Here is a 144,179-nt window from a genome sequence, read left to right as displayed (position 1 = left end):
GTTCCATCCATCATGTATAGGCCTCAAAAAACTACCTAAAAAAAAAGCCTGGTATTGTAAAGAGTGTCGAAAGAAGAAATAGAACAGGTGCATATATTTTATGTATTGATTGTTTTAATATATGTTTAAAAACAATTGATTTTGTCTTAAGTTAATATTAACACAGTGTTGGCTTACTCGTCAGCCATATGTATATTTTTATTTTGTTTAGACCCCTACCATGTTGTTACTTAACCTGTTAGTCATAATATGTGTTCTGGTTGGAGCTCTAGCACAGTGTTGGCTCACTTGTAAGTATATTTGGATTCTAATTGGACCTCTGATGAGGTGTTGACTAACCGGTAAGTGGTTATGTGTATATTTGTGTTTTGTGTCGACCTCTGGCGCGGTGTTGGCTCACTCGTAAGTCATTATGTGTGTTTGTGTTCTGTGTCGACCTCTGGCGCGGTGTTGACTCACTCGTAAGTCAATATATGTGTGTTTGTGTTCTGTTTCGACCTCTGGCGCGGTGTTGACTCACTCGTAAGTCATTATGTGTATAATTTTGTTTTGTATTATTGTTATAATTTTGTTTTGTGTTATTTGTATGTGTGTTATTGTTGTGATGTTTTGTGTTGATAGACAACTTGGCTTACCTTCTCGTTGGTGTCTATTGTTACAAATGATTATTAGATAGTTTCTTTACTGAAACTCACTACTTCTAATCATTTACTAAAAGCCAAGAAACATGTTTTAAACTAAAACATATTTTTAATGTTGTCATTTTTAATCTTTAGGGTTGTTCTTAGGTCACAAAAACAATCTCACAAAGTAAGTTTCTTCTTTATTATTTATTTGGTCACATTTTTAATTTTTCACATTAACATAATACATAAGACATTAATGTATAATTAATGTTTTCAGCATAAATTGGTTGCATTTTCTTTAGTAGAGTTTCTGCTGTTGTCACTGGTTTTGGAGAGCACCTTCGTGAATGAAGTTAAAAAGTCTTTAATGTTAAGCATTTTCTAAAAGCCAAGACAAAGCCAAGTCGTTAATCCTCATACCATTTGCTAAAAACTTTATAAATATTGTTACAATGTTATAGTTCAAATTGTTATAATTAGTAATTTTGATCATTTCATTATTATACTGTGAAAAATATTTTTTATTTATAACATTTATTCCACATATATTTAAAATATGCGGAAAAGATATTACTCTGTGGAAAATTTTAAGCAAAATATAGAATTTTTAAATATGATTAGAAATCAATATGTAGTATTTTTGTTAATATTTATTGACTAGTCTGTAAACTGTGCAATAATTTCAAAATGATTAATTAATTGAATTCCGTGATTCCTTTATTCATATTGGCACAGATTAATTGTAATATAACGCGAAATTTCGTTCTAAAGAGTCAAGTAAAATCTCTTCAGCCTGTAAAATAGATTGTTCTGTCTAATCCCGACAGATTTAAAAATGAAATCTTATATTAAAATTTCTTTTTTACATATTTAGTTACATATTATAATCATTGTTAGAATGTAAAGTAAATGTTGCGTTTGAAGTTGTTGTCATTAGGCAAATAAACAGTCATCGCCTGTCCCTTGAGGTTTTTTTTCGGACTTTCGAATACAAGCGCCGTGTAATTTATGTATCACTTATTGACATAGGTATTTTATATTATTTATAAAATAGTAATTTGATCATAAGTACGTAAAACAAGTAATTTGATCTATTCCTTCAGACCGGTTGCGTGGACACAGTGGAGCAACTACACCAGGTACTTTAAGTGCACGTCTCTTTAACTGCGATCTCTTGAAAGATGTATATTACTTTCATAGCAATTAAAAGTAAGAAATCTTTTTTTGCGTAATCATATCGCGACGTTAGAATTATCTTGTTCTATCTCCACATTTTTGAGTTTTGAGATAAAACGATTTGAAAATAAGGATTTTAGGAGACGGCATATAAATTTTTTTTTATAATTTATGTTTTCTCGGCAACTTTTTTTTTTATGTCTTAGATTTCAATACAGTAGAAAAACATTATTCTGAGGTACACAACACTATCGATAACTCAATTTTTTCAAAAAGTGGAGATAGAACAAGATAATTTTAACGTCGCGATATACGTGCACTTAAAGTACCTGGTGTAGTTGCTCCACTGTGTCCACGCAACCGGTCTGAAGGAATAGATCAAATTACTTGTTTTACGTACTTATGATCAAATTACTATTTTATAAATAATATAAAATACCTATGTCAATAAGTGATACATAAATTACACGGCGCTTGTATTCGAAAGTCCGAAAAAAAAACCTCAAGGGACAGGCGATGACTGTTTATTTGCCTAATGACAACAACTTCAAACGCAACATTTACTTTACATTCTAACAATGATTATAATATGTAACTAAATATGTAAAAAAGAAATTTTAATATAAGATTTCATTTTTAAATCTGTCGGGATTAGACAGAACAATCTATTTTACAGGCTGAAGAGATTTTACTTGACTCTTTAGAACGAAATTTCGCGTTATATTACAATTAATCTGTGCCAATATGAATAAAGGAATCACGGAATTCAATTAATTAATCATTTTGAAATTATTGCACAGTTTACAGACTAGTCAATAAATATTAACAAAAATACTACATATTGATTTCTAATCATATTTAAAAATTCTATATTTTGCTTAAAATTTTCCACAGAGTAATATCTTTTCCGCATATTTTAAATATATGTGGAATAAATGTTATAAATAAAAAATATTTTTCACAGTATAATAATGAAATGATCAAAATTACTAATTATAACAATTTGAACTATAACATTGTAACAATATTTATAAAGTTTTTAGCAAATGGTATGAGGATTAACGACTTGGCTTTGTCTTGGCTTTTAGAAAATGCTTAACATTAAAGACTTTTTAACTTCATTCACGAAGGTGCTCTCCAAAACCAGTGACAACAGCAGAAACTCTACTAAAGAAAATGCAACCAATTTATGCTGAAAACATTAATTATACATTAATGTCTTATGTATTATGTTAATGTGAAAAATTAAAAATGTGACCAAATAAATAATAAAGAAGAAACTTACTTTGTGAGATTGTTTTTGTGACCTAAGAACAACCCTAAAGATTAAAAATGACAACATTAAAAATATGTTTTAGTTTAAAACATGTTTCTTGGCTTTTAGTAAATGATTAGAAGTAGTGAGTTTCAGTAAAGAAACTATCTAATAATCATTTGTAACAATAGACACCAACGAGAAGGTAAGCCAAGTTGTCTATCAACACAAAACATCACAACAATAACACACATACAAATAACACAAAACAAAATTATAACAATAATACAAAACAAAATTATACACATAATGACTTACGAGTGAGTCAACACCGCGCCAGAGGTCGAAACAGAACACAAACACACATATATTGACTTACGAGTGAGTCAACACCGCGCCAGAGGTCGACACAGAACACAAACACACATAATGACTTACGAGTGAGCCAACACCGCGCCAGAGGTCGACACAAAACACAAATATACACATAACCACTTACCGGTTAGTCAACACTGCATTGTTTCTAAACTACCATCATTCTGATGGTGGTTTAGAAACAATGCTTTCACCTAAATTTGTCAATGCTGCACACACAGTCACAATCTTGTCGAAACTCGCTAAATCAGCTGAAACTGCTTCGTCTTTAATACTCTTAATGGTTCGTAATGGTATGATTCCTTTTAAAATGGTAAATCTATTTTTCATAAGTCCAATAACTCTCTCTATGTGGATCCTAACTGATGATATTTTTCTTGAATCTTCAACTTCTTTTGCTGATAACTGTGACTTTCCTCTTGTGAAAGCAGGAGTAATTAATTCAGTACTGCTCCCAACAGCAAAATCCTCTTTTAGAATAAAGCCGCGATCAGCTAAAATTTGATCACCAGGCATGTGATACTTCAATGTGTGAAATTGTGATTCTCTGACAATATGGACATCACTGGTTCTTCCACCCCAGCATTTGGATACAAAAGAAATAGCACCAAGTGGAGTACAGGAAATAAATACTTTGATAGTACAATGTTTTTTGTATTGGCTGTATAATTGTGCTCTTGACATTAAAGAGGATGGGGATTCAACAAAAATCTCAAAACAATCAATTATTGATGTTAATCTTGGGAACTTAGCTTTGAAAACTGCAGGAATAGTGTCAAACAAGTGATCTCGTTTTTGCATTTTGATTAAGCAATTTAACTTTAAATACATAATATCTATCCACTTCCAAAAATAATTTATGGCTGTTTGTTTTGCAATGTTGCATATAAAAGCAATCATTTCAAAGGTGTAATTATGTCTTAATTTAATTATACATACCATGATTTGATTATACATTTCTTCCTTTGAATTTCTCCCATCGCTAACTTTTGCAATTAAATATAGTAAAAGTTTTTCCAAAACATCAAACTCTAAACCCGTTAATGTTACACATTTTTCTTTATACATGCTAATGTTTGCATAACTAAATGGAGAACTTGGCTTTAATTTCAAATCTGACACTTCTAAACGAAGATTATATGTTTCTTCACGTAAATTATTCATTTCTACGTAAATTGCATCTCTTTCTAGATTCTCAATTGATGTTGTTGAATTTATTTGTGCACTCTGTTTTGGTGAATCAATTTCTTCTCTAATCAAATTAAAATCAATGTCTTCGCTAATTTCAGTTGTTGCTTCGTGTTGGTTCAAGACACTAACATCCTCCACTCCAGTCAATGCATTGTCAGTATTTATTTGTTCACTGACTTCATCAACCTGAGAGTTATTGTCAAGACTCTTTTGTACACGATATTCTAAAAAATATTTGCATGTTTCAGGTATATAGTAAATACAAATACAGACATTAAAAAAAAAAATGTTCTGATTCAACTATTTTTTTAGCAAGAAAAAGTTGTGAAAATAAATTTGATATTTCATAATAATAAAATTTGTGCTCTAAAAGCTATTTAACATTATTTTATCTAAAAAAAAGAAGCAATAAACATATAATTTATAAATGCTTAGTTTTAATGCATAACAAAAATAAATTGCAACATAAACAGTTTTTACAAAAACATTTTAAACAACAAGATAAATTATATACCAAGAGAACTGTTCAATCTATTTATTCTCCTTTCATTTCGTGACAACAATCGGTTTTGTCGGTGGGATGATTCCACTATACTTTTTTTAACACCTAACATACTCACTGATGGAACATAGTCAATATGCTTTTCAAAATTCTCTTTTTTTCCTGAAAGAAAAACATACTTACTATAAATAGAAATGTAAAAACAAAAAAACAAAAAAATAAATAAATAAGTTTAAGACAAATGTGTGATCAAATATTTAGGTCATTCAAATACAAAACTTACCAGATACAAAATGTTTTGAGCATACATAGACATGTTTTGTATTTGGCGACCAAAGTTTGTTTTTGCAAGATGAATCAATTCTACATATAGCATTAAGCCACAATCTTCTTCTCTTTGGATCAGCAGGCAAAATATAAAAACTCAAGTTCGGATGACTTTTAACATTGGTTGAACAATCAAAAACACAGCATCCTTTCACCATTTTCAAGCGCAATGTTTGCCCCCATACCATAATGGTAGCCGAATAGTTAGTTAATGTGACGTCAGCTTCGCCGCAAGGATTGGATATTAGCTTTAAAACTTGAATTCTCCTTACATATATTTCTTATCATAAGCTAAATTATATGTAATTATAAACAGAGAATAGATATTTAGAAAAAGAGCTTAATTTACAAACCGCATGTCTTTTATTTCCAAGCAACTTCAAACCACTTTTTTAACTTTCCAATATTCAGGGGTCCTTTTTGACAATCTTGACAAAAAAAACACATTTAAACAAGAACCTTAAAATTTAACATTTTCGTTCTACAACGCTATAACAACAAAATACAGTTTTTGTTACATTTTACAATACTATAAAATAAACCAACGCTAATATTATAAGTTATAATACTTTTTTCTTCATGGGACATTTTCTTAAAAATTTGATTTAAAGATCCTTAACGATGTTGAAATAGTGCGGGTTTCGAAAGCGGTCGATGTGTTTAAAGATGTGTATGTTTATACAAACAAAGGCGTTTGAAACTGCTAAAATGAATAATACAATTTTTTTGTAGTTAGTTCTGGAACTTAAACAAATGTTATAAATATACTATTTAAATGTGACATTTTAACTGTCAAAAAAAAAAAAATTATTAGAGTGCAATGTTTTCATCAAACTTTTTTTTTTTTTTTGCGAACCTTGCGAGTTCTAATTGTTTTCTTTTGAACCAGCATTTTTAATTTTAAATTGTATTCTTTTTGAACCCGCATTTTATTTAAAAATCTTTTATTTATTATCAATTATAAAATTTTTTTATTTATTATTACCATTATTGTTGTTATTATTAACATTACTGTTGATTTAAAATTAAATTTAACATAGTTTAAATTTTTTTTTCCTTCTCAATTTTCGAAAATTTTATTTCTTAATTATTTTTAACATAATGCCAAACTTTAATAAAAATTTTAACGAAATTTTATTTAAAAATTTTTAACTTTAAAATCTTATCAATCTCCTCTTAAACTTTAAAAAAAAGACATCCATAATTAAAAAATTTAAGACCGTCGCAAACACGTCAAAACCAATGCTGTTGTAATAAAACCCATAACACCTACAATTCTGGTCATTCAATAGAGGTCGTATACAAAAACTGACTTCAGTTTGAAGAGTTCTCTAAAGAAAATAAGCTTCAAAAATATCTGCGCATAATAGTCAAAATGGAATTTTTTCATTGAAATAATTTTAGATTGCGTATTTCATTTTTAATAGTAAATATGAAATATGCCTATATAGTTTGGAACGCAGTTGCCAACCTTCACTTATATATTATAATAATTATATAAAATGTTATATTATAATATTTATATATAATATTTTTTTTAATAATAATTATATTCAATATTATATTATAACAATTGTATTTATTACATATACGCATGTTCGGATAGTGATTTTATAATGTTTGATCAAAATTAGAAATAAACGCGCATAACAAAAAGTCAAGGCTTCCTAAAGTCAAGAAAAGTGACAAATGGTTTACAATGAAAAATAAAACAAGTTAAGAAAAGTGAATAACTCTTTAAACTGTTGCCACGACCGCAGCCATAGCAAGAGAACCGATTAAGCCCTTTCTTCCTTAATGAAACTTTTTTTGCATAATTTCATTTCAATAAAAGCTGTTTTTTAAAGGAGAATGTCTTTATATAGCAAAAAATCAGCTTTAATATACTTAAAAAAAGAAAATTTTTTGTTGTCAACTTGACGCAGTCTTCAAACCCAAATTTTCTTTCTTTTTTTTTTAAAAAAAGTAAAAAATAAAGACGTTATGGGTTTTTAAACATCTTCGAGATCGTCTATAAAACGCAAAGCTAAATTTTACAATTTTTAATAACAAAACAAAGAGATCAAAGGTTTTCCTTCGCAGAGCCTTAAGTTAATATAAAAAAGCTCCATTAAGTTTAATCGAAAATCGCAAAGGAGCCTAAGATCTCCTTCTGTTTTTTAAATAAATTTAGCGTTGCGTAATTAACGGACTATCCCTAACGAAAGTATTTTTTGGCAAAGTTTTATTATTTTTGTTAAAATTGATCAGTGTCATTGAAAAAATCAGGAAAAATCAGGAAAAATCAGGGAATTTTATTCCAGAATTCAGTGGCAACCCTGAAATAAGGTCGGCAATAAATTGCAGACTTTAAATCATTAGTGGTTTGCATCAGGTTGACAAAAAAATCTATTTCTGACTTTTTTATTGTTGAAGGAAGGAGGTAGGTTTGCGTTTACCAAAAATAAAGAAGAGAAAAATATCTTTGGTAAAAAGTTAAATCTTAAATTGCTACATTAAGTATTATCATTTATTATTTTATATATGTGTGGTATGTGTATGTATGTGGAGGAGGGACATGGCCCCTTTCTCTTCAACATTTTTTTTTTTAATGTAAAATGAAAACAAACCAAACATCATAGTTAGAGCTAAATATTAACAATTAAAATACCAAATTTATCGTTATATTATTAATACTCGATGTACTTAAGGATGGTTTTTTATCTTTTCTTGTAGATTTGAACATTTTACTCGCCGTCGCAAAAGAACAAAGGAAATTTTTCGAGTGATACGGTTCATATCTGGTACGCATTTTATATCTATTTAAAAACAACAATTGCCAATATGATTTTGAAAATAATAAAAATATAGCTGTCCGGAACCATAAAGCAGTTCAGGTTATATCTGTTCCACACCATCATTTTTATATTTATTCTTTATATTGTCAGTTTATTTTAATAATTTGTCACAACCGGTAAAAAATAAATGGTTTAAAAAACTTGGCGTGACATTTCTCTCGGTATTTTTTGAAATTTAAAGTTTTTATAAAGATCCACCTACCACACGTTTAATCGGCAGGTTAGAAGAGTTATTTTAATTAAAAGTAATCAAGATTTAATTCAAGAGCTTTTACCAAAATAATAAAATGCAAAATAAAAACATTTACTTGTATAGTATATACATTTTTTGAAAAAACAAATATTTTTACACATTTTTTTTTTTTTTTTCTTTTTTACATTTCTTCAATATTTATAAAATTACAAGTTAAGATATAATAATAAAAACAATTACAAGTGAGGATTTTTACTATAAATAATATAAAAAAAAGAATGCGGAGACTCGTAGAAGACCTTAAGGTCTTGTCGTCGAGAACCGCTACAAATTCGTTACAAATTTACGTGTTACATATTTTAAAATAAATAAAAAAAAACTGTGTTTAACAATATTAGAAGAAAAACATAATTTAAATAAAAAATAGAAATTTTCAAATAAATTTCCTATTAAAAGTATATAAGTATATTATCAATAGACAAAATGATTTTCTTAAGTTTCCTTTTATAAGAGGTATAAGTCCATTCATGAGAAAAGTCAAAATGTTTCAAAACTATTTTATTCCAAAGAAAGGCTCCTCGGAAAGAAACACAAGATTTACCAAAATTTGTATGCGAAAATTGTAGTCGAATAGAATTATCATTTCGTAGATTGTACTTGTTTTTTTCTTTTATTGAGTATTGGTTATGAAAGGAAGAAGGGGAATCGTTGGTTTTACATTTATACATAAAACATAAAATATTATAAACGTTTAACTGATATATATTTAAAATATTCATTTCAAGTAAGAGAGGCCTGGCATGAGTAAAACGGTCTTTAAAGTTTATAAGACGTGCAATGTGTTTCTGTTGACGATGAAGAGGTTCTAGTATACTTTTGTTCACACTACCCCAAGCAATGTTAGCGTAGTTAATATGGCAGTGAATAAAGGAATCATTTACTTACATATTAACAAAGTACAACAATAGTAAGTTTTTTTTACACCTTAAAAATATGTCATTCAATTATTAATCTAAATAATGTAATTCAAAATCCACTTTCCCAAAATACGAGTCATGGTGGGTCTGTTCCAAACAAACCATTAATAAACTTGTTATTTAAAGTCTATTTCAATAGGTTTTAGTAAATGGTGAATAGATAATAACAGTTTTGGAATAAACTTAAGTTAAACAATTAAAACTATTATGCATGAAATATAGAAATATCAAATAAAATGAACAAATTATATATCTTCATAAAATATATCTTTTCATAAAATATATCTTTTCAAAAAATTAACAAAAATTTACTATTTAAAAAAAACATTACAATTATTAATTTTGTTTTTCTATTTTTTCTATATTGGATAAATGGTACGTCATGATAAATCTAAAAGAAAAAAGTTATGGAATTATGACATAATATAAAAGAAAAAAACACCACATTTAAAAATTTACCTGTTTATTTATGGTAGCCTTTTGTGATATTAAAGTGAATTTTGAAATTTATTGAAAACAAACTATAAAATTTGAAACTTATTGAAAACAAACTATAAAATTTATTTGAAACTATCTATTGAAAAGAAGCTATAAAATTTGTGTCAAAGATCAAAAGTATTAACAATACTAATTATAAAATCAAATTAGGACATAAATTGCAGTTATAGCAAAATGCTATCTTGGCTTTTAGTGAATAAATAAAAGGAGTAAGTGTATGTAACAAAATTACCTATAATTCATTTTTATCGATAGTCACCAACGGAAAGGTAAGCCAAGCTCTCTATCAACACAAATCACAAAAATAACATCACAACAATAGCACACAAAAATAGGGCATAAGACATTTATAAGCACACAGCTTGGCTGACAAGCCTAACAACCATACTCTACAGGTTACTAAGTTGCACCACTTTAAAAACATGGAAACAGTATATTATAAATATATATACAGACTATAAACACATATAACCTTATATAACAAATACAATCTTACATTACACATATAACAATTATAAGCATATATAACAAACAGGGCTGTCCGTAAGGAGGGGGTGTATAGGATTTTCAACACCCCAAAGTTAACTCCCAAAGCTGATATACATATGTATATATATATATATATATATATATATATATATATATATATATATATATATATATATATATATATGCATTTGAGTTGGTACATTGTTACATTAGCATACAACACGTGTTCGCAATGTACAAACAATCGACTTTCAAATTTAAAAATCTAAAGACTATAGTTAAAGAATATTAGAAAATATTACATTATTTGTGTAACATTTTCTACCTATCATACCTTAAATCTTTATCAATTTTGAGAAACCAACTATTAAATGCTTCTTGAGCATGCAACATACAGTATATCTAAAAAACTGTGTTGAGAACACAGTTATTTTAGATATACACTAACTTTAACAAATGTTTGACATTGACTATTATTTTTATTGAATATGCCAATAAAACTGTCAGGAAACTGACAATGTTCTAGAACAAAAATTAAATTAGAATCTGATGGAGCTACCTGAATTCGAGCAACAAATACCCGTTTACCAAAAGAAACACCTACACAATCTTTCATTTTAGTGCTATTTCATAACACAGGTTTGTGATCTAAATTTCTGAGTAATATAGTTATACAACCAATTTTCAATTTTAATGAAATGAGGAGACATATCTAAAAGAGTTAAGCTTAAGATGTGCAAAATCTGAACAAGAAAGTTATTTCTTTCATTAAGGTTATTAGTCACAATTTGATCAGCACTCAAAAACGTTTTAATATTTCTTTGTTTTATTTCTTTATTGATTGATAATGGAGCCACATTAGTGGGCATTAAAATCAAAACTTAAAAAAACAATAGGGCTTCACAGAATAAATGTTACTTGAAATTGTTTTCAATTTCTTTTCACAGATAAAATCAACTTTGTTTTGAAATTTTCTAAAATAAAATATTTTTTTGGGTTTTTGCGCTTAAGGAATATCTCTAAAAATTTTAATTTGTTTGCCGCACGGCGATCTATACTGCAGGCCTTACCAACGCGAAAACGGCATATCTGACTGGGGGCCTATTTTATAAACAGCAAAAACTAAAAAAATCGGTTTAGTAAATTTATTTTAACTCTATAAACTTTTTTCTCTCAAAAAGATTTACTTTATAATTAAAAAATGAAATTAAAACAAAACATATAAACTACATATATATGTATATATATATATATATATATATATATATATATATATATATATATATATATATATATATATATATATATATATATATAATTGACAATAAAAAACTTAAAAAAAAAGTCAGCAAACTTCAAATATATATATATATATATATATATACATATATATATATATATATATATATATATATATATATATATATATATATATATATATATATATATATATATATATATATATAAATCAATAAAAAAACCGTAATCAACAAAAAACTTTTTAAAGTTTTTATTAACTTTAAAAAGTCAGTAAACTTTAATTAAACAAAATATATTTATTTTTTTGTTTTTAAATTTGTCAAAGAATTCACGACAATTTCAATATTTTTTGAGCTGGTTCTTTATTTGAATGTGGAGTCAGAAGTTTACATAAATTGTTCAAAAAAATATTTGAAAGAATATTTTTATGGTGTCGATGCATCTCAAAATTGTAAAACTCTGAAATCATTATTAGAATATTGCTTAATGATACTCTGCATACTATCCTTAATTGCATTGAAAACTATAAAAGAAAATATTACCCATTGACAAGTAATATCTGTGGGAATATTAAGCCCACCACGGTCAATTGAGTATTGTCCATACTTTTGGTGGTAAAAAATGGGTTTTATCTAGCAATTCATTTTCTGATAGTTCTTTATCTTTACAAGTTAAATACCCTGATATATATATATATATATATATATATATATATATATATATATATATATATATATATATATATATATATATATATATATATATATATATGTATATATATATAAGAGCTATATTTGTATTTAGAGAATGAAAAGATTCAAGATCTGGTAGATTGTCAAATATCTCAGCAGAGGGCTTATCCAATAGAAAACCACAATTTGGACAAGAATGGGTTGTATAAAGACTTATCTAAACAGCTGGGTTATCAAGTAATAGCAAAAACTTAGCTCTTGAAATATTCAACTTTTCAATCACTCGTTGTACTGTTATGAAATATGTACTTCCTGAACCTTGGTGCAATTTCCTAAATTCTTTTTCCAATGGATCAGTAGAAATCTCACTAAGAATGAGATATTGATGTGAGCTATCCAATAATGATTTACATAGTTCAATAATACCATTACATGTGTGGTAATTGACTGTGCAGTGTCACAAGTAAGTTGTTTCTCCCTTTTACCTTGCTTTCCAGCCATCTTTAAAGCCATATTTCCAAAATTCAAAAAATTTTCTAATCTATTACACAGGTCAACAAAAAAAAAATTTTTTTCTGGTGCCGAGCAAACAATTTGTTTTCTGTATAGCATTTCTCATTTTGATTTCAAATATGTAACTCTTTTTTTACCATCAGGTCAAGTTGTAAAGATATTTAGGTTCAAATCTTAAGTATTTAGGGTAAAGTCCCTAATATTGTCGAAAAAAAAGTTATTCAAAAGTATGTCAACCTGGGTCTCAAAAGAAGCGTATTTTCATAGAGATTTTAGAAAACATAAATATTTTTCCTTAAAATTTATTGACAAAAAAATTATGTGAAAAAATGCTAAAGACTCTTAAAAAAAAGTCAACAGAATGTTATTTACCAAAATTACACAAAATACTTATTTTTATTACAAATGAATAACATTTTTAAAATCTCTATGAAAATACGCTTCTTTTGAGACCCAGGTTGACATACTTTTGAATAACTTTTTTTTTGACAATATATAAGGGACTTTACCCTAAATACTTAAGATTTAAACCTAAATATCTTTACAACTTGACCTGATGGTAAAAAAAGAGTTACATATTTGAAATCAAAATGAGAAATGCTATACAAAAAACAAATTGTTTGCTCGGCACCAGAAAAAAAAATTTTTTTTGTTGACCTGTGTTATCATTAGGATCTCTAATTACTGCTTGAAGTTCATTATTGAATCTAATATCAGCACCTGTTCCCTTAACATTGAGAACTTTCCACCATGACACAACAATGTTAATAAAATCTGCTGTATCTTGTCTTTCTTTTATATGCTGCAGTCCTGGATGATTAATTAAAGCATGGTAAGTTTTGTCACAAAATACCCATATCAGGTAGAAACTGATTGCCTCTCAATTGGCTTTGGAAATATTGAAGTTTCATTTAAGTTGGATAGTTGAACTAAATTTTTAAATTCAAGTTCATAAAGCTTTTAAAGATGATCCCATTGTGCTACTTTACATACTCCTTTATCATAAAAAACAAGTTGAGCAGATTTTTCAGTAAGCCAATTATTTCTGATGCTTTTAAGCAAATGGACATAATCAAAGATTAAGAAAATACCATCATTAGTCAACCAGGGTTTATCTGGAGCTGATCTTTCAAAGATTTTTAAAAATGCCTGATTAATTCTGTTTCCATCGCATATTATAGCTTTAACTTGACCCGAAGACTCCTTTATTGATTGGATAGTGTTCAAAAAGAAATTGAGAGTTTAATTTACTTATAGGTATTATTTTGGAAATGAATGATGGTCCACCAAATAAGCAACTAATCGTTAAACCCAATACAGTTTTTACAAGAGAAGTTGAATCATCGATTGCTTTTCCGAATAATGTACCACGATGGTATAACAACATTTTTTTAACATAAACCTCATCATGCAATAAATATCAAAGTTTCTGTTTTTCTTCAACAGATTGAAAAATATTGGTCAAAAAATGTTTTTCACTTAATTTAGAAAATTTTGAAGTTATTCTTGTCAAAGTTCTTACAGAAGGCAATTGGTAATCTGTTCGCAATTGATTATACAAACTTCTGGATGTAGCAAAATACTGAAAAGATCTAATAACAACCTCCTTAGAATAAATCTTACTACCAACACACTGTGTACCCATAGAAGCTAAATGTTCCTAAATTACAATTTCTTTTCAGCCTGGAATTAAATTTTTCAAATAACACAAAACTTCTTTTAAGATAGACTATGTTTTGATTTTTGAAATTCTGTTTTTAGAAATTGTAGGAACTTATTTTTCAGCACCATAATGATAAGTTTCAAAAAGCAAATCTTCACTAACCTTGATTAAAAAATATGGAACTCCATTTGAATAAACTTGTGATTGTAAATGAATAGTGTTATTAATCATAAAGCATACTAATGGAACACCTAAATCTCTTTCATTATTTAAAAGAATTTTTTTCATTTCAGCAAAAGTTACTCTATCCTTTTCTAAAAAAAATGGATAGTTCATCTTGAGCAAAATTTTCGAAAACACGAAGAAGCACGAGTTGTTGCACATAATGGAGGAAGATGGGTAGAAATTTGACAAGACGGTATGCCAGGTCAAATAGATGGTAGAAATTTAGGACGATATTTTCCTCTAACTATCTATTTTTTTAAATTTATCGGCCAATGCAACTCACAAACTACAGTGTTATTAGTTACTTTTAAGTTTGCATTTGGATTTACTTTAATCCACATTTGTTTTTTTTGTTCAAAAATTGTTCAAAACTATATCCGTAAATCAGAATAGCTTCTATCCAGACAAAAAAGTTTCTATCCGGATAGAAAATTGGGAAAATAAAAAGTTAACATTAAACTCGACGTTTTTTTTTTTTTTCCTACACCCTTTTTCCCTTTATCTTCATTTTGAGTTTTCTGACAATATTTTCTAAAGATATTTCGCATAAGCATTTTACATGTTTTAAAACTAAATTTTGTTTATTATAAATAATACATGAAGATAAATTGCAGTTCCTACTTGTGAGAGAAACATAATAAGACCAGTATTTTTAAAAAAAAACTTATTTGGTAAAGTTTAATTTTTAAATTAAGTTTCTAAACATAGCTACTAATAGTGAAAGAAAATATATTTTCATAAAGAAATAATAATAAAATAATCCAGGAAAACTTTTTTGGCCTTTCTAAGCCAATTTCAGAACACTTTTTTTCGGACGATCCAAATTTTTTGAAATTTTCACATTTTCTTAGCTGGATAGTGCCTAAAAGATTGTGGGAATCATTTTTTCATTTTTACGAAATTTTTTTTGTACCCGTTGTGCCGTGGGCTATAGAGATTCCTGCCATGAACGCAACAGTTCATCCGACATTTTATTCAATCAATAAATGCTGTGAAAAAGTATTAAAACATCGATCTTTTATCGAAATTTCAACCGTGAATATAAATATGCTGTTAAATTGGAGCAAACCACGGCAATCTATACTGCAGGCCTAGCCAAACCGCATATCTGACTGGGGCTCTATTTTTCCATGCTTTATATAAGGTTACTTTCTATATATATATGTTTGTGTGCCACAAAATTTGAAATCAATTTTTGAAAGCTCTTTTCTCAACCAATTTTGCTCAAATTTTGCACACTTAATCATTTTCGATGACAATACAAGGAAATGGAAAAATTTGACCAAAAAAAGTTAATTAAGTTAACAAAAATTTAATTTGTATTTCCCCATAAGAACACTGAATTAATAAAAAAAATTTAAAAGCGTAAAAGTAATTTTTCCTTCTACAAAAGATAACAAAAAAAGAATTTCTAGGCCCAATAGAATTCTGCTTGCATCAAGCATGGATTTGAAAAAAGATTTTTTTTTGATTTACTAGTTTAAATTTCGCTTAAACTTTAGTCGCCATTTTAGTGATTAGAATATGGGCAAAAAATGTCTATGACTGCACTACAAATTATTTATCTGCAAAAATGAAATCTGATAATTTAAAGCTTTCAGTATATCGATTTCATGAAAATAATGAAAAAAAAACAAATGTGGATTAAAGTAAATCCAAATGCAAACTTAAAAGTAACTAATAACACTGTAGTTTGTGAGTTGCATTGGCCGATAAATTTAAAAAAATAGATAGTTAGAGGAAAATATCGTCCTAAATTTCTACCATCTATTTGACCTGGCATACCGTCTTGTCAAATTTCTACCCATCTTCCTCCATTATGTGCAACAACTCGTGCTTCTTCGTGTTTTCGAAAATTTTGCTCAAGATGAACTATCCATTTTTTTTAGAAAAGGATAGAGTAACTTTTGCTGAAATGAAAAAAATTCTTTTAAATAATGAAAGAGATTTAGGTGTTCCATTAGTATGCTTTATGATTAATAACACTATTCATTTACAATCACAAGTTTATTCAAATGGAGTTCCATATTTTTTAATCAAAATTAGTGAGAATTTGCATTTTGAAACTTATCATTATGGTGCCAAAAATAAAGTTCCTACAATTTCTAAAGACAGAATTTCAAAAATCAAAACATAGTCTATCTTAAAAGAAGTTTTGTGTTATTTGAAAAATTTAATTCCAGGCTGAAAAGAAATTGTAATTTAGGAACATTTAGCTTCTATGGGTACACAGTGTGTTGGTAGTAAGATTTATTCTAAGGAGGTTGTTATTAGATCTTTTCAGTATTTTGCTACATCCAGAAGTTTGTATAATCAATTGCGAACAGATTACCAATTGCCTTCTGTAAGAACTTTGACAAGAATAACTTCAAAATTTTCTAAATTAAGTGAAAAACATTTTTTGACCAATATTTTTCAATCTGTTGAAGAAAAACAGAAACTTAGATATTTATTGCATGATGAGGTTTATGTTAAAAAAATGTTGTTATACCATCGTGGTACATTATTCGGAAAAGCAATCGATGATTCAACTTCTCTTGTAAAAACTGTATTGGGTTTAACGATTAGTTGCTTATTTGGTGGACCATCATTCATTTCCAAAATAATACCTATAAGTAAATTAAACTCTCAATTTCTTTTTGAACACTATCCAATCAATAAAGGAGTCTTCAGGTCAAGTTAAAGCTATAATATGCGATGGAAACAGAATTAATCAGGCATTTTTAAAAATTTTTGAAAGATCAGCTCCAGATAAACCCTGGTTGACTAATGATGATATTTTCTTAATCTTGATTATTTCTATTTGCTTAAAAACATTAGAAATAATTGGCTTACTGAAAAAACTGGTCAACTTATTTTTTATGATAAAGGAGTATGTAAAGTAGCATGTAAAGCAGCACAATGGGATCATCTTAAAAAACTATCCAATTTAAATGAAAATTCAATATTTCCAGAGCCAATTGAGAGGCAGTCAGTTTCAGGTTTTTTTCAACCTGTTTATGGGTATTTTGTGACAAAACTTGCCATGCTTTAATTAATCATCCAGGACTGCAGCATATAAAAGAAAGACAAGATACAGCAGATTTTTTTAACATTGTTGTGTCATGGTGGAAAGTTCTCAATGTTAAGGGAACAGATGCTGATATTAGATTCAATGGTGAACTTCAAGAAGTAATTAGAGATCCTAATGATAATAGATTTGAAAATATTTTGAAAATATGGCTTTAAAGATGGCTGAAAAGCAAGGTAAAAGGGAGAAACAACTTACTTGCGATACTGCACATTCAATTTACCACACATGCAATGGTGTTGTTGAACTATGTAAATCATTATTGGAAAGCTCACATCAATATGTCATTCTTAGTGAGTTTTCTACTGATCCATTGGAAAAAGAATTTAGCAAATTGTGCCAAGGTTCAGGAGGTACATATTTCATAACAGTACAACAAGTGATTGAAAAGTTGAATACTTCAAGAGCTTAGCTTTTGCTATCACTTGATAACCCAGCTTTTGAGATAAGTCTTGGTACAACTCATTTTTATCAAATTGTGGTTTTTTATTGAATGAGACCTCTGCTGAGATATTTGACATTTGATCTACCAGATCTCAAATCTTTTATTTCTCCTGACACAAATATGGCTCTTATATATATATATCAGGGTATTTAACTCGTAATGATAAAGAACTATCAGAAATTGGATTGCTTGATAAAACCACTTTTTACCTCCAAAAGTATGGACAATACATAGACTCAATCGACCGTGGTGGGCTTAATATTCCCACAGATAATACTTGTCAATGGGTAATATTTTCTTTCATAGTTTTCAATGCAATTAAGGAGAGTGTATGCAAAGTATCATTAAGCAATATTCTAATGATGGTTTCAGAGTTTAACAACTTTGAGATGCAGCGACATCATGGAAATATTCTTTCAAACATTTTTTTGAACAATTTATTAAACTTCTGACTCCACGTTCAAATAAAGAACCAGCTCAAAAAATATTGAAATTGTCATAAATTCTCTGACAATATTTTAAAACAAAATATTATATATATGTATATATATATTTAAAATTCTTTTTAAAGTTTTTATTTAAAGTTTATATATATATATATATATATATATACATATATATATATATATATATATATATATATATATATATATATATATATATATATATATATATATATATATATATATATATATATATATATATATATATATATATATATAGAGAGAGAGAGAGAGAGAGAGAGAGAGAGAGAGAGAAAGAGAGAGAGAGTTATTTAAAGTTAACTGACTTTTTTAAAGTTTTTTTGTCGCTTATATATATATATGTGTATGTGTGTGTGTGTGTGTTTATGTGTGTATATATATTTATTTATTTGAAATTTGCTGTCTTTTTTTTATTTAACGTTTATTTGTCGATTATATATATATATATATATATATATATATATATATATATATATATATATATATATATATATATATATATATATATATATATATATATGTCTTGCTTTAATTTTAGTTTTTGCTGTTTATAAAATAGGCCCCCTGTCAGATACGCCATTTCCGCGTTGGCAAGGCTTGTAGTATGGATCGCCGTGTTATGACTTAAGTCTGGATAATAGTGCACCGAGTGATCACGACTGATTAAAGTGAGTTAAAAAGTTTAAAAATAAATTGTTTATCATGCGAACTATTACTTGATTTGAGAAGTAAAATTAAAAAAAAAAATTCTGCTTGCGCGTGTAAAATATCAAACGCGCGTATTTTTTAGATATGCGCACGTTTTGCTGGTTGTTGCGCGTAAAAATAACTTAAAATCACGTAATTGATTTTTAGACAAAAAAAAACTAACTGTTCATTTATAACATATTAAAAATGCGATGGTTATATAAATTTTGCCGTTTTTTCTTCATTTTGAATGACTGTGCTGGACTGGCTACGGCTGCCGATGTAGTTAAGGACATCTTTTACTTTTTTACTTTGTAAATTACGCGATTCTCAAAAGTTCTAAAAATCTTTAAGGATTAAAAAAAACAACGAAAAGTTAAACTTTTATTTTTCCAGGTTCCAAATAACATACTTTAAATTTTTCAACAAATCCGAATAAATTAACTCCTCTTAAATTATATCGCGCTATTAAAAATTTAAGTAAATTTGAAATTTTTGAATATTTTAAGTAGCACGAGAGGTTGTTAAAAAGGCTCATATTTGTCTATTTCGCTCAACGAGGGATATATATACCATACTTTCCAATATTCGTGTTTGTAACCTAGATTAAACATTAGAAAAGAGTAGCATGTCAAAAAGTTATTTATTATAAAAATATTTTGACTTTTATGATTGTTTTCTGCTATAAAATATGAATAATTCGGTTATAAATCAACATTAAACAGTTTATTTGAAAAATTGTCAGATTACACTCATTGCAATTCGATAGTATAATTCTAATTCTACAATTTAATGAAAAAAGCAACATGTTTCATTATAAACCAAGCTTGCGAAAAGTATTCTCCGTAAGAAACTTTTCAAAAAAATGTTTGAGTCAAGTAAAACATTTTCACTCGAAGTTTATTTTTTTTCTTTCTCAGATATCTATTTTAATATTTTTGTTTTTTCGGACTGCCGTTATTTATAATAACATGTTTTCATACAATAACTGAAAGAAACTGGCAGTAGAAGCCTAAATTAGATAAGTGTATATATATATATATATATATATATATATATATATATATATATATATATATATATATATATATATATATATATATATATTCAAAAACTTATAACATTGTGTTTTTCACAAATTATCGCTCGTTCTAGTAAATACAACACCTTTTTTTTATATTAATAATTCGAAGTAATATACCAAAAAAAAATCATCTAGTGACCTACAAATTTATTTTTAAAATGTTGCTCTGTGTCTACTTTAAATTAAAGATTATTAGGTTTTCCGCAACAGAACAATTCAAAGACAGACTCCAACAGTATAAAACTCATTAAGGGGGTTGCCCAAGAAACCAACTTTTTTTTGACCCTGTGAATTTAAATAACCAAATTTTGGAATATATAAATGGCCTTGACTAAAAAAATATTTTAAAGACACCAAATTTTTTTTTGCCTCGATTACCCTATTTTATTGCTAAAATGAGACAAAAAAATACAATATTTCAAAACACGATATCTGCAGATATGAACATGTTAACTACATCAAAATTTCAACATAGCTTCAAGATATTAGTAAAATCCATTTGTCATACCAACTTTTTGATTGACTCATTTAGTCAAAAGTTATGCCTCTATTAGTAAAAAGAGTGCTAAAGACATAGCATTATTTGTATAAATGTCACAAATTAAGAAGTTATTTACCTCAATAAAAGAAAAGCCTATGATGTATGGATTATATATAATATATGAGTATTTCCTGAAAATTTCAACATATTTCATCCATTCAATCTTGAGATATCATGTTTTAAAATCTTAAAAATTATGTAAAACCATAAACATAAGAAAATCAAGTTTTTGTCTAAAATAATAAAAAAAAGATGTTAAAAACCACCAGCAACATAAGATTCACACTTTTCATTCTCATTATCTTTATCCACATATCCTTTTTTGACTGCTATTAATTATTTTCTTTGTTTTTTAACGATTGGACTGGATCGCTTTTCCATTCTTGCAACACGTTTGCAGTCTCGTGCAATAGAACTTTCAGCGGTTACCTTTCCACGTAAGCCAAAATGTCCTAAAACTGCATTCACTCCGCCACTCCCATCATTGTAATGTAAAACAGCTGAGTTAATTGAACACTCAAATGTTCTTCTTTTAATGAAAACATTTTTGGGACAGCGAGTCCATACAGCTGAGTTAAACGATTTATTAGTGTTTTGAGTTTGGCCGTGAACACATTTGTTCAATAAGTCATCTTCTGATAAACTTACAAAGAATGGTTTTAAAAGGCAATGAATGGACATTGGTAAACTTATGGTGTTTTTGAATGTTTTTGTCTTATTAGTCTTATCTAACCATTTGCACCAAGAAGTGTCATCGCGTGGACACATTCCATGCCGCTGGTTCTCATCGGTAAACGCAGTACAGTGAAACAACACTGATTGCTTTTTTTATGGCATAGGCATTGTCTAAGTTGTTTCTTATAGCTTTTACATAATAGGTTTGCATAGAATTGATTGTTTTTTCAGTCAACTTTCCCTTTCCTGATATAGGATTCTTTGTACCTTTATGTGATATCTCAAGATTTCTAAGACGAGTACCTAAGCACTTCTGAACATGCCCAATACATTCCAATTTGAGAGGTGTTATACCAAAGTCTTTATAGGGATTTGCTGTTATGACTTCTTTAAAAGACAAAGAATCTCCGTCTCCTAAGTATTCTCTGTAAATTAAGTTGTTCTTTTCTACAGAACATTCAAAGATTTTAACAGCACCAGCTCCCTCCATAGCTCCAGATGACTTAACATGATTAATATTGCATACATGTTCTGCTTCCCATCTTTCATAACCTGGTGACCCTTTTTGCTTCTCCCACATAAGCCAACCCTTACAATGTTTGGAAAAAGCTTGTACATCTACGACTTTATCTTCAACGATACCAGTAACAAATCCATTAAGAGATGAGTGGCTTCTTTTCTGCCACGCTCCGTCTATTTTTATACGCTGTTGTGTTGGACCATCTGAAGAATCTTGAAGATCGTCTGCAGCTTTTTTCATGCTTTTTAAAGCTGCCTCATTATATGCATTATATATCTCATTTGAAATTAGGTTATCAAAAGCGTTTTTGGCTAAACCATATATGTTCATGCATTGAGTAAATGTGTTTAAACTTGAATGACCTCGACCAATTTCTCGAAAAGCAATCACCGCTCTTGCATTTGCTTCAAATATATTTCTTCCAGTGGTATTACTGCTATTCTTTACACATTCTTTAGATGAGTAAACTGTTAGACTCCATTGGTCACAAGATCTCCATTTGAACTCGAGATTATGTGAAAATCCCATTCTTTTTTGTGTGTTATCAAATAACTCAATGGTTAGCATATGACATTTTGGACAAGCTATTTCCAAAAAAATATTTTCGAGAACAGAAAAGTTAATAAGCATGTTATAGTCATACATATCACGACACTCCAATTGATTGTAAATACCCATATTTAATTTTTTTGCACTAGAACACATGCTTATTGTATTTAAACAGTGTGTTTTGGCAGAAAGATCAATTTTTTCCTGTTTCCTAAACCGATTGGGAGGAGCCTTTCTTTTAACTTTTCTTGCATTAGATTGCTTATTTCCATTGGCCATTGTTATATATTTATGTCTAAAAGAGTTAGAAGTAATAAAAAATACAAATAAGTCATTACACCTCATATACATTCATAAAAATCAAATAAATAATATATTTTATGTTGCATACACCACAAGACATTACGTTTGATACGGAGTTGAGGATTATCTGAGGAGATAAACCCAAGATATTGAAATTACAAATGAAGAAAAACGTGAAAAACAACAATGCGAAAAAAAACCTTAAATACCACTATATAAAAATGAAAAAAAAAAAAACTTTATATAAATTGAACATATAAGATTTATACACCATTTTAAAGAGGATAAAATTCTGCTCATGAAAAAGGTTTTTTTTTTTTTTGTTTTGAAAAAATCAAGATTTATTTCTTGGGCAACCACATTAACCAATTCTAACCTTTTAAAAACTCATATTTAAGTGTATTAATTTATTGAGGAACGAGTATTGAAAATTAAACATTTGCAATAGAGAATCAAATTGGAAGTAGCAATGATGACAGTCGGGAACTTAATGAAGTTCTATAAAATAGTATTAGGAGTTTCACATCAAAAAAACATGACTAATAGAGTTCTTTTAAATCTGCTTCTCTTTTTTCCAATCTCTACAGATATATCTTAGTAACCTGCTACAATAAATAAGCGGAATAGTTTTCAATACTGAAACGATTGATTTCTCTTTTTTTTTTATATCAAAATCCATATTAGTCGAGAAAAATAATGCAGTTTATATGCATAAAAAGTTTTATTTTATGCATAAAAAAAACATTTGATGACTTGTGAATCAGTATAAAATAAAATAATCGATGCGTCTCTATTTACTATCATATCTTCTCTTTTAGCGACGCATAGTGCAACAATGAGTTAGATCTTGCTGATTTATAACTTTTTCAATATTTAACGCCATCTTTTTTTTACTTTAGCGCTTTGAACAATAAAATAATAATATGAAAATCTTTTTTTTAAAAATAGTTGGGCTGATAAATACAACAGCTCAACTATTAACAGTTTAAGGCTAAAAACAAAAAAATATCTAAAATATTGAAAATTTTCATTGTCTCCGAAAATAAAATATAGATTTTTATAAAAAATAAATCAAAACTCCTCAACTCAACAGAGCGTTAAATTTATTAAGATTATTAGGTAAAATTAAACAATAGAAATAAAATCTTACTAACGCACCTTTTTATATTTAAAGGTAAGCTTGTGGACCAGTAAAAAAACATAAAAAAAAAATTTTAGACACAAAGCAAAGATAGTATAAATAAAATATATTGTAAAATAAATAAATTTGCTGAAGCAAAAAATCAATACATTTAAATCAAACTCTTTGAATCTCAAAGAGCCGAACGTCGGTGTCGTACCATATGGGCGGATCAATGTTTCTATAGAAAAAACATCAAATTAATTTATTATTACATTCAAAGTGTTGACAAATTCAAATAAAGACTAAGAATCTAACAGCATTCATTGTAAGGACAATCGTATGATGCAGAACGCTACTTTAACTTATTTATTCGATTTTGAAATTAAAAAAAAATGTAACGTAGTCATTCCTTACCTGATAATTATTGGGTAAAGGAATGACCCTCATTACGATAATTTCATTACAGATGCAATGAAATTATTATAACTCACCATATTTTAGACTAAACTTACCTAAAAGCAAAGTGCCAGAAGCAATAAACTTTACATTTTTGTAAAAAAAAAACATTTTAATTTGGGCCCGCTGAATCAATAACAATAGCCCTGAATTCTAAAATCGCTTTTAGAGATTTTCTGAACACCGAAATTATTATACAGTGAAAAATTATTTAATTAAAAAAAAAATTAACACAATGCACAATGAGAATTAACACAATGTACAATGAGAATTAACACAATGCACAATGAGAATTAACACAATCTACAATGAGAATTAACACAATGCACAATGAGAATTAACACAATGTACAATGAGAATTAACACAATGTACAATGAGAATTAACACAATGTACAATGAGAATTAACACAATGTACAATGAGAATAAACGACGGAAAAAAAAGCCACAATAAAAATTTAAAAAGTTTAAGAATGAAAAATAAAAATTTAAAAGTTTTTATTGTAAAATTTGCTAAGTTATAGAAAAAATCAATTTAAAAAAAATCGGTGGATTATTTTAAAAAGTTTATTACTTGTGACGTTACTTTGCAACTTCCTTTACATTCTTTTTAACTTTTCCTTTCCACTTATGACAGTAATAATAAAGGTATTGTAAACGAATCTTATTGAAGCACGTTGAAAACATATCGAAAAAAAATCAGTATTGTTACATTTTTTAGAAGCAAAATTTTGGAGAGAGTTAAGCATGGTTTAGCTTGCAAAAAAAAACTGCAAAAAAAATCTGCAAAAAAATTGAAACTACTGAGTTAAATTAACTATTAACGCCTCTTACCGTAAGTAGATGATTCCCCACATATATGTTCGAAACCAAAGTTGTGTACCACTATTTGCCTGGTATCATAAGATGAGTTGTAAGACAAAAGAAATCATTTTTGTAAATAAAATTTCAAATTTAAAAAATTGACATTAAGTTTAAAACTTAAAACGACTAAATTTAAAAATATACCTGGTATTTTCTAATCAATATTGGATGTGGAACCGGTAGCAATCCAACTAAGGTTCCATGTTGCAAAAACTTAATGATTTCTGATTCGTCGGTAAGCCCTCTTTAAAATAAAATCAATGTTTTTAATATTCCGAATTTAAAGGAATTCGTACAAAATAAAATTGGTATAATTTATATGTTATAGTAGTAACTTTATTTTATGAAATTTTTCTCACAAATAACACATTTTATCTCTTAAGTAGTAATATTTAACTCGAGTATCTTAAAATAATAAAAATAACAGTAAAAAAATAAAAAAAAGTTCATTTATATAAATTATTACATTTCTGAAGTAATAAAACAATGGTGAAAACATCCATTAAAAACTTAACAATTTAACAATCATGCTAAAAAAACTCAAAGCAAAAAAACAAGACAATTAAAAAATGTTTTTAAAGACCTTGCTATGGTAAAAAAATCATTGCTTTTTATCTATTTTTCCCCACAGTTTTTGAAGATAAGACAACATTAACGTTTTTTATTCATTTCTTCCTAATTTTTGCTCAATAACTTAACGATTTTTAAAACAGCAATAACTATTTTTATGAAGATTTAGTTTAGGTTTAAATAGAGTTAACAAAACGGCAAACTTTTTTTTTCAACTTTAGGTTTGAAGATAAAATATAGATTAATGCTAACTTTTAAATATTCGGTATATAGATGTAATATGGAAGATGTACTAGTATTCGGCATATAAAGGTAATATGGAAGATGTACTAGTATTCGGCATATAGATGTAATATGGAAGATGTACTAGTATTTGGCATATAAATGTAATATGGAAGATCTACTAGTATTCGGCATATAAATGTAATATGGAAGATGTACTAGTATTCGGCATATAATTGTAATATGGAAGATGTACTAGTATTCAAAATATCCAGTGAATACTAAATACTGATTTTTATTGAAATCTGTTATTCGATAAAGCATTGGTAAACTTGAATTATTAACTTTTTTAGCATTCCAAACATTTTAAATATTTTGATTAAAAATCAATACAAAACAAGAACGATGAACAAATTCTTAAAATAAATGACAATTATTCAAAAATATCAACTTTTTTGCTCCAGTTGAAAAAATCTGGAAATAGCAGATAAACAGCAATGAAGAAAAAAAATTGTGAGGAATGTTGAATTTTTTATTCATAACAGAAAAATAAATTCTAAGAAAGCTGAAAGCATAATAAATTTTATTTGCTTTTGAAATATCATAAGAGCAAACAAAATATACAACTATTTTATTTGCTCTCATGATGTGTTAATTATTACCAAAATAACTAATATGGTTGAAAATTGAAAATAAAACATCTTTATGAAGTGCAGACTAAATCAGAAGAATAAGTAGGCTATACAACAAAAACATATTTAAAAATGCATCCATCAAAATAAGTTGCACTAAATGCCTCAATCAGTAGTATAAATAACGTTCCTTCATCAAAAAAAAATAGCACCTTTAATTGCATCTATTATATCAATACATCTTTAGAAACTGTTGATGTTGAATATCTTGCTAGAGTAAAAAAAAAAAATTTAATATTCCACCACAAAAATAGAAATTTAAAACATAACAAATTTAAGAGTTTTGAAATCAGCAAGAGTTTGCAAACAACAATTAGATCATGGTATAGAAAATCACAGAAAATGCACCAAAACTATGAAGAAATTCATTAAAAACAAAATGGTACTTTGCTTTTTGATGGAAAGAAATTGAACAAGAAAGAAATCTATGTTGTTGTATTAAAAAATCAGAACTTCAAATTTGGTTAGCTGCAATAACTCTAATTGATAAAAAAACCATTAACAATATTTAAGAAAATAACTGAGGTATTGAACAAGTACAAAATAAGTCTTAGGCATTTAAAAGAAAAAATTCTTGGAGGAACACGTCGATGATTGGATTTAAGGTAATTTTAACTTCCCATCTTTAAATAGCAAATAGAACAATGAGTATCAAAGTATTAGTATGGGACCAAAAGAATCATTTATCAACTGTGTTAAGGAACCTTACTTAATTCAATGTTTTAAAACCATTATTTCAACTATAAGCAAATGATTTTAGAAATCTTGATTTATTCTTGATGGCAAACTCATTTCGAAGTTTAACTCAAATCAAGCCTTTAGAGGTCATCAAATTTATGATTTTAACTTTAATACCATGCAACATGATGCACAATTTTTCAATGTATACCAAAAGTCAAATAAAATCAACTTTAGAAATAATCAAAAATTTCTATAGATGGATGCAAAACTTAAGCACGAAACAATTTTAAAAATAAAAATTAAATACAAAGTAAAAAAAAAAAAGAAAAAAAAATCAAAAAGATTGCACAATCATAATAACCTGAAACAAATTTACAAATTAATTAATATTAAACAAATTTACAAACAAATTTACAAATAAATTAATAGTAAACTTAAAGCATGGGATCACTAGCCATATGATCACTAATTACTGATAATAACAAGTTGATAACAACTTATTACTGATAATAATAAATGACCACATAAGGCCACCTATTACCAATAATAACAAGTTGTTTAATTACAACCAGGTTATAGTTAACCATTTGATTCTTCTGTTTTGTATTTACAAATGAAAATCTTGAGGATATTCCATTATGTGAAAGTGTAACAAATACAGTTTGTCTGAACCCATTTTAAAATGAATTAGTATAGCAAACCGATGCTAAATTTAATTTAAATAAATCCAGAAAGCGATGAAATTCACCCATTTGTCTTTAATAATTGTGCTGGATGTCTTAGCCAGCCATTGGGCATTATTTTCAATCACTCACGCAAATCAAATACACTACAAGAACTTTGGCTAGAAGCAAACATTACAGTTATTTAAAAAAAGAAGTCGCTTAAAAGCTGATAACATATGACAACATACAAATTTTGTAAACTTTAACTGTTTTCAAGCTAATGGAAAGAACTGCCAGAGATACAATAATGGAGAAGATATAGATACGATGGAAAAGCATCTTATTGACAACAATTTAATAAATGAAGACCAAAATGGCTTTATAAAAGCAAAAAGCTGCATTACAAACTTTCTAGAAACTTTAGATATGCTAACTGATCTTAAAGAAAGAGCCATCTACCTCGTTTCTATGTTTTACAGTAAGACCTTTGTATCAAATTTTTTTTTTGCTGACCTTTTCAAGTTGGCAAAAAAAAACATCCTCTAAAAGATTGAGGTCGGCAAATTATTGCCGACCTCATTCTTTTAGAATGAGGTCTTTAATTTGGAATCAAATGTTATGAAGGAATTATTATTTAGATGCAATACATTTTTGAATATCAGAAAACAAAGAGTAGTTCTTGGGAAATATATATCAGAATGGGAGACAGTGAAAAGTAGAGTACCACAAGGACCAGTCCTTAACTTTATGTAATTCCATTAATGATTTAATAAAGAATTTGAATAACAGAGCAAAATTATATGCAGCAGATGACCCAAAAGCGAGAAAAAAAATAAATTCACATTAAATTGTTTTTCATTATCTCTTGACTAAAATAAGCAACAAATGACTAAAATAAGCTTTAATAGCAATAAATACAAAATAATGCAGAAAAATGCATGTAGACCATGATAACCCAAAAATCAAATACACACTCAAATGCAACACTGCTGAATTAAGAACCATTATAAAAGAGTTGAAAGAGACATCATTGAATAGAGACATCATTGATATATTTCAAATGTTTAAAATGGTAACATCATAATGAGGCCATTGTTAACAAAGTTTATAGTAAATTAAGATTATTAAAACACACGTTCACCTATCTCAATGAAAAAAAAAATGAAATTTTTATACACAGTACTTGTGCAACCTCATTTAGAATATGCATTTCAAATATGCAACCCACACTAGGCTAAAGATATTATTCTTATAAAAAGAGTCTAACAATTAGCAACTAAAATTTGATACAAAAAAAAAGAAGATAAAACTTCTAAAATTATTTGATAGAAGATTACAAGGTTATCTAATTCAAATGTTTAGATCACAAAACAGCGACAAGATCACATAAACTGACATAAAGAACCTAAAAATGTCTACGAGTGAGTTTCTTACAGTTTGTCTTCTAAATTTAAACATAATCAGAAAGAATCTTAATTTAAACATAATCAGAAAGTAAGAAGAAAAATAGTAAGAAACTTTCATTTTTCAGATATAATTTCTTCACATTGTTGTAGATGCTTAGAATATACCTGATCAAGACTTAGTGCCCATTTTTATAATAAAGGCAATTATGAAAAATTGTCCTACAGTTTAAAAAAAAACAAGAAAATACACACAACTTTAAAAAAATATTAGAATAGAGACAATAAATAAACTACAACACAATAAAGCAGCATTTGTGTCTAACAAGCAGTTAAAGTCATGCAAAAAAAAACAACTACAAAAGAGATGAGAAAATTAATTTAAAGTTATTTAATTTAATAAACAAATGATAGTATTGTATTACATCATTCAACTGTTATCATTGAATTGTGTTTCTGATTTGTACATACACATAATTTCATCTAATTATATTAAACCTTAAAGTTTTAAAAATAGTATAAATATTTCCAGGGAAGTGGGAAAATGGTGGAGGGAGGGTTGAGTTTGAAATTGAAAAACTAAAAATATATCTTTCAGTTTTGTGATAACAAAACTGAACTTTAAAAGCTATGGGTCTATAAGGGAGGGAATAGTGAATATATATATATAAATATGTGTGTGTGTGTGTGTGTGTGTGTGTGTGTGTGTGTGTGTGTGTGTGTGTGTGTGTATGTGTGTGTCTGTATGCATGTATATAAATCCTCTTAAAAGTTAAATCTATTACTTACTTATCTATACATATCTTTTCTACTTGAGGTACAAGAACTTGCAACAGTCGCATTATGGTCTGTAGGGGAAGTTTTTGCTTCCATGAATATACCTTTAAAATCAATAAAAATTAACAAAGCTGTTTTTAACATTTTACATTTATACTTATATAATACAAAGTAAAATATCCTAGTTTGAACCAGTCTGTACACTAGTATCTAAAATCACTAAACATAATAGACACCATATTCAATGCCATGGAGCTATGGTGAACTACTTTTACTTATCTTTATTTTTAAAAATCTTCATATATAATATTCATTATCTTCATTACATAACAAAAAATTGTTTTCAAATAAAAATTTATAAAGATAAATTTGTAATTTAAGTGAGTAAAAATATCATATTTTTTTCTTAATATTAAGATTTTAAACATAAAATATTTTTCTACATAACTAATAAATTTCAAACATAAGTATGATCTTTTTCTACATTAATAATAATGATCTTTTTCTACATTAGCAACTGATACATTTCATCAAGGAATCGGAGGCAAGGTTTAAAAATTGGCTTTGACTCCATGCTCAATTAAAATTTTTGGGTTTAACTCCAGCTCCGTAGCAACTCCGTAGCATCTCTAGGTAAAATAAATCAAATATATATATAATATATATCAGGTTTAAGTGAGGAATGCAGATCACTTAATATAAACTTAAGTGCAGAAAATAGCTTCTTTACACTTGCTTTAGAGGCTGTCATACAAATAAGTATTCAGCACACCTCTGTATCATTTTTGGGTATTCTTCAATTCCCTCAAAAACTGATTTAATAATTAAGCATTCCACTTCTTCCATAACTTTACAGTCATCCATGACACTTGTATCAAAAGTATTTTTATATAAAAAAAATAATTTTGATCTTCTCCTTTTTTCTTTTTTATCAAACTTTTTTTGAAACTTGTCTTCTCTGTCGGAATTAGATTCATCTAAAACTGAACAATGTGGCGTAGATGATTTAGCTGTATTTCTCATTTCTTATATCTTGACTTACAATTATATTTTTGGCATCTCTTTTATAAGATTTTTCTGCAATTGCTTGTTGGCCTTGTTTTGTTTGTATTATCTAGTTCTTTTCTAACAGTATTCTGTATACACATCCTGAATAGCTTTATCACATCCTGAATAGCTTTATGTAGAAAATTTCAACACCTGAATCTTCATTTAAAAGTGTGATTTTCCCTATTTTTTAAAAGTAATTTATCATATGCAGCAATATGAACCACCAATATGACCTATTACAAAACCAATTATTATAACCAATATCTTAAGTATTTTCTAAAAAAATACTAAGGCTTTTTTGAATGTAAAAAATTTTTTACCATATACATCATCTCAAGTATACTTTTTAAAAAATTTTTGTAACGTTTTGTAAAATAAAATTTTTGTAAGATTGCCTTTGGCTTTACATTTGTTTTAAAAATACAGAGAGATAATACAAAATATAAGCACCAAAATATTCTACTCGCCAAGTTGAGTGTTTAAAAAAAAATATATAAAATAGTTTAATAAACTAATGGTTGTATTCAACTCCACTCCTTACTTGAGAAAGATATTTTTTCTTTTTAATAAGCTTTTGGATCAAAAATCACAGCAAAAAAAAACAACAACATGAAAACTAGTAAAAGCTTAATAAAGAAGTTAGCAGAGACACTTTTGACATTTAAAGAAAGTTAAATAGGAGAAAAGAGCAGAGAAAAAACATCATCATCAATAACTTTAAAGTCTTGTTTTAAGCTCTTGCTATTGATGCTTATTCTACTCCACCAGCTGATCTACCGTCTCCAAGATAACAAAACTAATCAACACATTATCTTTCTTTAATCTTCATATTTATCCCCGACCCCTTTTGCTTCCATACACAATTAAGGTATAAAAAATCTTTTAAAAACTTGAAATCGAATAAGTAACTTAATAAAGTAACAACATCAAAAAATGATGTAGACAAAGTATTAACATCTTTTCTCTTAGTTTAAGCCTGATATAACTTTGCAGTTGTAAGTCAAAATTTTTCCAAGGCCATGGAATCACTTCTACAGTGAAGAATAATGTATTTTTTCCTTATAATTTTTTTTCCTTTAACTATTTAATTATGGTAAATAAAAGCATTTTTTAGTTGCAATAAACAAACTAACTCTGATAAAACTAATTTCAGAATTTCGATAAGTTAACATAGAGATGAATTTCTATCATATATAAAAGTTTAAAGATACGAATTAGATTTTATTTTATACAGTAATTTATCTTAAGAGAATTTTGAAACTTTTTGAAACAATAATTATTAATAACAATATAAAGTGTACTCTAAATTAAAATATTTTTTTGAATTACACAACATTAAAGTGCTCAGGGTGTTCAATGTTAAAAAAAAAAGAGTAAACATTATTACTCACCCAATCTACCGTAGGCACAAATACTCCTTTCTCTGTTTGTCTTAAGTTTTTTTCTCTGTTTGCAGTAACATCATACACACCTTCACCTTGACTTGATTCTGGCATGGTAATTTGCTCAGAAGAATTTGGATTTTGAACTAAATTCAAACATATTTTTTAAAAAAAGTGGTAATAAAAGGGTGACTTACGAGGAAGTTGCAAAATTAAAAAATTGAAATAAACAAAAAATATGTTCAAAACACTAAGAATAAAGTTATAAGTGTACTTTAGCAATATTTGGTCTATTTTGGTAATAGTTGGTCTATTTATTGCTTTAACTGAATCATTTTGTTAACTTTTGCCACTAAATACAAGTTATTTAAATAACGCTGTGGTTATCAAACAAAATAGTAAGATACACTTTCAATAGACACTATGGCAGTTGTTATAATTCTGCAGCTATCTATGCTTAAAAGTTTTGCATTCTGATGGTTTTTTAAAAACCAAAAAAATCTAAAAAATTGAAAAAAAATTTCCACTAACATATACTGAATGTGGACTTGAAGCACCTTCAATAGGTATACAACACTTTGATTTTTTCACCATCAGCTTGGACTTAACATACTCTTTCATCCATAAACATATTCAAGAGTACTAGTCTGATTGTTAGAAGCCATGAATTTGATTTATTTTCTCACTAAAGGACTTTTGGATGGTTCTACCAATATGACATATTTATTTTAAACCTCTTGCATTTTTTGTTAAGCAAGCTAAAATATAGTTAAGATTATTGTTTCAATAATCAGAAATCAAAGGCAACAAATTTAGTTCAGATTTTGAAGAAAAATCAAACTTTGCCTTTATTAGTTTTGTAAGACTTGTTTATTTTTGCAACGCAATTTTTTTGTTTTTGATGCATAATTTAATAACTCTGGAGGTTATTTAATAGAAACTGCTATTATTGTTTTGGTTGGATCAGATTTCAGATTATAAAAAATCTTGAGATGTGTGATCTTACTTGTCATTATTTTTACATAACTTACTATTTTTTTTTTGAGCTACTAGTTTTTAAGAGTTCAGCCATGTAACGAGAAGTAACGAGAGTTCGACCATGTAGAGTGTAAAAATGCAGATGACAGGTATTAGCATGTAGAGTGTGTCGAAAACATTTTTTTTTTGAAATTTTAATAGAGCAGAAAAGTTGTTAATTGCGCCAAGTTTTTTAAAATTTTTTTGATGTCTTTAGTTGGTGCCAAGTGTTTTTTTTTTTTTAAAAAAAAAACTTTTTCTGTTATTTATTGCAAAAAAAAAAAAAAAATTCTATGCATATATTAGATTATTGACAGAGTTCAGTTAAAAATGTTTACAACTTTGAAGAAAATATTTCAATGTCTTCAGCTGCCGCTAGAGGACTCAGTTTTTACAAAAAAAAACAACTATTTCTCTCAAGAATAAATAGCAGGTTCCAATTTTAATTTAAAATAAATTAATTTTAATTATGTTAATGATGCTCTTATTTGTTGTCACTCATATAATGGAATAAATCTAATAAAAATGTTACATTCCAAACATTCTGTGACCAATGGTCACAGCAGTGATTATTAACATTAATATATGTAAAATAGAATTTTTAACTTTATTAGTTGTTAAGTCACCACCAATTAATTAACAATTACCATTTATGTCACTTATTACCACCACCATCAGTATTATTTGCCATTATTTGCTTTGGACCAGATCATTTATATCATTTATTTACTAAATATTCAGACAAATAGCAGTAAATAGCATTACCATTAATTATGTATTACTGCCATTAGCATTAACTATGTATCACTGTATTATTTAAAGCACAGCTTATAACTTATGAGTTCTCATTTACTTTTATTGTTTATCAATAAAATAAATTGAGAAAAAAAGAAAGTTTTGGCAAAACTGTCTCCTGCTGCAAAAAGAAAGCTGACAAGTCGTAGCTTTAGTTCACCAGCAGACTTTAGCGAAAATGTCTTGCCAACATACAAACATGTTATGTTAAGTTATTTTTCCTCAATGCAGAAAATGAGAGTGGAAAGTGGTAAAAAACAATTTTTTTTCTAAATGCGAAAAAGTAAAAAGGGTAAGAGAGAGAGAACATAATCTTCTCAGCAAGCAGAGATTTTTTTTTTTGTTATTCACCTCCTCAAGGCCGAGAAGGCCACTGCAGATGAGGAGGCTACTTAATAGTGGTTATAACCCTCTCTCAACTCTATATTTCCGAAACACGAACCTTGAGGAACAAGGCCGCTGCGCGGAGAAACAAGTTTAACAAAATTTATGCAAATTATGTATATGGATGGTATCGATATTAAAACTACTTTTAAGCTGCAGCACAAATAAGTACGAAAAAACAGAGTAAAAAGTCCTTTACTGTCTAACCCATCGACAAGGTGTTGTACTATTACAGGCATTGGAGTTCAAGCAATATCATTAATTGACTTTCAGAATTCAAGTTTTCATTCTCCATCTCCACATTCTGACTGATGGCTTCTTAGTTGAAATAGCTGATTATTTAGACACAGCTAAAGACCACAAACAAAAACAGAACAGAAAAGATAAAACTGAACAAATAAGATCACCCTTACTATCTTCATCACAAGTCTGCATTAGAATAAGTATTTCAAGCAGAGGTGCTGCATTTATATCATGTGCAGTGCTTGAAGATATGAACATAATTTCAAAAGGAGACCAATCTAAAGTAATTGATAAAAATAAAGCTCAAAGAAAACAAAAGAAAAAAAGACTTGAAATGCAACATTTAGACCAGGAAAATATTCTAATGCTAGAAAGTTTGTAAGAGCATGTAGTTTTGTACAAGGGTCAAAGTATCAAAGTATCAAAGTGACTGCATCAGGACACGGATACAGCATTAAAACAAGTATAAGCACATTTTTAACTCAAAACTATACTGATACATCCAAATTATTTGCTATGGGTTGTGACAAAACAGTTGTCAATACCGGATTTCTAAATGGTGCTTTTACTTTATTTAAATTAGAACAGGGTGTCCACTTGCTGAAAAAACTTTTTTGAGCATTAATGGTTTATTGATGCTCAAAAAATTCATTTCACAGTTCTGGCCATTAATATTTACTTGATATATGCACGGCAGTATTTACAGGTTATTATCCATCTGGTTTGCCTAACAAAAATCCTGGAAAACTTAACCATGTCAGGTGGGTGACCACTGCAAACAGAACTTTGCTGTATTAAGTTGGATTTAGTGAACCATTAAACAAAAGAAATTGTTGAATTCGTTATTTAAATCACGCAGCAAAGATGCTACATATATAGCTAGCCATTAATTTATCCAGGTATGCCAGTAGTGGCATAAAAACTATCATCAACCAGTGATACAAACAAATACTTTTTTTACCCATCAAGCTTTGTGCTATGATATCAGATACTCAACCACATGTGAGAAAATTAGCATTACAAAAAATAACCTATGAAAGATAACCTATGAAAGAAATAAACTATAAAAATAACCTATGAAAGAAATAAACCTATGAAAGAAACGAAGTTCAAAAGTTCTCCAAAAATCTAATAGAACTTTTAACAAATATGTTGCAGATGTGCAGCACTTTTCATGCCATACTCAAGGAGTAGAGATGAATTAATCTTGTAACTGAGGCTTTAGATCAAGTTTGGGGTTCAGTTAGTAGAGATGGCTTCATTCGTGCAAGAATTTGTAGCAAAAAATAATACCTGTATTCAATACAATAACACAGTTTCGGACAGAGACAAATGAATAAGATAATTGAACTTTGTTATAACTAAAGTTTAAACATAAAGAAACTTTTCCTTTTTAATAAAATTTTGATTGTATATTATGGACTGCAGAGCTTGTTTGGCAAAAACTTATGAAACACTTTTTCTTAAAAACCTTCGAGCAGCAACTAAAATAGTTTCGTACAAATTGTAAACATTTCTAACTGATCATTTTCTAATAAATTCATTTCTAACTGATCATTTGACAAACATTTTGAACTGATCATTGTGTAACATTTAAACTCTTTTGTAAATCTAGTGCATGCATAGAATATGTTATTTTGTTTTGTAAAAAATCTCAGAAAACATTTGAACCCTGATAACAACTGAAGACTTCAAAAGCTTTTAAAAAAGTTTGAGACAATTACTACTTATATCATTATGCAACTTCTACGCTCTATTACAATTTGAAATTCAAAAAAATTTTTTTTTTTCCGATAACCCCTAATTGTGTAGTATAAAAATGCAGATTATAGGTATCAACATGCAGAGAATTAGTATTTTAAGAAAAAAAGGTAGAAGTAGAAAAGCTTAGAGTGAGTGCACTACAAATGACAATCTGTACAAGTTTAGATACAACAAAATATCAAGATTGAGAACATGAGAGAAAAGACATTATGAAGAATACTCAATCTGTGCAAATTTGGGTACAAGGATACTAAACTGATGATAATGGTAATCCTAACAACTCATTAAGATTTAAGGAAAATCAAAAGCTTTAAGGTCTTGTTATATAATATAAAATTAAAACAAAATGATTTATTGTTTTTTAAAATTTACTTAGAATCTTTTAATGTCAGTATTGTTAAGTGCAGTACTTTTTAAACTGTTATAGTCAAATTTGCTAAAACATATTACAACTTATGTAACAATCATGTTAATTGTAGAATAATCTAATGTAAAAAGAAAAAAATATATAATGTGATTATGTAATAATGTAAAAATAAATTAATTTTTACCAGTTCTGGTTGTTGTTGGAATGTTTTCTAATCTAGGTTGCCTGAAATTTCTAAAAAAAAAAAAGAAACAACTAATGATAAACAATAAATAAGTTTATTATCAAAACATCATTAACATTTTTTTTACTTTCAAGATCCTGTGATTTATCTAAAAAGATTTTTTCCTACTTTTCTCCGTTGTTTTTTTAAAAACCTTTACTTAAACCGATAGCTCCAAGCTCAGGAAACATTACATGAGGCCACTTTTTGAAGCAGCCTCATGTAATGTTTGAGGCTAGGGGTTAAACCTTTAGTTTAACCCTTAGCTGATAACTCCAAATTCAAGAAACATTGAAGGAGGCCACTTTTTGAAGAAATCGCTGAGAAGAGACTTCTCTGCAAGTTCTAACCAAAAGAATTCCATCAAATAAAAGTTTTGTTGCATCATTATTGAAATTTGTTTGTTATGGTAACTGTTATGCATTGTAATTATTGATTGTTTTTTTTCCTAGCATATAGTTATAATAGTATGCAATGATTTTATTTTAAATGGCGGACACAAAAAGAAAGAAATAATTAAAGTTTGGTAACTTTAATTATTTCTTTCTAAAAATAGTTTCTATTCACAAAAAATAAATAACTACCAAAATAACTATAGAGCTAAACGACTTGTCCCCAGGCTCTTCATAAGCAACAAAAAAGTTTAAAAAAACATCTTATTAATATTACAATTTTATATTAAACATCCTATTAAGCTCTACATTCTCATGATTTATATGGTCCATGCCAATAATTCATGATCTAAATGATCCATGGCCACACAACTACTACATAAAATTTGCAACTAAATAGAGGACCGGCACAAAGTTCCTAAATATAAGCAAACTTGAATTCTTAACCTTAAAAAGCTATTATAATCTTTATATGCTCACATAAAGCCTTATAATCAATATACACCTACTTATAACCATTTTTGTTCATACAAAAATACTTTAGCATAAGCTCAAAAAAATACTTATGACCTGAAAAATTATTTATAAAAGCATTATGTCAAACAAAACAATTATTCAGTTGAGCACCCACAAAAAATCCACTTTACACTCAGGTAACTAATGTCAATGAAGATCAACTTATCCTGACAACAGGTAACTGATCTTCTGCACTGACTTTGCACTATTACTTTATGCAAATTAACTTTAATTAACAATTAAAAACAATAGCCATTTTATTAACACGTGCCTAAATATTACATTTAACTTATATTTTAACTTTCAATTATTATGTATTTTTACCCTTCTTCTGATGATACAGAATCTGTGTCTTTTCTATCTATAGTTTTTCCAGGCTTTTTTACAGTAGAAGGATCAGTTGGGAGGTTAGCCATCTGATGAAATACGTTGCGTTTGCGAATGATTGCATATACCATGTGAGCATTTCCTAATTTTTTTAAAAAAAAATTCCTAATTTAAATAAAAAATCTGTGCTACAACAAATACAAATATTATAGATAACTAGTCATTATCCCAGATAGTGGTCACACTTCAACTATTTAAAATAATCATAAACAAAAAATTACCATTTACCATAATCAAAAACAAAAAATAACTTCACTGTTAACCATTTATATATTTTAATGCTTCAGTCATTAATAATTAATGCTCTGACTCACCATCAAACTGGTATTGAATAATGTTATTAAATGTTTCCAGAAGAAAAAATACTAAGTGGTGATTGGTTGAATTTGCAAACAAAAACCATGGAGTTGAAAAAGCCTAAACCAAAACAAATTAAAAAATGGTATCTTGAAAAATATAAAGTTTAACAAGAAAGCAATTTTTACAGAATCAAAATTCTGCTCTTCAGCACTGTTACTTCACTGTTTATATTATTTAAAAAAAAATCAAATATAATGCAGCCTGCGAAATTCAGTTCGAAATTTGGCAATGATGATGCGAACCTATTTTTGCTTTACCACAGCTTACAATTGCTGACCAAAATTGTCATGCAAAAATAAATATATGAAAAAAAGTGCAATATTCATTATAACTTCATTATTTATTTATTGTAATTACTTGCTTTTTCAAGTTTGACAAATTTAAACTAAAAAAAAAATCGTTATTTTTCAATTAATTTTTTTGTTTTTTCTCAAATTTATTCAAGCATAGCAAGGTTATTTATTCATTTAAAAGTTAATAAAATTTACTTTTCAAATGTTTGTTGTTCTCACGCTTTTTTACTTGAAGTTTTAGCGCGATTATTATTTTATTATTCTTTTAAAATCTAATATTAATTTATTATATTTGTTAAAACCATTTATTTACATATATACGATTTTTTTAAATATTATTTAAGATCAGAAAGTCGATTAAGTTTAATAGTCTGGGTACTAACTACATTAAACATGTGTTAATTAAAAATAAACTTTTTTTATTCAAGTTTTTTATTAAGGTTTTGATTAAATCCATTTAAAATAAGAAACGCGACGGTGTTACACAAAGCAAACTTAATAATTGCCTGGAAACATGGCTAATAAATAAGAAAAAACAACTATATTTAGCATTATCTTTTTTTAGATTTCTTTTTTTTCCTTCCATGTTATTTTTAAAGGGTCAGATCATTTATTTACATTAAGTTACAAGGTTATACTATGCTACAATTTCAAAGAGTGTTTTTTTATTAAATATGGAAAACAAGTACTGTAGGACAAATAAACTCATATTTCGCTATAGAGGTTAGAACAACCAGATGTAAACTGTAAACAGATGTAAACTGTCTTATCATTTTTTAAAACAATTTGCAGTTAATAAAATCTTTCCCTAAAGCACATAAACTAAATTTTTATTTCTAAACGACATTCTTTCTATAATCTAAAAAACCAATAAAAATGTAATAAACTATGATTTTTGTTGTTGTTAAAAAACAACAACAAAACTAAATAATCACTAATTCATAGATTTGCTATATTCTTACATAAATAATTGCTACATTCATTAAAATATTATTGTCTAAAGCTATGCTTCTATAAAGCAATGCTTTTATAATCTATTAATCATTACTCCTTTCTTAACAGAAAGCAAAAATTCCAAATAAGTTTTTTGCCGACCTGACATCAGCTTAGTACGGCACTCTTGGCTGACCTGAAATTCTTTGAACTTTGTAGGCTATTTAATGATATGAAATGCGCTAAAGCAATTAATGAAAGCTTAAAAAAAACTAAAGAAAACAAGAACTTGCCTGCAGCAAGCTGCTTTTTCATTTGAGATAACATTAAGGTATGGAGAAACCATGTCTATTTAAACCTGATTCAGGTGCCGAATAAGGAGGTCTTGCAAAAATATTAGTGATCTGTCCTTAAGCCTAGTCCAAAAAAAATGACGCACAGTAAAACCATTTAAAAATATTTTTGTAATTTCTTAAAGAATTAATTCAACTTCAGGAGTAGTGATTTGTTTTCACACAGGATGGTGCACTCTGTTACACAGCTAAACTCATCCAGACATGGCTGTCAGAGAATATTTCTTACTATACCACAGAAATCTGACCTGCTAGTTCTCCAGATTAAAACCTTCTGTATTTTTCTATTTAGGCCATATCTTGTAAACAACAACATCCAAATGATAAAGTCCTGAAGACTTCCATTACCTGGGCCTAGTCCAACATGTCAGCTAAGTATATCTGGAAAACCTGTACCAAGTTTCGCCCTTGAAATGAGACTGTGATCAAAGCTAATGGTGTTTATATTAATTAGAATTATCTATTACTAAATTATGAACATATTTTCAACAAAGAAGTTTTTAATTAATTAATATGTTTACATTTGTATAATTTAACATTCAGGAAATTTCTAGAATTTTTTGGAAATTTTAGGAAGAATTCTTCCCACATCACAAGTTAGTCATTTAAGACTTTTGCACATTGAAGATTGCTCTCCTGCAGTCAGGAACATTTCAATTTCAAACATTTTTTATAAAATTAGAAATAAAGCAAAAACCATTTATAACAAAATTTCATTGGCAAACAGATTGTAACTGCACTTTTTTTCCTACTCATTTGATATGTTTCACATTATGTATTTGTTTATTTTCAATGTTTTTATTTCGATTTGTTTCTTTACTCTTGAGTTAACTTTATTTTATGTTTAAATTAATTCGGTTTTTTGTTGACTTTATTTCATATATAGTCAAACCAATAATTTTGTTTAAAAGCATGCATATATTTCTCATCTGCATTTTTAACACAATAAACTTATAATACACAACAATAATAAGGAATAGTTATAGCTGTTTGAAAAAAGTGTTTGATTTCATTTTTTTATATTTTACATAATATTACTTTATTAAAAAAGTTTATTTTTAGCAAACGCCAAATTAAATTTCCTAATTTTTCAATTTGAAAAAGAAACAGTTTTAAACTTAAAGTTTGGCACCCATGTTGAAATTACATCATGTGAGAAGTTTTTAAAGTAAAAAATATCAACATATTTAACATTTTTTTTTTTACCAAAAATGTATACTTTGCACAGGCTTTATTTTGTCCACTTAAACTGACTTACACATGTGTGTTTGAAGTATATATATATATATATATATATATATATATATATATATATATATATATATATATATATATATATATATATATATATATATATATATATATATATATATATGTAAACATATATGTATATATATATATATATAACATATATGTATATATGTATATATGTATATATATATATATATATATATATATATATATAACATATATGTATATATATATATGTCTGTATATAGATATATATATATATATATATATATAGACACACACACACACACACACACACACACACACACACACACACATCAGTGTGTGTGTGTGTGTGTATATATATATATATAAAGTTTGAATAAATTTGCATGATTGGTAGCTTGATGGCTAATATTTTATGGTCAACATGTTCCCATAAATAATAAGGACATCTAATCTCAAATAACTCAGTTAACTGGGATAAAAACTTCAAAACACAAACTTTAGTCTTTTAAAAAAAATTCTTGAACTGGTTTGCCTGTGTGTTTGGGATTTTTCTCCTAATGATTTTTATTCATCCACGAGTCATTTTATCCTTTGCATGGGGTAACACAATGATTTTACATATTTGTATTTACATTTTTGTATATTTCTTGATATAGTTCCATTATATCTATGAAGCGGATCAACACCGTCCTGACGAAAACATCCCAAAAACATTACATTACTTCCTTCATGTTTTATGGAAAGCAGATGAGATTTAGGATCATATTTTGAACCTATATGATGTCAAAGAAACTTGATTTTATCTGATCAGAACTGCATAAATTTGCTTTTATCACTATAATGAATCTTTAACCAATGTGACCTCAACCGTGACCGCAACCACTTATAAACGAAGCTTTTTAATCTCTTAATACTCTCAAAATAATCATAATAATCTCAAAATACTCTTTGGAATTCCAAAGAGTATTTTGCAATAGCAATAAACTAGCATTTTTTTGGGGAAAAATGTGAAAAGCGTCAGAATGTCCACAAACTTTTGAACTATTTAAAAATCATTAATTTTTAAATCAATTAAAGTACATTACCCCCCCCCCCCCTAGTCACTTACTGGTGTGGGTGAGGGGTGTTTGGAATGGCACCAATCAAAGGAGGGGGGGGGGGCAACTAACTTTTAGTAATTCAATTAACTTTCGTTAATCCTCTTTTAAGACCATAACATTGTATATTTGCAGGAAAATCTGTCACAAATTTTTGATAGTCACTATCAAAATTCGAATCTTATGGTAAAAGCTTGAAAAAATGCAATAAAGATCTAATGGTCTTAACTTTATAATCATTAGAAAATGAATCATATATGTTTCATGTTAGAAAACAAATGTTTGTGTCTTTGTAAGTTGGTTGACCCCCTTTCTCTTTGATTGGTGCCACCCCAAACACCCCTCATCCTCACCTTAATGAGCGAGTGAGTGTGTGTGTGTGTGTGGGGGGGTGGGGGGTGGGAAGGTGTGGAGGGGGTACAGACCACATACAGACCACTGACTACCTATAATAAAACAGAATTTAAAGAAATAATGGTTTTATTTTGAAATTAGTTTAGATATTCAGATATTAAGTATCTAAATATCTGAATTCATTTAGAGACCTTCATTTGAACCATAATGAAGGTCACTAAAAAGTAACTGCCCCCTTTATTTGTGCCCCTATCTACTATAAAGGCCAGATCAAGGAGAAGACAACCAACCATATCTTACTTTTATCAAGAAATGACTTATAATTAGTTGCACCCTTCATATGGCCCGTTGGCAGGTTAGAGGGGCACTGGTTTCTAGCAAGACATTCAATCGTTGATAATTAAAAAATAGGGTTATTTAAAAGTGCTTGCATTTTTGGTGTGGATTTGACAAGTTTATAATGTTTGCATTTTCAGTTAGTTGAGTCTAATGGTCTTATATGCTGTTATTCTTAGATCAAAACAAAGTGTTAGAAAAATTTACAAGCATCTCAAAGTGGCTGAATATTGGACTTTTAAGGCAAATGGACATTTAACTTTTAGATATATTTGAGTTCTAAAGTGCAACGAGGTCCCTATATTTTGCTCATTTATTGCAGACAGTAGTAGCTAATCAGAAAACTTATCTTTAAAGACTTGTGGATAAATAGAATAATGCTACAGTTAGTTTTATTTTGGCACGTTATAGCAATTTTAGGATTTTTTCCAAAGTTGATGAGGTCGTAATTTTTTTCTAATTTAACACAAGTTAATAAAAACCACTTTTAAAGAAGAGAACTATCCATAAAATATAAAAAATGAGACACTTGTTGAAAGTGATAAAAAAGTTATACAGCTCTAAAGTAGTCTGTTTTGACCATTTGTAAATTAAGGGAGGGGGGCACTGTGTCATATTTCTAAGGCTATAATTTCTGAACCGTTGTACTTTGAAGTCTGAAATTTCAAATTTAACCTATATACATAATGCACAAAACAATATGTAAAAATCAGGAAAATCAGAGATGGTGACCCACAGATCATTGGTTGAAATATAATGATTTAACACAACAGTAAACATTAAAACCTTTTAATTGGTAAATAATATGTTAGATTATTTAGTGAAGTAAGTGTTGAAATATTAGTTAAATTCAAATTTGAATGCTATATATATATATATATATATATATATACATACATATATATATATACACATACATATACAACCCTTGGAATTAGGGTCGGCATTCGGCAATGCCAACCTAATATGTACAATGACAACATATATGTATGTATACATATATAGATAATATATATACATATATATATAATACATATATATATATATATATATATATATATATATATATATATATATATATATATATATATATATATATATATATATATATATATATATATATATATATATATAAATATATACATATATATATATATATATATAACACAGGCCAACAAAAAATTTTTTTTTTCTGGTGCCGAGCAAACAATTTGTTTTTTGTATAGCATTTCTCATTTGATTTCAAATATTCAACTCTTTTTTTACCATCACGTCAAGTTGTAAAGATATTTAGGTTCAAATCTTAAGTATTTAGGGTAAAGTCCCTAATATTGTCGAAAAAAAAGTTATTCAAAAGTATGTTAACCTGGGTCTCAAAAGAAGCGTATTTTCATAGAGATTTTAGAAAACATAAATATTTTTCCTTAAAATTTATAGACAAAAAAATTATGTAAAAAAATGCTAAAGACTCTTAAAAAAATTTCAACAGAATGTTATTTAGCAATTATACAAAAAATACTTATTTTTATTACAAATGAATAACATTTTAAAAATCTCTATGAAAATATGCTTCTTTTGAGACCCAGGTTGACATACTTTTGAATAATTTTTTTTCCGACAATATTAGGGACTTTACCCTAAATACTTAAGATTTGAACCTAAATATCTTTACAACTTGACCTGATGGTAAAAAAAGAGTTACATATTTGAAATCAAAATGAGAAATGCTATACAAAAAACAAATTGCTTGCTCGGCACCAGAAAAAATTTTTTTTTTGTTGACCTGTGTAATATATATATATATATATATATATATATATATATATATATATATATATATATATATATATATATATATATATATATATATAAATAAACTTTTTTTAATTATTCTTTGTTTTTTTTCTTTTTCTAAAAAACTTTTATTAATGAAGTCAGCATTTTTAAATTTTAAATCTGGAATATAAATATACATATGGTTACTTGAAAGCTAAAGATTAAAAATTGAGTACCTCTAAAAGATGCAACAGTTTGTTTGCAGCAACCATCGAGAGTGATTTTAAATAAGGAGAAACTAAATAAAAAAAAAAGGTTAAGAAAAAAACTAAATTAAAAAAAATAAAGTAAAATCAAAAAAAAGTGAAGGAAATAATAGTGAAAATAAAAAAAAAACAAATGAAAGTATTAGTTTTAAATATTTGTGAGCAATTAAAAAAAGAAACAAACAACCCAAGCAGCATTGTAAATCCATTTGACTTTCCTAATGATATTTATTCAAGTAAAGTTGCTTTGATGGCAACTGCTAATGAAATTTTGTACTAATAAAACATGTGTGTATGTGTGCAAATATATATATATATATATATATATATATATATATATATATATATATATATATATATATATATATGTATATATGTATATATGTATATATGTATATATGTATATATGTATATATGTATATATGTATATATATATATATATATATATATATATATATATATATATATATATATATATATATATATATATATATATATATCAGCAAAGCATTTCTAATTTACTAACTTGGCACCATTGTTGCGGAATTTGCAAAATACTATTATAACAAAAATTATAATAATACTTAAAAAATATATATATACACACACATACATATATATATGTAGTACATACATCAACTATCATATAGCCTGCTGCTACATAGGAATGCCTCTACATTGACTGAGGGTTTAGCATGAGACAATCTTTTCTTTCTTTCATTCTTCTTTTTTTTTCTTTTTCTGATGAAATCAGAAATCATGAAAGAAATGATTGCTGCCTCATGTCAAATCCTTAGGCGATGTAGCAACACTCCTTTACGCCAGCAGGCTATAATATAGTCAATGTATGTACTATAAAAAAAACCATCATCATTATCTTTATCTAACAGTCAATATTGTTGTTGTTGGTGACATAATTGCTCATCACACTGAATGGCACAGCTCTAGTGCCAGTGACTCTGCAGGTGTTAAGCACCACAATTTTTGGGTTTCTCAATCTCTAACTCAAATAGTCAATTATCGAACACGTTTTCCAGGCAACCTGAATCATTTACCTCTCTCTAAAACTATTATCTCATTTTTCTTCATCACCAGAATCCCCCTATTATAGTACCTCTTACAACTACCTTAAAGCTGACTGGAACTCTTTTTGTGATTTTTTTCATGATGGACCTTGGATAGAAATCTTTCATTTTCCTGTTGATAAATGTGCTTCTTACATAACTTCTTGGATTCAGGCTGGCATGGAATCTTTTATTCCTTCTTGACAATTCCAAGTCAAGGCTCACTTTTCTCCTTGGTTTACCTCACATTGTGCTACTGCAATTTCCAATCAAAACCATTATTTCCATATCTATCAGCAAAACATTTCTCCAAAAGAGAGAGGTCTGTTTACTATTGCTAGAAACCATTGTAAAAAGGTTTTGTCTAAACGCCAAAGTTGGCTATTCTCAGGTCATGAAACCATGTATTTCATCTCAAAAATTAGGCTCTCGTGACTTCTGGAGAATCTTTAATAGTATTAATAATAAGGGCAAATCTGTAATTCCACCTCTCTTGTATGGTTCAGACTTTGTCACCTCACCTAAAAACAAAGCTGAATTGTTTGCCAAAAACTTTTTATCAATACCATCTCTTGATTCCACAAATTGCCTTCTACCTGATATAGCCAACAAACATGTTGATCCATTGCTTGACATTCGTATCACTCCAGCTTCTGTATATAAAGTGATTTCCTGCTTAGACTATTCTACAGCTTGTGGTCCGGACAACATAATTGTTGTAGTCTTGCAGAGCTTTCCTATGGAGCTGTCATCTATACTTTTAAAACTATTTAACAAGTGCTTATCAGAGTCTTGTTTTCCAGCATGCTAGAAAGTGGCATCTGTTATCCCTATTTTCAAAAATTCTGGAGAGCGATCTGACTTGTCTAACTACTGTCCCATTAGTCTTCTTCCTATCATAAGCAAGATTTTTGGGTCTTTAATTAAGAAACACTTAATCTCTCCATCTTGAATCTAACAACTTACTTTCTAATCATCAATATTGTTTTTGATCTTCTTGTTCTACAGCTGATTTGCTAACCGATAGGTTTTATCATGCATTAGATAGAGGTGGAGAGGTTAAGACTATTGCTTTTGACATTTCTGAAGCTTTTGATAAAGTTTAGCATGCTGGTCTTCTCCATAAGCTTTTTTCTTACAGTGTATCAGGTAACATCTTTAAGATTATTGAATCCTTCTTTTTCCATCGTAGTATAAAAGTTGTCCTTGCTGGACAGCACTCTTCTTCATATTCTGTAACTCCAGGGGTTCCTCAAGGCTCAATCCTTGACCCTATACACTTTTTAATTTACATTAATGATCTTCCAGATATTTTCACACCTAAGGTGGCATTGTTCGCTGATAATACTACTATTTATTCTTGTCTTAATAAGAAGCCAACACTCTCTGATTGCTTGGAGGGGGCATTTAAGCTTGAAAAAGATCTCACTTCTGCTACAGCATGGAGCTCACAGTGACGTGTGAATTTTAATTCAGATAAAACCTAATTTTTTTTAGTCAAACATTATTGCAATAATTTAGATTTTATTATATTTATGAACAGTAATGTACTCGATAATCATCTACCCTTCATCTTTTAGGATTAACTCTTACTTCTAATCTTTCTTGGAAACCATATATCAAATCCATTACAAAATTAAGATCTGCTAAGGCTGCATCTCTTTATCGTGCCCAACACTTTCTTACTCTGGATTCTATTATTTACCTTTTAATGATGCCCTTTCTCTTTTAGACAAGGTGCAAAAGCATATGTAAACATAGTTGGACCTGCTCTTGCAACCAACCTACAACCATTATCACATCATAGTAATGTTGCTTCTCTTTCTCTTTTCTACTAATACTCTAACGGGCACTGCTCTAAAGAGCTAGCGTCTCTTGTGGCATCTACTAAAAATCATTTTCATGTTACTCGTCATTATATCAAGTCTCATGCTTTTACTGTGACTGTTCCTAAGTGCTCTAAAAATTCTTATACATCTAGTTTCTTTCCTCGAACATCAGTTCTTTAAAATTTGCTTCCTTTATCTTGTTTTCCTGATTCATATAATTTGCAATATTTCAAGTAGCCTGTCAATTTGATGGGGTAGTGATGTAGTGGTAAAGCACTAATATATAAGCGAGAGGTTCCGAGTTTGATCCCCACCATGTCCCTGGTAGTACCCTGCTCGACTTGTTTCTTCATGCAGCGGCCTTGTATGCCAAGGTTCATGTTTTGGAGTTATAGAGTTGAGAGAGGGCTATAACCACAATTAAGTAGCCTCCTTGTCTGTATGGCTTTCTTGGCCTTGGAGAGGTGAATTAACATAAAAAAAAAAAAAAAAAATGTTATCTTGCTCTAAAAACTTAATCTTTTCTCTTCCAGTAACTTCCAACTCTAATAGTGGTTGCTTGCAGCATTGTTGAAAGGAAAGATGTTTAATATATATATATATATATATATATATATATATATATATATATATATATATATATATATATATATATATATATATATATTTATAGTTGCTTGCAGCATTGTTGAAAGGAAAGATGTTTAATATATATATATATATATATATATATATATATATATATATATATATATATATATATATATATATATATATATATATATATATACATATACATATATATATATATATATATATATATATATATATATATATATATATATATATATATATATATATATATAAATATATATAAACTATTATAATAAATTTTACATTATAATATTTTGCAAATTTGGGAACAATGTAATTGTTAAGATATATATTGCTGATTTCACGAATTCGGCAAGTTCGCAAATTTTTTGCAACACATATATATATATACAAGTCTTATTATTAAACACATATGTTATTAGTTATATTCTGATATAAATTATATTATTTTCATTGTAATATGTAAAGTTGGTGCCTCCAAATTTAAATAGGTATCAGGCCTTGCGATGAAGCAGGAGCAATCGTTCCGCACACATGAAACACACCCGTAAACACCCTTCCGGGCGCGACAAGTAGCGCTTGCTAGTTTCGTTACAAGAGTAAAAATTTGCGCTCGTCTGAAGTTGCGAGGGAGAAAATTATAAGTTGATTTTATAGAAAAATTTTTTATTAAAACAATTTTTGCTTGAGTAAAAATATGTTTAAACAGTAGAGCTTGTATATTGTTAAATAAAGAAGTTATATTTGTAATAAAGTATAAATAAATATCTAGCGTATAAAGTTTATCAAACTAAAACTTCACTTAAAACTTTGATCTCGCCACGCATAATTTATGTGTGACGTATTTTAAATTTATTTTATGCGATATAGTGTCAAATTAAAAATGATTTATTTCTTCTATTTAAAAGCTAAATCCAACATGTTTTATTTTTAAAATTCCAGTTGAACTTTATCATATTATCCACTTAATCATACCCGGTTAAGTCAAACCATTCGCTAATTCGCTAATAGTTTTAAATATCTAGCATAATATTTATAAATATCTTATAAATAAATATCTAACATAAAAAGTTTATCAAACTAAAACTTCACTTAAAGCTTTGATTTTCTACATGTTCGATCACATTCTATTAATTAATGACTATTATATATAAAATTCAAAAACATCAAAATGTTGAAATATCAAATATTTTTTGTCAAATATAAGTATAACTAAATACTTTCACTGGTATCTTCAAATCAGTCAAGCTTATATTAAAGTCTTTTTATTAAAAAAGTTAAAGTTAAATGCAACTTAAAATTAAAAAGAAAAGTTTCAATAAACAATACGTTTAGCAAATATATTTTTTAGAGAACTTTGAATTAAAACTTTTGGAAGCGTGCTCACAAACAACAAAAGAAAAAAAGTTACGTCACTAGTTTTGCAACACATTTCTCAAAATATACGTCAAAATGTAAGTTATTTATGTATTATATTTGTATAATATTTGTTATATAAATTATTTATATATTATATTTGTATAAGTATCATATATTATATTTGTATAATGTTTCGTCCCAATGAGAACAGAAGATTTATATTAAAAAATTAAAACTTGATTGAATTTCCAAAAATCAAAGTTTTAATCAACAAGATTTTCTAAAAACATAGGGTTCTTTTGTTTTATTGTTGTTAATTTTTTACACATCTTTTGTAAATAAAAAAAATATTTTTAATCTTTTTTTTAAACTAATATTTATTTTAAACTAAATTAAAAACGTTTCTGTTGTTTAGAATGCCCGCAATCAAGCATGTTAATTCAACTCCAAAAAGGAAACTTTTTAAGAGACCCCCTTCCCATTCTTGCACACGTAATTTACTGAAGGTCCCATGGCAACAATTTCCAACTCTGAATATTGCTCTTGAAGACTTGATACCGAGCGAGCATAATCCCGCTCGTTGATAATGTATTAATAATAATAATAATTTATTAAGATAACTTTTAAATAACAAATAAACATTAATCTCATATAGTAAAATAAGTTATATGCATAAATTATGCCTGCTTAATTTAACTAAATAATTATAACTACTAACTGTAGACTTGATGGTTAATATAAAAAATTTTAAGCTAATGGTCAAACTTTAGCAGGCATTTTTTTTAACTTAGTTTTTGATTTTATAATACTTTTTTTTTTTCAAATATTTTTACTATGGCAAGTAGGCTATTATATAAAAAGACTTTTTTTTCATTCAATGTTGTTACAATCCTGTATAAAATCTTTAACTTCAAAAATATTCAAAATGTTTGAATATTCTTGAAGTTTGAAAATATGTTTATGCTATAGATTCAGTTGTTTATATGAAAGAAGGTTTATTTAATGATGATTTTTAAATTTTAAATATTAGAGAACAATTTTGACGTGAAAATTTGGCAATGATCTAATATATTAAAAAACAAATTATTAAATATAAAATATAAATTATATGCATAAATTAAATTAACTTAACAAATAAAATTTATTTTACTAACTAATCATAAAATAAATTTCTTACCGTTAACAATTATTGTTAAAAGACAATCAAAGAGAGGATGCAGGCGTTGATGACCAGTAGTTATAATTTTATGAAACACCTTGTATAAAAAAATTTATAAATATTGTAAATTAAAATGTCAGTGTTTAATTTTAACCAAATACACATATATTTCTATTAAACCATATCAAAAAACTTATTTAATGAAACATATGATGATGAAAAAAAAAAACATTTCACTAAAAAATTTATATTAAAGAACTATACAAAGACTTTTATAAAAGATTTTTTTATGCATTTTTTTAAATTTTTTAAGATGAACTCTATCTTGTATTAACATAGTAAAAATACTATAATGAATTAATTGAGAAAAAATAGCATTATAGCATGGTGAACAACATTTTTGAATGCTAGGTTTGAAGTCTTCCCTAATCAGATTTTTTTTTTGTTATTAAAAAATAATATATTAGTTAAATAAAGTTTTATATATATATTTTGTTGTTTATATATACTCATATATATATATATATATATATATATATATATATATATATATATATATATATATATATATATATATATATATATATATTATATATATATATATATATATATATATATATATATATATATATATATATATATATATATATATATATATATATATATATATATATATATATATATATATATATATATATATATATATATATATATATGAGTATATATAAACAACAAAATTTGAAAAAATGTTTTGAATGCATTTGATATTAAAAACAGTTAAAAACATTTCTTTTTTAAACATTCAATTACCTTAACCAGAATCCACAGCAACTCTTACAATTGTAGAAAAAGGATCAATATTCCTCACAACTTAACATGAATAAATTCAATGATATCTTTTATATAAACCATTTACTTATTTACCGTATCACCAGCTTCCAAATAATTTTTTTTTTACAAGATAAATGTTGATTTTTATCGTGCAAAAGAATTTTTGATTTAAATCTTCTAATTTTTCAAAATTTGACACCCAAAACTTTAAATATTGAACACTTGACTTTGTTTGACACCGGAATTGTTCTAAACATTTAATAAGATCCATAATTGTTCCCAAGGATACTTTATTAAGACAAGCCATTTTAATTTGGTACAATTATCAATTATTATTATTAATTATTAAAGACAGACAGCCAATTGCAGTTCTATAACAATAATCAATGGTTTAGGACGAGTAGCAATTAAGAACTTTTTTTTTTATTTTCATTTTTAAAATAGATGAAACAACACTGCACTTGCTTATCATAACGAATATGCTGCATTAACTAAATTTTGAACATCCCCACACAATACAATCACACACACTTAGGTTTACTGTTATAATTTTAATTGCTTTTATCAACATTGAGATTTAAGAAAAAAATATTAAATTTTTTAATACAATACAAGAAGAAACTTAATACAAACCCTAGTCAGAGACAACATGATTCTTGCCTCTGACCCTAGTCAGAGATAAGATACAAATCAAGATTGAAGATAAGTGACTAAGGTTGTTTGGAGAATGAGTCACAAATTTTACTATCAGAGTAATTTATTTTTTGAGCTTTAAAGCTAGCAGAGGCATACTAGAATTCATAAGTAATTGCTTGCATACTAGAATACATAAGTGGCTCATGAATCATTCTGATTCATGAGCCACTTATGTATTCTAGTATGCAAGCAATTACATAGAAAATATACACACACTAATATAGATATGAAATTTTGATGTTTCTGATGTTTTTAGATCAAATTACTGCAATGGAAGCAATTTATTATCAGTAAATAATCTCAGTGGGCTTTAAAGTTCAGGAAAATTTATTTTCATTAAACTTAAATTAAAAAAATTTATCACCAATATTAGAGAGATTAAAATTATTAAAAATCTTTAGTTATCAAATCTATTGATTATAATCGCATGATACATCATATCACCGTAGGACTTTTTAAAATATTTGATGTTACACCCTTTATAATTTGTAGCATCAAAAATTAGTGTGTTTATACTGAAAAAAAAAGGAAATTGAAACTTTTGCAATGGTCTAACTGTTTTGTAAAGTAATTGAATACATTTTACAATGTCATAGCACTCACAAGCAAGTTTTATATATAAATATAGAATAACTTCAAAAAAGGTTTTATTATAATAAAACTTAAATTCCATGAATTATATATGGTGTGTACACCATACAGAATAACTTGTAAAAGTGTAATTTGTTAGAATGCTATAAAAACAAGTATAAAACATTTTATTACATACTAGAGCATATAAAACAACTTCAAAGTTGGTATTTTTGATCATATAAAACAAATTGAATGTTTTATTACATACAATAATGAAATTTACAGTATTATTTTGTATATACTATATAAAACTTCAAAGCAAATATGTGCCAGTAACTTACAATAATCAAAAAATCAGCATGACTTCCATTGAACACAGGTATGTCCATTGGAATTCTCATAGAGTATGGTTTATTGAGACGAACACCTAATAAACAAGACAAAATTACAAAACTGTTGATACTATAAGTGTGTAAATTACAATATAATAATAATCATTGCTGGGATTCCTAAGTGCCGAGACAAGTTGTTTTCATATTAAAGAGAATGATAATAAACGAAAAATGCTTGGGCTGAACTTTTTTGTGTAAAACAAAATAATAAACATATACCAAGAAAAAATAACTTTGTTATTTTACTTAAAGCTTGCCGTTTCTATGTTAGCCAGTTCCTTTAAGTCTTTAAAATATAAATATTATATATATATTTTTCTAGTTTATCTAAGCCATTTATCACTATGACAATTTTGTTCTCCTGTCGAAATGACAATTTACAAATTCTTAAATTTTTAATTGATAAATAATTTTTGGTAAACGAAATCATTTATTAGAGATATTTGCCGAATTCTATAATTTTTAGTTTTAAAATAATTATAGAATTTACACTTAACAAATTTATAGACAGCTTTTTAATTAATAAAACCTTAGAACAAACAAATTATGTGATTAGAGTGAAAATTTATGTACAAAGCAAGATAAATTGTGAAGCATACTTGAAAGCTGCTACCAGCGGTTTGCGGTAAAACTTTAAAAAAAATCAAAAGCCACTTGTCAGCGACTTGTGGTAGTGAATAAGTTAAATAGTAAAAAACAATTTTTTTAACATCTTATTATATAACAGAATCTTATTAAGTCATTTAATAACAATAAATAACACAAAAATAATTTATAGCAATAGACAAGCTTAAAATATCTGAAATATTTTATTTATATTTTTAATGTGAACTTTGTAAAAATAACTAAAAAAAATTATTTAAAATAAATAAAAAAATTCTATAGTAATTTATAAAGAAAAAACAAACTTTTATTTAATAATAAGTAATTAAACAAATTCTTTAGTAATCTACGATGATAAAAAAAAATTCTATAAGTTAATAAAAATTTTTTTTTAAATTTTTTATCGAAATTTTACAATAAAGTCATATACTAAAACACTTTGGAATTAAACACGTTTGAATAAATTATAAAGTCTGTAGATTGCAGCGTATATTTTAAATACTTAAAGGAACTGGCTAACATGGAGACGGCAAGCTTTGAGTAAAACAACTAAGTTAATTTTTCTTGGTATACAATTATTATTTTGTTTTACTCAAAAAAATTCACTCCAAACATTTTTTTTATTATTCTCTTTAATATGAACACAACTTGTCTCAGGACTTTAGGATCCCTTTAAGCAACTTACAAAACATCTTAAAAGTTTAAAAATCAAGTTTTCAATTGAAAATAATAAATACATCAAAATGTACAAGTTTGTTAAAACATCATGTATGCAAATAACTATATGTATGCAAATAACTATGCAAATACTAATGTATGCAAATAACTATATACATACACATTCATACTCTCCTAAATCCATACAGTTATTTTAGAAAAACAAGGAAAAAAAGGAAGAATAATAAAAAAATTTATTGTTGCCCCAACCCAAACCCTCATTAGATGTGGCAGGAAATCTCTCACACGTTCTCTCCGTATTAGTAGATGTATGTACTGGAGCCCCTAATGTATCAATCAATGTATGTACTGTAGCTATCTGATTCAGTATGACATCAATATGACATCATATCTAAGTATGCTTTATTGCATATATATAGCTTTCAAAAAAATAAAATCAATAAAATAAAGTCAATAAAAAAGAATTCAACATAAAAAGAAAAGGAATTTAAGTTCGAAAGAACTTATTAGCTAAATGGACTTTTAATTTTTGCTTATTGCCTAAACACTAAGCGTATACCTATTACAGAAAAAATGGAAATGCTTGTTTTAACCATTGTTATAATTATTACAAAGTTAATATATGAAGTATCCAACGGGACAATTTACATGTAAAGAAAATCTGAACCCTGCTGGAAGATTTGCAATTTGACAACTAGTAAGATCTAAGGTTCTATATTTTATGATTATTTTTTCAAAATTATTTTGAATTAAATTCATTATAAAATAAAAACATAATTTCAGGAAAGTTGGTATTACCAAGAGTAATTCTGCTTCTTTTGGTGTGTCAAAAATGCTTTCAAATTATTAGTAATTATTATCAATATAATTAAAAATCATATTATAAATATATTTATAAATATAATTATAAATCAATTATTAGTATATCAAATTAAAATATTAGTATATCAAATTATAATTATTAGTATATCATAATTATTAGTATATCAAATAATTAGTAAAAAGTTCAAATTAATAGTAAAAAAGTTCAAAAAGTAAAAAAGTTCAAATTAATAGTAAAAAGTTCAAATAATTAGTAAAAATTAGTAAAAAATAATAATTATTAGTATATCAAATTATAATATTAGTATATCAAATTATATCAAATTATAAATCAATTATTAGTATATCAAATATAATTATAAATCAAATTATTAGTATTATTAGTAATTATTAGTTCAAATAATTAGGCGTACACAATAAATAATGCAAAAAATAGATAAAAAAGATATTACAAAAATCGAAGAAATGTTCAAGTTTGGGAATTAGAGCAGATTTAACTACATTTTGCAATATGGTTTTAGACCTTGGATGTTTTGATTGGGTTAAAATTTACAAGCCCCAGCTCTAAAGAAGTGAAACCAGATTTAAGATTGTTCTAAGCAATAAAAAAGTGATAACTTTTTGTCAAAGCTGGAGTATATATAAGAAACACACTCTTTATATATATATATATATATATATATATATATATATATATATATATATATATATATATATATATATATATATATATATATATATATATATATATATATATATATATATATATATATAAAGAGTGTGTTTATTAGAATCATAGGAAAAATTAAAGGATTTATAATAAATAAGAGGAAAGGTTCTTTGAAAATAGTTCTGTCTTATCCTTAGGATAGGTAATAAGATCAGATCTATGCGATCTACTTAGAAATGTCTTTGTTAATGACCTTGTTAAAATTTTTTAAAGTTCTTCATAAGTCTCTAGAAATTAATTTCTGAGATAAAATACTTAATTTGTGAGATTTAATAAACTGATTATAAAAATATTTGTAATCATCTCTAGTTATTTACTAGATTTATTATTATTAGTTAATAATAAACTGTTTTATTTAATAGTCTTATTAGTTAATAAAAAGATCCGACCACCACATATTTATAGCAAAAAACCATTTTTATACTTAATAGTGTATGCACTAATTACTAGCATGTTTTGACATATTAGGCATCTTAAAACTTTTGTGAAAAAAACAACAGAAAAAGATAAAATAAACTATAGAAAGAAAAAAAAAAAACAACTGAAAAATGAAAAAGAAATCTTAACAATAGAGAAAATTAACTTTTCTTTATTCAAAACCATTTTGCTTAATATGTTAAAACTTATAAAAAAAAAGTAAAATAATTTTATTAGTATCTTAAGAATTTTTTGCACAAGTCTAAAAGTGATTTTTAAATTTAGTTTCTAAAAATGATTCTGCAATTTATGTTTATTACAGAGAAAAGCAAGAAAATAAGTTGCAAAATTTAATTTTCCTTTCTCATTTTCAAAACTAATTTAGTTAAATTGCTTAAAAATTAAAAAAATTTATATCAAAAAGTCAGTTGTTGACTTTTTAATTTTTTAATTTCATTTAGAAATTTTCTCTAATACTTTGAACACACTTATTAAAATATAATTTTCTCAAATTTTTTAAACACACTTACCAAAATTTCTTTCTCCACTAAGTAACAGTAAAATAAACACACCAATGTGCATCAGTCCAATACGTGCTAAAACAAATTTAACTTATTCAACTCTCGGAATTACAAAAATTGAGGTTGGCAATAATTTGCCGACCTCAATCTTTTAGAGGTCGGCATCAGGTTGCAAAAAAAATTTGATACAAAGGTCTTACCATAAAACAAGGTCAACAATTTTTTGTCGACCTCAAAAACTTTTAGGTCGGCATTGCTGAATGCCGACCCTAATTCTGAGGATTGCTTATTCAATTTGCAAAAACAACTTGTCTCTCCGCGCAGCAACCTTGTTTGTCAAGGCTCGTGTTTTGGAGTTAAAGAAAGTTGAGAGTGGATTGTAACCACAATAAAGTAGCCTTCTTGACTGTAGTGGCACTCTTGGCCTTGGGGAGGTGAAAAACATTAAAAAAAAATTTTTTATAGATAAAAAAAAATAATAAAAATATGATAAAAATTGTATAAAAGTTTTTTTTTTACTGTATTCACCTTTCCCAAGACACAAGGGCCAGCCATACCACCACATATATACATAAAACTGCATATATAAATGTTAAAATATACAGTAGAAGCCAGAAAATTAAATTCACTTATTTTTCACTGGAGCATGCAAAATGATCTTGTATCAATATAAATAGTTGAATTTTATTCTAAATTTTGATTGCATTATTTAAAAACTTTATGTTTAAGTTTTAACTTTTTTCTTCTTTTTCAATGTGTCATACTTGCGTGGTACTTTATAAGTAGTTTTCTTATATAAAATCATTTTCTTATTTATATATGACATTTAAAATTAATGATTAAAGTTTTATCTATTTTTTTCAACCATATGCACTCACAGTTTCAACCATATGCACTCACAGTTTCAACCATATGCACTCACAGTTTTAACCATATGCACTCACAGTTTCAACCATATGCACTCACAGTTTCAACCATATGTACTCACAGTTTTAACTATATGCACTCACAGTTTCAATCATATACACTCACAGTTTCAATCATATGCACTCACAGTTTCAACCATATGCACTCACAGTTTGCCAATTTTCGCCATAACCCTCAAACTGATGGCCAAAAAAAATGACAATATATCCAGTAATCACGGTTCATTTAGCACTAAAAAGAAAATCTGGTTACACTGTGACAGAAAATTGATTTTGAAATTAGATGGCCTGTCACATTTTCAACATAAAAAATATAGTGGTTGAATAAACTGATGGGTAAATACCTATTTATGTTCTATTTAATAATGTAAATGTAATTTTTCATAGATTTTATGTTTTTGTTAAAATAGAACCATTTTGGTTTTTTGTTCAAAATATTTTGTTGCTATTTGAGGCTCATATACCTACTGGAAAGCAAAATTTTATACGTCATTTTTAGCACTGTTAGTTTAAAAGGATACAAATAGCATCACAACTTTAAAAACTTTTAAGTACATAGAGTATTCAAAGGGCTTTCAGTAGAAAAAGAAACGGAGCAATTAACTTTTCATTTAGCTAATTTATGGGGTTTTAAAGTAAGGCAGCTAGAGGAATCGTTTTTACTGTTTTAGAAGAAATATTTCTTAATTCTTTTAACCTTTGATAACTTTTGTGCCTGTAATTTTAATTTTTTTCTAATAAAGTCATAAGGATACAAAAATAAGGGAAAATGAAAACTTGGGTTGCCTACTGCTTTATTTATTTCTTTTTTAAGTAACAGGTTTACTTGTAGACAATAAAAATTTAAGTCATAGTAATAAAAGCATCATGAACAACTGCTTTCCATAGTTAGAGTTATCCAAACCTCTTTAGCATCTTGCCTCAGATGATTGGTAACTAAAATGCATAGTGTTGTAAATTTTGATGAACTCTTTGATGTGATGGAACACAATGCCAACTTTTGGTGTCAATGTGACTGGCAGAGTTATGTAGCATTCTTGAAATGCATTGATGTGAACCTTAAAATCTGGGGACAGATTGTTTCCAAAGCAAAAATGAACAAGACTTCGAAATTGTTTGAAAGCCTAAATTCATGGTTGAAGTAACTTGATGTTTGGTCATGTGCTCAATCAAAAGAATTGTATTGTTGAGACCGTGAACTTTCCACTGTGGTTGGGTTGAATGTTCAAATGCAACTTTGAAGGCCATTCACTGGCTTCTTTCCAGATTCTCTGAAGACCCTTGTAAAGATCATTCACCACACCATGCACAAGGTGGAGTTCTATCAGAGGAATAAGTTCCAAGACAGTTTTGGAACTTATCCTTCCGTTCGGATGAGAAGGATCATGAATCACATCAAGTACTTCTTTGTGTACAATGTGATTCCTTTTTAATATAAACTGTTGAGCTGGGAGCTGGAATAAAGTTCTTATTGATTCGGTTGTTCTTAATTTTCCTTTTGACTGCAAATTGTCTGAGGTGATATCACACCAGCAGCAAGGGTGTAAACTGGAGTGATATTGGATTCCACAAAGGATGTTAGCAACTTTTATGTCGCACGCAATGAAGAATAGTGTGCTAACAATCCCCAAAAGAGCAAAGATTAATTTGAGGTTCTCATAGTTTTCTGGAAGGTTTTTGTCTGTGGCCACAATTAATTGCTACTTAAAACCAGAATCTAGACATGTAAAACCAGTGAGGGTTGTCATCTTTTGATATACAGTGGAATTTCCTGGTGTCAATGATACTCAAGCTAAACATCCAAGTTTCCCCACCATCAATTAAAATTATGGTGATGATGCCCCTTTTTTTAGACACTGAGGCAAAAAACTCAAACAGACTGATGCAATGCACAATCTTGGTTGTGGCGATGTCTTTTTTTTGAAGCATCATAAATAGCTGATGTAGTGAATAAGGACTCCAACTTTTTTCTAACACTAGCAAACTCATCCTTGAAGTTTGATTCCACCAACCTTGCTCCAAATGACTTGTTGAGAGTTGATGCAAGTCGTCTGATATTGTTGTTGGAAAGACTAGTGTTGATTTAACTTTGACCATGTCGGTTGTTGAGAGCATAGGTTTCTTTTCTGAATTTTGTCAGGAAGGTTCAGGAGTGAGGAGTATTGATCTTCCACCCTGTGCTCTGATCAGTCTTTTAGTTCCTTTAGGCGAGGCAACTTTTTGCTCAATGACAGATGCAGTCATTGAGCAAAAAGTGCACCATCTTTTTCAAATTTTGAACCTTTGGTGCAGTGGTGAGAAAAGCCTTTTTTGAGAATTGTTAGGCAAAGAGAGCACAACTTTTCTAGTGCCTGGGAAGAGCTTTGTGGACTGCTGCTAGGTGCACATAATGCAACAGAGGAGCATGATTGTGCATTGATTTGCCAACTTGACAAATGAAGCATGAACAGTCAGAGGACTTTCTTGTGAACTTGATGCTTTGATATGTTGTGCAATCTGGGGGAATTTGAAGCTGAAAAGCTAAAATTTTCGGTGAATGTTCATTATACCTTGGCCAACAATAATTATTATTGTAATGCGATCGCCAACCTATGGATCCGCCCTTAAGAGCAGCATGAACACATAGTGTAATAACTTACATTGAACATATTAATTAACAGAATTATTTTTGGAATGCCTTTTAACTAAATTCTCTGAAGGGCAAATGTCACATTTATGACACCTTGGTAGATTGCATAAAAATGTAGAGAAGCACACCAAGGACAATACCAAGAATAACATTAGTTTCCTGTACTTTAAGTTGCACAGGAACTGTACACGAAAGAAACAAAGATTCTTCAACTGGAACTGGCAATCTGTCCTCATCATCTTCTGTTCTCTGTTTATAAACAGACTGTCCAGATAAACCATCGAATCGGACCTTGCTTATAAGAAGAAGAGTATTGCAAGGCTCAGGTAGTTTTGATTTGTTCATAACTTTCCAAATCCTTTGCAGTGATTCATTATTTTTTGAAGGTTCACAGAAGCACTGTATCTTGAAGTGAAAATTCCAGAATCTGGAACGCAATCACTTTTAGCTTTTACAATAAAATTGTAGGCAGGGTATAAAATGCAACATTTATCTAAGGCTCCATGATGGATAGTTTGATAGTCAGTCTTACTCATTCTACAATCTAATATTAAAGCTAAAGCTTCTTCGGTTGAGTAGCTTTTAGAGCATGATATATTACATGATCCATCAGTTTTACTTTCCATCAAATGTTTTAAAACTTTACTATCTTTAAATCTTCTTTATTGAGACTTAGAATAAGGGCATGAAACAAACTTTTAGTGGTAACACCTAATTATTCAGTTATCTCTGACAGTCTTTTTTTCTTAGACCTTGTTAGGAGATCTTCAAATAATTTTGAAGGTGCACCTTGTTGTACATTTTTCATCCTAACTTGTTGTTGAAGTTTATTTAAAGTAAATTCCATATTTAACCATTTTTCGTAACGATTTATAAATCTTTTTTGTCTACCTGTCTTTTTCCATTACTTTTTCATACATTTTTTGGTTAACCTCATCTGATTGTAGTTCATAACATTGAGAAATCAATATACATATATATAATGTACTAATTTTGGTTTTTGCTTCTTTATTAATTAAACTTTCATATTTATGCTCATATTTTCCTTTAATTCAGTAATCAAAAATGTATTTGTTCCTCATATTTAAAATTAGTTTCACCATTAAATAACTATTGAATATTATTTGTTTTGATTATTTTGTTTATTCAATTTTGTTTATGATTGTTTTGTTTAAGCTTCACTTTGTCTGCTTTTATACCAGAATATTCCGCTATTCATTATTATGGTTGAAACTCTTTAAAAACAGAGTGAGAGAAGGAGCTGCGTTTTACTTTAGGTATGTCATGTTTGGACTGACCCCAGGCTTGACCAGGAAGGCATGACCACGCAAATACTACTTGTTTTTTACCATAATATGACCACGCAAATACTATTTGATTTTGAAAACTTGACTACGGCTGTTAATATGTTTTGAAAATTTGTATACATTTTAAAATTGAAAGAATTATCTCAACTTAATTATGAAGAAACTTAAAAAAAAAACTTATCGTAAAAGAAGCAAATAAATCTTTGTAAAAAAATAACAAAAAATAAAATAAAAATAACTTAATCAAAACTAAAATAAAAAAACTATAACGTAACTAAAATAAATAATAAGCTATAATGATAAGATTATCTAAATTATATTTAAAATAAATAATTTTTTTTTTAAATATCATTTATCTTTACTAATGCTTTTATAATATTTTATTATGCAAAACCCTTTTTAAATAAAGTAACAACTTACTTCTAAGGACTGTTTAACAAATGTGCACATTTAAAAGTTAAAAAAAAAGAGATACTTTACAACTCTTCCCAATAACATAAACAAAAGAAAAAATAATTAAATCGTTTATTTTTTTATTTGATAATTTTTTTGTTGATAATTTTTTTTTTTTATTTAAAGATGTTTATTACAAAAAAATACATACTTATATAAATATAAAAAAATATATATATATTATTCATTAATATTTTTATAAAAAATCATTAGCAGTCATTTGTTACTTTATTTAAATACGTTTTAATAATATAAAAACACAGGTAAAGATGAAAGTTATTTAATTCAAATAGCTTTCAAAAAAGTTTGTCTTTATTTTCTTCTCTACAAAATCATTTTTTTCAAGTGAATTAACTAAAATGATTCTTATGTAAAGTTTTTTAAAGAGACCATCGTTGTTTAAAGTATAAATTTCACTTAAGTATAATTTTCACTTTTTTTAAAAGGAAAAAAATCTTATATAATTAAATAATATAAATAAAAATTTATAAAACTTCCAATGATACTTTATAGAAAATCATTAGCTACTTTATTTAAAAGTGTTTCGCTAATATAAAAATGTTAGTAAAGATAAATGTGTCAAAGTTATTTATTTTTAACATAATTAAAAATTTTTTTCAGCGCATTTGTTAAAAAACCGTGGTTAAATTGTCAAAACAAAATATTGTTTATGTGGTCATATAAAAACTTGAAATCGCACGCCTTCCTGGCCAAGACTGGACTGACCCTATAGGTGCAAATACAAACAAAAGCAGCTAAAACTTTTTCAAAAATTTTCTATAAACAACATTTTTTCAAACGCAAAATATTTCAAAGTGGGCAAACCTGGGCGAAAATTTTCCTGGTTGACCAAAAATTTATTTTCAAAAAATTCATAATTTTTTGAAAATAAATATGAAAGTTTAATTAATAAAGAAGCAAAATTCATGTTGATTTTTCTTATTTTATAAGAATATCTAAAAAAAAATTTGTATATCTGTGACATGGAGGGAGCATGTATAAAAGATGGTAGACTGATTTTTGCCCAAAAAAAATTTTCTTCAATTTTTAAACTTTAAACCCTCCATAGATAAATTTTTTTTTAAATTACAGACCTTAAAAGTTTAAATCTGGTTTTCACAAAAAATATATAATTTTATTTTTTAATTGTTTTTATTATAAAATAAATATTTTTTTTTGTATTTATGGCAAGGTCCTGGACCACTGTGCACTGATGGAACCTTTGGATCAGTGAAGTCAATCTCTTGTTTAAGCAGGACCTTGATTCTCTCCTTCATGAAATCTGTAACTTGTCTGACATTTTTTCATGCACAGAAAGCAGACAGCTCTTCTGCAGACTCCATGAGTTTTTGGAAAGTTGGGCATTTCCCTGTAATAAAGTACAAAAATTATTCAATATATTTCATTTGATTTGACTAACAAGAGTTTGTAACCTACAAATACTTAAATATATTTTAGTTGTTTGATTTAGATTTAATTTAGTCTACTTCATCAGAACTTACTTCTAGTTTAAATTGATTAAGTAAGTAAAAGTTTCCAAACTTCTTCCAAAAAGGCGATCAAATGTTTTTATCAAATTACCAATTGGACAATTAGTATTGCAGTAAAGTTTTAATGTATTGAGAATTTTGAATTTTTTAATATTGATTTATTTTGCAAAAGTTACGCCAAAAAGTCATTCAAAATGATTTTAAGTAATAGTAAGGTTGCTTCTCTTTATCGTGCTTGCCATTTTCTTACTCCTGATTCCCTTCTCTACCCCTACAAATCTCTTATTTGTCCCTGCATGGAATACTGTTGTCATATATGAACTGGTTCTTCTAACGATGCTCTCTCTCTTTTAGACAAGGTCCAAAAACGCATTGTAAACATAGTTAGACCCGCTCTATCGGCTAAGTTTGAGCCTCTTTTCCTATCATTGTAAAATTGCATCTCTTTCTCTTTTCTACAAATACTATCATGGGCGCTACTCTAAGGACCTATCATCTTTAGTTCCATTAACTAAAACTTATTTGCTTCAACTTGTCATTCAGCGAAGTCTCATTTGTTTACTGTATCTGTCACTGCATGCCCTAAAAACTTTTATCTAGTTTTTTCTCTGCACTTCAACTTTTTGAAACTCTCTCTTATTTTCATGTTTTCCTGACTCATACAACCTTCAACTTTTCAAGTCTTCTGTCAACCGTTTCCTTGCTCTATAATTCTATTCTTTTTTCTAGTAACTCCCAACTTAACAGTGGTTGCTCGCAGCCTTAAGTTAATCAGAATAATAATAATAATAAAAAAATACCTTTTTTAAAAAGTCTCAATACAGTAAATTTTATTGTAATCAGAACTGAAAAACTTGGTTGCCCTTATTTTTGTATCCTTATGACTTTATTTTTGAAAAATTTCATTTACAGGCACAAAAATTATCATAGACTAGAAGAATTAAGAAAAATTTCTTTAAAAAAATAAAAAACAATTCCTCTAGTTGCCTCACTTTGAAGCCCCATAAATCAAAATGAGACGCATTCAATTTCATTCAGCAAAATGAAACGCATTCAATTTCATCAGAGAATAAAAAAAAATCAGATTCTAGCTTAACAGATCAAGTAACTTAAAAAAAAAAGGATTACTCTTATTAAATATAGTTCTTGAAAATTAATGTTGAAGAGTAATTTCTTACATATCATATGTTATAATTCAGTATTCTCTACATCAATAAACTTTCACATGAAAAACGCTTGAGGTAGGAATCCTTAAATTCTTCAATGAGTATGCAATAGTTGTTTTAAAGAACATTTCCAAAGGAAGCATGAACAACTACATCAAACTTTCTGAATGTGTTAATGAATAGAAATGCTAAAAAGCAAGCATGCTTTTCCGCAAGTCGTTGGAGTAAGTCAACATTTCGTAAAAGCTTTCTACATTAATTATTATTTATATTGTTATTGTTGAATGTTTGTTATTATTGGACACTCTGGTGCATTTTTCCACTCCAGACACATCTCATGAAGATATGGTTAACAACACTAAGAAGCAAGTGAAGTTACATAGGTGGAATGAAGTCCAAGATAAGTATCTGCTCAGATAACTTGATAACTGGCTCATGCACAACATTCTGAAAGTCCCTGGCTTTTTTTGTTTGGGCACCTACTGCCTGGAAGCCTGTATAATCAGTTTGAATGGAGCCAAATATTTGGAGCTTACCACTCTGATGAAGACTCTTTGACTGAATGTCACATCAGATACAAGGGTGAGCACTTGAGTGAGACTGCAAACCACAAATAATGTTTGAAAACTTCATGTCACATGACAACGCTAAAGACAATTAGTTAGCATAGTAAAAAGTAAAAATTTAGTGTCATTTTTTTTTCCTCACACCATTTTTGTTTCTGCTCTTCCTTTGCCATTAGAAAAGTATCTTTCATATATTTTTTCTGATGTGGGGCAATTTGAAGTTTATAAGGACAGTTTTTTTTCTTATAGCAAATGCTAAATATCCAAGCAAATGAAAAATGTTAAAACTTTATTTTAAAGGTTATTTATTCTTAATAAAGCCTGTGACTTGGTTAAATGCATGCGCATATATCTTTCCTTTGTTTAATGATTAATAAAAAGCAAAGAACTAGACTTATATAATAATTTTAAATATACTGAGACTTTAAGTGAAAATAATTTGGTCATTTACTTGAATACAAATGCCCGACATCTACAGCAATATAATTTTTTGGCATCTATTAAAATTCCTAATCTTATTACAAAAAAATTTATAAGAATTTATAATTTATAAAATATATAATAAAAAATCTTTTAATAATATTAATATACATATATATATATATATATATATATATATATATATATATATATATATATATATATATAAAACAAAAAGTAGTAAGAAAATATATGATCACAAAAATAAAAATTACATGGATCTCCACGTGAGTCGTTCAAATGATAGAGGATTGGAACGAGTATATTTAGAACATCACTACTTTTCAGCACGTAAAATAAAAATTTCTAAATGAAAAAATTAAAATAGTAAGAAAAAAAAAAAAGAAAAAAAAGTAGAACAACTTGAAAATATTTCACAAAAATCAAGAATTTAGAGCTTTAGGACCACCCCATTAGTTTCCATTAGTTTCTAGACCACCTTTTTATTTATTTTTATTTGGCAACTCACATTTAGATTTTCAAAAAATATCAATAAAATCAATTTAAATATAAAATAGTTTTTAATACAAGTACGACATGACTAAAAATTCTAAATTTTCAGCTTGGTTGAAAAATATGTAAACTCACAACTGCATTTTTTAATGAGTTTTTTACTTTTTTTTAATTTCTAAAAAAAAAAATAAACAATAAAATGAGCTACAGAAGCTAGCACTCCTTGTAATATACAACTTAAATAATTACAAGAGTTTTTTTTAAAAACTAGTAAAAAATAAATCCAAAAACTAAAATATTTATAGGGGAAGTTTGTGTACCTAGGACCGGATTTTTTTAATGCCCAAAATCGAGGCCCCAGACTTGTCTAAAAATGATGAAACTGATATGATTACATCTTTGTATTAATATCAGTATACTGACTTAAGCTATAAAAGCCTGTCATCTGGAAGTGTTTAAAATTAGTGGCCCTAGGTGCAATAAGCTTTTTTTTTAATTGAACCTAGGGCCATTAGCAATTGTTCTTAGGGCTGCTCTCTGAAAATTAGGTTTAACTTCACAATAAATTGATAAACAAATATAGACACATAAATTTGATTAAAAATTTATTTAATCTTAGATTATTTTCAACAAACTTATCTAGTGTTACTTGATTGCAACTCTTAAATGAATAACAAAATTGACTAAAAATTGAATAAAAAAATAGTTTTAAGCAAAATTGAAAAATAGGTTTATAAAATGAATAAATGGTAATCACTGCGTAAAATGATAATCCCAAAACAACTGTGAGGAAAAAAAAACTCTGTGCCTATTAAAATTCAACAATTTACCTTTTTATCAACAATACTCTTTACACAAATATGGCCCTATGTACAAGCAAATTGTATGACCCTAGGTACATGTCTTGATAGCCGCATGAAAAATGTCTACTAACAAATCTGGATAGAGAGAATAGACTTATTGAACCTCACATTTAGTACTTAAATAACATACAATATAATATAAAAAAACTTATAGAAAAGTGTTTTCTCTAAGATTGTAAAACAATCTAAGATACCAGCAGTAAAAATTTACTTTAGACTATCAAAAAGTGTTTATCAATTATAACTTGCCATAGTAACACTCTCTGAGATTCAAAATAGGATTAAATAATAAGTATTTATAGTTATTATATATATATATATATATATATATATATATATATATATATATATATATATATATATATATATATACATATATATATATATATATATATATATATATATATATATATATATATATATATATATATATATATATATATATATATATATATATATATATAATATATAAGACTAATCACCTGACTGAGAAGCATTACTTAGAGCTTTGTAGTATTCAAATAAAGTGGGATGGCCCTAGTTACAAGGAGGCCCTAGATACACAAACTTACCCTATAAATTTGTAATGAAAAACATTTGTGTTATGATCACTCAAATGTTCCTAAAATTGTTAAACAATCTGTAATCATAATTAGCTCTGCTTTTTGTAATTGGTGTTGAAACAAAGCCTAACCATATGGCATAAAAATTCATATAATTCGGTAAGTTTATATGTAAAATATGCTAGATTTTTATATATAAAAAATGAATATTTTACATGCATATTTTATCAACCACTCTTATTGGAAACTTTAAGATATTCTTCTTTTATACAAAAACCCTGGTGAATGATTTTAAATTGTATAGTGAAATTATTGTGTTATAAATCTATTTAATTTTTTTTGTATAATAAGAAAAACAATATTTAAAATGTGTTCTGAGATACAGTAACTAGTAAAAGTAATTTTTATCATCTTAAATATCATCCCTGATGTATCATTCTTGAAAGAGGAAAGATTGGTCAAGAAAAAGCTTGATTTTATCATAAAACAAGATAATAATTAAACAAGATCCAAAAGAAAGAAAAAACTTATGAATCAAAAATAATTTTTACCTTGTTTAGATCGCAAAGTTTCCAAAATAATACAAAAAGCTCTTGATGAAAATTGATTCTTTTGCATGAGTTAGGTAAGTAAGTCTTAAATCACAAAAACAATAATTCATTGATCTTCTTTGACACTTTACAAACTTTACACTTAACTTTTTTAAACATTAAACATTAGATACAAATTTGTATACTATTATATTATATTCTATATACAATGTTTTTATGCACATAGTAAAGCTAAGTAATATGCTCTAACTAAACAACAAAAGCATCACACAAAAGATAATGGAGAAAAAAAGGTCACTGCACAAAACTAAGCTGCTATGTTACTAAACAAAAAAACCTGTATTAAGGGATTTTGAAGTAAACCAGTAATTCCTCTCAAAATGAAATTAAAATCCTAAAGAAAAATTTTGTTTATTAAAATTTTTTTTCTTTTTTACTGTCTAAGAATAATTCTGGATTATTGTATTTTTTTTTTACCTCTTCTCTGTGTATTCGAGTCAAATAGTTACAAAACAGATTTTCGGGACCATGCCCCTATAAAAAAGACATGTATTAATTTTATTTAAGTATAGTATGAATTTTGAATGCATCATCATCATCATCATCATCATCATCATCATCATCATCATCATCATCATCATCATCATCATCATCATCATCATCATCATCATCATCATCATCATCATCATCATCATCATCATCATCATCATCATCATCATCATCATCATCATCATCATCATCATCATCATCATCATCATCATCATCATCATCATCATCATCATTATTATAACCATCATCATCAAAATTGTCATTAGTTATTGTATACACTAAAGCAAATCTATGGTTATTTCAGTATAAAGTCATCAGTGACATTGCATGCAAAACAAACTCCACAAGTAAGTTTTATTAATTGTATGTATAAACACAAACCTCATAGACTTGATCTGGATTATTAACATGGTCCATGATTTGCTGATGCTCCATATCATAATCCAAAACCACTATAAGAAGCTGTAATGAAACTTCTATCATTGGCTCGCGAGTATCTGAAAACATCACATAATTATATCTGGAAAATATATATATATATATATATATATATATATATATATATATATATATATATATATATATATATATATATATATATATATATATATATATATATATATATATATATATGTATGTATATATATTTAAAAATAAAGCATAAAACAACAGCTGCTTTTCTTTGTAATATTTTGACGTGTTTTTGCACAGATCGTCATGTAAATTATAACACAAAAAAGCTGCTATTATTATTACATAAAAACATCAGACATTAAAAAGAAGTCATAAATGATACATAACAACGTAAATATAAAATTAGCAAATATTATTTAATTCCGCTTTTTTTAATATTTTTTTTAAACAGAGTTCTCCAACTGTTTGTAGATACTTTAACACCATTGTCATGGTTGAGAAGTATAGGAGCGTGTTTTATTTCTTGGTATGTTGAGCAGGACTCAAATTAGGTGTATTGCGATTGCAAATTATGATTGCTTTTCACACTTTCGCAATTACTAATTAATTAGTTTTTTTTTTTTTTAATTTTTGCTACTTGTTTTTTTTGTTTTATTTTTGTTTTTCTTTTTTTAACTTTTCTAAATTTTTTTGGCCATTCTTAAAAGTATTGAGTGTTTTTGTCTAATTATGGGCAATAAAGTATGTCACGCTAAATTTAACTTTTAAATAGAAGTATGATCAATTGCTCTCTTACGCAGAAGTTTTTTATTCAACATAAAACGCTGTTGAACTATAGCTACTTTAAACCTCTGCATGGAAGCCAAAACTTCTACTGAAAGTTAACTTTAGTTTGATTTAATGAATAAAGTACATTGCTGTAAATTTACCTGTAAACTAAATCAAAACAACCAGTTTTGCAGTAAAAATACTCAACTATTAAATTTACTTAATATACTCAAAGACTTTTGTTTCTATTTACATCCTAATATGTTGTTAACACATAATCTTCTAACTAAAAATTATTTAAACAAGAAATTTCGAATAGATTATTAAAAACACTAATTTTTTTTTTATATTTTTATTTTATTGTGATATATTCATTTTATTGTGATATAAGTGATAAGATTAAACATTTAATAATCTATAAATAAAATATAATAAATAAAAGAAATAAAAAGATGTTTTTGGGATTTTTTTGAAAAAGAAATTTTTAAAAGAAAATTTTAGTCTTCTAAAATTCTCTTAATCAAATAATCTTGAATTTGAAATTTGAAATTAAAAAAAAAATTGAAAAATTTTAAATTTTAATGCTTGCCGACAATATAATTATTGTCGGTTATTTATTATTGACTATTATTATTGATTATATACTATTATTGACGTTGCAGCAATTAAGTTTATAATTAAACTTAATTGCTGCAATGTCAATAATAGCCAGCAGCTATCAAGTCAAATATAGATCTAGCTATAGCAACAATGTTAAATTTAGAAAATAGTGTGAGGAAGAAAGTTTTATTAAAATCATAAACATTTTGAATAGTTGAATAATTTTTGTAAAGGCCTCATTATTTTTTATTTCTTAAAAATAGTTTTTAAAGTAGAAACATTCTATTGCAAACATTAACCAGTTATCATTAACATTAACATTAACCATTAACCATTAAATTATAAGATTTAAATTAAAAAAAAAATTCTGCTTCTGTTCAGAAATTTAAGCATACACTCAAACTTATGGAATTATAATTTAACTATTAAACCAAATTTTTTTTATCACTTAATTTTATTGCAAAACAATTTGAACCAAAAAATTGAATGAACACATCAACTTTAAAACCATCTGAATGAAAAAATTAATTATACTTAAATTTTTAATAGTACACTAGATCAAGAAGCAATAAATGTTGGTTTTATTTGTATAATAGTTATGGTCAACTTTCTGTGGATTTTAAAGTTGATGATAGTTAGAATGAGTTATTAGTGAATGAGTCATAATTATTAGGCTGCTAGACTGACTTGATTAAAAAAAGCACAAAAAAAACAACATAAAAGGCTGGGCGAATAAATAAAAGTAATTGTTTTTACTCAGTGTTTTTGGAGTAAATGATCAGCTTGAACTAAAATTTTAACGAATTTGCTTAAATTTTTATTGACTTAAAGCTGAGCAATTACTTAGCATTTTAGGAGTAAATTGCTCAGCTTTACGTGAATAAAAATTTGAGCGACTTTGCTCAAACCTTTATTCACATAACACACACACACACACACACACACACACACACACACACACACACACACACACACACACACACACACACACACACACACACACACACAGATATATATATATATATATATATATATATATATATATATATATATATATATATATATATATATATATATTACGGTGATCGAAAAAAAATCAAGTAACAGATTTTAGTTGTTTACAAGGTTTTTTTTGTTCTTATTGTTATGATTATAAAAATTGTGCAATATTTTAATGAAAATAAATAATTTAGTTTTTAATGAAAATAAATAATTTAGTGGTCAACCCATTTGACAGTTTTTAGGTTATGTCAAATAAAACATTTTTTATAATGATTATAAAATTAAAACTTAGGAATAAATTATATATTAAAGTAAAAATTAAGAAATTAAAGTTGTAATTAAAAAAATCTAAAATCTAATTAAGAAGTTTTACAATTTTACAGTTTTTAAATAACTTAAATCAGGTCATGTTAAAGTGTATTAGACACAAAAGTGACAAATTGAGTTGTTAATGGTTTTGGGGTTTCAAGAATAAGTTTCAACTATTTATGATAAAATGAGATGTCAGGCACTTGGTTACCACAGTAACTGCAATCAATTGTAGTGCTGTTCACGCTAGAAAGAATTGTCACTGAGCCACTGACTGATCCCCTTTTAGTGTAAGAATTCTAATGTCAGATGGAGCTACACAACTGATTGCAATAGATGATATGAGGCAGTTGTTATTTTGTTTATTGTACTGCACTGTATAGCTTAACCCAAATAGGACTTAAATTTATAAATTCTTGGCCTTAAATCTAGACATAAAGTATTCTTATAATGGAAAAACTATTTCTAGAATAGTTTTATGTTATCAATGTTAATATTTCATTATTTAATATTTAAAAAAATAGTAAACTATTAAAGTTTTGTAATAATCAGATTCTTTTGGACCCAAAGAAAATAAATTAAAATTAATTATTCAAAAACTTACGGCACACCATATCCGATTGGGTCATAAGCACAAACCACATTAATTAGCGAAGTAAATAGAGGAAGAGCATGTCTAGACAATAAATGTTTTGAAACAGATTCAATGAGATTATATGATCAAAACAAGCACTGAATAAAATTTTATGAACAAACCTGTTTTCTGAAGAGGCAAAATATTGTAGCCACTTGTTCTCTGCTGTAGGTGCTTCTACAAAATAAAATTATAGGAGTTTCTACAAAATTAACTGAAGCTATTCTTTAGGAATTTTCTCTACTATAGGAGCCTCTATATAATAAAATTATATAAAATTATATAAAATAATATAAAATTTAAATTTTATTTTGTTTAAACATATAATCAAGATGTCATTGCATTTTTATAAGTAAAACACTTTTATAAGTAAAACAAAATAAGAACCAGTAATAACTATTTCAAAAATTACTTGGTATTCGTTAACCTTGCTTCGTTATTATATCATTTATTTTGTTATTATTATTCTTATTTTATACTACTTCTTTTCATTATTTGTAAAAATTTATTATAAAAAATTAGTTAAATTTATATTTAATTAAAGACAATATACCTGATGGTGATAAATACATTGCTTCAGAAAAACACGTAAGCAACAACTTTAAAAGTTCTGTTCGATGTAGGTCATGCAATGCAATATGCGGTGGAGATGCAGCAAAACCAACCCCAGCCTCCCTGCAATATAAAAGGAATACCTTTTCTTTTATAGATAAATTTTAATTATAAAAATAATCTTTCAATAATAAAATTGAAAATATAGAAAAAAATGATAAAACAAAAACAGTTCTAACAGTAACTAACCAAATATATGCACAACTATCAATACTTGCAAGATCTTCTGGATTGTCCTTTAAAAAAAGAATCAAAACATTATATTAAATATATTATATATTTAAAAATATATTTATTCATACTTAAATGTAATTATTTTTTTTAGATATGTATCTATAACTAAAAAGTAGAAATGAGAAGAGTTTAATATACCACACATAAAATAAAACAAAGTATTTATCATATTTTGTTTATTTATCATTACTAATACAGCATAGTTATTTTTTTTTTAAATATATATATATATTGAAAAAAAATAATTTCCTGTGTCATAAATCGATAAACTTTTGTTAGAAAACATTGAAAACATGTTCAATTCCTCTAGATTGTAAAAAAAGGTCACCTTGCAATTAAAATTACGAATCATTTATTTAATCTTGTTACTGCTACTACTAATACGTGTGGCTTCGCTAAAAATCATTTAAAACTTGTATAGATTAGAAGTGTTAAGGACTTTAGAAGATTTTAGAAAATTCCAGAATATTTTGGACGACTTTAGAACATTCTGGAACAATTTAGAACATTCCGGAACAAATAAGAATATTCTGGAACAATTTAAAACATTCTGGAACAATTAAGAATATTCTAAAACAATTTAGAATATTCTAGAACAATTCAGAACATTCTGGAACAATTTAGAACATTCTGGAACAATTAAGAATATTTTAAAATAACTTAGAATATTCTAGAACAATTTAAAACATTCTGGAACAATTTAGAATATTCTAGAACAATTTAGACTGTGTATATATAACTGCTTATCCAAGAAAAGTGCAGAATGTCTCTCCAAAAGCAAATTATTGGACGCTACCATTTCCTTGGACCAAAAATCAAAGAAAGATAGGAGCAAATAGCGAGGACAAGCGATTGTACAATCTCCAAGTGGAAAGCATAAGAACAGTGGGATACTCTACAGGCCAAGCGGCCAGTAAAGAAACAATCCATCCCTCTAAAAGACAAAAACTTTCTAACTAATTCAACTCATGATCTTACTACCCTGGTTTTAGTGATTCTAACTGAGGCTGACGACAGTGAATATGAAAAAGTTGAAGACGATGAGACTACTCCTACACCAAGCAAAAAACATCATAAAAGCAAAATTGCAGTCAATTTGGTGACTTACTCAAGAGTATTAACAAACAAATCTGCTAACATAGCAAGCAATTGGCTTGTGAAAGCATTGCCATCCCAACTCCCTGTCAATCAGCTATTTACAAGTCAACAATCAAAGAGGCAGTCAAGCTGAAAAAAGAAATGATTGAAAAGTTGCATATGGAAAGATGGTCCTTACACTTTGATGGCAAGCACATCAATGAAATCGATTATCAAGTGGTCGTCCTTAAAATGAATGAAGAGAAATCAAATTGGATGCCCTGGGCTTGGTAGATGGCAGGGGAAAAACTATTGCTCAAGGAATTTCTAAAGTCCTTGATGAATTTCACCTATGGAATTCAATACAGATGATTGTTGCAGATACCACCAGCGTTAACACTGGAAAAAAAAAAATAGTGTTGTTGTAATATTGAAATGAATGTTCACAGAGAAACACATCAACAAACCTCAGTTTATTAGTTGTCAACACCATGTATTAGATAGAATCCTCCATTTGGTGATGAATGAAGAACTTGGAAGTAGAACACAATCACCGAGCATCGAATATCCATTTGTATCTCAACTGTTGAAGGAGTACAAACAACTGAAAACACAGTTTAATAACAGAATAGAAGTAATTCTCGAAACATCAGGCTGGAGAGATGATATGAAATTTTTATTTCATCTCGCCTTCATTTTAATTCCTTCAACAAGGACAGTTCTGCAGAGAGCGAATCGATTTATATTGTATGGCTGGGCAGGCCATTGGTTTACAGACCAACTGTACAACGAAAACAACTTTAATAACTTGGCTGAAGTACTGAATCCATACAAAAAGGCTTTAGGCTCTTTAAAAAATCACTGGAAGCGAGAGCCATCTATACTACAGATCACCAGAAGTAATCAATGCGCAGAGCAAAAATAAAAACAAATTGCACCTTCTATTCCTTCTATGCAACAAGCAAGAGCAAGAGCAAGGTTAACGGCCTGAGTCATTGTTGAATTGAAAATTTATTGTATTACATGACTATGACATTCTAAATACATTTGAATACATAGTCATACTTATGTCAAAATTGATTTTTCAATGACGGGGTGAAAAAAAATATGTAAATAGTATTTCATTTTGTGCTTTTTAGGCAAAAGTTTATCAAACTACAGTACAGGAGCATGGGGTTGAAAAAAAGTCATAACCCTAATAGTTATATGTGAAAAACTTTATGTATAACTGTAAATATTAGTATAACCCAACAGTAAAACTATATTTAAATTTAAATTTATTTAATTATTTCAATTTTTTTACTTATTTCAATATTTATTTACTTATTTTAATTTTTATTTATTTAATTATTAAATTTATTTACTTATTTCAATATTTAATTGTACATTAAAATATAAAGTATTTATTTTAAAATATATATTTCAAAGAAAACAGACATAAACCTGTTTTGTGTTTTAACACAAAACAGATTTATGTCATTTAAAAACATGTCAGTTCAATTTCTTTATTAAGAATGACATAGAATGCCTTCATTTTGCGGGGGGAAAAAAATTTAAAAAGAAACATGGGATAAAATTGCCTATTAAAAATAAGGTATTCAATACACAAACCCACTATGGGTTTGGTTTAAGTAAAACGAAGAAATTATAATACCAACATTATAAATCATAATAAAGTGAAGAACTAAAGTTTATAAACACATTATCCCTGGCTTGGCATTAATCATTAAAACAGTGAATAACTAATAAAAACCGGGAATTACTTGTTTAAAGCTTTGGCTTGGCATTGCTTTTTAAAACAGTGAATTACTAATCAAAACAGTGATTACTTGTTAAAAAGGCTTGGCTTGGCATTGCTTGTTAAAACAGCGAATTACTAATCAAAGCAGTGATTACTTGTTAATAAGTCTTGGCATTGATTGTTAAAACAGTGGATTACTACTATTATATATAATAATTATTATAAATAAAAAGAAAAAACTTACTGGACCAGTTTTTTTCGCATAAACTGTAAAATCTGGACAAAATAGTAGATCCTAATAAAATAAATATATTTATTAAATGCCTGATTAAATACTTATTAGCACAAAATTGCATGTTCTAACAAATTATTTTTAAATGAGCAGATTCATAAGCATAATAGCATAAAAATCAATTTTCTTACACATAACCTATTATTCTTATGCATAACCTTATTATTGTTTTTAATTTTGCAAAAAAAAAAAAAAAAATCATTAGTTGATATAAAGTTAAACTTCAAAATTTGGTTTATTTCATTATTTATCTTTATTTTATTTTCTTTACTGCATTATTTCAAAAAACAACCTTTACTTTTTTTTGTTAATAATGATTTATCAAAATGTATATTTTAACTATAAAATTAATTTAATCATATTAATTTAATTTCATTTATATATATTTATTAAAACTACAAATTTTTAAATTTTTTGTTTTAATAAATTAAAAAACTTTTTTTTTTATTTTTAAAAATATTTTGACTTCACAATCAAAATAGCTGTTAATTTAAAACATAAATAAAACTTACGCACACAGCAGCGACCAGAGACTGGGCAAGAGGTGTTGAAACATCATCTGCATTCTAGAAGAAAAAAATTATTTTTTTCAATAAAAATACAAGTATGCCAAGCAACATTACTAACAGTGATAAAAAAAAAATTACTTTTGTAACAAAATAGAAAGAGTAAAGAAAGTTAGATCACCATTTTAAACATAATTATTAAAATTGTCACTTTATTTTTATTAAATATTTTAAAACTTTTTTTGTAAGACTTTTTTTGTAACACTATCTTCTATCGTATAGTTTTTATGACTTTTTTTAGTTGTTTTTTTTTTAAAATATTGGCAGCAATTACAGTTTAATTAGTCACTAAAGATGAAAGGGTTAACCGCATACTTTTTACCACCTATAAGGTTAATCACATACTTTTAACCACCTAAAGTAGCATTTTTGTTTGATCTGCTACACATTTGTGCTAATAAAAGATTAAAACAGTTTGTTTTTTCAAACATGACGCTTAAAATCAAACCATGTGGTATTTTAGAAGTTAAATTATTCCAGCAAATAATGTAGTCAACTTATTTAAAACAGTGTTTATAATAATGATAATGATGATGATGATGACAATGATAATGGTGATGAATTTAGGGGAGCACTCACTAACATTAGTCTTTAAGGACACTAATCCTTAGTAAACTAGATTTGATTTATTTTTTAACTTTATTGTTAGTTATTTATTGTTTTATTTCATAAAGACTATGACTTCAAACAAGTAATACTTTAGTAATACAAGTAACAAGTAATACTTTGCATTATTTTAACTTAATAATTTGTTGCCAAGTTAAAACTATGGCAACAAACTATGGCCATAAATATATCAATGCTTGGTCAATAGTCACCATAACATATTCTTTAATTTCAAATAAAACAATTGTAAATCAAGTAAACCAATGTAAATTTAAACTAAAATTAATTAAAAAACAATGTAAATTTTAAACTTATGCACAATTTACAAAAATTAAATTTTAAACATAAACCAAGATACATACTTCATTTGCCATATGTTCAACTTCCCCCTATGTAAAAATAAAAAACAATTAGAAACTGAAAACAAGTAATATACAATTATTAAAAAATAATCTATTCTGGTATTTAAACTTTTTTTCATAAAAATATAATAACTGTAACCTATGTGACCTCTATGATACATTATTATAAAACAATGACTGAGCCAAAATCATAAAAATTAGACTTTCGATATGCAAACAATATACAACAAATAGACAAACTTCACAAAACATCTTGCTTACCCAAAGAAGTACTTTTCAAAAGAAATAAGCAAAGCCTAGCACACTAAATTTCTTTCTTTTTGTGTATTATGCAGATTTATTTAAAACTTGTATGGGTTATTATTGTCATTATTATTGTCATTTGTTATTGCCAAAGGCTTATCTTTACACCCTACTTTTATTGAATTTGATAAAATTTTACCTTTAGCATGATGACTTGACTAGACATTGACGTATCCAGGCCAATTTTGACACCGGTATACCAGTTTGGGTTCAAATTTGATCCCAAACTCAAGTACTTAATTATGTATATAATTTCATCATAAGTTTTTTGAATTATAAAAAGTAAAGGGAATTATATGAAACATGGGATAAAATTGTATAAAACATGCTCCCTTGTCAATAAAATAGTGTAAACTGTGATTGAATGTGATGCTTACATAAAATAGGAAAAGAAGTCCTCAGAATGCCCAAGGGATTTGTGTACTGTTACACCAGTACAAATTTCTGCAGACATAAAAGGAACTTTTCTATTTAAAAAAGTATTCCTAAATTACTTCTATATACATCAATACCTGACTAACTCTAAACATAACAAAAAAAAGTTTTTTACCAAACAAAAATGTAGTATATAATAATATAAATACATTTATAACTATTATAATGTTATTATAACTATTTATATTAAATACAAACCTAAAACATCAAAACAATTGAGAACCTGTCTAAATCAACTAACTCAAAATCAAGTTAAAAATTATTTAATCTTTGCAGTATAATGACTTCTAACATCTCATATTGAAAAATGGTTTCAACAGTTAGGAGTTGAAATATTTCTGTTTTATTATAAATATTTGAAAAAATCTATTAATAGAATAAATTACTAGGCACTTTGTTAACCCGGTGTTTTATGTTTATATTTATATATTATGCTTATTTGAGATAACTTTTAAAGAACTATTAATATTATTATAAATATGACTTGATGTATATAAGACTTCAGTAGATGTTGAATTAGCAAAAGCCTTAGATGAGGTATTGCTATCAAAATTAATGCAAAAATTAAGCACAAAATTATGACTTTTCAAATAAATTAATGAAATGACTTAACAGTTTCTTATCTAATAGAATACAAAGGATGGTTTTAGGTCAGTATACATTGGAGTGGAGAGAAGTTTTAAGTAGTTCCACAAGGTTCTGTTTAAATTTTATTTGTTGTATATATTACAAAACACATTACAAAATACAATTATAAATATATATATATATATAATTATAAATTTCCATTACAACTATATGATAGTGGTAATAAATTAATTGCATCAATTAACAATAATTCAAAGAGATCAAAGCTTTAAAATGATATTTTATCTCTGCAACAATGGGCAGATGTGATGAGCACGATGGTGAATGCGTTTAAATGAAAAAAAGTAAAGTTATTCACTTTGGAAAAAAAAATTAAAGTATTTTATCAAAAATGTGACTAATAATAATGAACATACAGAACTTTAAGAAACTGATAAAAAAATCTGGGAAAGAGATCTGGGTATTCTTATAACGAATATGCTAAAATGGCAGGATCAAGTGATAAAAGTAGCAAATGATGCAAACAGAACTTTGGGGATGATTAATAGAGCTTTTAGAAACTTAGATGTTTGCACCATGAAAGTATTATATAAGTCAATTGTTAGACCACATTTAGATAATTCTATCTTGGTTTTGAATCCTCACCAACAACAGGGTATATATTATTTGGAAAAGGTTTAAAAAAGAGCAACAAAAATGGTTCCACAGGCTTTTGTCAGGAAGTGGGTACCAATTCTACGAACAAACAAATTCTATTGGTTTAAAAAATACGCTGACTATGTGAAATAACATTCTAGAGTGTTCTGTCTTAAAGATTGTATAATTTAAGTTGTTGTTGAAACTTCTAGCGTTAATTGTTATAAAAATATGTTATCAAATGATTATTTTTATTATTTTAATTTAATTTAATGATTATTTTAATTTAGTTTATTATTTTAATACTATTGCTCATTCACATCTGCAGAGCCATAAATGTTTTAAACTATTAACTGTTTACAAAAATAGAAGTTTTGAATATATATTTTTTTAATTAATGAAGTTTTGTAAAGTTTATTATATATAATAGATTTTAGTAGTATATTATTACTTTTTAATATAAAAAGTATGTATTTTTTAACTAAATGTAATTTGATGTATGTGTTTTTTATGTTAATGTATTTATTTTAAGGCAGTTTTGTAGACAAAAAAAACTTTTAACAATGACTGCGTTTTCAATGAAATTATTAATAATTATCAAATTATCAAACTAATTATGAATAAACATACAAGAATAAACTTTTCATACTACGCAAAGCATGAAAAAGCCATTAAAAAAATATTAACTTATTTATTAAACAACTCGACTAGCGTTAGCTTTATTAGAATCATGTTAAAATAAGACAAAAAAATATATAATTAAAAGAAATTATATTATACTCTTTGATGAATAGAAGAACATTTGTTTCTTTATTTAACAATTATTTATAGTAAGTTGTTACTTTATAGCTAAAATGTCACATAATTTTATAAAAAAGCAAAGTTAAGAAAATATTAGTTCTAGACTAAACTCATTTTGTTTCAAGTTTTTATTTTGTGTTTAAAATTATTCACCTCAAATTGTTGCAACTAAATATTATATGTGTGGTCAGGTATCGAGTGCTATCACACCCGCTTCTTGACCAAGCCTGGTTCCATCTTTTTTTTTTTAAAAAAAAGAAATATGAAAAAGCAGAAATCCAACTTTAAAATCTTGCAAATCTTAAGTTGTGATTTGTAATCACAACTTTGGATTTGCAATTAAAAGTTGTGATTAAAAATATTTATCATCAAGAAAATCAAATCATGCCAATCAAAATTAATTTGTGAAAAAAAAAAGACTTTTTATAAATCAAGTTAGTAATGATTGGAATAATTTGAATTATGCTAGTATTATGTACAAGTATGTATATGTATGACTTATTTTATATGTGGCATTTAAACATTCTATTCAATAACAACATCCTATAAATAATTTCAAAAAGTAATAATGAAAAAAAGATAACCCTTATATTAAGTGAGTTTAAGTTAAGTATAAATAAAAGTGGAAGCAATACCTGACCAGGAACTGTTGACCAAAAAAATCCTCTCCAATCTATATCTTCAAATATGTATGGCATGAGACGAGTCAGTAAACGAGTACAATTTAAAACTAAAGTAAAAAACACATAATACATTAGGGATGGCTCCTTTATTTATTTTTTTTTTACTGACATGAGTAAGTTAATTTTTATTAAAAAGTTAATTGCATAAGTAATTTTAAACGTTTTATTTAAATTTACATTTCTGTATAAGTAATTTATTTTTTTGAAACAACTTTTACTTTAAAATGTAAGTTTTTTGACTTTCAAAAGTAAGTTATGTAAAAGAAGATTACATCAAAAAGTAATTTACTTTTACATGTAAAAGTAAGTCACATGAAAAAGCTGTTTACTTTTACATTTAAAAGTTAATTACTTTAAAATTACATTACATAATATAAACGTTCCTCAAACTGTAATTTACATTTACCTATAAAAGTAACTTATTCAAAAAAATTATATTAAAAAGTAACTTGCATATGAAAGTAAATTACATAAAAGTAATATGCTATCAAATGTAAATTAAATATACAAATAAAATAATATTTTTTAAGTTAAAATTTTTTATTTTAGAAGTAATAACAAATCTTTATTAAAAATAAATAAAATAAAATAAAATTTGAATTACATAAGCTTACATTTTATATAATTTGTAAAGTAAATTAAAAGTAATTTATATAAAGTAAGTAAATAAATTTACTTATATTTTACAACAACTTTGACAAGATCTTGCACAAAAGTAATGCAAAAAAGTAAAACTTTATATCACTAACATTTAGTTTGCCGCAACATTTGATTTGCACAGTTTTAGGTATTTCTTCCCTTTAAAGTTTGAAAATATCAATAATAGGTTTCTGCCCATGATTAAAACCCTCTCTAGTTCCGGTCCATGATAGTTTAAGCTATAATAACCATTCTCTGAATCAAATCGTCTCAAAAATGTTCACTCTCTGGCCAACCATTCGAAAGATCTGGAATTAAGCTGAAGCAAGGAAGTTAGTAGAAGGCGCATATACCCATGGGAGACTCAGAAAGGGTATTTTATTAAAGGAAAATAATTGTTAGTTCTTTTTTACAAGTTTTTTGCGTAAATGTATTTATTGTTTAAAAACTAAGGAGAGAAAGTTTAAACCAGTCCTGAATTATGGGGGCTATAACACCATGCCCTGAAGATTAAGGAGCCCCGAACTTTTTAAGAGGATGCTTTATTTTTGTTTGATTTTTTGCCACTTTGATACAAAAAAAGTTCACCTGATCAAGAATTCTTTGACTCTAAAAGTTTTGGTTTAAATAACTACGGTACTTTTATATGGGCATGAAAAATTTAGAACTTTACACATAAATATCTTTATCTGCATGTAGTATCAGTGGCCTAGCTACCACAAGGCCAGTATAAGCATAACTTACGATCCCACAAACAACTGAACCTTGAGTTGCAAGGTTTAGGAGCCCTAAGATATGTTTAAAGATTTTTTTTTAAGAAAAGTTATTGTTCCAGAGAAACAGAAAATGGGCACCTTGGCCACCTATGTCTACTGACCAAAAATACTTTGCTACGTCACTGTGTAATATATGCATAACCTGAGCTGTAGCGAATCAATGATTTATACATAGATTAAGAAGTAAAACTTGTGGTGATTGGAACTGGGAAAAAATACCCTAAAACATTTACCATCCCTACCCCAAATGTGAGGGCAACAAATTAGTAACTTTTATTTTTTATTTTCTTACACTAAATTTAAGTCGACAAGTTTTAAAATTTAAAATTCAAAGGTTATGATTATATAAAGTTTACACCCAAACCAAATAAGGTGGTTGTTTCAACATTTTTCTAGACATTCTAATGTGATATAAACAAGAACATACTTAAGTTTGGCACTTAAGAATGTTTTATTTACCAAAAGTATATTTATTAACCAAAATCATTTTGGTTTTTCATAATTATATTAATAATAGGCCAGGTGAGTAAAAAAAAGCAATTGCTTTTACTCAGTAATTGGTCAGTTTTACACGAATAAACCACCCCTCAATAAGAGACCTCTTCAGGGTGGCCCTGCAATAACCGCGCTGAAAAAGAGAAGCAAAAAGCAGCATAGCTGCAAATATGCCGGGCTCCTTTATGGTAAATTTTTATCAGGGACACTAACCTATTTCCTTCTAACAAAAAACTAATAATAAAACAAATAAATCATAAAAAATGCCTTTTCAAAGCTTTTTTGCAAAAAATCTTTCTTTCTAAAAAGTTATAAACCCAACTTTAGAGAAAAACAAAATATTAGAGAAAAAAAAAAGGGTACAGCCCCCCTTTCCCAGGAAACTAACTAAACATTAGGGTGGAGTGAATTTTAGTTTTTTATACAATTCGTAAGCCTGGGTGTGCAAAAGTTGTCTATTCATTTCAGAAATACTCTGGAAAAATATCAATGCTCTAGGAAATTATCTTGAGGTTCCTCAAGACCTTTAAAATTTTAATGGGTCCCTAATATTATGTAAAAAAAAGTTTTTCAAAAGTATGTCATGTTGGGTCTCAAAAGAAGCAAAATTTTATAAAAATTTCAAAAATAACAATTATTTAAAAAAAAAAATTTGTTATTTTATAGTTTATTGCAGAAAAAATGACCTTTTAAACTAAAAATGAAAAAAGTTTATTTTTTTTTAATTATAATTTCAAAAAAATCTTAAATAATAATTTTTTTATAAAATAACTTTTGCACACCCAGGCTAAACGAATTGTAAAAAAAACTAAAATTCACTCCACCCTACTAAACATGCATGTTCATCAGGACTACACAAATGCTGTCAGTAAAGTCTAAAAGATAAAATAAAATCAAAAAAAAAAATTCAAAAAAGTGGAGTTAACACTGAAAACAATTTTAAGATTTACTTTTATTAAATTTACATAAATGCTGGAAGTTTCAGAGCTCTAGTTAGTCTGGAAGTTAGTGAAAAACTAATCGCAAGATTCCGGAACAACTGATAGCCGACAAACATCTTGTGAAGTCAAACTACCATTTAAAAAAAATTACAAGTTTATTCTAAAGCACTATTTTAATTAAATAAGATTTAATTTTTCTAATCACCCTTGTGCGGGTTGGACACCAATGCAACAAACAGGAGGTTATTAGGGTGCCCATAACCTATAATAGAAAATTGAATAGCTTTCCTTACCATCTTTTTTCAAATAGATTATATATGATAAAATGCAATAAAATATAATATCTGATAAACACTCCTTTAATCATATAAATTATATCAGATAGTTTAAATGACTTATAATTTTTTGAAAACTGTTTTAGCAGTCAATGTCCTTGCGGATACCAAAAATGTTATACTGCGTCATAATACCATAACAAAATACTTGATTGAAAAGGCAAATATAAAGAAAAAAAAACTGGAGAAAAGTGCACTCTAACAGTGGCCACTAACCTATTTCTGCTCAACAAAAAAAAAGAAATAAACAATCAAAATTATTTAGCAGCCCCTATTTGCACTCATGCAGCAGGGAGCCCGCCTCTACACTACTGGTGTACCCGCATGTTGACTATATTTGCCCCTAATTATAATAAAACTATTCTTTATTATATAGGTGAAAAAAAATTCTTTTCCGATGCCCCACCACAAACACTGCCCATATATATATCAGAATATTACCTGAAGTATTACCCAGAAGTGCCCTCAAACAGGCAATGGATTTGAATATTGCGGTTTATTGGAAACTTATTGTGATTAAAAATGGCATCTACTTATTTTGGAAATTAATAATTAGTAATTATTTGGATCACCTTTTTACTAATAGTATAGCAGGCATCGTTATATAATCAGAATTTATTGTAATAAGACTAAAGCGTGCTTCACATTGTTTGAACTGGCCTTACATTGAATCTAATTTAAACATGCAAAGGTTTTCAATCTTCTGGTTCAACTAACCTAGGTTAACATTAGCAAGATTATTAAATACTAACAAGACTATCAAATTTTCTTTATTTTTTATTATTACTATTGTTATTACCAACACAAGAGTAAGTATGCATTGATTATTGTTTCATATAAAACTTTGATATCCTAATACACCTGATCTATGTTCAAAACAGCAAGCTTTCTTATATAAGACTATACTAACCCTTGTTAACAATATAAAAGTAAAACAAAAGTTAAATTTGTTGCTGATCTTTACTATTCACACAATTTCTATTTTTAATTAGCACTAAGCACAAATTTTTTTATATAAATGTGCATGTGTTTGTATGCGCTTGTGTATATGCATATGGATATATATATATATATATATATATATATATATATATATATATATATATATATATATATATATATATATACATATATATATATATACACACACACATATATATATAGTGTAACTGATATATGTGTGTGTATATGTAAATATGTACATGTGTATAGTGTATATATTGTGTTTATTATATTCAATATTAATTTATAAGTGTAAATTCTGTATTAATTTATATAGTTGCTTTATTCTAACAAATTTATATTCCATGTTTATATTACATCTATATTATAAGTTTGTGTACTTATATAGTTTTATACTTATATAGTCTTATACTTAAAGTTTACAAATACTTATTATTACTAAATAATAATAGTGTACTTACAAATATCATAAAATTATATTTCTTACTATTAATTTATTTTTTATTGTTTATTGCTTAATTACCCCTATATACTTAGAAAAAATACATTACTTAGTTATCTGAACTTGTATTTTTCAGTTATGACTATAATATAAAGTTTCTCATTTTAACTTTGTTTAAAATGGTCTTATAAATACATACTATATACATTAATAACATATTACACAAATAAATTGACGTACAACTACAAACCTAATCCATTAAATCCTATGCTTTATCATTTCAGTTTTGCTTAATCATCTCAATTTGTTGCTTTATCATTTTTTTTGCATTATCTATATACGCTTTGAAACTTCTAATAGACTTATATAAATCATAAATATTAATTTATAAAACATGGTATTAAAACAATCCTGCAAACTATGCAAAAAAAATGTATCTGAAAACCAGAGTCATCCAATGTGACTGCTGCTCCTTTTGGATTCACACAAAGTGTAATTTAATCAATAAGCAAAAAATCTAATCAATGACGCCAATACCAAAAAACTCTTTCAAATAACTTAAACTCAAGTTATAAATGTTATGTTTGGGTTTTTCCTTTGCAGTTCCCTTTTTTGAAATGAGGCAGTAACACCAGAAAACATAAAAAAAATCCACAAAATCGTTTTGAATGATTGAAAAGTGAAGTTGCGTGAGTTAGCTGACATTGTAGATATATCAAAAGAATGTGTTGCTTTATATTGCATGAGCATTGGACTATGAGAAAGCTCTGTTCAAAGTGAGTGCCGCATTTGCTCACTGTTGATCAAAAACAAGAACGTGTTGATGATTCTGAGCAGTGTTTGGCCATGTTCAAACGTAACAAACCGGAATTTTTGCGTCAATATGTGAAAATGGATGAAACATGGATCCATCACTTCACTCCGGAATCAAAACGATCGCCATCTGAGTAGACAGCAACTGGTGAACCTCATCCAAAGCGCCTGAAAGCACAACAATCGGCTGGAAAGGTTATGGCTTCGGTATTTTGGGATGTGCATGGTGTAATATTCATCGATTATCTTGAAAAAGAAAATACCATCAACAGTGAATATTATATAGCGTTATTGGAGCGTTTGAAGGCCGAAATTGCAAAAAAACGACTGCATAAGGCAAGAAAAAATTTTTGTTTCATCAAGACAACGCACCATGTCACAAGTCAATCAAAACAATGGCAAAACTACATGAATTGAACTTCGAATTGCTCCCAGATCTACCGTATTCGCCAGATTTGGCTCCCAGCGACTACTGGCTGTTCGCAAACCTGAAAAAAATGCTCAGCGGTAAGAAATTTCGCACGAATGAAGAGGTTATTGCTGAAACTGAGGCCTATTTTGAAGCAAAAGATATTGTTCTACAAAAGTGGTATTGAAATGTTAGAGCGGCACTGGAATGATTGCGTTGCTCTTGATAGAGATTACGTTGATGAATAAAGCTAATTTTGAACAAAAAAAAAATGTGTTTTCTTTGTTAGGCCCAGGACTTTTCAGCCCATGTGTTAGAAGAATGTTATTATATATTTTATAAAAACGAACCAAACTTTTATAACCAAATAAAAATAACACAATCAATAAGTTAACACTTTAATTTACCCAATTATTTAATTTATCTTAAAACCAAAGATACCATTATTTTTTTTTTTTTGTATTTAGTAAGAAATAGTGAAAATACATTAGGTTTCACAGTAAATGAAAACAAAATATTTAAAAGGAAATAAATTTAAAAAAAGAAAAAACAAAAGTGGTATTCTTTGTTTACCTCAATTTTGCCAAAAAGTCTCCAGGTGAACTAAAATGTTTTAGGTAGCATGAACATTTTTTTATAAAGGGGAAAATCCAATCTTAATGTGTAGTGGTGTAAATCGTTTAAAAAAACTCTGTGGTAAGTACATTTAAACCCTTCAAGAAATTCAACCATAAACAAATGTACCCTCATTTAAAAAAAACAACAACCATAAAACAAATGTTTTGAAGTAAAAAAAAAAAAATTTAATAAAAACTTTTTTTTTAAACAACATCATTTAATTTAATGATATTTTATAAAGATGAAGACTTTTAATATGGTTTTAAATTTAACTACAATGAGATAATTAAAATACCCAACTGATGTAAATAAGAGAATAAATATAATATAAGAGAACAAATATAAATATAAGAGAAAAAAAGTTACCAGATGGCATTCTTTAAATTAAAAACACCATCTGCCTAATTGTTATATATAAAGTTTTATTAAAAGGTGACGAGATGGCATCATGCCGCATCCTCCCTCACTTCATGCACTGTATATTTTTTTTTTTTTTTTTTTTTTGGATTATTCACCGCCCCAAGGCCCGAGGGGGGCCACTACAGTCGAGGAGGCTACTCATTTTTTTGTATTTTTATTTTTATTTTATTTTTTTTTTTTTTTAGTTGTTATTCGTGGTACAACCCTCTCTCAACTCTTTAACTCCGAAACACGAACCTTTCCAAGCAAGGCCGCTGCGCGGAGAAACTAAGTTGAGCGCGGTACTTCCAGGGACGTGGTGGGAGTCGAACTCCGAACCTCTCGCTTATGAAGCGAGCGCTCTTACCACTACACCACTACCGCATATATATATACATATATGTATATATATACATATATGTATATACATATATGTATATATATATATATATATATATATATATATATATATATATATATATATATATATATATATATATATATATATATATACATATTTGTATATAAATACATTAGGGTGGCTCTTAAAACAACATTTTTGAAAAAAACCTGTTCCTACCCCTTTACTTTGTTCTATATAATACTAATACACTAGGTTTAAAATTTTTTTGAACAAAAAATTATTATAGGGGTAGCTCAAGACCCTTAAAAATTTGACTGGTCCCTAAAATTTTGAAAATAAAAGTTCTTCTAAAGTAAGTCAACCTGGTACTCAAAAAAAGCGAAATTATATAAAAACTTTAAAACTAATAATCAATTTACAAAAAAATAACTTTTTTTTTTAATAAATGCATAAAAACTATTGTTTTTTAGCTGAAAATAAAAAAAGTCATTATTTTCAAGTTTTAAAAAAATAGTTTTTTTAAACATGCTTTTTTTGTGTATATACATACATACATTAGTCGACTATATTTAATCATTTTCGAAACATTTAGCGTGTGTATAAAATGCGCGACTAAAAAATTTTTCTTTTACTAAAACTCTTATTTTTTTCTTAAGGCGAAACGTTAAGGTTTTTTATGTATATAACTGTGGGGAAGTGTAATAACTTTAATTTCAAAAGAATATGCTCAGATGGGTAATTATAATATGAGTGAAGTCGTTATAGCGAAAAAAAGTTTTTTTGGGGAGAAAACTGCTTTGTTGCTTAATAGTTGAATTTTTGCGCATGTCACCGTAAAGTATGTCTAGGATTGTATATATATATGTGTATATATATATATATATATATATATATATATATATATATATATATATATATATATATATATATATATATATATATAGATCTATAGTTTGTTGTCTTTGGGAAGAGCGGAAGGAAAAAAGTGATTCTTACGCCAACACATACGTCACTTTTAATTACTTTTGACTTTCGTCCAACATTTGCGTGTTGGACAAAAGTAAAAACCATTAATTTAATTACAAATAAATCGTTTTTTAAAAAAACAACAAAAACGCAAATTTAATTGACCAGAATGTTTTAAAAACATTCTGAATGTTTTTAACAATATAAACAATGTTTTTATTTTTATTCTTTTTAATAAAATGTTCTTATTTTTAATTTTTTTAATAAAATGTTTTTATTTTTATTTATTTTTACTGTAAATAATGCGCGGAGTGTTGCTACATCGACTATCTTATAGCCTGACTCGCAAGGGAGTGCTGCTACATCGACTGAAAATAGCCTGACTCGCAAGGGAGTGCTGCTACATCGACTGACAAATAGCCTGACCCGCAAGGGAGTGCTGCTACATCTACTATCTTTTAGCCTGACCCGCAAGGGAGTGTTGCTACATCGACTGAGGGTTTGGTTGGGGCAGGCAGTCTATCAATTAATAAAAAAAAATAATTCCGGTCTTGCATTTTAATTTTTACTTTTTGTCAACAAAATATGGAAAAAACTTTCGGACAACATCTAAGGGTTGTATATATATATATATATATATATATATATATATATATATATATATATATATATATATATATATATATATATATATATATATATATATATATATATATATACACAACTTTCAGAATTAAGAAAAATGAGGTTGGCAATAAATTGCCAATCTCAAACTGTTAAAGCTCGACATAAGGTTGGCAAAAAAAATTTTGATACAAAGGGGTTACCATAAAACGTAGAAACAAGGTCGGCAATTTTTTGCCAACCTCAAACACTTTAAGATCAGCAGTTAGGTTCTGAAGGTTGTATATATATACAGGCCTTGTTAAGAAGCGTTACGCAGCTCGCATTTTGTTTGCGAAAAGGCGATTTGCCTACGCGTTCAGCAGTTTTGCGTTACGCAAAAACTTATATCTTTTAGAATATTTTTAATTATCTTTTGATATCATTTATGTGACGTTTATTCTGAAGAAATAAAGTCGTAAGTAAAAGCATTTAACCGCAATTGTAAACTAATAGATTTTTTGTTAAAGAAACAGTTTGTTTAATAATTTTTTTTATTGTTGATAAAAATTAGTTAAAAAAAATAAAGTGTTTTAAGTTTTATCTTAAGGAATTAAATATATAAATTCCTTTTAAATGTAAAAATTATTTTTTGTCATAATAGTTTAAAAAATGCAGGATTTATTTTAATGTAAATTTTTTATTAATAAGATATTTTGTTTATTGTTAATTCAATAAGGTAAAGTTTTAATGACGTTCGTTTAATTTATGTAAATAAATTATGATCACGAATATGTTATCGGTAACTGATAAACAACAAAAAAAAACTCTTTATTGTTTAAAAACATTATTAAAAAGAAATCACAAATTAAATAAGAAAAAATTTATTAACAGTTAATAAAATAATCAAAAACCAACTGTAAAATCATAAGAAAATAAACAAACATTATTTTACATTTCATGAAAAGAATATTTTTTTCAAAATAAAATTTAGTTCATATTTGAAAAAAATAATAAAAATGATTTATTAAATAAGAACTTAGATTTTATTTGTAACTTTTGTTCTAGTGAGAAAAAAACTGTTAGTATGATTTTTAATGCGTTAATAAAATAACTTTAATTACCATGCGGTACTTGAAAAGACGCTAGTGATGCAATATAACTTTTAACGAATATATTTGCTGAGTTGAGTTACTTAGAAATGCGTTACGCGTTTTCGCTACGCAGCGAAATCTCGTAACAAGGCCTGTATATATATAAGGGTAGGTCGAATTTTTTTTATTTATGAAACATGGAAATAAAGTTGCATTTTGTTGTCTCTATTAATGATATGTAAAAAAAAATTAATAAAAATTTGATTTAGTTTTGCCAACTTTAACTTGAATTTTACTATGTCAGGTCAAAATGATGCTATTTTACAACAGTCGTATTATAATTGCAGGATAAAAGCATTAAGATTTAGATTTTTTGATGATTCATGTTAATAACATTATATTAACATTATACAGAACTTTACAAAAGTTTAGAGCACTCTACCAAATATAAGACAAAAAGCTGTTAGTGTTGTTTGTTGACTTCCGATTAACATGATCCTGCACTTCATTATAAGATATATACTTGTATATATTATTTTTTTTTTGTTTTTGTTTTAGTTTATTTAGTTAAAATTGAAAATAAAAATGGCTACTATTAAAACACAAAGTGAAGCTGAACATGGTATGGCTGGACAACCTAGACCATTTGAAACAAATCAACTGCCAACTTCAGCTGATGTTTTCAAAGCATATGACTATTTATTAAAAAATAACAATTGCGCAAGTGTTTCTGAAAGAGCAACAGTCATAGCTAATGTAATTAAAGCACTGTACAACAAAGCAAGTATTCCTACCATTGCAGTCAGCAGCTTAGTTATTCGCATAAAGAGACTAATTAACAAAGTACATGAGCTCGGTAAATACTCTGATTGCAAGAAGTCCTCTACAACATTTAAATAAAGTTTACAGATGTTTGACCAACTATTTGATATTTGTCTGTGTAAGTGCTTTGATAATGGTGTTTGAGAAAGGTCAGCTTGTTCATGTCCACTGCCAAAAAATTTTTCAACGCTTGAACGGTAGTTCTAGATAGATCAAAAAACGGTACGCAAGATGGTAACAGGAAAAGTAGACAAAAAACAAACAATTCTTTTTTTTTTTTTTTAAAACATCTTCGCTTCCAACAAGGCTGCAAGCAGCCACTAATTAAAGTTGGAAGTTACTGTAAGGGAAAAGATGAAGATTGTAGAGCAAGATAACGATTGACGGACGATTTAAAAGATTGCAAATTATATGAATCAGGAAAGCAAGATGAAGGAAGCAAATTCCAAAGAACTGATGTTCGAGGAAAAAAACTAGACGAATAAGCGTTTTTGGAGCATTTAGGAACAGTCACAGAAAAAGGATGACACTTAATTGAATGACGAGTAACACGAGAATGAATTTTAGTAGATGGCACAAGAGACGCTAGCTCTTTAGAGCAGTGCCCATTATAGTATTTGTAGAAAAGAGAAAGAGAAGCAACATTACGACGATGTGATAATGGTTGAAGGTTGGCTGCAAGTGCAGGTCCAACTATGTTTACAATGCGTTTTTGCACCTTGTCTAAAAGAGAAAGGGCATCATTAGAAGATCCGCCCCAGATATGGCAACAGTATTCCATACAAGGCCGGATTTGAGATTTATAGAGATAAAGAATAGAATCCAGAGTAAGAAAGTGGCGAGCTCGATAAAGAGATGCAACCTTAGCAGATGCTAACTTTGAAACCGATTTGATATATGGTTTCCAAGAAAGATTGGAAGTAAGAGTTAATCCTAGAAGATGAAGAGTAGGTGACTCATCGAGTACATCACCGTTCATAAATATAGGAAGATCTAAATTATTGCGATAACGATTGGCTGAAAAAAATTGAGTTTTATCTGAATTAAAGTTCACCAGCCACTGTGAGCCCCATGCTGTAGCAGAAGTGAGATCCTTTTCAAGCTCAAATGCCCCCTCCAAGCAATCAGAGGGTGTTGGTTTCTTATCACGACAAGAATAAATGGTAGTATCATCAGCAAACAATGCCACCTTAGATGTGAGAATATCTGGAAGATTGTTAATGTAAATTAAAAAGAGTATAGGGCCAAGGATAGAACCTTGAGGAACCCCTGAAGTTAAAGAATAAGAAGAAGAGTGTTGTCCATCGAGGACAACTTTTATGCTACGATTGGAAAGGAAGGATTCAATGATCTTAAAGATGTTGCCGGATACACCATAAGAAGAAAGCTTATGGAGAAGACCAGCATGCCAAACTTTATCAAATGCTTTTGAAATGTCAAGAGCAATGGCCTTAACCTCTCCACCTTCATCTAATGCACGATAGAACCTGTCAGTTATTACTGTTAGCAAATCAGCTGTAGAACGAGAAGATCGAAATCCATATTGATGGTCAGAAAGTAAGTTATTAGATTCAAGATGAGAAATTAAGTGTTTGTTAATTAAAGATTCAAAAACCTTGCTTATGATAGGAAGAAGACTTATGGGACGGTAGTAAGACTTATGGGACCTATAGTAAGAGTGATATGAATGTCAAGCAATGGATCAACCTGTTTGTTGGCAATATCAGGTAGAACGCAATTAGTGGAATCAAGAGATGATATTGATGAAAAGTTTTTAGCAAACAGTTCGGCTTTGTCTTTAGGTGAGGTGACAAAGTCTGAACCAAACAAGAGTGGTGGAATTATAGATTTGCCCTTATTATTGATATTATTAAAGATTCTCCAGAAGTCACGAGATTAAGCTGCAATTCTAGTGCTGTTCTAGTGGTGGCACCTGTCGTAAAGAAATTTACTGTATCTAGGCATTTTTAGGCCCAAATTCAGAAATTTGGGCCAAAATACAGTCAAAACTGTATTTTGGCCCAAATTTCTGAATTTGGGCCAAAATACAGTTGACACTCAAAAACAGTCAAAAATAGCCCCTGTATATATATAGTCGCACCTCTTAATTTCACAAATAAATATATATATGTATGTATGTATATATATATATATATATATATATATATGTGTGTGTATATTTATATATATACATATATTTATATATATATATATATGTGTGTATATTTATATGTATTCACACACAAGCCTTGTTTTAAAGCGTAAAATGAAAAAAGAATAAAAAAAAGATGTATGACGTGTAAAAAAAGAAATCATAAAAAAAATGTAATAAAACAACTTTTATTTATCATCTTACAGGGCAAGAGACAATTTCTCATAACAGACAGTAACAAATATAATTATTGAATTTAAAAAAATAAATAAATTATTAGCTAAAAATTAGTACTAGTTAAATTTTATTTTATATTAGTGCCACTTTTGAAATTTTGATATTTTTGTTTATTTTGTAATAATGATTGATTTTATCAAAAAAATAAAACAAAATTATTACTAACTTTAAATTACATCTTATGAAGAGTTTATTTTTTTATAATTAAATAAAAAACTTATTTTATAGATATAACTCTATTATTAATTTTTCAAAATAATATATTAAAGGAGTTTAATTACCCTCGTCAAGAACAAATATACTTAATAATGTTATCAAGTATAAATTTATTTGATATGCCTATCTAAACTCACATGATATATTGTGTTGTCAACTTAATAACAGCGTTATATCTGTAGAAAAATTTTTAAAATTAATTATTGATTACAAATTATTTAGGCATTAATTGAGAAAGCTTTAAAAAAGGGAACCAATACATTGCGTGTTGTCACCATATATTTGAGGTCATGTTGTCAGATGCATTTTCAGCTACAGTGGCGAACACTAGCGGACCAACTTTTGGTGTCTCAGAGCGCTTTCAAATTAACTGTTATCAACAAATCTAACTTCAAAGTTGCTGCCGATGATGTCTTTAATTGAATGGCTTATGGTTTACAGCAAGAGATGATCTCATTTTATAAGATTGCAATCAGAGATAAATCTCAGCAAGAAGATTACAGAAAGGTTCTTCAGTTATGCCTTCTATTTCTAGGCAGAGAAATTGATGGCAAGCTTTGTCTTCATGCATCAGGTGCCTTGCACAATGCAAGATGGATGGCTAAGGTCATCTATTATATTAAGATATGTCCCTTCAGAGATCAGATACAACTTACGGCACAGAAATTGATAAAGGCTTCTCTGTTTGCTAAAGCTGATTGACGAGTATCCCGAGGGCTGTGTCAGTAATAAAGCATCCGCTGCTTCAAAGTGACACTTATGGTACTTTTCAGAGCATACAGTACCAGTTGCTGTGTTTGATGAGCGGGTCAAAGATAAAATCAAGACAACAATGGTCGTAAACTTTTTGCATGCACTAAAAAAAAATGCTCTTAAGCGACTTGAAAAGAAAACATTTGATCACAGCAGTCCTTTGTCAGTATACGTCACAAGCAGGTCAATATTATTCCCTGATTTGCTATCAAAAAATGGAAAAGAGGAGACTAAATCATTCCTATTAAAGCTGACTACTCTATGGTTTAAAGATGCAATATTCCAGGACATGAGTATGAGAGTTACTCTTCTCAAGGTTGTTAATGACATGGCAGAGTGAGGCATTACCCTCATCAAAAGCTAGCACAGTGCGTTAATGAAGAACAAGACTCAAAAACAATATTTATTGCAGCTTGTTAGCAGCCATTTGAAGCAGTTTCCTGCTCCAACTAAGGGAGCAGTGATGAATGTATATTTACGGAATGTATATAGCATTGATGAATAAATATTTTTTTATAAACAACAGTATTAGCCACTCTAGTTTATGTAATTACAGTATTTTAAAAAAAAATTATGATAAATGGTGATTCAGTGAATGTTATTTGTGATAAAAATTGATAATGCTAAAAAAATAAGAGACTCATTTCTTTTTTTACTGTTTTTTTAAAAAAGTGTATATTCGGTAGGGACCTCTAAATACTGCCTGACTTGCACAAAACTTCTTGAGAATACTTATAAAATCATATATAACATGGGCAGCCTTGTGGAGCAAAATGATTTGAAAAGTTATTTTTCAAATCATTTTGAAAAATAACATATATATATATTAGGGCCACCCTAATATATATATATATATATATATATATATATATATATATATATATATATATATATATATATATATATATATATATATAAATGTATGGAAATTAGAAATAAACATTATTTGCTCATTTGGTGCACAGGGGGGACTGCTAATGGCAAACCAGTTTGGACCGTAGTTGCTTACTATGAACTGTGTGATCACATTAAGATTGTCTGTAAGGTACTGAATGGCAATATACAATCAACAAACTTTGTTAGCCAGTGTCAACCACCTTGCATGATTTAGAAGACTTTGTTTGGTCTATGATACATTAGACACAATGCCATTTTACGTCCATGAGCTAGTTCAACTTGGTAGATTATTGCTTTTTTACACCTTTGAAAACTGTGTTCACATTTGTACTGTCGCATCTCATGGCACAAACAGTATGATTTGTGCCTTGTTCTGAAATGACTGAGCAAATGCTGCTTATGTTAATACTTTTTCCTGATGTCGATATGATATGAGTGAGATACTTCCTCCCTGGTTTTACTACCACTACATAATTATCTTCAACAGTTACATTGGTATGCCACTTACTGTCTCTGATAACTTTTGTAAAAGTTTTATCTTTTCTGCTATCAAAGTAAATGCTTGTGATGCTTTTACTTGTTTTTTTCATATCTTATGTTTTTTGCACAAAGTTTTTTTTTATTAAATTCTGATTTAGTCACAACAAGGCTGCAAGCAACCACGATTATGTTGGAAATTACTAGAAAAAAAAAATAGTTTATAGAGCAAGGAAAACGTTGACAGAAGACTTTAAAAGTTGAAGGTTGTATGAGTCAGGGTTACTTTTGGCATGTTTTAAGTTTAAAGAGAATTTGACCCATTCATAGATAGACCATAACCTCCTAAGCAATGAGCTATGCCATTTTCTCAGTCCTGTTAATTAACCCTAAGTCGTAACATAAGGCTCCTTATGTCTTCCTTAATTTAGGCCTTTTGTGCCGAGCTTTGCTCTTGTCAACCGCAAAACTCTGATCATCCTTAGTAATCATGCCAACATCAATTAAGACAGCAGTTACCAGGGATATTGTTGCTCAATCTGATATACCATTTCTATAAGCTTCCGTCGCTATATTTATTAGGGGAGTTGTTATTAGCCTTGCTTGTGTAGCAGTAGTGGGCAAGAAATTACTTTCACTGACAAGCACTTTATTATCATTCATTTGAGTCTATCTTCATCTATCCCTTAAAACCTCAACGTCTCAACTTCATTTGGTTTATATGTCGAAAGTTATTCTTCATTAGCATGCCTACTTTTAAAACATCTCTGCAATCTGGTCATTATTACTGTATCAACACCACCAATAAACACATAATGAGATTTTCCTTGATCCAACAATAAGAAATTTACTAAAACAGTTACTTGCTTAATAGATTCATTGTGTAATATCAGGCATTTACATGACACAATATCAAACATAGAATTCAAGCTTTTCTAGAAATTAGGATAACGTTTGGAACTGGATTTTGAGCAACACAATTCTGCTCCAGTAGTAATTAAGGCATCAACAAGTTTCACCGCAGACTGAGTCTGCCAAGTTGGAACTGAAGCTTTATCACACAATCCACAACATCTTGAGCAATAAATTTTGTATTTTTCTTTGTTAGAATCATGTCACCTTTCTTTCAGTTGTAAAAATCTCCTTGCAACGTGAAGGATAGTTGGTAGAGCAATTTGAGGCAGATCACCGCTTTCAACAAATGTCGCATGTCTTGTCAACTGACATGTAGCCATAATGTCAAATAACCAGATCAATTTGTTTAGTAACTAAAACAAAACAATGACGGATCATTCCAGATTCTGCAAACTACAAAAGGCTAGCATTCAAATTGGTTTGTTCAAATTAGACACAGGTAATGTAGCCCGGCAATATTATTAGTTATGCAAAACAACATTAGCATGCAAACTTTCGGACCCAAAAATGGGACACTTCCTGTAAAGCATTTTTATTTTTTACAACTGCTTCTAGTTTTATACATCGATTGACAAATAAGTATGGAGTATTGTGATGAAATTCACTTTTTTGTTTTTTTTCAACCCACCCTAATATATATACATTTTCTCTGTTTGGTCAGCATTTTGACACTTAAGCTTTTTTACGCTTGGCTACATGCGAGCACATAAAAAAGCGCTTGCTGAAAAAATACAAGCGCTTTTTATTTTAATTGCGATAAATTGTTTTGTTCATCAAATACTTTTACAAAAAATTGAAATAATGAAACACTTTTATGCATGAATTTTATTGAAAAATTAATAAAGTGCTTTATTTTAATTATTTTATTTAGAATTTAAATAAAAAATTGTATATTCGTTTCTATTTCAATAATTTTGTCTAATATTTATATAAGTTTTTTATTTTTATTTTTTTGCCATTTTTACTTGAATTATTTTATCTAAAATTTTAATAAAAAATTCATTATGGCGTTTTTCTTTTAATTATTTCATATAGAATTTATTAAAAGAACTCTATTTGCTATTTTTATTTTAATTTAAATAGTAAATAAAGGTTAATTTTTTAAATCGCCCACGGCAGCCTAAAAATGATCATAATAAAACTTACCAGCTGTATGTTCATGTTGACCAGCACAACCATTAGATGCAGCATTTACAAGTTTTTCTACACACTTAAAAAACAAGTAAAAATTTTAATTAACAATAAAAAGAGTTACATTATTAGTGAAGCAAAATATTCAAATTGAAATGTTCAAACATCTTATAAAAGGTAAGTGAAATTGGCCTCGCTTGGCAAATAGGACACTTGAAACAAAATGAAAGTACTACTTTAAAACAAAAATAAAATATTTTTTTAAAAAGACATTTGCAAACAAACATAACTAACAAATCATTTTGTTACGAAACAAAAACTTATCAGATATTTGTTAAATTAAAACAAATGTTAAATGTCTTTTTTTGTTGTTGATTTAAGTTTTTTTTTTAAAGATAAGATTGTTTCTTCTATTATTATTTTCACATTTTATCTCTATATATTATTGCCAAACTTAATCCTGTTAGCAGTAGTAGTATTAGTGCCCTTTCAAGTGTGTTTGAAACGGAACCTTTGACAGCCGTTTCAACCAAGGTAGAGGCAAGAAAAAAGTTGCAGTACTTTTTGTTATAAGAAAACATGAAAGTAAGTGTATTAAAATATCCAACGTACATAAACTTCAAATTGTGTAATGCTAAAACATACTAAAACATATATCAAGTTTTACAGTTTGACTTTCACTTGAAAATTGCGCATTGCGCATTGCATCAGCCTCTCCTTAATTTTGATCAATAGCATTATCTATTTAAAAAAATTATTGTATAGTTTTAAAATTTTGTAAGACAACGTGCCAGCACAGCTGAGTGGGTAGCACACAGAGCTTCTGAACAAAAAAGCCATGGTTCAAGTCCTACTACTGGCAACTTTTTTTTTTTAATCTTTTTAGATTTTTTAAAATACAATATACTTGTGAAGTTTTATAAAGATTATATACAAACATATGTAACTATATAATATACTTTATCAAACGAAAATTTTTTTAAAAAAGCTAAAAGTTCTAAAAACATCAAAAAATGAGGGGAAATTTGTTGTATATGTGTCTTGATAAATACTTATGTTATTTTGGCTTTTTATGAGATACTTATGTTATTTTAGTTTTACATTTCAAGTTTATTTTCAACTAAGTTGAGTTTGTGCAAGGAAAATAAGTATACAACATGTTTATATATAGAATATAAAATCTATAGAACTATAAAGTTGTTTTTCTTTTGCATTTTAAATAAAAAAAAATTAAAAAGCAAGCAGCCGATTTAAATTCACCACCGGCAACCTTAACTTTTTTTAAACAGAAAGGGGGTTTAAATAGTATGTTTTTAATATGAACATAATTGAAAATTCTAATTTTATATTCAAGTTAAACTATATTGTTAAATTTATTCCACAAGCTCAGTGTAGAATAGACAAAGACCCCTAAATAAAATTTTAAAATAATAACTTAATTTCAAAATAGCTTTATACTTTATATAAGAAAAAAAATGCAATCTGATTATTAGTTAAGCTATTGTTAAATACAGTTACAGTTGTTAATTACAGTTGATTGAATTTAATGGTTTACCAATTGAGTTTCGCTCCATGACCAAATTTTTTCTATTGGGTTTATACCTGGTGATGTAGGGCACCAAGGCAAAAAATTGATTTTCTTTGTGATAACTAGTTTGTTATACAATATGTTGTGTGTGCTTGAGCTCCATCTTGTTGGAAGATGTATTGATTGCTCCTGCCGTACAATTGCCTTGTCATGTTTCAGATGTGTGTTTTTGTAGGTATATTGGTTGATACGACCATTTTACAGTTCATAAAAACCAAGAGAATGATAAAGATTGATAGAGTGAAAAAAAATTTTCGCTTACAATTAATTACAAAAAAAAATTTTCGCTTACAATTAATTTCATTAAATAATAAATGTTTTCATTTTTTCTGTTTATTTTGTCATTCTTAAAAATTTTTATTTTTTTAATTTAATTTTTGTATTATTTTTTTTAGATTTTATTATCTTTTCAGTTTATGGATTGTTTATTTTAATTCAAGTTTGCTTTATTTTTTAGCGTCTTTTTTAAAAGTGCTAATTATCAAAACTTGCAAAGAGCCGTGGCCAAGCTGTCAAAACAAAGTATTATATGCATAGTCATATAAGGCATGCGACTGCATGCCTCTTGCGCAAAGGCCTGCAACTGGAGACTTAGTTTGTCAAAAGTCTCCAAAAATCTAATTGTGTAATTGTGTAAATCCTCTAAAAAAATTCTGTGGTAAAGTACATTTATTATTCAAACCAGATATTTTTACAACCAAAAAAACTATGCAGATTTATGAAATTAATATTAACCTCTCAACTGGAAGAATAATGGCAAAACAACAAATGTTTCTGTCAATATCTCAATAAGTAAATTGTTTTGGTAATTTTAACAAACTTAAAACTTATTTTCTAATGTTTATTTACAAAATTTACTTCAATTGTTACTTCAATTGAAAGAAATTGAATAAGGAACATTTGGATAAATGGAAGTGGTCTTAAATAATACTTATTAAGTAACAATTAAATAAATATATTTGATGTCGGACATAAACCTTTAAGTTGTTTCTGTGGAAACAACCAAAATCATTTATAAAACAATATATATGAAACTATTAACATAAATTTGTTAATAGTTTCATATTGTTTAAAATTAAATTTAAAATGTTATTAAAAAATTTAAAACCATGAGATTTATCAAAAATAATTTTTAAATTACTAATACCTTGTAACATAAAGTAGCAAGATTTGAAGGGCATTCTTCTCTTAAAGTGCGAATTTCTGCAGCTGGTATAAGAGCAAAAACATCATTTACATTAGTTATAGAATCCATCCAAAACTGTTCCCAGAATGCCTCATCGCTCACCTCTATTGGCTACATAAAGTAGTGTAATAAAAATAATAACAAAATTAATTCACTGGTAACAATAAATTTGCATACAAAACAGTTTTTTTATTAGTTGGAAATATAATAAAACAAATATATTCAGAATATTTAACTTTACATTGTTAGCAGGTGTGCTCTAAAAACAAAACTCACTGTTTTCTTGGAAGTAAGTTGTACAACTGCTTGTCGAAAGTTCAACTTACTATCTGCTGCACCCATTTTTCATTCAAACAGTTTTACACATTTTTAAGAAATATTTGTAACTAAATATAATTAAAATAAAAATACAATTTAAATTTTACAATTTATTTAATCAAGCAGTCAAGTCTAAAGTTCTTGTCAAGGTTTGTTATCAATTTTTTACCAGCTATTTAGTTGATCGCTGACTGAAAAATATTACCTGTAAACACTGCCTTTAGAATTTACTGATTTGCAAGTAATATGCCTTTAAATTTATTTTAATTCTGTAAATTTTAAATATATTGACCAATGAAACTAATAAAATTCACTAATTATTAATCTTAATTATGTTCACCATTATAAAACTAGAAGTAGGGTGCCAATTAGAATGTCTTTTTTTTTTAAATAATGTTTACTCTCATTAAATGAGATGTTTTTTATAAAATGATATTTTAAATTTTTATACAAGCTCACTTCTTTTAAAATTGGTTGACATACTTTTATAGAAATACTGTTTAGATAATACTAAGGACCCACCTAATGTTCAAAAGTCTTATGCAACCCCTATAATAAATTTTTTCAAATATAATTTTAAAATCTAGTGTCATTTTATTATAAAAAACACAATTAACAGTGAGAGTAAACAGTGGCGTAGGAAGGTTTTTAAATATTTGAAATAACCAACTTTTAAACAAAAAGAATATTCCAAATTTTTTTATGTTTATATGTATGACGAAATTTTATGTTTATATGTATGAAAAAATTTACTATGATTGAAGAATGGGAACAAGAAACCCTTAAATTTTAGCCCCCTACCATAAACATGAAGGCAATGAGTTAAATTATTTATTTTTTCATAAATATAAACTAGTTATGTATTCATTGACAGATTTCAAATTTTAAGTTTAAATTATTCAGTGTTCAATTATTATAACCATGTAAAGTTTGTAGTCCCCTCAAATTGAGGGGAGTTATTCTTTACATGGTCATAAAAACTGAACAATGAATAATTTGAATATAAAATTTAAAATCTGTTGATGAATATATAACTAGTTTCTATTTATGAAAAAAAAAAAACTCAACGCATTGCCCTCACGTATAGGGTAGGGGGGTAAGATTTTAGGGTTTCTTGTTCCCGTTCTCCTATCATAGTTATTTTTTTTTGTGAAGAATCTTTTTGTCATAAACATGAACGTAAAAAAATTTAGAATCTTCTTTTTGTTTATAAGTTGGTTATTTCAAACATTTAAAAACCTTATAACGTCACTGAGAGTAAACATTTTCAAAATAATATGTTATAATTGGCATCTTAACTTGCATTATCAACTATTATTAAAATTTTGATAGACTTGTTAAACTACTATGAATTATGGGACCTTTTTTAGAGGAAATGTTTAATCTTAAAATTTATGTAGAATATCATCAAAATTCATTATAAAAATAGTCATATTTATAATGAATTTTGATGATATTCTACATTATAAATTCATTTTCGATGAGTTAATATTGCAGAAACAATTTTAAAAAGCATATATTATATTTGGTAAATAATTTTAAATTTTATATTATTTTTAGTAAACAATTTTAAACAATACCAATTATTAAGATAACTGGTAAATAATTAATTCTTTTTTTCACATATTTTTTTCACAAGAACAAACGTAAAAAAAAAAAAATTAGACAAACTTATTTTAAATTGCATGCAAGTGCTCCTTTCCCTAAAACAGATAAAAAGTATTTACCTTATTAAAGTTAAATCAGAATTAAAGGGATCCCTTGAACTGGTTTAACGTCACATTAAATGTCAATAGATTCTATTGACATTTAATATTTTCTATTAGTATATGTTAAATGTGAAATGAGTGGCCACTATTAAGTAGAAATTAATTTGTATAGAAAATCTCCAGCAACAATTTATAAAAAAAATGTTATACTAAAAAATAAAACCTTATTTTGTTAGTTTCACATAAAGTAAACACACAGCAACAAAACCTTACTTTTATATACAACTATATTAATTCTACTTTATTATAAACTAAAAAGTACGACGCATACTTACAACATTATACAATACATACACAAAATGCAAACATAAATAATAAGAATATATATATATATATAACATTTACAAATTCTTTTTTAATATATTGAAATCAAAATAAGTACGAATTGGAAACATCAAAACGTGTCGTTTTAAACTTTGTCAATAAAAGCAATCGATAAGCTTTTTCACGAAAAACCAAAATATCGCTTTTGCCGCAAAACAACATAATTTTTTTTAAAGGGTTCTTAACTTTTTTTTTTTTCTCCTATTATTTTAATATTATTTTAAAAACTGTTTTTCCATTAATATCACGGGAAATAGGAGTAACTGTAAATAATCAATGTTCCATAGTCTATGGGGATAATAATTATTTTAAACTACACCTGTTTCGCATTTCCATTTAATCAATTAAGGAAAAGTAGAATATTTTAGGTTTAAACAAACTTTTTTGAAAATGTATATGCGGATCGTTTGCTTTTTGTGGAGGTTATTCAAGAAATATATATATTTTTTCAATCCTAAAGTTGTTTATAATACTATTATTTTTATGCGGTTTAAAATAAATTGTATACTTAACAAAATGTTCCATAAATTATAGTAACAAGCCTTTACTTGATCCTGAAGGGTTGAATGGATGAATGTACGGTACTTTAAATACTGTATAAATTTGAGGGAATTTGTCAATCATATACAATACTTAATAACTATTAAAAAGAAACTTTTATTCATAAGTGGCATTTTAACTTAAATAAAATTAAATTCAACTAAAGTTGGTCAATTAAATTTAGTTATACAAAAAACAGATTTGTTAACAACATAAAAATATCGTAGTTTAATAAAGTGATTTATTTATTTTGAATACTCTTTTTTTTTTTATTTGAACGCTTCTGATTATTATTTTTATGATCCAGTCAAATCAAATACATAAATATCACAATTTAATAAAGTGATTTATTTATTTTGAATACTCTTTTTTTTTTGATTTGAACGCTTCTGATTATTATTTTTATGATCCAGTCAAATCAAATACATAATGCATAAAACTCCTTGTCCGGCTAATTGCCAATGGAGACCATATACCTAAATCCGCAGAAAACAGTTAAAGCTCTCTACAGAGCGTCATTATCTACCACAACGGACAAAAAAAGTAAGTGGAATATTTGAAGAACTAAAGTAATAAAGTAAAAAGCATGAAGTAGTCGAGTTAGAAAGAGAGAGAAAAGCGGTTAGATACTGCATTGGATTTTAGAATATGCAATTTATCGAACAAGTTTAAATATATGTACATAACATATGACATGACAACTTAAATTTATCACTTATTTCTACTAATTTTTGCTAATTTATATTTTATAATTATAATTATATAACTTTTGCTAAATTATAATGTAATCCAATTTCATCTACTAATCTAGATTTATCTATTAGGCTGGCGCAGATGTATTTTTAATACATTGTTTCCAGTTTAGAATGTTGAATGCTGGATCTTCTTGACTCAATACTTGCGTATTGCTTGTTTTTAGGCAACTCTACTATCTCCTAATAAGGGTACAGCTCTAAAACTTAGTTTTATGGTTCTGAGGCCGGCTGGTAGTCAGGTTTCCAGAACTCTGTGGTAGCTCTCAGAGAGGCTGATTCCATCAACAGCTGAAAAATATCAAGTTATTAACAGTGCCATGTTGCGCATGGATGGTGTCCCTGTTTGTACTTTTGGTGCGCATTGCCAAGGCCACATTTGGAGCTATATCTATGCTTTGAGTAAAATCAAAAACTATAAAACACAAAATACCATCATCATCACCAAGTTCTCTAAACCTATCATTCACTAATATTCGTGGACTTCGAAGTAGCTTTTCTTCTGTTGAGTCTTATCTTTTGCAAAGTTTACCAGACCTACTTGCTCTTTGTGAGACAAATTTGAGTTCAGCTTTCTCATCTTGCAATCTTAGTGTTGATGGTTGTCTTCCTTTAATTCGTATAGACTCCAATAGTCACATGCTTGGCTTGGGCATTTAGATTCGTAAGAATTCACCCATTTGTCGTGAAACAAGGTTTGAGTCCACAGACTGTTCTTTCATGTGCTTTCGTTTAGCACCACTTCACTCTATCGCCTTTTTCTTTGTTCTAAACTGATCTTCTTCATCTCAAGACTGCACTCTTTTTGATGTTGTTTCTGATCATATTGACCAAGCCCTCTCTCTTTATTTATCATCCTATATTTTTGTTGTCGGTGACTTTAATGCTCATCAAACTGAATGGCTTGGCTCAAGTGTCAGTGGATCTGCAGGCATTAATGCCCACAACTTTTGCCTCAACCCCTAACTCAAATAGTCAACTTTCCAAATCGCTTTCCAGACAACCCGAATCATTTACCTTCTATACTCGACTTACGTCTTGTCTTTGATCCTAGTCAGTGCTCACTTTCACCCTTTGGTACTTCTGATTGCAGTTTGATCTCTCTAAAACTAATATTTCATTCCTCTTTATCACCTGAATCCCCCTATCGTTGTACCTTTTACAACTACCTTAAAGCTGGCTGGGATTCTTTCCTTGATTTTCTTTGTGATGACCCTAAGGTAGAAATCTTTCGTTTTTCTGTCAACAAATGTGCTGCTTACATAACTTTGTGGGTTCAGGCTGGCATGGAATCTTTTGTTCCCTCTCGACAATTCCAGTTCAAGCCTCACTCTCCTCCATGGTTCTCCTCACATTATGCTGCTGCGATTGCCAATCGAAACCGTTACTTTCACTTCTATAAGCAAAACAATTCTCCAGATAACAGACGTCTGTTTATTATTGCTAGAAACCATTGTAAAAAGGTTTTGTCTAACGCCAAAACCCGCTATTATTAGGTCATGAAATCTTGTATTTTATCACAAAAATTAGGCTCTCGTGACTTCTGGAGAATTTTTTATAGTATCAATAATAAGCGCAAATCTTTAATTCCATGGTTCAGACTTTGTCACCTCACCTAAAGATGAAGTTGAATTGTTTGCCAAGAACTTTTCATCAATATCATCTCTTGATTCCACTAGTTGCGTTCTACCTGATATTGCCAACAAACATGTTGATCCATTGCTTGACATCGTATCACTCCAGCTTCTGTATCTAAAGTAATTTCCTGCTTAGACTCTTCTACAGCTTTTGACCCGGACAACATACCTGTTATTGTCTTGCAGAAGTGTTCTCCAGAGCTGTCGTCTATACTCTCAAAACTATTTAACAAGTGCTTATCAGAGTCTTGTTTTCCAGCCTGCTGGAATGTGGCATCTGTTATCCCTATTTTCAAAAACTCTGGAGAGCGATCTGATTTGTTTAACTAGCGCCCCATTAGTCTTCTTCCTATCATAAGCAAGGTTTTTGAATCTTTAATTAACAAACACTGAATTTCTCATCTTGAATCTAATAACTCACTGTCTGACCATCAATATGGATTTCAAACTTCTCGTTCTACAGCTGATTTGCTAACAGTAATGACTGATAGGTTTTATCGTGCATTAGATAAAGGTGGACAGCACTCTTCTGCTTATTCTGTAACTTCAGGGGTTTCTCAAGGTTCTATCCTTGGCCCTATACCCTTTTTAATTTACATTAATGATCTTCCAGATATTTTCACACCTTAGGTGGCATTTGCTAATAATACTACCATTTATTCTTGTCTTAATAAGAAGAAAACACTCCTTGATTGCTTGCAGGGGGCATTTGAGCTTGAAAAGGATCTCACTTCTGCTACAGCATGGGGCTCACATTGGCTGGTGAACTTTAATCCAGATGAAACTCTATTTTTTTCAGCTAATCGTTATCGCAATAAATTAGATTTTTCTATATTTATGAAGGGTAATTTACTCGATGAGTCATCCACTCTTCATCTTTTAGTATTAACTCTTAATTCCGATCTTTCTTGTAAACCATGTTTCAAATCTGTTGCAAAATTAGCATCTGCTAAGGTTGCATCTCTTTATTGAGCTCAACACTTTCTTACTTTGGATTCTATTCTTTATCTCTATAAATCTCAAATCCGGCCTTGTATGGAATATTGTTGCCATATCTTGGGCGGATCTTCTTATGAGGCCCTTTCTCTTTTAGGCAAGGTGCAAAAAGGCATTGTAAACATAGTTGGACCTGCTCTTACAGCTAACCTCCAACCATTATCACATCGTAGTAATGTTGCTTCTCTTTCTCTTTTCAACAAATACTATAACAGGCACTACTCTAAAGAGCTAGTGTCTCTAGTGCCACCTACTAAAATTCATTCTCGTGTTACTCGTCATTCAATTAAGTCTCACCCTTTTTTTGTGACTGTTCCTAAGTGCTCCAAAAACTCTTATTCGTCTAGTATTTTTCCTCGAAGATCAGTTCTTTGGAGTTCGCTTCTTTCATCTTGTTTTCCTGATTCATATAACTTGCACTCCTTTAAGTCGCCTGTTAATCATTATCTTGCTCTACAATCTTCATCTTTTCTCTTCCAGTAACTTCCAACTCTAATTTGTGGTTGCTTGCAGCCTTGTTGGAAGTGAAGCTTCAATATAACTACTTTTTAATATCTTACTAGATATTAAAAAAATAGTTATATTGAAGTTAATACTCACTTTGAAGCTATCAAGTTTTCCATCTTTACTGGAGGCCCTCAAGCACGGAATATATTAATCAATAATGATAACAAAACACTTGAAACTAAAAATAATATCAAGTCGAAACTAAAATAAAATGATTTTAAATATTGAGTGTTTTTTACCTCCACTTTTCTGCCTCAGCGATTGGCGGCAGCCTTCCAAAAAATTTTTATCGGGTAAATTTTCTGACTTCCACCTGCCAATTGGCGACCGCAGCCATTTTTTTTTAAGGAAAAATATTGGTAGGCCGATGCTAGAAGTGAGGTAGAAACCAATGGCTGCCTTTAGAGTTTTGGAGGTGAAAATGATTTAGAGGCCGCCTTTGGTGGCTTCTGCCACCAAAAGGTGGAACTTTTGCCTCCCGCTGCTGTAAGTAATACAAATATTGTCACGTTTATTTTTTAGTTAACAAGGAATTTAAATAAAATTAGGTGGAAACAATAAAAGTGCAAACATCAAAGTTGCGTTTTATATGATTTATTGCCAATCTTTTGACTATTTACAAAAAATTATATTTTTATCAAAGTGTTTTTTTTTCTAAAACTATTAAACAAATTAGTAGGTCCATATGGGAGGCTGAATCAGCGCGAATTTCCTAAGAGCGAACATGCTTAAGTGCAAAGAGTTATAGAAATTGGCATCAGTGCGCCAAAAGAATTTGCAAACATTGGCATTAGTGCGCCACATTTCGCACTTATGCCAATTCGCACTTACACTAGTTTGCACTTATGCTTTATACTTTATACTAGTTTATACTTATGTTAACAAATTTTTTCGACGCACTTATGCCAGTTCGCATTTATGCCAATTCGCACTTATGCCACTGCTTTGCACTTATGCTAGTTCGCACTTATGCCATTTCGCACTTATGCCAATGTTTGCAAATTCTTTTGGCACACTTATGGCAGTTCGCACTTGTGCAACTGCTTCGTACTTTTGCCAGTTCGCACTTATGCCAATTTGCACTTACGCCAATTCGCACGTATGCCTGTGTTTGCAAATTTTTTCGGCGCACTTACGCCAGTTTGCACTTATGCTGATTTGCACCTAAGCCAGTTTTTGAAACTGCTTTGTACTTATGCCAGTTTGCACTTGTGCAAGTTCGCACTTACGAAATTCGCACTTATGATATTAGCGCTTATTCAGTCTTTCCGTTTCATATTCTAAACAAAAATTTAAAATTAGAAATTTTATTTCCTTGTCTCTGGCGAAACAATCAATTTAAAAAAATCAGTTATTAAATCAGTTTATAATAAAGAAATCAGAAAAAATCAGTTTATAAAAAAAAGTTTATGATAAATAATTAAATCATAAATAATGTCAGTTTTTAATCTAAGTTTGATATTTTGTCGCCCATCCATCACGCCCATCCATCCATTATGCTAAAACTTTTATTTTTTGACTCTAAAATTAAACTCTTATTTTTAATTATTATATATGGTAAATTTAAAAATGAATATAGTTTTTATATAATTAATTATAAGTAATTGTGATGTCAGCTTTAACAGAAGTTTTTTTCCATACCGTAGAGATAGTAAATACAACTCTAATTACGTAAATTTTAATAAACTATTGTAACTTATTTATTATTTGGAATTATTTTTCTTATTATCATTATTTTTTTTTTAGAAAAATAAAAATAGGTACAAACCAAGTAAACCACGTAATCAAAAATTTAGTATGTTATTGCGATCGGGTTAAATTTCCATTTGAAATTAAAAAGTTATATAATTAACGAAAAATAGAATAAAAAATTATTTTATCTTTAGAAACTTTGTACAAATTTTATTCTGATTAATACTTTTCAAGAAAAAGAAAAAAATCGAGTTATTATTTGAAGTATATTGTTTGAAGTATATTACTTGAAATAAGTTGAATTAACAAAAAATAACCAAAAAATGAAATTTACGGAAATAAAAAAAAGTTGTTTTTTACATGTACAAACTTATAAATAAGTATCGTTGTTTCAATATAAGCTAATGTAGCTGAAAAAAAATGAAAGTTATTGCGGGTCTTCGAAACGAAGAAAGTACCAAAAAATAAAAGGAAAAAAAATGTGTGTATGTTTTTCTTTATTTTATATAAATCTGTAATCAAATCTGTGTATTGGTTATTACGGACAAAAATAAAGTTTTTTAAAATTAAACTTTTTTATGGTTTGACTCATCTTTTAGTTTTTTAAAGTTTGTTTATCAATAAAAAAAAAAAATTCCCTCCAACGAGGGAGTCATTAAATTTTTAGTTGAAAATTTTTGCAATTATTTATTTCTGCAGTCATCATAACTTTTACGAAAATTGAATTAACACCTGTTCCATAAAATTTGACACTAACTTGAATTAGCGATATTTAATTAGTAAGCTTGATAAAATAAATAGTATTTGGTATCAAATGAAAGCTCTATTTTTCCTTTTTCAATTACCATATAAATTCTTTGATTATTATTTGTTTAGATAACAATTTAAAATGCCAAATCAACAAGCCCTAAAAAGTCGTGTGTATAATTTTTATAAAAAAAAACATGAAGATGGAAACACGTTGTTTGGAACCATTTCAAGATGGAGGGCTACTCAAAAGCAACAATTTATAGATATATGAACAGTTACGATCAAAATAAACCATTGGGTCGCAAAGCTGGAAGTGGAAGGAGGCCTATTCTTAATACACAAAACAAATGCATCAAATTAAGGAAAATGTTTAACAGTCGAAGAGGCGTGTCACTTTTGAAGGCTTCTAGAAGACTTGGTTGTAGCAAAAGCACCATCGGACGAATCTTAAAATGCTTTATAAAGCCTATTCTTTGTTATAAAAGAAAAAAAAGACCAAGCAGAACTCCTGAACAGAGGCTTTGGGGTCGCCGAAAATGTGGTCGACTTTATTCAAAATATCGCAACCATGAATTTATTATTGACGACGAGTCATACTTTACTTCGTCAAATAGCACACTGGCTGGTAATAATACATACTATTCAAATTATCAAAAAGTGACACAAGACATTGTTAAGTATTATGATGTTGCAAAATTTGAAAAAAAATTACTTGTATAGATGGCATTCTCCCCTCGAGGGGTCACATCAATTTACATTGTTCCTTTTAGCCAAGCGGTAAACCAGGAGATCTATTTAAAAGAGTGTTTCCAAAAGCGTTTGCAACCTTTTATTAGTAAGTATTATCGAGACACCAAGTATATCTTTTGGCCCAATTTAGCAACATCTTACTATGCTAATCCGGTAACAAAATGGTTAAATCCTAGAAGATACCATTTGTTCAAAAAAAAGACAATCCAGCAAACTTACCAGAAGCTCGTGCTATAGAAGATTTTTGGGCAATGCTTAAGCGGGATGTGTACAAGAATGGATGGTCTACAAATAATATATCAAACCTTGAGCGTCAGATTCGTTATTGTGCCAGTAGACTTGACCTAAATGCTGTACAAAAGCTGGTACAAGGTACCAATACCAGACTTTATCAAATTCGAAGATATGGAGTCTTGTGATAAATTTATTTCTATTTTCCTAATCTGCATATTACTATATGTTTACCTACTTTACCTATATCTATTATATTTAATATACATTTACCTATATTTACTATTTACTATATATTTACCTGCTTATAAATATATATATAGTATATATTTATTTATGTACTTATAAATATAAATACTTATATACTATATATGTTTACATACTTTTCAATATATATTTCATATATATTTATTTATATATATTTATTATTATATATATCATATATATAATACATATTTCATCCATTTTGATAAATTAACATTACTAATAGTGTTGAATTATATTTATTATTTGCAACGAATTTGATTTGAAAAACATTATTCATGTTTGTTTTGCTTATGGCGTGATATTTTATTACATAAGAAAGAAAAAAGTTTATTAGCAAAATATATTTCAATAATCAACTGAAATATTTAGATGAAAAGTAATTCTTATAAATTATGCAAATATATATTTGTGTATCTGCTTTTTCTCGGTGCAAACACAACGTTGATCCACTGTATATAATCCAACGTTATTCCAATGTATATGGAGCAACGCTGATCCTATGTATATAATCCAACGTAAAACCATACACATTGGATTAACGTTGGGTTATAAACATTGATTCAACGTTAATCCATATACATTGGATCAAGGTGGGGTAATACACATTTGGTCAACGTTGATCCATAAACATTGGATTAAGGTTGATTCTTATGCAATGTATCAACGTCGGGTTTAGACTGGAAAAACAACTAACTTTTGCGATGTTTTTACATGCGTTGGACCAAACGCATAATCAAGTCGTTATTAAGATTTTCATTAATATAAATACGATAAAACTAACATTAGGTCAAGTTTTTGTATTAGCATCGGAGAAAACAGTCAACATTCGCGATGTATTTACATACGTTGGCCCAACGTAAGTGTGCTAGCTGGGAGTGCATGAGCTACTGATATAGCTGTAGTTAAAGTGTAGTGTACGAATAATTTAAATCATTATTATTTATTTAGGCTACTTCACTGAAAATTTTTTTATACTTTAATTTAATAATTTTTTGAAACGGTCTAAAACGTTGCTCTCTCTTTACAATTCATATAGTTATTTAAACATTTTAAGTTTGACGTCATAGAGGTGACATGTTTATAACGATGCTAAAGCACGCAGAAATTTATAACCTTATCCAAGTTCTCTAAAAGTTCTCTAAAAAATGCCATTTTTAATAACATTAAAATTTACAACAGCAGCAGGTCTTCCCCTAAAGTTTAAGATTGATATGATGCTATACATATTTTGGGAAAAGTTCACACGTATCACATCTATATGTATCACATATATACTTATAAAATATTATCAAAATGATTTTTTTCTGAAAAATTACTCTTTTTTAAATGCATTTAACGTATAAAAGTTTTTTTTAACATATAACTTAAAATTTATAATGATGTTGGTACTTTATACGGCACTATACAGTACTATATATAAATATATGCAACATTAAGGCGTGGAATTAAAAACTTGGCCAAAAGCTCTCAAAAACCATTTATCTTTACTTACCACGCTTTTATGATAAAATACTTGATTTGATCTAAATTTACTTTATATTTACCTTTATATTTACTTTATATTTTTAAAAATAATAAAACTTTTTATTAACTTTTTTTCTTCACATTTTGGAAATAAAATTTTCAGAAGTTTTTGTTTTCAGGAACCAATCATCGTTTTTCAAAGCATTCTTAATGAATGCGAGCAATAAGGTGAACGATGAAACGAAAGAAGCTTTTAAATTCTCTAGATAATTGGTAAAGTATATATAGATTCTTTATTTTGCTATTAAAATTCCTTATGGTTGTTCTTTTTTTCTCAATCTAATTATTAATTTAACTATATTACTAACATTTAAAACATATATTATACAATATAACCTATATTTGAATAGCAAAATATTTTTTCAAATATTTTATTTATTACAACGTTAATATTCATAAACAAAAAGTATAATGGATTTATTATTAACTGTTTAGTTAAAATACGTACAAAGATAAATGTTGCAAAACATGAGTAAACCATTAATGACCATCTGGTTCAGTGTTTTAATCTGTTTATATTGATAGTAATGTTTTGACATTCCAAATACGGAAGTAGTCATTAAAACATATATCTCATGGATTGGGCGTCTTTCCTAGTTTTTGTTTATTCTAACTCCACCTTTCAGCGCGACGTTTTATTGGCTTTTTTTAACAACTGTTTACTATTAAATGTTTAATTTTTTCGATAGTAGAAAAGCATGTGCATCTACATGTAACAATATAATGTTTAATTATATAAAATTCTGCTAATGAAGTTAAATTATAATTTATTTAATTAAACTATATTACACAGATGTTATTTTAATAAACTAGTTTCCATACAATGACACAACTTTATATATTTGTAAAGTGTCCATAACATGACACTTTTTGAAGCTTTTTAAAGCATTAAATTTTACCTGTATTTTTATCTGTACGACTTTTTTTATCTGTAAAACAGTTAAAAACATAATAATTGAAAATCAGAAAAACACAAACAAAATGAAAATCTCAGAGAATGCATTAACTACTCCACTGAAGACATCAGAATGGATTTTAGTTGTTGCTTTTGGATTAATATTTTTAACGGGTGTTGTTGGAAACGCATTTGTTATATACGTATTTGGTTACAAAAGAAAGTCAAAACCTCGGGTAACGGCTGATTGGCTAATTCTATATTTAGGTTTTGCTGACTTTTTGTCATCTTGTTTAAATCCACCGTTGTATATGTATTATACATTTACTCGATATCAAGTTTGGCACTTTGGCATACATAGTTGCAAGATTCTACCTGCCTTAGGTTCAATAATGTCTTCAATATCAATTGTAGTGCTGTTAATTTTTGCAATTGATCGGTACCTAGCAATAATATCTCCTTTAATGGGTTCTGCTTTATCTTGGAAAACTATAACAATAGCCTTCACAGGGGGTATAGTTGTGTCAATATGCATGCATTTAAATTATGTTTTATCGTTAGAGGTAATTCCAAACAATGATTACATTACCTGTCAAGTATCCAATGTTAAAAAGTATTCTTATGCAATACCCACCTGTTTAACGATTTTTTTTCGTTTTGTTTTTTGTGTTTTAATTTTTAGCTTTACAACTGTACAAATAATGCTAACTCTTAAAAAATGTCGAGAAAAGTCGTTTTCAAGTGAGCAACGACAAAGATTTCATAAGAAGTCTAAAAAAACTTTGTATGTTTTGCTGTTAATGAATTTAGTTTTCTTTTTTCTTGTTTTTCCTAAAGAGGTTCTCGTTTTAATACATACATTATCGTGGATTGTTAAAAAAGAAGGTATTTATCGGTCGCCAATGCTGCTTGAGCTGAATGCATGGTTAAAACTTCTTCACACAGCAAACAGCTGCGCAAATGTATTTATTTACTCACAAATGCACAACATCTATCGCAAAGAAATCACGCAATTTTTCTTAAAATTTTTTTGTCACGACACATTATTGAAGCTATCTAGACAGAAATGCTTTATTAAGCAAAGTATTTATGAGCTATCGCATAGCTCTCTTACTCTCCAGTTGCAACATTTTCGAGAAAGTAAAAGAAAAAAGTCTTCAATGAAACTTTTTTTGGTTTCAAAAAAAGTTGAAAATAAAGTTAGCTTTTCAAAATAATTCAAAGTATGATCTCATTGTTATGTCCTGACTTAATTTACTTTGTTTATTAAGAATTAATTAATTACGAGCTATATATATATATACATATGTATTTACTATAATACAACGTATGTAAATCTCCAATGCAAATACAACCTTGATCCATTGTTAGTTTTGTCGTATATTAATTATAACCTTTATAACAATGTGATTAAAAATAATTAGGAAAATTATATTGATCCAGCGCATGTAAAAACATCGCAAAAGCTGGTTGTTTTTCCGATTTAAACCCAATTATCCATTGTATAGCAATCAATGTTGACCCAACGTATATGGATCAACATTGACCAAATGTGTATAACTCCACATTAATTCAATTTATATGGATTAACATTTATCCAATGTTTATAACCCAACGTTAATCCAATCTGTATGGATCAACATTAGATTATATACATTGAATCAACGTTGCTCTATATACATTGGAATAACGTTGGATTATTTACACTGGATCAACGTTGTGTTTGCACCGAAAAAAAGCAGATATACAAATATATATTTGTATAATTTGTAAGAATTACTTTTCATCTAAATATTTTAGTTGATTATTGAAATATATTTTGGTAATAAACTTTTCTCCTTCTTATATAACGAAATATCAAGCCATAAGCAAAACAAACATGAGTAATGTCTGTTTAATAGAACTTTCATAGAAGTGTAATCAAACACCGTCAGCAATGTTAAATCATCTATAAATTTCAATAATGTTAAAATTATCATATGGAAATTAATAATGCACATTCTAACATCTAGTGCAATATCTGTCCACTTTCTGTACGCTATCTTTCTAACTCGATTTCTTCTGACTTTCACTCTAATTCCTTCGGTCTTCTTTAAATCACTTACTCTTGGTCTGCGAAGCGGGTTTTGATGCTCTCTAATGAGCTGAACTCGTCATTGCGGGCCTTGGTAATGTGGTCTCTGAATGGCAATTAGCCGTAAAAACAAATGAATTTAATTCCAATAAAAGTTACATATAACGTTGCGCAAACGTAAATATAAGGTACAACAAACCTAAAAATCAACGTAAAATACAACGTTGTTCCAACGTAAAATACAATGCTGAATAAACTTAAAATATTACGCAATGCTGACTTAAAATACAACGTTTGGCCAATGTTGTTTTTTGGTCGTTGGCGACGTCGCATTTGTAACCAAAATGATATAAAAACAACGTTGGTGATCGATGTTGGGCCAATGCAACGAGCAACATTGCTCTAACGTTTTATCAACGTGCTAGCTGGGTACTGACGGTCTCTTAGGTATAAAATGTCCAATATTTTTAACTATGGAATATTTATATTTTATATCAAAATATTAAAAACAGCTATATCATGAACTTTTTATTGGAAACTTTTAAATGTAAACTTTTTATTAAATATTATTAAAATTCAATATTCAATCTATTAAATAAAAATAAATTAAATAAAAATAAATTAAATGAAAATAATTTGTTAATTCATTACTTTATTCTATTTAATACCTGGTTTAAAAAAGTTTTTTTTTATCTGAAAAACCAGAAAAATAATTTATTCTCATTTAAAGGGAGATAAATAAGAAAAATTAACTATGGAAAAAAACCCAGAGAAAGTCTGATTTTTTAATGTGAACATCATTACTTTTGTAAAACGAGATAAAGCGAGGTTTCTAAGGAGAAAGAGAGGGACTAGATAATCAGTTTTTTTCAATAAAGTATAGTATAAACATTATTATTTAATACCTCGCACTTTAAAACGAAAGATTTAACAAAAGTTTTGATTACACTTTGATTGGGTGATAAAAACAAATTTATTTCAATCAACACATTTCTTAACAAAATTATTCTTATTGTATGTATATATATATATATATATATATATATATATATATATATATATATATATATATATATATATATATATATATATGCATATATATATATATATATATATATATATATATATATATATATATATATATATATATATATATATATATACATACAATATGCAAAAAAAATAATCGTACACTTAAAAAAAAATCATTATTTTTAAGATTGCATCAGAAAAATGAGTTTTCCGTTAAACTATTTGGAATTTTTTTTTTGATATTTTATTAAGTAATGTTTTAAGAAATAATTTCTGCATTGGTGAACTAATTGTCTTTCAAACCTATTGAATTTTACACAATTGATCTAATGATGCATAAAGTTGACTGCAAAAAAAAATAATCGTACCACTGATCTCAAAATATAACTGGATAGCTGGTTCTATTGTTTTTTTCCGAAAAAAGTTGAAGCTAAAATTGGCCTCCCAAGATGGCGGCGATTTTAGTTCCTAGCGGTGAAACCGATATACATTTTAAATGGCTATATCAAATTACAAAAAAAAAAAAATTTAAATAAGCTTATGAATTTGTTAAAAATAAAAGAAAACAAATGAATTTTATAAATATTAGAGAAAAAAAGAAATTATTTTTTTGCATAATTGAATTTATTATTAAATGGCATTTACAAATTTAGTCAAGTCCTATGTATAAGTATTGGGAACTAAAAACTATGAGTCTTATAGTATTTAGTTCCCAATGCTGTATGCTAGAAGGTTAATAACATAACAGTATGATAAACGGCAATCATTTCTACCCTCTATATTCTCTACTACTATATTCTCTATTTTTTGTAGCAAGATGCCATTTTGTACAAATTCTACATGAATTGTTAACTGAGTGCTGTGAGTATACAAAAACTTAGGGGTTCCTTCTAGAATTATATTATACTTGAATTCTATTATTGCATAAACTATTTGAATAAAATATTATTAAGTGTCACTTATACTGGTAAAAAAAACCAGGTCTGAATTATAGTTATTTATTACAACTTTTAAAACAAATAAAAAGTAAATAATAGTTTCTTATAGTTTGAAGGATAATCACTCAATACAATTGAAGAAACAAATGTATATAAAAATACATTTGTTTGAAAAAAATTTATTTATATCTTTATATAGAAATTTTCAAAACATTTCCTCCTCTTTGAAATATTTCCTTAACTTTAATTAAATATCCTGCTTACCTGCTGTTAAGTATTGTGGTTATATATTACAGCTTGCTGACTTTTTTATATTAATGAACTGTAATAGCTGTTAAATAATTTTATAAATATGTTGTTGAGTTTATTCCCATAATAGATTGATTATATGACATTAAATTCAACAAAATGATTTGCTAAAGAATATCATTAGTCTTAAAGAGATTACTGCTACACAAATGATCTTGTATAATCGAAAAACTGATTTCATTGGATATTTGGCAGCAATTAAATCTGCTCAAGGTATTTCTTGACTATGTTGAAAAAGAAGGTTCACCATTAAACTATTTATTATCATATAAACTCAATCAAAACCATCTAGAGCTCTTTTTTGGTGCTGTGAGATCTGCAGAAATGTTTAACAGCAATATCAATTGCCAACAATTCACATATAAATAACTTTTTATGCAAAGTACCGTTTAATTTTCAAATGAAAACTGCAGCATCAGAGATAAAACTTGTATATATATGTTTTAGACGATTCTTTTGGTGATTTTAGTACTAAAATATCTTTTATTGAAATTGAATTAATAAGAAAATATGATTTGTTCGAGAGAGAACCAACAGTTAGTGATCACGATAATGCAGATATTCCAAACTGCAACAATCTATTTGAATACAAAAAAACTTTGATCCCATATATTGCTGGATACGTAGATAAAATGACTTCAAAAAAAAAAATCCTCATTAAATGTCAGAATGCACTAGTACTCCCTTTTCATTTAAAACACAATAGCTTTTTAAAATTCAAAGACATAGGAGATTTGATTAAACCAACCATAAGTGTTATATGCAAAGAAACAGAAAGGTGTTTCCGAATTAATTGGTTGTTTTAATAGATTGCCTCTTTCCAAATGAAATTGGAATTCAAAATGCATTAGCAAGTGCTGCTTTGAGATCAGTGGATTTCTTGAAAATAATAATTGATCTAGCTCCTCATGTTTGACTCAACTATAAGTGATAACAATATATTTTCCTTGTTTTTTGGCTCATTTGGTAGTTTGGCTGCCAAATTAACTAGAAAAATAAATATGTATATATATGTATATATATATATATATATATATATATATATATATATATATATATATATATATATATATATATATATATATATATATATATATATATACATATATATACATATATATAATAATGACACAAATAACTATAAAAAAAATTCTAGAAGGAACCCCTGAGTTGTGTGTACTCACAGAGCTCAGCTAATAGTTCATGCAGCATTTGTAAATTTGTGATATCTATTTGAAAAACTAATTTCATAATAGTTTATTTTAAAAAGATATTTAGCTGCCTACCATGCAGTTATGTTATTAACCTTCTAGCACACAGCATTGGGTAGTTAAGAACTAAAAGGTGCATAAATTGTATTATAAACAATATTAAACAAATAATTTATAGTAAAACTAAAATTAAAAGAAAGTAGTTAAATTAAAAATAAACAAAATATGAATAAAATTATTTCAGTTTTTCAAACTTAAAATAATTATTCGAAAGTTGTTTGGAAATTGTTAACTTGTATAACTACTAGTTTCTTATTTGTTTTTTACTAATGTTAAATAAACTAATTCTTAATTAAAAAAACCTAAAAATTTTTATCTTACTTAATAACATTTATTTATCTTTAAAAAAGCAAGATATTATTATAATATCTTGCTTTTTTAATAATAATAATTATACAAACTTATTGTTTAGAATATATTTTGTTAAACAATAGAGAAATTTACGTAAATATTGCCTTTTTTTTTTAATTATTGTTATGTAAAACCAAAAATTATATATAAGACATGTAAATTTCATAATATTTATATATGTAAATGACATATAAGTTCGTGACAAAAATTTCTTCATTTGTAATCAACCGAAACCTTCGCCATCTTGGGAGGCCAAAACTGGCTTTAAAAAATTTGCCGCATACGCTATCCAGTTATATTTTGAGATGTGAATTACATTTCAATTTGATAAGTAAAACTTAATAATAATAAATTTGTTAATTAAAAAATATTCAAGTTAAAATTATGTATTAAAAAAAACTGGTTAAAGTTAGCCCATATATTGCATTGATAAAACCCATTTTAAGATAATAAAAAAATTCATTAAAATTTAATTTAATCTTTATCTACAAAAGGTTATTAATCATTTCATCTTAGCTTATTAATCACTTTATCTAAGTTTATTATTCACTTCATCTAAGTATATCAATCACTACATCTAAGCTTATTTACTTAAAGAAGAACTCATCATCTGTTATTATCTGACAATCGCTTCATTTATTTAATTAAATATAGCTTTCCTTTTCTTTCATTTTTTACAGCCAATAGAAAATAGGAAAGTAAAATAAACAGTAATTTTAAATATTTTTGTTCACCGCAAACTTTTTTTTCGTTTGTTCTATACAGAAATAAAATATCTGGTGAAAAATAAATTATTTTTATCCAAGACTTATTTATATATTTGTCATTTTATTTGTTTGCCCATAGTTAAAATTACAATAAAAAAATTACATCTATCTAATATCTAGCTGAAGATAATAAGTCTCATCACCGAGCCCCGTTACAGAGGTGGTTTTAAAACGTTTTAAGAATAAAATATACAATAAATAAAAAATAAATAGTAATAATAATGACTCTGACATACAAAAATAACAATAATAACACTGACATTCAAAAATAATTTATAACACTGACATACAAATTTTTTTTTTACTTTTTTTAGTGAATGAATGTTTTCTCTTGATATTTTTAACATGCCAAATATGTGATCTATTTACTTGGATCAAAACAAAATTTTAAGAAAACTTGACTTGAAATATTGACCACTTTAACAAATTAATATACTGATATTTCATATTATTATCAATAAAAATATTAAAAAAAAATTCTACCAAGATTTTTATTATTTAAAGTATATCATTTTATTAAAAAAAAGAAATAAATAGAAAGTTTTGCCCTTGCTCATAAATAATTTGATTCAAAACAAATATCAAATTTATTGAGTAGGTTTGAATTTCTTGCATATTGACTTCCAATGGGAATTTACATTTGGGACATCCCGTTGGAGCAACCAATAGTAGTCTGCTAGCATGGAACTACTCCATCGTCCATGGTATCGTGATTCCAGTTAATACTAGGTATGATGCAAATTCGAGAGAAGCTTATAAAATTATATTTTATCTTTATTTTTTGAAAAATATGAAAATAATGAAGAGTGATAAGCTTAAACTTGGAAAATCTGAAATTACTATGAACAACAAATTGATTTTTAACTGTTAACAACAAATGCATTTTTATAACGAAATTACTGTGAACAACAAATAAAAATTGACTGTGAAATTACTGTGAGCAACAAATTGACTGTGAAATTACTGTAAAATTACTGTGAAATTACTGTGAAAACTGACTGTGAAATTACAGTGAACAACAAATGCATTTTTATTACGTGTTCAACATGTTTATAATTTGAGGAAAAAAAAAATTAATATAACTTTTTGTCATCATTGTAGTCCAGATGCGCAATACCATGATCATTATGGCAGAATATCGTTTTATTGTTATATTGCAAACCTTATTAGTGGTGATATATCAAAATCGTAGTTAAAGTAATGTCAAAGAGTTGAATGTTTTGTGGATTTTAGATCCTGGTTCTTTTTTTACTTTTGGCAGTGTGAATGTGTTTGCAAGTTATTATGGAAATCATGTACTTAATAAGGCGCTGATAATGTACTTAATAAGGCGCTGCTATCATGCGTTTATATGGTACTGCGTTCACAAGCGAAATGGATTCTACTGGTGTAATGAAAAGCAATTTCCTGATGGAAACGCTCTTCATACTCATCACTGACCTCGCCAAGATATTCTGGAAAAAAGTCGAGATGGGAATCAAGAAGATGAATTTTACGTGACATTTTTCATCTCATTTTCTGGAAGGCATCTACGCACTGTTTAACCTTTTTTGTGCAATTGATAGATTTATTATTTCCCAAAAAGCTGCCAACAACGGATTTAAAAGCTAGCCACGCCTCAAGATTTTTTCCACTTAGTAGATCTTGAAAATGTTGATCACCAATGACTTTTCTGATCTGAGGGCCCACAAAAATTCCTTCCTTTATTTTAGCATAACTTATTCGTGGAAACATGGAACGAAGATATGTGATGGCATCACTAATCTTATCCAAAACCTTTACAAAATTTTTCATTAGACCCAACTTGATGTGTAAAGGTAATATAATGTCTTTTTTTCAAAACCAGTGGTTCATTTTTTTTGAACGGGTTCTATACAATCCATAATGGACTAAATCTCTATCTCGGCTATTCCATTCACAGAGGAAGCAGGAGAATTTTGTGTATCCGAGTTGAACACCAATGAGGATTGCAATGACTTTTAAACCTCCGCACACTCTCCATTTGTAATCATTATATTTTATTCTTATTAAAACATTACTGATGTTGTCATAAGTCTCTTTCAACTGTGTGGAGTACTGGATGGATAAGCAACTGGATGGCAACACATTGACGCAATGTAGCAGCACAAAATTTAGGCTATTTTTTGATGCCTTGATGAAGAGACACCAGTTTTTGATTTCATGCTCGTGACTAAGAGATTGTCAATATTATTACCGTAGCAGGTATTATCATCTGATGTAAAGTACTGCATTACCTCATTGTGTCTGAAGCGAAACTTACATATTTTAACATCAGGTGCCAACAAATTCCATTGTTTCAGTCGGGATCCAAGAAGTCCTGCCTGTCCTTTGTCAAAGAAAGGTTTTTATTTTTTTTTCAGAGATCACGTATGAGATCTGAAAACTCTGCATTATATACTAAATTAATTACATTGCTTTCAGGAATTTAGTCATCATCAGAATTAGTAATATTTTCTGGACTACCTTGATTGTCATTGTCACTCTGAGAAGAATTATTTGAGTGAAAAGAGTATGAATCAGGGGGAATTGGAACTGGGCAGCTTACGGGGTTGTGAAGCACTGGCTCTGACACAGATTGAATGTTGGAATATAAAAATGATTTACGAGTTTTAAATAAAAATCTTTTTATTACACAAAAGTAACAATCAGTGGCATGATTTGTTGGTTCACGCCATATCATTGGAACTCTAAAGGGCATTGACCTTTGCAACTATCCTGCTAAAATATTCTCACAAATGATATTAGGCAAATGATATTAGGTTTCCACTGTTTCTCTGCATCATCAGCTGATGCGGAGAAACAGTGGAGTTGAAATAAAGTTCATAAGCTTTTTTTGATAAAGAGGATAATTTGAAAAGATAACATTTTCCAGTGGTCAACATTGGTAAAAAATCCACATACGTAGCAAAACAAATCAGAAAAATTTAAACATTTTCGAGTAGCCATGTTAATAATATTTATTATATAACAAAGGATGAAAGCAAAGATCAATAAAATTATGGCATAGAATATACTACAGATAAAGGCTTATTTAAAAAAAAATGTTTAAGAGCCGCTGTGTTTGGATGCAATGTGATAGACCAAAACGGTTTTCAGATTTGAAATCAGCGTAAAAAACTTACATAAAAATATTTATTATTGCATGGGAAAGAAAAATTTAATAGGCAAAAATAACTTGTTATTGTTATTTTTGCCTATTAGATGGTAGTGCTTATTAGGAATATTCATTTTATTATTGATATAATTATAAAACTTGCTAATGTTATTTTTCTCAATAAGGTTAATGGTTTTTTTAATCGTTTATCTTCTCCATAAAAATACTTTGCGGCTTAAGATTTGATTCAGCCATTTCATTGAGATTGAAAAGAACTTATTTATATATATATATATATATATATATATATATATATATATATATATATATATATATATATATATATATATATATATATATATATATATATATATATATATATATATATATATATATATATATATATATATATATATATATATATATATATAGGGGAACCTGTTGTACCTTTGACCACGTTGTACCTTTGGTCACTCTACTCTGTTGGCTTACTATTATTATTTAAAAAAAACGGGAAGTGTCATTTGAAATAGTAGTCCATGACAACTCTTCTTATCGTAAAACATTATACTTGGGATAGATGGTATTGATCCGCAAGCAATTATGAGTTTTGACTCTTAAAAAGTAAATATTTGTGTTAATCTTATTCTGATTTTAAAACTGTGATAAATTGTTGTTTGATTCATCTACGACATTATAAACATTACCCAACATCTTTTTTTTGTTATGGAAAATTTTGGATAATTATGTCTGACCGTAAATGGGGATTAAGACAATAACTGTTAAAGAAACCCATCTCGTGTACCTTTGACCAGTCAAGGACGTTGTACCTTTGACCAATAAAAACTGCTTCCTCGGTAATTTGCGGACTTTAAGAGGGCAAGATTATAAAATTTATAATCTACCTTATTAGGCGTCGTCTGTGCTTTATTGCTTTTTAATGCAAAATTGTTTCTAGTATTATGATGATGAAATAATTCCATTGAATTTTAATGCAATTCACTATTTATTCTTGAACCACTACTACACTTAGAATAATCAATTTTGTTAATTTAGTTAGTTGGACAGCTGAAGCAATATTATTGTCAAGTTCATTTTATTACCTAGTTTCTGCTCAGCTATAGGGAATTAAATGTATCGAAATAGTTAATTAATTTTGTTAATATATTTTAGTTTTGAAATGCCAAGGAGCAAGATTGGTGTTTTTCGCAAAAAGATTTCCGAAATGGATATGCTAAATGCAGTGAATTTTGTGCTTCAACAAAAAATGAGTTTAAGTGAAGCTGCAAGACATTGCAACATTAAAAAGTCAACTTTAATATATCAGTTGAAGCAGTTTAAAAAATCTGGTAGTTGCGAATATTTATATTCACATACCAAACCAAAAAAAGTATTCTCAACTGAAGAAGAATTAATTTTGGTAAACTACTTGGCAGATGCTACAAATATGCATTATGGACTTATATTAAAGCAGATAAGATCCTTTGCATATGAGTATGCTTTAGCAAATCATTAAAAAATTGAAACTTCATGGATGAAAAATAAATGTGCAGGTGAACAATGGCTGCGAGATTTTCGCAAAAGATATAATAACAAGCTATCTCTACGTAAACCACAACCTACAAGTCTTGGTAGATCTTCTGCATTCAATAGAGAAACTGTAAGAATTGTATATAAAAATTACAAAAATGTTTTAGAACGTTATCATTTTGACCCATCAAATATTTGGAACTGTGATGAAACAGGAATTACCACAGTCCACGTACCACCAAAAATTCTACCTCCAAAAGGTAAGAAACAAATAGGGAGCATAACTAGTGCTGAACGAGGCAACAATGTAACAATGATTGCAGCCATTAATGCTACTGGAAATAGCATCCCACCATTACTTGTATTTCCACGTGCTAAATTCAAAGACTACATGTTAGATAATTGTCTTCCTGGAAGTGTAGGAGCAGCTAATAAGTCTGGATGGTCAAATGAAGTCATTTTTGTGCAATTTCTTGAACATTTTATTAGTAATGTGCGACCGTCAATTAAAAAACCTGTTCTTTTATTAATGGATAATCATGAGAGTCATGTAAACATTTCTGTTATTGAGTTAGCAAAAAAATCAGGCATAGTTTTAATGACATTTCATTCTCACACAACCCATAAAATGCAACCTCTTGATCGTGGTGTTTTTGGACCATTTAAAACTTTTTATAACAATGCCATGAATAACTGGATGATATCACCAGGCAATGCTGGTAAACCAGTCACAATTTATGATATATCTTACCTTGTTGGTCAAGCTTATCCTCATGCTTTTGTACCAAATAATATTATAAACAGTTTTAAATGTACTGGATTTTATCCATTTAATGAAAATATTTTTACTGATATTGACTTTTTAGCTGCAAATGTTACTGATAGGCCAATAGTGAATACTGAAGCTTGCCTTTCTAATGAGATTATTGATGTTAAAACTGCTCCATCCAGTGTACCATCAACGTCATCTATTGTTTTAGGGGAAATCCCTACTGTGAGTTTACCATCAAGATCAATTGTTTCACCTGAGATAATACGACCTCATCCTAAAGCCAAATTAAGAAAAACAAAAAGACGCAATAGAAAATCATGTATTTTAACTGATACCCCTGAAATTAAAGTTATTCTAGATTCAAAATCTAATAACCAACAATTTAAAAAGACCTCTTCAAACAAAAGAAAAAAAATGGCAAAGCAGATTATTTTTAGTCAGTCTGACATATGTTTAAATGATGAAAGCTCTAATGAAATTGATTTTGGAGTAAATATACTTGATAATGAAAGTGAAATTGTTTCTGGAGATTTTTTAATTGTCAAGTTGGCTGGAAAGAAATGCTCTAGATTTTATGTAGCAGAAGTTTTAGAAGTTGTTGGTATAGTTTACAAAATTAAGTATCTTAAGAAATCAGGAGACTTTTGTAACAAGTTTATAAGAGAAGATGACAATCTTTATGATTTGGAACTTAAGGATATTATCATGAATAATCTTCCACCACCAAGTATTGGTCATGGTTCATCTAAGCGTCAGTATCTTATGTTTGATGTTGATCTGACTATTTGCAATAGTTAATATATTTTACTCTTTTATCATTGTATTTTTTGTTGTCATCATTAAGATATTTTCTATAAAAAGCATTATGATCATATGTAAATGAATATAGACCGCCAGCTAACATAAGTTATAAAAATATATTTTTGCTCTTTTCTTATCTAAAATAATAAAAATAACTGTATATATTAGAAAATATGTTTTGTACTATTAAATCGCGTTTAAAGTTTTGGACCTTAATCCTAATTATTTCATGTAAGTAGCATCTAACTAAAGAAAATATGTGACTTTATCTAAATAGTTATAATAACTGATTTTATTGAAAAAAATTAGTAATACTGAGTATCGTAACTTTAATACACAAGTCTTTGCAAGATTGTAAGGATTGATTTTTCTAGTTTTTTTTTAGACAATTAGGATTGATTACAAAATAATTAGATTTTTTTTATTGATATAAGATGGACCAAAAGTTTCTATATAATATATAACAAACTAATATATTAAAAAGGGTTCAAACATTGCATGATTTTTTAATAATAACATTTTGGTCAAAGGAACAACGCGCATCGGTCAAAGGTACAATGTACGTGTTGTACCTTTGACCAATAGACTTCTTTTTTTAAAACGCGGGAAAAAGATACTTCTTGGTCAAATGAAAAAAAAGTTCTAAGTATAATTTTTGGGCAAAATGTAAGAGAATATTATAAAGTTTGAATGGTTTGGATTTACTCAATAGGCTACGCAAAAAACGCCTTAAAGCAAAAAGTGGTCAAAGGTACAACAGGTTCCCCTATATATATATATATATATATATATATATATATATATATATATATATATATATATATATATATATATATATATATATATATATATATATATATATATACAAGGCCAGCGTGAGTAGACGTCTAGTGAAGGAGGAGAGGAGAGGGGAGAGGAAAGGGGTTTTAGTATGTATAACAGCTAAGACAAGAATATTGGCAGTTAGTTAAATTAGTTACAGTAAGAATTATGATTCAGCTTAAATAAAATAGAAGCAAAGGCATAAATAAAATTTAAAAAGTCACCAATATAATTGGCAAAAATAAAAAAAAATCAACTTATTGATGACGCCTAAAGTATTAATTTGAATTAACTAAAACATTAAAGTTTAACTTATAATTAAAATTAACTTATAATAAACAACAATCTTTTATAATAAATATAAAATATAAAATTTTTATAACATCAAATAAAATTAAAAACTTCTTATTTTTATTTCATTAAAAATATTGATTTAAATAATTTTATCTCATTTAAATGTAACTGATAATTAAAATTTATTAGAACAAGATTAAAATTACATGTTCTAAAGGACAAAGAGGTTCAAAAAATAGACACTTACAGTATACTAAATAAATAAGTAAAAAACAATGTACATAATAAAAATATATAGTTAATAATATACACGTTCAAGATTTTACTTATTCATTACTTCATTAGAAGCAGTGTTTTTTGAAATTGCAGGAATTTATTTTTATTTTTAAACATACATTATTGTGTTTGCTGCGTTTACAGCTTCTGATGTCAGATTGTTCCAGATATTAACACTCGTAGAGAAAAACAATATTTGCTAATATCAAGTTGACATCGTTGCTTGCGAATCTTATTAGTATGACCGCGGGTATATTTATTATTGCTAACCTCAAAAAACGAACTTTTATCTATATAAACCAAATAATGCATAATTTTGAAACATACAACTAAATCATATTTTATACGTCTGAGCGTATATATGCGGTTATAATGGCTGGATATATAGCGGATATATGCGGATATATGCGTCTGAGCGTATATATGCGTATATATGCGGATATATGCGTCTGAGCGTATATATGCGTATATAATGCGGATATATAGCGGATATAATGGCTCAAACAACTAAAATTAGTAATTTTTTTTGCGAATCATTTTCGAATATTCTCAATAGGCTTTATTAACATAGTTTGTTGTGACAACCAAACTGGAGAGCAATATTCAATGGTTTGTCTTATATAAGTGGTAAATGCACATCTAAGATACTAGAATTACGAGTTTTAAAACATTTTAAAATTAAGTATGCTCTAGTATTTGCTACACGGATGGTTCTAACAAAGTGTAGTTTAGGCCGAAGTCCATGGTTACTCCAAAGACCAATCTAAAATAAAATCACTTAGTTTGTAGTTAAAACTAAAACTTTTATTCATTGGAGCAAATGCTAACGTGTGTGTAAAACACATTTTGATGGCAATTGCCAAGTTTCTGAAAAAAGAATAATTCTATGAAGAAAAATAGTTAAACCTTTCATATTATGAGATGTATAACTTTAAGTCATCAGCATAAAGCCTTGTTTTACATTCAAGATTGTTTACTCCAGATGATAAGTCATCAATAAATAAGAAAAACAAAGTTGATCCCAGCACACTACCCTGAGGTACACCGCAAACGATTCGAATCGGATCTGATAAAGAGTTATCAATCTTAACTTGTGGAGATCTGTTTGTAAGAAATGCAGAGATCCACTTTAAAATGTTAATTCTTATACTGTATAATAAAAGTTTAGATAATAGTTTTGAATGAGATACGGAATCAAATGCCTTTTGGAAGTCAATATATATAAGATCTGTTTTATCAGATGATTGTCAAGTGCGATACTCCAATCGTTAGTAAGTTCTAAAAAACTTATGCACGTAGAAAGTTTATTGAAAAAATCATGCTGAGTAGGAAACATTATGTTATAATGATTTAGATACTCAACAATTTGTGAGTTGATAATTCTTTCCATGATTCAACAATAAGTACAAGTTAAAGAGATGGATCTACAGTTGTTAGGATCCGATGTAGCTCCTTTTTCAAAAATTGGAGAGACAAAAGCTTGGCATCATTACATACAAATCATTAATTAGGTAAAGTGTTTAATGTAAAACTAGCCTCAAAAATATATGAAAGAGGAAAACATAAAACGTGAGCTAACTTTTTAGGAATTGCATCAGGTATACCATTTGGACCGAGAAAGGTGCTAGCGTTAATTCCCATTAAGGTTTTATAAGCTGACTCCATGGGAAAATAAACAGTGTCAACACCTATTGAACCATTAACATAACTGGTAATACTAGAAGAGTAACTATTATCTTCTGTAAAAAAACTTCTGAAATATTAAACACGTTTGCAATTTCTCTATTATTGGAAATTAACTTGTTATTGTTATTTTTGCCTATTAGATGGTAGTGCTTATTAGGAATATTCATTTTATTATTGATATAATTATAAAACTTGCTAATGTTGTTATCCTCAATAGGGTTTATTTCAATTTTTGATGGATAATTAGATAAGACTTGTTTGCAACTCAAAGCGTATTATTTGTAAGCTGATTTGTTCTTAAAGGTTTTTTTAATCGTTTATCTTCTCCATAAAAATACTTTGCGGCTTAAGATTTGTTAATGTATTTCGGATAGTGATTTTTCATTTTGTTATAATGCTTTTTCCTGATAAGTACAAATTCATGAATACCAGTTCAAAAATACTTTAGAAAAATGCTCCAGTAGTCCTCAATCGTACATGCACATGAAAACTTGAAATACCAATTTATATCTGATAAATATAACTTAAGACCCTCAGGGCCGTCCCGAAGAGGTCTCTCATGGAAGGGAGGGGGGTGTATACGTTTTTCAGCCAACCAGAGACACACACACAAAAAAAAAGGAGTCCTTGCTATTTGACATTTGCCTTGAACTTTAAGTTGATAAAATAAATAAAAAAAATTTGACTAAAGCTACCATATTTATTGCAAATAATATAAACTTTTTATAAAATTAGTTTTCTTTCAATACAGCTGTATGATAAGGATTGGCAATGCTGGGGGTACAACATAGAAAATATCCCCTTCTTTAAAATAAAATGCTGGCCAAGGAAAAGCTAAGCCTTCAGCTGCAATAGTTTTAAAAGAAACCGTGTTGTCCTCAACAGATGTCAAAAAACCTCGTAACACATTGTAAGTAAGGCACTGAAGCTGTGAGGTAATAAATGTTGTTTTTCCTCCTTTTACTTGTATTTCTTTAATAATATAAGCAGAAGATTGAAAACCATCATGAAACCATAAAGACAATTCAGGAAAATGTTTAATACCATTAATCCGGATGCAGGTAACAATATTTTTTTTTAAAGTAGCTTGATTTAATTCACAAAGAACTCCATTACTAATTTCTCCAATAGAATTATAAAAAGATGCAACAGTGTTTAAAATCATACTCTTCATAGTACTATAAGGCATATTTTTGAAGTTAAAATGCCTAATATCTTTTATTACTTGGTGTTTCCTCTCAAAAGTTATACACATGTGGTATCGCAGTGGACCAAATTGTCTGAATTGCTGAGGATAATGAATAAGAAAGTGAAGCTTTGGTATAAACTTATCTGGATATAAATTCATAAAAAAAGTATGATTGGCTGCAATTGCTTCTTCTAAAGAGATGAAGTAAGCCTCAGTGATAACTGGAGAAAGACACATTTGAAGAATACGCAGCAGCTTAATAAGACACAAGAAATGACAATCAATAGTGATACTTCTTAAAAAAATTGGCAATATACGACAAATAGAAAGAACTTGAGCACTGCCAAATTTCCCCTTTGTAACCAAATCTACTATTACAGGTGGTTTTTCACTGTCTTTTGGGTATTGAAACAATTTTACAAAATCGTTCAAGCTATCTATTGTAAAAAAAGCTTTTAAAACCCCATGATTCAAGTAAAGTTCTATTTGCAAAGGTATTACTCCTTCTAACAAATCATGCATTGAATCAAAAAGAACTTGTTTTGTCACATCAAATTCCCTAATTTCAGATAAAATACTGTTAGATTGAACGCCATATAGTTTTGACAATTTTAAACGTTCAACTCTGGGAAGACTACAATTATCTAGTTCTTTGACTCTCATCTTGTGTTCCTCTAAACTCCTTACTTTACACTGAGAATGTTTATTATAAACTAACATTTCTGACCTGGTCGAATTACACACTCAACAGAACCTCACAACTTTCTTGCTAAAACCCTTTTTTAAAACCAGCAATTGCATCACAAGTTAATGAATCGCCGATATAATGTTTTAACCTTAGAATAATTTTTTTACCATTAGCATTAGTTAAAGTTGAGGAATCAATCAATGATAGTTCATTTAGATATTGTACCAAGTCAAGAAGAAGAGACTTAATAAAGCTTTTTACATTAGCAGATTTAGAACCAGTTATTGCTAAAGGGAATATTGAGAAAGATTTACTTAAACAGCATTGCGGAATGTTGAACAACTGAAAATATAAAACCCACAACTTGTGTTTTCCTCTAGATTTATTTATTGGATTAGTTACACCTAAATCATCTGAATACAATGAGATATTTCTGAAGAATACTCTTGAAACTTATCATATTCATTTAATGTAAAAATAAACTGAAGTATTTCTTTAAATGGAATAAAACATCCATATAAAACTAATTTTGGATACAAACTGAATTTATGGCATTTAAAAAGCAGTTTGAAAATATCTTGCTTTAAGATTTTCCGTTGATACTTGTTTACAAATTTTAAAAATCTCTTCGTTTTGTGATTTATTATTAAAAATATTTTGCAAGTTTGAAAAAATAATGTCGACCACATTTTCAGAGCATCGATATTTTCCTCGCAAATGAAGAGCTAATGCAGCAAGTTAATCTTTTTCATTCTCATTCAAAAATTGAAAATCGTCCGGTTTTTCAATATTAAATCAATATTATTATTAATTACTTCAATTTCAGTATCAAAAGGAGCAAAACAGTTTTTATTGAGAAGTTTAAAACCTTTAATACTTTTAAATTTTGAAAAACAGTTTTCACATACAACTGAACCTTCCTGACCATGTAATTTAAGATGTGATATCATTACATATTGTTTACTTGTTTGAAAACTAGGTGGTTCAGCACTTGATTTTAGTGGTTCAGCAACTTGTGCAGCAGTTGATAATAAACTTGAATTTTGCGATTTTGAAGACACATCTAAATCCTCAAGTGCATCTTCTTCATAATTGGAGTCTTGGTATGATGTAGATTCAGTTGGAAGTTGAGGAATAATGGATTGTTGGTTGTGAAAATCGAATGAAAAAGGATCAGAGTGACTATCTACAGCAGCAAAAAACAGCTTTAACAGGAAAAAATTCCTTTAAACTTTAAACAAAAGTGCTGAGCTCATTATTTTTTGCTAAGGATACAACTTCCACTTCAAGGTTTTGTTTTTTAAAATGGCAAAAAATGTTTCAAAATCGATTTCACATCCATTCCACATGATGCCACTTATATCACTGTCACCAAACTTCTTAGAAGCTAAAAAATTATAATTTTAAATTGCTCAACCACTGTTTTTGGGATATGTAATACTTTCAATATTATGAAGACAAAAATGAACTGTGAAGAACTTGAAGATTGATTAAAAAAAATGAAGATTGAATAAACAAAGAATGTGCATTAAAAAATAAGCTTACCATTAGTTAAAAAGTCTGCAATATTGTTATTACTAGCAAGAACAATTTTTCTTTCACCAAGATATTTAATAACAATAGCCTTTATCCTTTTGAACTATTAATTATTGTAGAAATCAGTAATGCAGTTATTATTACTTAAAAAACTTAAATTATACAAATGGTATATTTAACATTAATTAACACTTGCAATATAAAATAAAATTAATTTTAAGAATAGTAATATGCAACAAATAGTAAGTATTAAATAAATAGTAGTAAAGAACATTATTAAGCAACATACAAATACAGTGAACTCCCAATATCTTGAAGCCTCCAAAGGACCAAGAAAGTAGTTGAATTAGCAATATTATTATTTATATTTAATAATTGAAATATAATATCTATATATCTATCTATCTATCTATCTATCTATCTAACTATCTATCTATCTATCTATCTATCTAACTATCTATCTATCTATATATCTATATATATATATATATATATATATATATATATATATATATATATATATATATATATATATATATATATATATATATATATATATATATATATACATATATACATATATACATATATACATATATATATATATATATATATATATATATATATATATATATATATATATATATATATATATATATATGTATATATATATATATATATATATATATATATATATATATATATATATATATATATATATACACATATATATGAACATACTTGATTGTTTGAAAATCTTTTGCTTTTAGAGTTAAAAGCTAGTTTTTCATTGCTATTTTTGACAATTATATATATATATATATATATATATATATATATATATATATATATATATATATATATATATATATATATATGCATATATTATTATCACTAATTACTAAATAATAATAATAATAATATAAATAAATATAAATACTAACCATTAACAACCCAAATGTCATTTAAATGCTTGAGAAAACAAAATAAGAAAACTAAAATAGTAAAGACCTTATAAACAAAAATTGCAAAGATTCTTTAGATTCGCGCTATTTTTTACTGATAAAATAATCTGTTTAACATAATGGTTAAACATAACGGTTAAACATAAATTTATAAATATATATTACCATTCTAATGATTTAGGCGTTATATCACTTTCAACATAATTTCAAGTTAGCATAACGGTTAACATAACGTCAAAATTTTCGTTTACCGTTACGTAACCGTTATTTTAGCTTTATGTTTTTTGCTGTGTATTTATACAAAATTGGACTGTATTATGATCGCTAGTACTAAAAGGACACACAACAGATATTTCACCTAAATAAAAGCGAAATGTTATGAGAAAATGCAAGATCAAGAAAATTGATTTTACGCGTGGTTTCTTTAAAGAACTGATACAAACTGAGTTCGTTTACCAAATTTAAGAAAATACTATGACACTTTTCGTATGGTGAAACATAGTTTTGTTAATCCACTTGAGTTAATTTGAAGACACAATAACCGAAATCATAGATTCAAGGTATGCAACATCTTTTATTACATAAAAAGGTGGACGGTAGCAAGTTATTCACGGAGTTTTTGAGATCCAAAATACATATCAATACAGATGGTCTCAATACCAATACCTGTTTGAATAATCTGTAGTTGCTCTCCTTTTATGTCGTTTCTACAGTAAATTGCTACTCCTCTGCCAATTTTATTACGATTTTGTGGATGATGTATCCACAAAATAGAACATGTTTCGTTACATAACACGTTGAAAATAAAAGTTATAAAAACAGATAAAAAATAATAATAAAAGGTATATTATTTTATATATAATTAACGTATGTTTTATAATTATATCACTTTTGATAATGACAATAGACAAGTGTAAAGTTGTATGGCTGGAGGTAGGCTGTAAGAGCAGGTCCAGCTATCTTTACAATGTGTATTTGCACTTTGTCTAAAAGAGAAAGGACATCATTGGAAGATCCGCAGCAGATTAACAACAGTATTTAATACAAGGACGGATTAGAGATTTTCAGAGTGGAAAAATAGAACTAGGAGTAAGAAAGTGGCGAGCCGATTTTCAAGCTCAAATACCCCTACCAAGCAATTATTGAGTGTTGGCTTCTTATCAAGACAAGAATAAATGGTAGCACTATCACCGAACAATTGCCAAGATTGTTAATGTAAATTAAAAAGGATAGAACCTTGAGGAATCCCTAAAGTTACAGGATATGAAGAAGAGTGCTGTTCATCGAGGACAGATTTTATACTATGATTAGAATGTAAGGATTTAATAATCTTTAAGATGTTACCTGATACACCGTAAGAAGTAGGCTTATGTATTAAAAGCTTTAGAAATGTCAAGAGCAATAGCCTAAGCCTCTCCACCTCTATCTAATGCAGGATAAAACCTATTGGTTATTACTGTTAGCGAACCAGCTATAGAACAAGAAGATAAACTATATTGATGATCAGAAAGTTACTAGATTCAATATAAGATATTAAGTGTATGTAAATTAAAGACTCAAAAATATTGCTTATGATAGGAAGAAAACTGATGGGACAGTAGTTAGACGAATCAGATCGCTCTCCAGAGTTTATGAAAATAGGGATAAAAGATGCCGCTTTCCAGCAGACTGGAAACAAGACTCTGATAAACACTTGTTAAATAGCTTTGAAAGTATAGACGGCAGCTCCGGAGAAAACTTCTGCAAGACTATAACAGGTATTTTGTCCGGACCACGAGCTCTAGAAGAGTCTAAACAGGTAATCACTTTATATACAGAAGCTGGAGAGATTTGAATGTCAAGCAGCAGATCCACGTGTTTGTCGTCTATATCAGGTAAGGTGTGATTGGTGAAATCAAGAGATGATATTGATGAAAAGTTCTTGGCAAACAATTCAGCCTTGTCTTTTGTGAGGTGACAAACCATACGAGAGGTGAAATAACAGATTTGCCCTTGTTATAGATATTGTTAAAGATTCTCCAGGAGTCACAGGAGCCTAATTTTTGAGATGAAATACGAGATTTTGTGACCTGAGAATAGCGGGCTTTGGCGTCAGACAAAACCTTTTTACAATGGTTTCTAGTAATAGTAAACAGATGTCTATTTTCTAAAGATTTATTTTGCTGATAGAGAAGAAAGTAATGGTTTCGATTGGAAATTGCAGCAGCATAATGAGAGAAAAACTATGGAGAGGAGTGAGACTTGACTTGGAGTCATTGAGAAGGAATAAAAGATTCAATGCAAGCCTGAATCCAAATAGTTATGTTAGAAGCACATTTCATTTCAGCAGGAAGACAAACATTTTCTACCCAAGGGCCATCACAAAGAAAATCATGAAAATAGTCTTGGTCAGCTTAATGGTTATTGTAAGAGGTACGATGATTGGGGAATTCTAATGATAAAGAAGAATGAGATAATAGTTTTAGAGAGGTCGAATTGCGATCAGAAGCACCTAAGGGTGGATGTGAAAAAACTGAGCACTGACTAGGATCAGAAACAAGACATATGTCGAGCGGAGAAGGTAAATAATTTGGATTGTCTGGAAAGCATGTTGGAAAATTGACTATTTGAGTTAGAGATTAAGAAAGGCAAAAGTTGTGGGCCTTAATGTCTGCAGAGTCACTGACACTTAAGTCAAGCCATACAATGTGACGAGCATTAAAGTCACTAACAACAACGATACTGACTGAGGGATAAAGAGAGAGGGCTTGGTAAATTTGATCAGAAATAACATCAAAAAACGTGAAGTCTTTAGATGAAGGTGAGAGATATAGAACAAAGAGAAAGAAAATAGAGTGAAGTGGTGCTAAACGAAAGCACATAAAAGAATAGTCTGTAGATTCAAATCTAGTTTTTTGATAAATGGGTGAATTCTTGCGAATGTAAATGCCCAGGCCAAGCATGGGAATATTGGAGTCTTTACGAACTAAAGAAAAGTATCCTTCAACACTAAGATCACAAAATGAGACAACCAAACTCAATTTAGTCTCACTAACAAAGTAGTCCGAATATGGTCTCAACAATGCACACCAAAAGTACGAACAAGGACACCATCCATGCGCAACATTGCACTGATAGTACTCTAATATTTTACAGCTGTTTATGGAATCAGCATCAACATTGTCCTACCGCCAATCAAACTTGCCTACTTATTACGCGGTAATTTAAATAAAAAGATGAAGTTAAAATAAAAAGGCTTATGCACACACTATTACATTCAAAAATTTATTATACTTTTGCTTAACTTTTTAAAACATAATAAATATAAAAGTGTGTGCATAAATAATCTTATTTTTACTTTAGAAGAGCACTTCACGTTACCCAGCAAGCAATTGACGTTGCGTCAACGTCTAAGCATGGTTGAAATTTAAACTTCGGAACTTTCAACGTTGCTTCCACGTTGATTTACAGTTGAAAAAAAAGCGTTAAAAAATTGACGTTATTTTAACGTCTTAATGTTGTAGAATAATTATATATATATATATATATATATATATATATATATATATATATATATATATATATATATATATATATATATATATATATATATATATATATATATATATATATATATATATATATATATATATATATATACATATACATATATATATATATATATATATATATATATATATTAGGCCATCCCATAATTTTTTTTTGACAACCAAATTACATGCGGAGTCGCTAATGAGTGGCGTAGAGGTCATATTTATAAGTCAAATTTTTTTATTTTTTAATTTTTCCTGTTAGAAGTATTCGCGCCGGTCGTTCGAAGTTACGCACTAGGCAATTTATGACCAAAATTGAGCAGTTTTCAACACAACGGCGCGAATCGATTCTGATGTCGAATCAAGTTAATTTTTTCATTTATATTCTCTTCATGTGTTCCCATACCAAAAAAAACACTGTGCTTTTCGAGTTAAGAAATACACAATGCCTACCGTTCACTGATTTTGATAGAAAAATCAACATTTGTGTTATATCAAAGTGCCTTTTTGTTGATCTATGAGGTCATTTTCAGTCATGGTGCAATATTTTTCAAATGATGTTTTTAAAAAAATTACTTTTATTGGAACCTAAGATTAAACAAAGCCAAACTTAAAATGGTTACCCCAAAAGATTTGTTATAGGACTTTAAATATTTTGCTGTAGATTTAACAAGATCAAAATGTGTCGATATATTTCAGAAAATATCTACTTAGATTTTGTGTGTGTTATTTTAAATTCTCATTAAATTTTAAGTGCTCATCACAGAGCACCGCGGGAAAATTTTTTACTAGTAAATGTCGTTTATATGACTAAACCGGCATCAATCCTCGGACCTCCGATATTAAAGTAAGAACTCTAAGTACTGCCATAGCTGCTATTATATTTATTATATATATAATAAATTCTTTCCTTTAAGACACATATCTCTAAAAATCACATAATTTAGTTTTTTTTAAAATACATTTTCAAGGTTTAGAGTCTACAGTAAGGTAATTCTAATTATTAGAGATATTGGAAAGGTTTTGAATTATTAACTCACAGCCAGTAGCGAGGGAGCAGGCGTTGTAACTGACTCCTTGTATCCATTCTTCGTCTTTTTAAATGGCTTTTTCCAAGAGTTTTTCATTTGGAGAAGGTTCTGAAGTTTTTCCTCGCTCTTCGCACGCTCTACATTATCTTGAATGAGTTTTACTGCACGTTCTGATGATTCGTTAACAACTTCGACAGATTTTACGAAGCTTTGAAACTCATTGTATCCTGGAAATTCTTTCCAAAAAATCTGAGGGAGTTTTATCCATAGACATTTTTCAGAAGTATGACCTAGGATATCAAAAATTAACCAGGAATCTGGCGAAATATATGATTCAAGACCTGGTGGTTGATCTATATTAAACAAAAAACTGCTATCAAAAAGGATTTTAGTTTTGGTTCTAACCGTTCCTACATTTTTAATGCCACTCCGTTGGGTTGAATAAAGAACTTTTGCCATCTTTTCCATTTCGATGTAGTGATCTTTATTAGAACATGCTAGCGCCAGCACCACGGTTGATGGATCCAAATAACACATATGGTTTCGCCATGATTTTAATACCACTTCTGCGGCAGGCTCATACGCATTGTAATGGCACATCTGCCAATAGTTTCGTTGATCCTAAGAGTGTGAGTTAAAAATAATGCAATACAGATAGTAAGTAAGGTTGATAATGACACGTCTAACATCTAATCTAATAAGTGTCATTTATTTATGTCATTATTCTAAAACAATTTAGTTGGTATTTTTTTGAAACAAATTATTCTTAAATTATGAGACTAATATAAAAATATTTAGGAAATTAAGTTTTACTTCAAAAGCTGCAGAATCAGAAAACTCGCAGGTCAAAAACCACGATGCCCAGAAAAGAGAAATGTATTCAGCCATTCTGTTGATCTCTTTGACAATTTCATCACTCAGAAAAAGAACCTTTCTGATCTTAGGGAGAAGCAAATTGTACTTCATATAGTACAATGCCTTTGCCATGAACCTGGCGTGTGAAATAGCTCCGGTTTTGTGAATTTTATACCTAACTGTCTGATCTTCTTCAAGGAACATAACTACAAGCTCTGCCAGTTCACAATAATCTTTGCGCTTCTCAAAAGTCTAAATGTATATAATTTACAACTTAATTAAAAACTTTTATGTTTCTTCTTTCTATTTTTATAGTTGGTATATATATTTGGTATAAAGTTGTTTTAAAGTAATATATTTCTTTATTTTAACCTTACCTGACTATTTCTTAACTTGTTTTTATCTATCAGGTCCTTGCAAGTTTTTAGCGCCAATTGAGCCTGCTTCTCCAACCAGGTACCCTTAACATTCTGGTGATTAAATTTCAACAGCATCTTCTCGTTGTTTGCATCAATACCATGCCAGTTCTGCTTTAGAGATTTAAATAGTTGATTCTCTGGTTCAACAGATTTGTTTACTGCAACTTCATTGCAAAAGTGTTTTATATGGAGCTCTCCTACATGATGGCGGCAGGCTAACAAGAGCAATGGTCGGCCATGAAAATTAGCTAATCTTGCACAAGCTCCTTTTAAATAGCCAGTGTTTGAAGCAGTGGTATCAAAACAAACTCCGTGGATGAACTGCCCTAGATCAAAAGAATCTAATAGATTTTGAATTGCTGTGAACTGAGCCTCACCACTGCCGTGTTCCAACCCTGGAGCGCCTAACAGATGGGACTGATTGTCATGCCTTATAGGCACACAAATTCGGTCTTTTGTCTCATCTATGCTACCGTATAATCTTTGATAATTTTGCTATCAAAATGCACAATGATGGGTTTGCCGCTCGTCTTAACCATACTGGTTATGTTTGCTCTAAGAACACCAACATCATTTCTTATTATTGCATCAAAAATCCTGTGAGTTGAGCTGTGGGATAATGTTACATTTTCTATATCTCCACCGGCATTGCAAAGAAAAGAAGAGATAAGTGTTGTTGCCTGGTTAGTAGATATTCCCATCCCAATAGCAGTTCTGGCAGTTTTTGAAAAAATGTCTTTTGGTATCTTTAGAGTCATATTTTTAACTGTCTTCTTCTTTGATGCGTTACCAATCTTAAAATTATCTTCGGAACATGTATCATTAGAGTCATCAGTAATCATTTCACTTTCAGAGGAAAATCCGGAGAAATCATGGAAAGTTTTTTTTACTATACCAGAGGTTTTAGAGTTATTTCTTGATGCAGATCTATTACTAACATCTACAAACCGACCGTCCAACGCTCCAATCACCATCTTTCTGCAACTTAGCTGGTCCCGTATGAAGGTTAAATCTCAATCTTATCTGCTTCCAGTCTTAGCCTATCAGTCTTTAAACTACGTTCAAGAAGCGTAATGTCTTCTCCAGCCCAAAATAATCCTTTAAATTTAATTTTATTAGGTAAGAACAAGAAAAAGTAAACAATTTACTTCACAATAAATTAGCTTAGTACTGGCTGTTTGACTAGAAAATCTTAACATTTAATATTTGTCCCCTACCTGTCATTGATTTCTCAAATTTATTTCTTGTCTCAAGATAACCAATTCCAATTTTTTTCTGGGATTTCTTCAATGCTATGTACTTTTCTACATACTTCTTGACATGATACATCATCCTTTTGTCACTGATGACTTTGAAGGCAGTTTTTCTCCAAGGAATTAAGATTCCGGAAAGGATACAACTGACATTGCAAAATTCATTGTTTGTTATGCATTTTAATCTATGAAGAACTTCCGTAAATTAAAAACATAACTTATTAAATTATCTTTACTATATTTGACATAAAACATGAAATAACGTTCTTATCTATTGATTTCTAAAGCTAAAAGCTTACTTGAAAGTTTTGGACATTAAAGGACAAGCGACGAGATCCTTCATTGCTTTCTTTGGAAATTGTTCTCTTAAAAATAAGTAGCGTTGGATAACGTGAATCCTTTGG

General features: G+C 27.8%; 5 protein-coding genes across 21 annotated transcripts in view; 2 read left to right on the top strand and 3 right to left on the bottom strand.

Moving 5' to 3' along the window:
- LOC136083850 (THAP domain-containing protein 11-like) overlaps positions 1-5,689 on the bottom strand; it is a 15,556-nt gene extending 9,867 nt beyond the window's left edge. For 3 of the 9 annotated variants that reach the window (XM_065803744.1, XM_065803745.1, XM_065803746.1), the window contains exons 1-3: positions 5,409-5,689; positions 5,138-5,287; positions 4,372-4,847 (exon numbers count right to left, since the gene is read on the bottom strand). In XM_065803744.1, coding sequence (XP_065659816.1) covers positions 4,372-4,847; positions 5,138-5,287; positions 5,409-5,640 — 858 coding nt within the window. In that variant the 5' untranslated portion in view covers positions 5,641-5,689. Of the gene's footprint in view, positions 1-2,570; positions 2,970-3,087; positions 4,848-5,137; positions 5,288-5,408 lie in introns of those variants that run through there. The other 6 variants (XM_065803742.1, XM_065803743.1, XM_065803747.1 and 3 more) reach the window with 6 other exon arrangements.
- Positions 1-8,282, top strand: part of LOC136083849 (uncharacterized) — an 11,814-nt gene extending 3,532 nt beyond the window's left edge. For 2 of the 9 annotated variants that reach the window (XM_065803739.1, XM_065803733.1), the window contains exons 4-7: positions 1-87; positions 212-522; positions 777-810; positions 929-1,250. The exon at positions 1-87 is cut by the window's left edge and continues 1,299 nt beyond it. In XM_065803739.1, coding sequence (XP_065659811.1) covers positions 1-82 — 82 coding nt within the window. In that variant the 3' untranslated portion in view covers positions 83-87; positions 212-522; positions 777-810; positions 929-1,250. Of the gene's footprint in view, positions 88-211; positions 811-928; positions 1,251-8,167 lie in introns of those variants that run through there. The other 7 variants (XM_065803738.1, XM_065803731.1, XM_065803736.1 and 4 more) reach the window with 6 other exon arrangements.
- Positions 8,283-24,390: 16,108 nt separating this feature from the next.
- LOC100205269 (protein HID1) lies at positions 24,391-103,724 on the bottom strand. Its single transcript, XM_065803730.1, has 28 exons — positions 103,593-103,724; positions 103,278-103,427; positions 100,558-100,621; positions 83,038-83,132; positions 79,640-79,666; positions 78,618-78,671; positions 78,058-78,108; positions 74,951-74,997; positions 74,703-74,824; positions 74,272-74,326; positions 74,120-74,191; positions 70,804-70,942; positions 70,351-70,407; positions 70,211-70,267; positions 69,874-69,957; positions 67,659-67,749; positions 58,436-58,501; positions 54,605-54,690; positions 52,182-52,260; positions 46,108-46,169; positions 39,445-39,547; positions 39,068-39,212; positions 37,797-37,846; positions 33,052-33,188; positions 30,623-30,714; positions 25,745-25,844; positions 25,571-25,629; positions 24,391-24,519 (listed from the first exon to the last, which is right to left on the bottom strand). The coding sequence occupies exons 1-28, from the start codon at positions 103,656-103,658 to the stop codon at positions 24,456-24,458; spliced, it is 2,274 nt and encodes a 757-aa protein (XP_065659802.1). The 5' UTR covers positions 103,659-103,724; the 3' UTR covers positions 24,391-24,455.
- Positions 103,725-116,288: 12,564 nt separating this feature from the next.
- LOC124817954 (C5a anaphylatoxin chemotactic receptor 1) lies at positions 116,289-118,075 on the top strand. Its single transcript, XM_065803729.1, has one exon. The coding sequence runs from the start codon at positions 116,355-116,357 to the stop codon at positions 117,483-117,485; it is 1,131 nt and encodes a 376-aa protein (XP_065659801.1). The 5' UTR covers positions 116,289-116,354; the 3' UTR covers positions 117,486-118,075.
- Positions 118,076-141,078: 23,003 nt separating this feature from the next.
- Positions 141,079-143,956, bottom strand: LOC136083847 (uncharacterized). The gene is made up of 4 exons (XM_065803728.1): positions 143,740-143,956; positions 142,481-143,620; positions 142,062-142,355; positions 141,079-141,869 (listed from the first exon to the last, which is right to left on the bottom strand). Exons 2-4 carry the CDS (start codon positions 142,595-142,597, stop codon positions 141,249-141,251), a joined length of 1,032 nt encoding a protein of 343 aa, XP_065659800.1. The 5' UTR covers positions 142,598-143,620; positions 143,740-143,956; the 3' UTR covers positions 141,079-141,248.
- Between the last annotated feature and the right edge of the window lie 223 nt (positions 143,957-144,179).

This window comes from Hydra vulgaris, chromosome 08, assembly GCF_038396675.1.
Source record: "Hydra vulgaris chromosome 08, alternate assembly HydraT2T_AEP".
Taxonomy (NCBI): domain Eukaryota; kingdom Metazoa; phylum Cnidaria; class Hydrozoa; order Anthoathecata; family Hydridae; genus Hydra; species Hydra vulgaris.
The sequence above is the reverse complement of the archived record's forward strand: the minus strand, read 5'-3'. Positions and strand labels throughout refer to the sequence as shown.

What these genes read in the sequence shown, in the direction of transcription:
- LOC100205269 (XM_065803730.1), bottom strand. Translation starts at nt 103,658, where the DNA reads ATGGGTGCAGCAGATAGTAAGTTGAACTTTCGACAAGCAGTTGTACAA. An exon ending in TTCAAAATCCCTTAATACAG is followed by an intron (nt 69,958 to 70,210) that starts GTTTTTTTGTTT and finishes TTGTGATTTAAG; the next exon opens with ACTTACTTACCTAACTCATG. An exon ending in AACTTTGCGATCTAAACAAG is followed by an intron (nt 67,750 to 69,873) that starts GTAAAAATTATT and finishes TTTTTCATTTAG; the next exon opens with AAATTTTTATTTTACGTGCT.
- LOC124817954 (XM_065803729.1), top strand. Translation starts at nt 116,355, where the DNA reads ATGAAAATCTCAGAGAATGCATTAACTACTCCACTGAAGACATCAGAA.
- LOC136083847 (XM_065803728.1), bottom strand. Translation starts at nt 142,597, where the DNA reads ATGCTGTTGAAATTTAATCACCAGAATGTTAAGGGTACCTGGTTGGAG. An exon ending in ACAAGTTAAGAAATAGTCAG is followed by an intron (nt 142,356 to 142,480) that starts GTAAGGTTAAAA and finishes ATATACATTTAG; the next exon opens with ACTTTTGAGAAGCGCAAAGA. An exon ending in CTGATTCTGCAGCTTTTGAA is followed by an intron (nt 141,870 to 142,061) that starts GTAAAACTTAAT and finishes TCACACTCTTAG; the next exon opens with GATCAACGAAACTATTGGCA.